Raw genomic sequence first — 144179 nt, 5'->3', positions numbered from 1 at the left:
GACATATTCCCAAGCACTATTTCAGGGAGTAGATGGAGGGTCTTCTTCAACAGGTGGGTCATTGGGTCGTTGAGAGGGGGTGCTGACAGAAAAGGGTCAACGTCCCACATGTGGGTCACTATAAAGGAGAGTGGCCCGTATTAGGGTTTTGGGTTGTGTCTGGCACAAGGGCAACACAATATCTGCCACATGGGGAGATGGTCAGGCCATTTGGGCAAAGATACTGCCACGTGGACAGCATATCATCGAATGGAGAATGGAGATTCGCATTGGTGCCACTCTCCTCAATCTATGTGTGTCATTATCCTGGTGTCATTCGTTTGCCAATCCTGTTCTCAATGTAGCTGCACCATAGACTGCCTCATGGTCAAAATGGTTGTTGGTGTCAACCATGCAACTGGTCTAATTGGAAGAATGGGCATTAAAGGAAATCAGGTGTCTTGGTGAGAAGACTCCACTTCTTCTTTGCCAGCTGTCTTATAGAAAGGGAAGTGCCCATTGCATCACTAGATCTTCTTGAACACAGTCCTGTCATTGCATCACTAGATCTTCTTGAAAAAGGCAGGCTGCTCATCCTCTCCTGCTGCTGAGCCAAGCTCTGTTGGTGGGGCTCTTTGCTGAAGGATGTTGCTTGGTGATCATACTTGGAATGGAGAAATGGAACCCTTTTATAGGCTGAGTTGTTCCCTCCTGCTGCTGGCTGACCTGCAGTCTATCCAGGGCCAACTGGACAGACTTGCCTCTCCTAGGTGACTGCATGGCAGGTTGGGTTCTTGATGTGCCACCCAACTACTTGCTGCCTGCTGTCCCAAGGTTTGCTGCCCCACATCTGATGTACCACCATAGTAGCCATGTCTGTTCTGCTGATGTATGGCTGCTTTGAGCCTACTTGCCACCCTTGATGTTGCTTGCCACAGGCTGTTTGTGTGGTTTCTTTGCTGGTCCTGACGCCCAAGGCAAACACAGGATGACGGTCGTGGAGAACAAAAAGAAAATTTAGCAAACTTCGTGAGAGGGTGTCTGCCTCCCACTGATTATCCACTCTCTCTCTCTCTCTCTCTCTCTCTCTCTCTCTCTCTCTCTTCAATGCCATTTCTCCCCCTTATCCAAATCTGGCCCAATCCGTCTCTTACGCGAGGGGGTGACTTGTGAGACAATGGTTGGAAGGGGTATGAAAACGTTAATAGGGAGTTGTGGGAGACTGGTTGACTCACAAGGGGGAACGTGAGAGGCAGCAAGGTGTGCTGATAGTCTGCACGATTGTATTGGGGGGAGTGATGGCTGAGGGACTAAGCATGTACAGGGCTCTGAATGAGGTGCACGTAGGCAGCAAACACATGTGGCTGGCTGCAATACTGTAGTGTAGAGCTGAAGCTTCGTGAGGGGGCAAGGGGCTGAGAGTGGAGCTGCATCAGGGTGTGGAGCTGGAGAGGCTGTGTGATGAGGCTTCTGGGCTGAATGTGTGCACGGAGGCTGTGTTCATGTAGTTGCTTAGCCAATTGCAAACAGAGCATTCTGAAAATATATCTCTCTATTTTTCTCCCTTTCCCACATTTCTTTGGCAGTAAAACCCACAACATTTCAGATATTTTACTCCCCAGGGAACACACTTCATAGTAACTATGTCCACAATTCTTCCCTATAAATGACAGGAAGAATTGTAACATCATTGCTGGTGCAGAAATGTCCAAACTTAGGCTACATATCCAACCTCATCAACAAAAAGGAATAGTCCCCCATCTTCCTTGGTTGTGTACCATCAAAGCATACTAGCTCATCTGGCCGTGCTGAATTCTGTATAAGACATACTGCTTGTGATATATGCACAACTGTTTCATACACGGTTTTCTATTTTCGAAGTGAATCATTTCATACTATTTTCTTAGATTCATCTATCATATTAGATCACGAGATATCTACAATCAGACAATATGCAGGATATGGAAACATTACTGGCCAAGGATGGCTGGGGCTGAGAGGTTAAAGCCTTAAGGAGAAACAGGGGATTAAGGACGGTAAACATGAGGGAGGCAGAGAAAAAGAAGGGCAGGCCAGGCAGGTAGGGAGGAATAGGATTAGGCACAGGCAGGTGCCCGGAACTATTAAAAAGAACTCTTGCATAGACATCACGAGACAAACGTTCCAGCCAGACAACATTCCAATCTCACGAAACCATCGAAGGTGCATTGCATTTTCAACACCATAATGTGGTTTCTTGTATCAGATTGCAAGAAATGCAGACCTTAATAGCAGTATAGGCTAATACTGCCAGTTACTTTTGACAGTCAAAAACGTTTAAAATGCAAACATTCCCTGCAGCCAGATACATAAATTTGCCTCATCCTAACCTTGTGCAGGCTCCAAAGCTTGGTTTTGTTGGCTTGCAATAAGTTCCAGTAGTTCAATATCACATCATCTTTCATGACAAGAAAACCCTCTGATTTTGAGTACCGTTCAAAGATCTCAGGAAGCGTTCTGCACAAAAGTAAAAAGAACATAAGAGGAGAGTTTACAGCTTGACCACAATTTGTCGATCCCCCTAAAGAAAACCTTGATAGCATTAAATAGAGACTGGTGTGCAAATAGATCACAGGTGTAATGAAAACGTGACAAGTGTGGGTATATTCACCAACAGAGAATAGCATCCACTATGGACAAAAGGTCAAATCAAACAATCAACTGCCCTATGAGGTTTTTTTGCAAATTTCAATTAGGTGTGGAAACTCTCTCTCTCTCTCTCTCTCTCTCTTTATCAAATTATTGCAACAACTTTATCCAAGAAACAAAGAGTACATCCTTTATCACTCACTTGTAAGCTTGCCAACTTTCAATTGCTTCAACCCCGAAATCTGAATCACTCTGTTCAGATAGAATGACCACAGTTTTGAATACTCGACCATAAAGCATTCTCCATCCAAGTGCTGTGTGGTTTACAGGCCACGCACATTCCAATATCAAAACAACATCCCCAAAAAAGTTTTTCCATCTGAGGAGATTTCCTATCTCAAACCCTACAGTAGAAGCCTCTTCCACGCCAAGATGTACAGAAGGGAGGGCAAGGGGCACAAATTCCTGATGAGCAGGCTGAGATGTCAAAGGTCTGCCCCTCTCAGCCTCAAGAGCAAACAGTGTAGGCTGGGAATAGCCTACTGATACAAGATCTTGAAGCCAAGCCGCAGTATATTCTACATCTAGTCCAGTCCAAAAGCCGGATTTTGCCATTGCATGACTTAGATGGAGAATCCTCTTGAAAAAGGTTGGCTTCGTTGACCTCCACGCAATCAAAAACTCAGTAAGCCTGTCAATATTATCATGTAGATCTTTCTCGTCTTCAAAAGAATGGGGCTTCAAGGTATCCACTCGGTATATGGTCGAGGGATAAATAGCTAGATAACCCCCGATCTCCCATAAAAGCCTCTGCGCCCAATAGCCCCTCATGATGTCTGAAACTTGAGGGTTTACTGACACAGGGAGCATAAGTGCCCAAAAAGCTGGAGAATGGAAAAGGGTATTGAAGTTGTTGATGGGAGCCATGGTTCCCTGTGGAAGAGCAACAGGAAGAGCATGTGCATCAAATTTGATATCAAATGTTTCAAGTTCAGACTTTCGAGTGTGATAGAAGACAGAATCTACATCAGGAAACCCATTAGCAAGCCCCTGCTGTATGTATTGTTGTCCACGTGGAACTTGTCCGTAGTAAATTTCTGCATTGATGTCGCTTACGGATTCCAAGGGAAGCCCACGAGGCCAAACCGATCTTTGCCCGAAGTGGATGTAAGGGTTAACCGTCGTTCTGTTGTGTAAGGATAAATATTGCAAAAGGGGCTCTTTTCTACTCTGTGGTCCTGATAACTCCAGCTCGAACACCTTGCTTAGATCTCCTCCGAGGACCAAGGCATTCTCATCGGCATCATAGATCTTTTTTGCACCATGCTGGATGGCAAACAGGTACCCCACGCTCTTTCTCACGTAAGAATTGTAAGGAGCATGAGCAAGGATTCTGTAGCCAAGCGTTGCCTGTTGCTCAATTGACAAGAAAATGGCCCCCCTGACTTCCCAATTGCTCGGGGTGTCGGAATCTCCAACAGCTACCACTTGCCACCCCTGCATTCTCACCATGGCCTGAACTTGCTCTGTAGGAGGACCCGAAGCGGCCACAACGATCCATTTATCAGCCTTCACAACTCGAAACTTTCCTTTATCCACAAGACGCTTGGCCTTTTTGAAATCTACTTCTGGGAAGGGGATCTCCTCGAAACCCTTCGAGGAAGACTGACTGCAGAGGAGCGCGGAGGTGTCGCCCCGGTTTTTCACCACAATGAGAATCAGGACACTGAGGAAAACCAGGCCCAAAATGACCACTTTGGAGAGATTGTCGGAGACATACTCGGAGAAAGTTCCCTTCTTGCCATAACGTCCAGGATCCTTCCTCAGCAACTGCGATCTCAGATAGCCTTTTCTGAAATCGATCTTAACGAGCTGTTCGTCCTCGTCCGCAGATTTTGCACCATTGGTAGCATGATGATCTTCTTTGGGTTGGGCACCCGCCCATTGCCTCGGTTTCGTGCGCTCTTGCTGGACCAGCATTTCGTATGCGGTTACAGAATAGTCTCCACAGAAGCTTGGAACAAAAGAAGCCGATTTGCGCTCATTCCTGAGCTCTTTCCTTACCGTGATCTCAAAGAAAGTTTCCTCTCGGCATCGATGGCAACGATAAAAATCGAACCTTGAAAGTAGAAGAGCGTGATCCACAGGAAGAATTGGATGATAATTTTGGGCTGAATTTCCTCCGAATAGCGGTTTAAGCAGAACCAAGACGAGATCTCTGCGTGATGCGGCCCTTTCCCAACTTCCTCAGCGCACTATGCACTCCATTCTTATTCTTTACGCTGTCCTCAGTCCTCGGCTCTTCAATCTCTCTGCCTCTTTGTCTCTCCCTGTTTCTCTCTCTGTCTCTCTTGTATTCGCCCACTCGGATCTAGTGATCTTTGGTTGCCAGAACTCTCTCTCCCTCTCTCTCTCGCTCGCTTGCTCGCTGGCTGTCGTTTGTGTTCGCTTTTCAATCTCCTGTACTGATCTCTGCTTCACACTTTGTCGGTAGAATGGTAACTCGGTCTGGATTCTCTCTCTCTCTCTTGCTTGTGTTAACCTGTCAATCCGCCTCGTTTGTATTTACCCGTCAATCCGCTCTGGAGATCTCTACCGCACTCTGTGGGCGGAGTGATATATTACCTCGGAGCATAAACTTCAACAGAGCAACCATAGATCTCTCTCCATTGTTACTGAGAACAATGTAGATACAAGAAGCAAAGCAAGATCGATGGGAGCAATCCCTACAAGGGAGCAGTCAGTGGCTGGTCACGATCATCAGGTACTGGGACCTGCCATTGGAGCAGCTCACAGCTTCAACTCCAAGCAAGAAACCACAGGACCATAAAGCAACACAATTATTATGTAATCATCGACGTCTAAACAACCAGATTAGTTTTTTGAACTCGATGTAGACACGCTTGGGGCTTTTCTTTTGTTCGCAATTGCCTCCAACAAGAGGAGCATGGGGGCCATCCACGTCAGAGTGTCGGATGTTCTGGACAAATCTGCATGGCTGCACCGGGTGGAACCTGCTTTGCACGCCTCCACCACGGTGAAAACCCACTGAGGTTGGAGCGTGCAGCAGTTCAGCAATCCATGCGCAATTTTGTCGGTCGAACGAGTCCAACAATGAACTATTAGGCAGCCTAGCTGGCATGCAACCGTTGCATGGAGGCCATCCACATCAGCACATCGGACAAATCTGCATGGTTGCACCGGGTGGAACCTGCTTTGCACGCCTCCATTACGGTAAAAACCCGCTAAGGCTAGAGCGTGCAGCAGTTTCAGCAATTTATGCGCACTTGTGGCGGTCAAACCAGTCCAGCAATGAAATGTTAGGCTGGATTTTTGAGAAATCTATTTGCTAGCATGGGGCTGCAAAAATATTTTGCCAGTGAGTCTCCCTCGGCTGGCGTGGGAAGCACCTCCTAGTGAATTGAAGCTCAGAGTGTGAATTTCCACCTCATTTTTTGATTTTCACTTCAGTTTGTTAGCACTAGCTCTCTTAGAGACAGTGCTTTAGGATTGAGTTGGGCCAAGTTTTGTGATTATTCATTTTTTTGGGAAGTTTTGCAAGCTCCACTTTTGGATGAGTGAACTCTCCTTTTAGCACTCCACACATGGCATCTATCCGTGCTGCAACATTCTAGATTGTTAGATTTTTGCTTTATTGGCTTTCTAGCTTTTTTAGCTTGTATGGCTTTTTCGGTATAAAATTATTCGACTGCTCCACTCATTGAGATTAATGTGTTGAAGAAGACTGTTTTGAGGAAGCTGCAAAGGGCCTGTGGGGAGACATCACGTGTTGAGGGGAGCGTCCTAAGAAGCTACAAAGCACCTAAGTAGGGAAATTGAAGTAACGTGCTGAAGCTACTTGAAATCACACAAGGTACAATTGCTTGAACCTTCATGAAATACTTTGCACTAATCATTCTCTTCCTCTGCGTCGTGGAGCATGAGATCCCATTTCTTTTCCCAAGCTTCGTTCAAAAGGCTCTCTCTCGCTGAAAATTCTTTCACTTGGCTGGCCCGGTGGTTCCAAGATTTGTTGTGCTTGGAGTAACAATTTCAGCAACAGGCAAGCTCCCCGGTTCTTGATTGAATATAGTAGTCCTCGTATTCCTTTTGAGTGTTAAGGTCTATGAATCTTAAAAGTCACCCGGGTTGTCAGAAGACAAGCAGTTCACAAGTACTTGGGCCGAGTGGCCTTGCTTTGACAGGCACAGGCTTGAGATGAGAAGTGTTTCGCATCCTCTCACTTGACTGCAAAGCAACACTTTCTTCCATAGGCGAGCACAAATCAACATCATCCAGCCCTTCATCCTCCTCAAAAACAAGATAGCCGTCTTTTGGGCGAGCATATAGCTACATTCTGATGGAAGACTACATAATGAACATTTGTACTTAACAACCCCCAGCGTAGAAATTTGCAAAAGATCGTGTTACATAACAATCCTTCGATTAGAGGCAAAGGGCAGTAGCTGTGGCGATGTGGATCGCAAATGAGCAACTTGTAACTGCAAATTGTTAGAACAAGAATGATAATTCTTACACCATATGGTGTTTTCTCTTGGAAATAGTGATGGAGCCTCATAGATACATGAGAAAACACCTCAAAAGCCATCATGATGATCAAGAATCTCTAGGAGTGAAGAAGATCTTTGATCCCAGCTGCTCCCTACCACAAGCAATAAGAGGCACCTGCCAACCTAGAGAAACGAGCAATCATTGTATGGAGTAGGGTTTGCGTTGAACTATGCAAAGCTATAATCCATTTGTGCTCCTGTGATGCTCCACACACATAAGATCTGTTGAAACCAGATCATACTTTCTATCATCAAAGGGCAACACATCACTGTAACTGGTGGCATGCCTAAGATTTGGTCAACATTTCGAAGATGCTGCCAACCTTGTGAAGATTTCATTTTGGGCTCATAACCTTAATGAGACAGGTGATTTCTTCACACAAAAAGAAAATCATTCCTTAAACAAAAAATTTATATGAGAACTTGGCTTTAAACGTGTGGGGCCTCTCAAGGTATGAATTGTGCAATCGAACCATGAGAACTCGACAAAAAATGTACGCGCTGGTCTATGTCTAGTCCTTCCATAGCTTTTCCTCAAATCATGGCATTATTATTCATATCTCACTTAGTGGCGTATAAACTCTTGTTATTTGATTTTTTGAGATCACTTTCAGAGGATATTGAGTGGGAGACAAAGATCTTTTACATTCTAAATCTTAAGATTACTGCTCCAACAAAGTTCGATCAGAGTTCAAATTTTGAAATTCCAGTTGAATGCATGCGTCGTATTTGGTTAGGGAAACCCTCTCGATGGTATATTTTTGTTTCGACTTTGGTAGATTAGATTTCAATCGCTCTGTTGTTTATCAATATTTGCATAAATAGGATGACCAAACACCTAAGAGCACAGAAGACACACTTCTGCAGAAGACCAACCCTCCACACCTACTGCTCATGCCTCAAAGTGGGAAGACAACAAACAAACGTTATGAAATTGACATTGCTTACGTTTGAAAGTTTTCAAGAGATTCCATAGCTTGTTTGATAACTTGCGAGAGAGAGAGAGAGAGAGAGAGAGAGATTTCAGATTGGTTCTAACATGTTGAACTCACATTCACAGAGACCAATTCAACACTTTGAAGAGCTATCTTTCAATGCTTATCACATGTGTATTTCTAGGATGATCACTAGTTTTGTGGATGTTGGAAATCGTTTTGATAATCTAATAACAATCTATCGGTGTGTAATTTAGGAATGCACTCAAGAGTGGGCATCCTCACGTTTGTAAGTTCTTTCTTGACTTTCATGGGAGTTGTGAGCTTTTCGTCATCCATTAAAGACAGGTATTGCTATTGAAGATAATGATCGTACAAATAAGAAATGGAAGAAGGGGGACTTATTCAAGGCTGTTGGTTCTGTAGCTTAACTGTTTGAGGCTACTAAAAAATTCTTCTTGTGGAGGTGAAGTCTAGAGGATGTACTTGTTGGGGCTCTTACTTGCCTTAATTTTACCTCTTGAAATAGCTATATTTTGCTTTGGGTATATTACATTCAAGTATTTGAGTATATTCCCCGTGTATTCGTACTACTAGATAGAGAAGTAATGTCTATTGCTGAAAGGAAATGATGTGGGTGCCTATTTTCATGATCCACAGTAGGAAACAATTGCAAAAAGTCTTTGGTAAGTGAAGAGAAACACATTGGAAAGAAGACTATGACAGATGTTTTGCCTGCGACAGTTGGGCTTTCATTCAAAATACATGTGTGCTATATATAAGATGAGCCGTCTATGACAATTGGGCTTTCTTTTGAAATGCAAGAGTGGTATATATAAGATGAGCCACTCTCCTCTTCTTCACTAGTTGTCCATCTCTCTCTCTATAGCTCATAGGAAAAGCTATCTAATTGAAAATTTGTATCTGTTGAAAAAGCTATATCTACTACTAAGAACCAAGAAAATTGCTAAGTGGGCAAGTGACGTTTCAACAAGCAGTAAGGTCCATATTTCTTAAGTACTTCACCACTTGATATTCAAGTGGAATTTGATTTATTGTGAGGAGTACCCCTTAGTCAACAAAACCTGGCTCTAGCTTGTCTACCAAAGCTACCATGCTTAATTGCCATATTTTGGTTTTGAGCTATATTTGCTTTGGAAGTTCACATGTCCATATCTTTTGTCCCATAATTATAAGAGTGGGATGGGTTGATAATCTACTAACATTACACACAGATTTTAAAGTTCATATGTTCGTATCAAGATTTTTGAGTTCACATGTCCATATCTTTTATGCCAGATTTCTAAGAGTTGGATTGGTTGATACTCTACTAACATTGCATACAAAGGCTATCATGCTGTAACCTACCATCTTTAACTCCTTTCCCAACAAGTTGATACCCTTTGGATTTGTCTTTGATCACTGATCTCCATCAAAGGTTGCTATGTTATCATTTGTTGAACTAACAAGAGCTTCTTGCTAAGATTTAGAACATAGAGGACATCGTTTATTAATGATCGTTTCTTGCTTAGAAATATTATCCTTAGCTACTTCACCCTTTCCTTGGATAAGATTTGGTGTATCATCAATGTAGATCACATTCTTTAATCCTTTTAATGGATTCATTTATGTGAACCATTCCCCCAACAAATCCACAACCACATAGAGAACCCACATTTATATCAACATAGAAACCCACAAATGCATCTAGAAACACGAACTATAGCAACCTGTAGGATTGGTCAATAAACAAATATGCATTGTCAACTATAGGAGGTGGAAGGCATATTGTGACAAAAGAGGCAACATAAGTTGTACTATTATGTGCTGACATAACCCATTTTGCATATCATGTAAAAACCTATTGAACAACACAAATATGTGGTAATCACATGTATAACTAAGTCAATTGCCACACCCATACTTTATGGAACCCAAAGCAATGTATGGGACCTAAAATGTTATGAGATCCTATCTTGTGATGGATAGTATAGTTATAGGACTAATTATGTTCAAATTAAATGAGTCACTTTGACACCCATGGAAAGCTTCATGGAAGTCCACCTTGATGTTGCTTCGGACATAGTTACTTGGTATTTCCTTTTTGAAGCCTACTCTTGTTCATGCAAAGAATGGAGTATATTTTGACATTTATAAAAACCATTGACACCCGACCATGGAAAGCTTCATGGAAGTCCACCTTGGTGTTGCTCTAGACATAGTTACTTACTATTTCTTTTTTTGAAGCCTACTCTTGTGCATGCAAAGAATGGAGTATATTTTGACATTTAGAAAAACCATTTGGATAATTATTTCACAAACCAAACTAATTATAAGGGATAATTTAACAAAGATTCAATTTGCAAATAGAAAGTATAGAATGGAAAAAATTTGCGTTCTAAGTTGAGACCAACTAATTAGATCAGGATAAGAAAGATAAATATGCCTATCATATGATCAAGCATAATGTAAAAGATGTTAGTCTTGGAGAACTCAATATAGTCAAGGCATCCAAAGAAGGATGGGATATGTTTGCAACATTGTATGTATCAAGGAATACCTTCAACAACTTGAAATTATGAAATTAAATCAATCAATTCTAGACTACAGATGTTATGCTTGACAAGTCAAGATAACCAAAGAAACATGGGATATATTTATAACATTGTATGAATCAAGGAAGATCTTGACATTGAGAAATCAAATTAACCAAAGCCTTAGAAAATGAGACTAGAGATGCATCTATACTTATAATAAGAGACATTAATAATAAAGTTCCAGGCATAGGTGAAATGATGAAGTTTACAAAATTGGTACAAGCCATCCTCAATGGACTTAACAAAGATTATGAGAATTTATTTGGTACAAGGCACAACTAATCAAAAGCAAGTGCCAACATTGGAACATTTACAACTAGTTTGTTTGCAAAGGAGTTGAGAACCCAAACAATTCAAGCCAGCCTCTAGAAAAGGACAAACATGTGAGTAGGATTATACAACTTTAAATAGAGGTAGAGAAAGAGGAATATCATCAAGTAGAGGTAGTGGACATCAACAATAGCATCAACAAGACAATTACTAACTAACTAGAAATTAAGGCAATCATCAACCTTCAAGAGGTGGTTTGAGAAACAATTCTTCAAAGAGAGAAAACTTCCAAGGAAAAGAAAATTCATCAAGAAATCTATCATGGAAGCACTATATTAGAGAATTTGGCAATCCTCGAATCCCCCTATCAAGTATGGGCTAATGATTTAAATCTTAAGCCCTTATTTGAAAGTGGGACTTGGGATTTTTCCCTAATATATGTTTAGAGAAAATTCAACTTTCAAGTAAGGGGTTAAAGTTTGACCATGTGGCTCAATCATAACCATATTGGGAATTTCTAAACTAGTTGAAAATTCCATAATATAGTGTTTCAACCAAATAATGCAATTATTATTGCAAATTGGAATGAAACAATATGATTAAGAAGTGCATCTATCTATATATACTTATTTTGAAGAATCCAAGTCCCCTTCAAAGGCTACACGACGTGGTAGAAAGGGGGTGTTCTCTTCTTTGCATGTGGCAATTTTCTCCAACCACCTCCCTGCCATGGATCACCTCCGCGCATAGCCATGCAAAGTGATCGGTTGCCTTCCCTAGCATAAATTTTCAGTCATGGGCTGTTGCATAGCTTGGAAGGAGTTGTGTCATGCACCCATTTTGTGATTCCCAAGGTTCTCAACGAGACCCAAACGTTGGAAATTTTATTGGGGAAAATTAGACAATGCCACACTAAAGGATATCGTTACATCGAAACGGCTCTTTCCTTGAGTAACGGTTCCATGAGTTTTACTATATACAAGGCTGCCATGACACACTGGGCCTAAGAAGCACACACAAAACATACACATACTCTCTCTCTCTCTCTGCGCCTACACTTCTATCTTGTTGCATTGCCATGGCTAGCTCTTCCTTCATGGGCTTTCTTCAGCATCCCATTGCTTCCTTCCCCTCCTGGCTTCACAGAGTTCTTGCTTCCTTTGCTGACCTTACACTCTTTGAACGCCCCCCCCCCCCTCTCCTCGATGGAACTTCCCTTCTAGCCGAACCTCATCCATCTGCCCATTCATCCCACGGGAATTCTGTCCCTCAACACGGAAACCTCCTACGCGTCTTTCAGCTTTTCGATCAAAACCGAGACGGGCTGCTCAGCCTCGAGGAGATGCATCATGGGTTCAAGAAGCTGGACCTTGACATCTCGGAAGTGGAATTGAGCGCGCTGATGCATTCGATATCCGGGGGTGAGCTGGGCTTTCTGCGACTCGACGAGTTCGAGGCGTTGTACAACTTTGTGTGCAAGGAGTTGACGTTGGGGCGTGCTGTTGAGGACGACGAATCGCACGATCTGCTAGAAGCATTCCGCGTGTTCGACAAGAACGCAGACGGGTTCATATCTGTCACAGAGCTTCAGACGGTGCTAAGCAACTTGGGTTTCGTGGAGTGCAGGGATGCTTCTTTCTGTGAAGGAATCATGCAAAGAGTCGATGCAAATGCAGACGGAGTGATCGATTTCTCAGAGTTCAAGGAAATGATGCTAACCGCTTGAAATCAAGCAATACTAAGTTGAAGCCGAGCACATTCTTTGTAGAGTTCTCCATTTTATGTGTAGAGTTACCCTGCAGGCTTTCATTCTTTCAAGAGAGACAAATGATATTCTTGTAGAATTCTCCATTTTCTGTGTAGAGTTACCCTGCATTCTTTCATTCTTTCAAGAGAGACAAATGATGTTCTACATTGCCTCTGTTACGGGAAATTTATTTCAGACCCAAGTCTTTCGTTCTTTCTCCCATTCCTTTTATCATGAGGTACCAATTCTCCCACATTATGTCATTCTTTCACCTCTTTCTTGAGGTACAAATTCTGGTACATTGTGTCATTCTTTTTGGCCTAGGCTACCTTGGGTAGCCTTAGCTAGCAACGCTTCAAATTAGGCAAAGCACAAATTAGGCATTTTTAGAATTTTTGGAAGTGCATTTTTCATATTGAACAATATGTTGATACGTGGCTTCTCTTCATTAGCTCCAGTATGGACATGAATGCAGACTTTAAAGTGGTTGAGTCTCTCTCTCCCCCCTTTTCTTTATCTCCTAAAGTCTTCCTACACACCATCTCCACTCTCTCTCTCTCTCTCTCTCTCTCTCTCTCTCTCTCCCTCTCTCTCTCTCGCTCTTGCTTTAAATATCATTCACCTTGTTGGTTCTTTCTTGAGGTACAATTATGTTACATTGCGTCATTGCTCCCCATTTATTTTTTCTCCTCCTCGAGGTTCTACAAATTATGTTACATTGTCTCATTCTTCCAGTCACAAATGACAAAACTCACATAATAACTATTTGTTTTGGGAAATCAATCTTTTGGCATGACCCACTAAACAAGATTGCATTGTAGCTTTGTCACATAAGCATTCCCTTGTAAGTAGTAGTTGTAGGGTAGAATTCTCAACTTCTTGCCCATATGAATGTTGCGCCTCCAATCTTTCGAGGTTGGATGGCTACACTCTTATGTTTTTATTGTTGCATGTGAATACACTATGATATGACAAGCTTGATCTTCACAATAGCATGTGAATACACTATGATATGACAAGATCTTCACATGTTTACTTTCTCGTATTGAAAACTAATTGGGTGTCTGGATGTCCATGTCACTTTAGTATTGTATGAAGGTTGTTAACATAAAAGCATATAAAACTGCTACTTCTCCAATGGTTACTTTCTAATCATAGCTAGGAGTTTAAATCCCACTATTTATCTACTTGTTTTTTCTTTTGGCAGATAAAAAGGCTTGTTTATATTATGATCATCATATACTTGTATACTTAAGGTCTTCAAAAGACAAAAAGTTATCTCGAAAGAGCAGTAATACTTTCTGCGACCAGGATTTCTCCTTATCAGAGCAAAAAAACCAATAAAATTTGTTGCTGTTGACCTAGTATGGTACCCTTCACTTAGCATTGTAACGAAGGAACAAGGTGCCCCTTTAGACTATAGGTTCCTTGACTAGGAATAGGGAGGGTAAGAGCTGCGCTTGAAGGTCAATGTTGGAGTTGGTATACCTCCCTCCATCCCTGATGTAGTCCTCCAGTTGTGAAACCTAATCATTATAGTTATGGAACTCTTGATCCAACGTGAATTTTCCTGGACCACAGTAGGTTCTGTTCAGTTAGTAAGAAAAAATCTTTCATACCAATTAAAAAAAATAGCCGACCAACATGTATAACCTCATCATTGAATTGATAAGTATTTCTAGCAATCCAAATAAACCAAAGCATGTGCCTTGATGTACACCCATGTGCCATAAGAAAGTTTGAGTGCATCTCCCAAGAGAATTGACTTCCAATTTATTGATTCCCCTATCCTTAACTGAACAACGTTCTAGACCTTTCTTGCTCTGGGGCAAGCTTATAATAAACAGGTGGAAGATGTCCTCTTTGATACCAAAGCAGTATTTGCACGTGCCATCTCCTGAGGCTTCTGCAATTAGTTTAGACAGCCTTGTGCAGAATTAGCCATAACAAAGTGGACATTTTCTCTGGTATTCTTCTATCCCAGATCAGTGCAAATTTGTTACTCCATTTCCTTTCAACATCAGTAATGTTCCATCTAGCATTGAGTTGGTTGGGACACAGCCTCTTCAATGCCTTCAGAAGGAGTGGGGATAGGCAAGAAGGATGAGCTGCCTACCCAATGCCTACCCAGCTGAACTCTCTATTGAAGTTTAGGACCCTGCCCTCTTTCCATGTGATGTCACCCTCCCACAGTTGTATTTTGCTCATAACCAACCTTTTCCATGTGATGTCGACAACCCACAGATGTATTCTGCTCATAACTAGCCTTGTGCAGAATTAGCCATAATAAAGTGGACATTTTCTTGATATTCTTCTATCCAGATCAGTGCAAATCTGTTACTCCATTTCCTTTCAGCATCAGCAATGTTCCATCTAGCATTGAGTTGGGACACAACCTCTTCAATGCCTTCAGAAGGAGTGGGGATAGGCAAGAAGGATGTGCCTACCCAGCTAAACTCTCTATTGAAGTTTAGGACCTTGCCTCCTTTCCATGTGATGTCACCCTCCCACAGTTGTATTCTGCTCATAACCAGCACTTGATCTGCATTCCTGAGTCTAAATTCTCTTCTTATCTCTAGCCATGTCTTCCACTTGAAGTTGGTTTTGTCCCACACGTCTCCCCAACTGGTTAATCCCTTCTTTCAGAGATGCCATGCTTTTAGGAAGTCCTCATCACTTAATTGTTGTTTGGTGAAGAAGGCAGACACCCAAATTAAATCTAAAGTCATGAAGCTCCCTTTTCTAGAGAGGATAATGTGACTCTAGATCTGTTCAAAGGCACATCATAGGGTTTTCCATAGCTGACTCCCCTTGGTTGGGCAGGGTTCTGGATTGCCTATAGCTGAGAGAAGAGGAAAGTCCTTCCACCTAGGGGCCCTGTAAGGTTTGACATATTTGAAATTTCTCAAAAGGAGGTTAGCCCAGTCACTGTCAGGAGAAGTGATGGCTTTTATTATCCATGTGGCTGCCAATTTGTATGCTGCTCCACTTGAAGTTGGTTTTGTCCCACACGTCTCCCCAACTAGTTAACCCCTTCTTTCAGAGATGCCATGCTTTTAGGAAGTCCTCATCACTTAATTGTTGTTTGGTGAAGAAGACAGACACCCAAATTAAATCTAGAGTCATGAAGCTCCCTTTTCTAGAGAGGATAATGTGACTCTAGATCTGTTCAAAGGCACATCATAGGGTTTTCCATAGCTGACTCCCCTTGGTTGGGCAGGGTTCTAGATTGCCTATAGCTGAGAGAGGAGGAAAGTCCTTCCACCTAGGGGCCCTGTAAGGTTTGACATATTTGAAATTTCTCAAAAGGAGGTTAGCCCAGTCACTGTCAGGAGAAGTGATGGGTTTTATTATCCATGTGGCTACCAATTTGTATGCTGCCAACTGTATATTAATAACTCCCAAACCTCCTTCCTTTCTGGGCCTAGTACAAAAGGACCATTTGACCTTGGCTATTCTTCTTCTTGTGTCACTCCCCCCCCACAGGAAGGATCTGCAGATTCTTATAAACTTTTCTAATCTTGTTTTGGACGAACACCAGCAGGAAAGATAAAAGATAGCTATTGGCTATATATGCAATGGTTTAGTACAACCCTCCTCCTTGTTAGATTTGCCTGCAACCCTCTGAGCCTGTCTTTTTTTTTGGTTAAATCTATCTAGAAACCATTCCCATCTATCTTTCATCTTAACTTTGAAACCCATAGGGATGCCCAATAGTTTGAAGATCTCCCCATGTGGAATTCTTTTATAGCCCATCTGATCCAAAAGGTTTTGAGGGTCACCTATTACCACGGCATAGCCAGTTTTTTAGTGATTTATTTTAGATCCTGATGCCATACAGAAGATGTCAATACATTCCATAGCTCTTAGTATGTCTGCATCTGTGTTTCTGATCGTGAGAGTGGTGTCATTTGCAAATTGCCGATTCACTAAATGCTTTCCTAAAGGGAGCTCTATACCTCTAATTTTACCCTTTGACACTTGATCTTTTATTAGCCATCCTAAGGCTTTCATTTTTTTAGGACTAATTTGTCTCCTTCTTTTGGGACAAGCTTTATCACACCTCCATTTAAGTGGTTACTAGAAAGCCCTGTTTAGCACTCTCTCTCCAAACTTCCAATAAAGAAGGTCCCACTATGTCCCACAAAAACTTGTAGAACTCCACAAAAAGTCCATCCTCTCTTGGTGTTTTGCCATTAGCCATAGAGAAGGCTGCCTCTTTAAGTTCGTGTAGAGAGAGGTCATTTCCAGTTGTAATCTATCTAACTTGGAAACTTTGCATTGTCTGACTGATTGACATCTATCTCTAGCCTCCATGACTTTATCATCTGCTAGGTCTATTGTACTTAACAAGTTCTTGAAATGACTGACAATGATATCACATTTTCTTCTTCTATTCTTGCCACCTCTCCATCTTTCTTCTGCAGTAAAGGAATTTCCTCTTGGTGTCTCTCTTTCCTGATCCCCATGAAATTTTCCTTAGTTGGTCTATCTACCTTTCCTGCCCACCATTCTTTGAAATAAATCTTGGCATTATGGATCTTAATCTACTCTTGTATCCTAATTTCCTTTCTTTTATCCAGTAGTTGTTGTTGAGCATAAATGTCACTCATCCTTGCTCTTTGTTCAAGTATTTCCATCTCCATCTTCAGTTTATCCATTCTCCTTGCTCTGATAGCAGCCCTCTATTTTCTGGCCTCTTTTAGAATTGACTGTACACTTTCTACAACATCTTGCCAACCCCGAGAATATGATTATGATGCAGAGAAAGCTAAATTTTATTTCTCTATAATCTATTTTTGAACAGTCTGCAGTTTGAACAAAGATGGATCAGCCTTAAACTAGGAGTTTCTTTTTTTTCCATTTCCCAAATCAATCCAAGATAAAACTGGCTTGTGATCTGACAAAGTAAGAGAAGAGAAGGTTCTTTGTTTGACCTCTAAAGCCTGTTCAACTAGAGATTGGGCTATGTAAATTCTGTCCAGTCTGGCTTCTCTCCTTAAAATCTATTTGTCTATTACACTAAGTGTAGATGCTAGGTGTTCAAATGTCAATCACTTGCAAGTTTTCCTTGAGATCTTCCCAAATTTGAAGCTCAAGATCTCTAATTACAGAGCCTTTTTGTAACCATATGTCTTTTGAGCTTTCCACCATATTAAAATTCCCTAGGATAACACAATCACTGCCCAAGTTCATCATTGAGTCCCTATTGAGTCCCAAGTGGCTGTTCTGTCCATTGACCTTGTTGGGGCATATACTGACACTATAGTAAAAGATAATCTTTTCATCTTGCATTCTAGAGCTAGCCATTTGTGGTTTAGATATTGCTGGCAGTGAATGACATGGTCCTTGTAGTGACAAAGTATACCAATTGCAGTGCCTCCTTTGCCTTCATCATGATTTGTAATGTACCATATCCTCCTGTTGTCAACATTTTTGAGTTTGTTTTCTAAGCTGTCATTGATGACTTTAACTTCTTGTAATACAATAAAAGTTAGAGAAAAAGTGTTTTCCCTCAGCCAGTTGGCTAGCTCCTGACTCCTCCAAGGGTTAGTTAACCCACACACATTGAGTGTGAGAAACGAGTATGGTCTATTTACCATTCTTACTTTTTCCCTTTTTTGCCTTGGGGGCAGGGCTGTGGGTGGGGCACTCTGGCCTTTGACTTGAGAGATCCTTCTCTTGTTTTGAGCAATAGCTTGAGGTTTGACAGGGGGTTTAGAAGTCTTTTCCTATTTCTGAGCAAGAGGAAGTTCTTCCTCTGATTCCCCAACCTCAGATTCACTCATACTAGCATCCAATTGGTTGACATCCTCTTCAAACTGCTTGGACCAACCAAGCTTAATTTCAGCCTCTTCCATTTTGGCATCCTATATCCATTACTTAGTTTCCTAGTCTATGAGTGCCTCAAATACATTGTTTGTGGCTAGTGGAACAGTGACTCTATCTTTCTCTTGTTGAAAATCAGGCATCTTCTATTCCTCTGCCTCGTTGACTACCCCCTTATCTGTCCCTACATCTGCACTCTTCTCAAGGGCCTGATTTTTTTGTCAGCCTTTGATAGTCCAATTGGGTTTGGGGGGGGGGGCTGGCCTGTTGTGGAGTTGGTTCCTAAGGTTGCTTAGGTCTATTCCTCTTCAGAGGACAACTTTTAACTGTGTGAGATGACAATCCATACAAAAAACAGGAATTGGGAAGGTTCTTCTAAACTAGAGTTTGTTCCATAAAGACACTCCCATTTCTGTTTACAATTACTAGTGTGTCTGGGAGTTCCTCTGCAACGTCTAGCCTAACACAAACTTGGGGGTGGCCTTTAGGATTAATAAATTGTTCCTTCTCTACATCAATGACTTGACCTAAGCTTCTACAAAGGTTAGGAGCTTGGTTTACCAATGAGAAAGGGAGATTAGGGAGTTCTACCCATATAGGAACAAAAGTAGATATGGGCTTGTCAACATTGAAATCATGAGACCAAAAATCTAAATAAAGAGGTTGATGTCTGATAGTCTAGAGGGCATGGTGAAGGGACTTCCAAGCCATATCCTCAGTCTCAAATAAAAAAAAGACGAAACCTCTTCTCAAGAATCTAACACTAGTGACCACTAAGCCTTTTCTTATCCAATTATTCCTCAGCCACCCCTCAAGAAAGGTAGCTGGAGGTCTAGGCCATGGGAGATATCCTATTAGAGCATGAGATTCTAGCCATTCAATGGATTGCTCAAATCTATCTTCATAAAGAAAGATAGCCACTTTGCCTTTAATAGATGGCTTCTCCTCATCTTCAAGCTGTTGATTCTCTTGCTGATGTTGTTGTGAGTCTTGTGGCGCATTTCCTTTAGCTTGTTCTTTGTAGATTACTGAATTGGTCCCTCCATTTGCATCGGTTGTTGCTGACTTGGTCTCTCCATTTGAGTAGTCAATGGGGGAGGGCGTTCTTCTTCCTACATAGCTGTCTGCTCTACGTCCATCTGTGGCATGGGCATGGGCAATCTTGGAGGGTGGCTGTAAGTTCTCTTCCTTCTGGCCCGAAATCCTCCCCTCCCTCGAGGAGTCTGCAACAGTAGTGCTTGCCCTTTGACCCTTGGCTGCATTCCCTTCAGGTTCTCCTACTGCTCCCCAGTTCTCTCCATTGGAGGAGGTCCGTTGATTAAGGGAGATACGTCTCTTGTTTGAGCCATCTTGATCATTGTTGCTGGAAGAGCCAGGAGAACAACGCATGAACGGGGGGTGAAGAGGCCTCCACGGAATTCTTGGATGCATACGACGGCCTTCCTGTCAGCTTGGGAGGTTGACTGCCAGAGGTTGGAGACTAGGATAGCGAAGTTCTAGCTCCTCTTGGTTCATGCTCTTTAGAGGGAGAGACATTCGAGTCACTCAACAGTTGGAAGTGGACATAAGCGCCTCGAGCTATATCAACGTCAAGACTCCAAAGGTTGTTGTCAAGATTGTTAGCATCAAATCCATGCATGAGGGATGAAGTCATGTCGAGTGTATGGCCAGTGGAGTTTAGGGCTAGATTTAGAGGAGGATCCTTTCCTCTTGTATCAGTCCCCATCCTAAAGATTTTATTTATCTACTTGTTTAGCATTTCTTTTAATTATTTTCTTTGAGGGTGTAGAAAATAGCTTTGAAGAGATAAGTATATGTAATAGATGAGACTACTAATTCTAATTTAGATTTGGATTATCAATTGGTGTCCATGATTATCCCATGGATACTTCACATGTCGGCATGCCAAGTTGGATGACGTTTGGCATTTTGAACCAAGTACAAAAATTGGTAGCAAGGTCGATAACATCTATGATCTAAATAATACATAGCGTACAATCCCACCAATGCATATTTTTTACATATGCATGTTGCATGCTTTAAAATAAAAGAAAATATATAGTCAGCTATGCAAATGATATCTGAACAATGCATAATTTTTACATTTGCATGAGGCTTGATCAAATACACATGTCTAATCATGTAAACAATATTTAGCCTGCATAAAATTTTGTGAGCACATGAATTTGTATCTCTACAAACTATCATACCAATCATAGACACACACATAGGGTGCAACCCTGCATAATTTTCACATATGCATGGTGGGAGCATGGTTAAAAGAAGAACATATGCATGCAAACAATGCAAACAATATCTAACTAATGTCAAAGCCCTCCACAAAGTATCATGCCCATTGGACATGCACATATATGGTAGAAGCTCAGTAGATCTATTTACAAACATTTGATTAAAAATCCCATTTATATAGTGTTGCCTCGTTCCAAGTTGATTGTATTGCAATCCCCCTATTGATGTCGATTAAGGTAAGTCACCCCTGATAAAAAATAATTAAATGCCCCCCTACTGTGTGCACTCCCAGCCCATCGCCCATCTTGCCATTTGCTTTGCTATCGAAGAATGCCTTATTTAGCCTTGCCACCTGCTTTGCCATAGCCTTGCTTCAGCCCCACCATCTACTCACACCCGCACCATTTCCCTACTTCAGCCTCGCTTTGCCATAGCCTTGCTTCAGCCCTGCCATCCGTCGCCATCAACTGCACTTTTGCCTTGCTTCAATCCTACTTACTACCCTATTATTGCTGCCATTTCATGCCTTCCATTGTCTTGCCATATATGGCTGAGCTCCTTTGCTATGACTGCTCCTCACTCTCCATCCGTGTTGAGCTTACTTGTAGGCCTACTTGCAACCCACCATGCTCAACTGGGTGCTTCCAATCGGGACATTTTTGCTTCAGCCAGCCACTTATGAGAAGTTCTTTGGTCATAGCCTTCTAGGACCAAAACTGCCTCCATCACCATAGCCAATGCAATAGAGTGGCATCCAAATTCTAATGGCGTCGCTATCCACTCTTATGGCCCCTCCCCTCCCCTCTCCTCTCCTCTTCCCTCGCCTCCTCATCCCTCTTGTTGACAACCATCCCTTGCTCTCCCCCTCAACGCGCACCCCCTCTCTCACTCTTAGGAGCCCAAGCCTTTGTTTTGTGTCCCTCTCCTTGACTGCTCTATCGATGCTTTTGAGTAGCAGCCATCAGCCATCGTCCCTTTAAGACAGACGCTCCTCTCTCCCAACATGCTCCTCTCCCCTCCCCTCCCCTCCCCTCCTCATCCCTCTTGTCGATAACCATCCCTTGCTCTCCCCCTTAGCTCACACCCCCTCTCTCACTCTCCCCCTCGCCTTCCTTTCGTGTCCCTCTCCTTTACTACTCTAGCGATGCTTCTGAGCAACAGCCCTCAACTAGCATCCCTTTGGGACTGACCCTCCTCTCTCCCAATATATCCTCTTCTATTAGCACATGACCGAACTGCACAGAGATGGTGGAGAAGCTGTGGCAACTAGGGTTAGTGTTAACCTAACCTTAGTTTAGGTTAAGTTAGCGAGTTTGTATCAGGTTAGGTTGAATTTAATGTGGGCTATATTAGTATGCTTAATTGAGATCCAATTAATGTGGAATTTCAAGTTGTTTGTGTCTATTTTTGTCAAGGCATTTTTGTACATTAAAAAATAAAAAAGTAGGCTTTGGTGACATGATGATAGGAGCTATAGATTGTGAGCTATGGATTTTAGAATATAGTGTACCAATTATGTTCATGATTTTTATACTTATTGGAGATGCATGGTAAATTAGGAAATATGCATGCCTAACCATGCATATAATATCTACAATATTTGACCCACATCAAGCATTGTGGAGACATGAGTCTATCTGTAATTAATGCATTTACAAAGTGTCATACCCATTGAACGTATATACAAGCATATTGTAGAAGCCCGCCGATGCATATTTTTACACATACATGGTCCATGTCCAAAAATAAGGAACTAATGACTGACCATGCAAAGATTATCCTACCCATATCAAATTTTGTAGTTAAATGAAGGCCTTTGAAAAATATCATACCCATTAGATGTACAAACATATGGTAGAATCCCACTAATGGAAGAAAAAAGAAATATGCATGCCTAACCATGTAAATCATATTAGTCCCATGTCAAACTTTGAAAACACATGATATTACATTGATCAAGACCTCTATATGGTATCATAAACATCAAACTCATACACATATGGTAGAAGGCTACTGATGCATATTACTTAAAATTATGTATGATGCATGCTCAAAAAAAAGGAAAAGCATAAGCCTGATTGATCAACATCCAACTTTATGAGCACATTTAAGTCTTGTGCAAAGTATCATATGCAATGAGTACACACACACATATGGACAAAGCCCACTAATGCATATTTTTTATATTAAGGCATATGGTAAAAAACAAATAAAATATGCATGCCTAACCATGCAAATGATCTCTAACTCACATAAAAAATTGTGGGCACATGAATCTTAGTGGAGAAAATTAGCCATAACTTGATAAAAAATCTTATTTTAATTCATTTATCTTTACTAAATGGTGCTACAAACATGATACATATCTAAATTGTGTCTTGACATTTGATTTGATATGATCATTGTCCCAATTTTGATTTGTCCACCTAAAGATCTAGGTTGCCAAAGATAGTTCCAGCATGCATCAACCAGGCCAGCATGACTACAAGCAAAAAGAATAATAAAAAAGTGACCATATTTGGTGATATACCTTCAAGCTAAATTTTTTGACATGCATCTCAACATAACTAAGGAAAAAGTAATGTGATTGGGACTCACAATAAATAGATTGATTTCACTTTCGAAGGGGAGCCTTTGGACATGTCCACCACATATCAATATTTAGGGTTGGAATTTGTAGATAACTACAAGTGGAATACATGCATGGAAATAAGAATTCTAGGAGGCTTGAAAGTTTTGTATACCTTCTACAATAAGTTCAAGCAGGTACACCTATGGAATCGTGAAATAAGAAAGTTTCTATATACTATGCTTGTGCAAACAATGATCCTTTATTGGTGTCTAGCAAGGGCACTCAGGCTCTATAGAACTTAGTGGAAAATAAAAAACTTTACATAAACACTTTCTCATAGGAAAGCTAGGGGTCAAGGTGTGGACACCCTACCCCATCCTGCTAGCCAAGACTGGTATGATACCTCCCGAAGGGGAAGCATTATGCCAATGCATAGCCTAGCTCACCAAGCTTGAGAAGATGGATGCCAATAGGATAGCACACAAACCAACAAAAGCTACAAAAATCACTGGATGTCACGCAGAGAGAATGAAATGAATGGAATTATGAGGCATAAGGGTTGCTGACATTCTAAAATATGCATGTGAAATTAGGGATGTAATGATGCATTAATGCTACAAAAATTATGGCAAGACCTACAGGCAAAAATGTAGTTCTACAAATAGGACATAATATGATGAATAGCTATGGAGTGCAAAAATACCTTATACAAGACATATCAATGTCTAAAATGCATCTAATATTCAAAATGAGAACCAGCTCACAGGATCTAGAGGTGGATAGGGGTAGGTCGACAAGACCTAGGGTCCCAAGAGAGGAAAGAATCTACAAAATTTGCCCCACATGAGAGGTAGAAAATGAGTAATATGTACTCCTAAGATGTCAAGCTTATGCACACATCAAAGAAAATAATAGGGAAAGTAGAGGAGATCTAAAAATTTTGTTGGAGCAACTAGCAATAAAGCTAGGAAATTACTTAGAAGAAGTCTTAGAACACCGCAACAAAGTACTCGGACTAGCACACAAGCTAGTGATTTTGGTTCTTCTTCTTCAATGGGCCTCACCAATGGTTCACCTTTACGTGGCTTCAAAATGCTAACATGAAAATCAATCCTCACCTCATAGTCAGTAGGCAGTGTCAACCTAAATGGTATAATCTATGAAACTTGGAAAGGGCCATAATACTTTACTACTAGCTTCACAAACTTAGTACTTCCCTAGACTACCTTTGTTGACCTTTTGTCAATCTTTAAAAGAACCAAATATCCTTTCTAATACTATACATCCTTTTTGCTTCTTATTCGTAGCCTTCTTGTAGACTTTTGAGCTTGTTGCATTTGTGATTAAGTACCTCCTGCACACCTTCAGCAAGCTGATCAATTGTAAAATCCTATCTCCTAAATGTATAATGGGTATGGGAAGGACTTGGCCACATATGATCTTGAATTATGCCTTATGGTGGGTAGCTGAATGGGTTGAGTTGTTATAAGCAAACTTTAACATAGTAAATATTGTTCCCATTGAATAGGATCGTCATGGACATACAACTATGAATAGAGTATGAATAATAGCTTAATTAGCTATCTGACTTTGTTTGTCAATCAGTGGGTCATTTGTAGAGGAGAATTGCAACTAATGAATAACGTAGTAGTTTCTATAGCAATAATGTTATTCTTACATGGGATGAAATGCACTTGCTTACTAAGTCTATCTACAACAGTAATAATTTTCTCATTTTTTCTCTTAGTATTTGGGAATCTAGACACAAAATCCATGATAATATTCTGTCATCTTTCATTATGTATAAAGTAATGGTTGAAGTAATCTAGGTCTCTTACTATGATTGCACTTAAATTTCTGACAAGTTAAGCATTGTTGGTCTAAAGTACTTACGTCTTTTATTAATCCTTGCCAATAGAAATATCTTTCAATAATATCAATGGTTAGCCTCTATGGCTTGCATAGGGACTACTATGCATATCTTTAAAGACTAGTGATCTAAAAGTGGATAGTACACATATGAAACATCCTTTAAGAAGGTATCCATCATGAATTCCATATCCCTCTAGATAATCACCTTGTCCTTGAAGTGATGCATCATAAATAGCACCGAATTATTTATAACCTTTGTAGGTGTTCTTCATCTCACTAAGAGATTTATCTCTCACTATTGAAGCATAATTTACAATAGACCACAACTTATTGCATCAACAACTATGTTCTCCTTACCAGGCTGATATTCTAATTCAGGCTGTCCAAACTTGATTTGTTGAGGTGAAGCTATAGGTTGGGAAAACAAATGCTTAATACTCTGATGACCTATTTTGAACTTAAAGTCACACCCATAAAGATAATGTCATCATAACCTCAAAGCATGAGCTATGGCTAATAATTCCTTCTCATAAATTTTTTGAGCATTTTTGTTTTGGGTATTAAGATCTTGAAGTTCCAATTACAACTGGTTCAACCAATAAAGATAAACAAAAATCTAAGAACAAAAGAAAACAAATAGAGATCATACACTAGTTATATACTGAGGATCTATTGATTTAGCTTTGAAGACTTTGATCAATGCAATGCCATCTCGATAGACTGCCCATTTGCCTTCTTTTCTTGCAGCCTTTACCTTTGTAAGTTCTAAGGGTTTTTTCTTTAACTATGCTTTTGTGAGAAACTCTGAAATCCACACTTATAAACTTTTCATCTTATTGGGATTTCTGATAATCTGTGTTCTTTTAGCTCTTGCCTTTTATTGGATTTTTTGATAATATGTGTTCTTCTAGCTCTTGTCTTAAAAGTAAGAATTGCATACGCTCCTTCTTGACCAATCTCAAAGTCTAAGTCTACCCATTCAATGGGTAAAGATTTACTAATTTTTTATTGGTTCTCCTCACAAGAGGCTTTTGCCAAATTCCAATTGTCAGGTAGCCTTTCAATCCTAAGCTTCTCTGAGTGGAGTTTCCTTTCATTTTGCTCTTTTACTTCTTTTTGCAATTGTGCGAACACCTGTGTATCTAGGGAGCTCATCACTTGTCCTTTGGACTTCTCTCTAATCTCTCCCTTAATCTTCTTATCTAGCTCTTCAAGCTCATTAGAGATTAACTCATCATCCAAAACTAGCTTGGGAGTTGGCTTCTTCAGTTCAAGCTCACAAGCTTTTACTCTTTCTTCTGGTTCCTTAATTTTGCACTTTATCTTAATGTTCTCCTTTGCAAGAAGGAGAATCTTCTGTTGGAGGGATTCATTTTCGTAGTGCTAGGCAAAAGTTATGCTATTGTTGTAGCATAGGAGGGATGCCTCTCTTTTTTCGTGTCACCCATTGTAGAACCACAAAATGACAATCTGCAAGGTCCCCCTTCTTATAAAGCAGATGGATCTCAAAGGATACAAAATATGACTTTGACTTAAAATCTATCAACTTCTTGCAAAAGATGCAAAATATGCTTGCCTAAAATCATATCAACTTCTTGCAAAAGAGAAACAAGGAAGTCTCTACAATCCTCATACTTTTGGATCGTGAAGGGCAAGTCCTTGATGGTATCATAGTTACTATTGTCATCCATTAGGAAGATGATATGTTGACCTGAGACTGGGATGTAATCTCTTTTTCTTACCCTTTTTCAATAGGTCTTCCTGATCCTCACGTAATTTCCGTTTGGGGGGCATCTCTCAGTGAATTATCACTTATAATGGTTGACAATCCTTAAAGAAACTCTTGGATTGCATTATTTGGTTGGTGAGGTGGTGATGATGTTCTTGGTTGCATGATCCACCAGGATCTAATACAAAAATCATGTTGTGACAATAGATAGTAATCCCCTAAGTCAAGTAATTAGTTTCTCTGACCCTAACAATAGAGTACAAGTATCAAGAGAGATGATTGAAAATACTGATAAAGATTTGAAGATGATCAAGGATTGTATGATGAGGCACAAGATAGACAAAGAAAGAATTATGATGAGAAGAGCATCCCATAAGAAAGTAAGTTGAGTCTAGGAAAAGATAAGAGACTCACATAGATATGGGGGACGAGATTCAAAATATTAAGAAAGCATTGAAACCTGGGATATGAACTAGAACTTTCAAGGAAATCAAGTACACCTTGTATTCCATGTAAACTTGTTGAGAAGGTATGTGGCAAACATGCATCACATTTTATAGGATCTGCGTATATTGTAAGATGATAAAAGTCTAAGGGTGGTTCTATAAGCCACTTTAGATAAATAGGAGAAGCAACTTAAGACTGTCCACAAGGTGGTAGTAAAGTGTGATCTTTATTTGGTTAAGGATGCAACATAGGAGGATTGGAACACTCTTTGTGCAGGGTTTCCAAACTTTTGCTCTAGGGACAAATCATTTTGAAGGAGGGGTTTCCAAACTTTTGCTCTAGGGACATATTATTTTGAAGGAGGGCTCTCAGCCACTTGTGGCGCTAGTTTTTTCCTTGTGATGGTGCCCTTTTCATTCCTTTGTAAATATTTTCTCTTAATAAAGTTGCCCTTTTTTTTCGCAAAAAAAAAAAAAGAGGGGTGTATGTGAGGCCTTAGCTCACTGCACTCTATTCTTATATATGGTTATGCCTATTCATCATTTTTCTAGATTTTGTCATTAAAAATGTATATGGCAATCATTTTTGTTTTTAAAAGAAAGTTTGTATGTCTCTTTGCGGACTATAGTTTTGATCCACTGTAATTTTCATAAATCTATTATTTAGAAGGGGAAACATTATGCAAAAGATGGTAAAGTCACTTTTGACTGGTTTTTCAACGTTATTTTCTATGTCGGGTTTTGCTATGTAAATGTGAGGCCTTGAACAGTGGATTTTGATAGAATAACATGAAGGTAAAAGTCATAGAATGTAAGATGATTGAAAGTCATCTCATTGGTTATCCTAAGATTCTTTACCATTCTAGAGGTATGGGTTTTCAAAGGTAGCTCTGTGAATTTCAAAGTCTATTTTTTATTTAAAAGAGAGCTAAAAGAAGCGATGAGGACCTAATTTTAGAAAAGAAAGTTTCACAATTCTAAAGGGGTATTTTTCAGAAAAGGCGTATTAGGGATTTGAGCGGACATCTCCCACCTTCACGATGGGGCCACTGGACTTGGACTTGCAATTGGTAGTCCATGCCGAATATTACATAGCCTACAATTGGCATTCAGGGACTGCCATGGCAAGATATGGAGGTTCTGTGGAAAAACTACTGTTTGGTGATTGGCAATCAACTTAAATATGGATTGCGATCGAGAAGTTGAGCTCCTAGGGGGTGCCCCATCCACCCTCTCGAACACCTTGTTTGAGGGTTGGATCTCCAATGGGTCCTGCCCCAAGATTAGTGGGGTGCATAGTGCATGGGGACATCGTGACTGGATAATAACATCCATTTCAGCATGGTTTTTCGGTGCATGGGAGCCTCCTCTAAGAGAATCACATGTACTCCACATTACCGGTGCATGGATGGATCAATGAGATTCCATGCTGTGGTAGATAATGTCATAGGGTGTTTACAGACTAGAGCTGCCCATGCGCGCCCATGGTGCATTGAATGCTCTAAACACACACAATTTTTTTTTCGTAGAATGTCGACTTGTATTATGGAGGGGGGGTTAGACCCTTTAAAAAATCCCAATTACAAAAATTGGCCCAACTAAGGGGCAGGATCCAATATAAACACGTATAAAGGTATTATTTTAAACATCCACACCTCAACCAAAGAGTGACCAACCAGCGAGTCCACCTTCCTTACCACTACAGACATGTCAACCAACGACGGTCTCACTATCCTAAGGAATGATGTTTCCATAAACCCTCCCACAATCGATCGATTAAAGGCCTTTTGAGCGAGATAGACCAACATACAGCCCCTTAATATATATGGCCAACAAACACTCATAGTTTTTTTTTTTTTTTTTGTACTGTAATTGAAAGTGCCAACAACACTCCTATAGGGGGTGACCAAGATAGAATCTTGAGCTGCCCCTGGGGCTTGAACTCAGGACGGGCACATACACACCCACACATTTTAGCAATTAAACACCCATAGCTACTCCCCATTATGTAATTAGGGGGGTGCATAGACTATCTAATTAGTGACGATTAACGAGATTCCAGTATCTAATTAGTGACGTGAAGGAATGGGTTAAGGAGATTCCATTATGTAATTAGTGATGTAAGATTCACTTGAGGATTTCTGCTCCTTCGTTTTCTATTATAAGGGTCGGATCATAGGAGAACGTGGAAATGGTGTAACGCTCAGCAATTGATGGCTCATGGAGCGCCAGAAAAGAGGACGCTTAATCTCTGTTCACGTTCTGTCGCGCGATAACCTGCTCAAAATCTTCTCCTTTTTGCCTCCCGCTTCGCTCGCTCGCAGCCGCATTGTCTGCAAATCGTGGTACGTTCTCAGCCAGAGAGGAAGCTTTCTGCAAATTTTTCATATAAATAGGATTCTCTGAGAGGGAGACAAGTTTCATTGTCACACAGAAAAGCACGTTCTCTAAGGGAGTTCGCACATGACAATTCCAACGAACAGTTAATTGCCTTTGGCAGATTTGGAATTCGCGTCTGCCAAGTCGCTTTGAGAACAAATAAGGAAGAAAGAAAAGAGATGTAACGTACGGGAAGAGGCCTGCAACAGACCAGGGTTATTTTAACCATTTTGAGCTATTTTGGCCAAGATTTACATCTTAGGCTTGGGTTGCAACTCGTTTAAGACGTACATTTTATTCTTATTAGTAGGCCAGTTGGATCAAGTGTTATGGGGGGATAAATGCGTATTGCATTTGAGGCTCACCCAGAAGATCTCCATCATTTTGTTTGGAGATTTTGATTGAAAATACATTCACAGGCTCATGTTCCATTGGTAATTGAAAGCAAGTGGGTGTTGAGTGAGGCCTTTTGCCTGTCAACTCGGCTATTCTCCGTTACTAGCCTGTAGCATTAAGATAATGCATTCTGAGACTGCTCAAGCTCTCCGTCAATGTCTTAGAGATAAATCACTCCTTTTAAATTTGATGGCCGCAGATCAGCAGGCATGGCTATGTATTATCTTCCATTAGGGACATCAGCGTTATGTTTGTTATGTATGTATGTATGTATTTGCTATGGCAATAGTTTACCCGTGGTAGAAAGCATTACGTCCACCATACGTTATTGCACGTGATTGTGGAGAGGTAACAAGGACTGGAGATAAATACTTACCATCCAACACACTCCATGAACTCACCTCAAAACAGTGGGACTGAATTTCTTTCCACCTTTCATATTATCCGTGCAAGTCTGCACTACAGTAGAGAAACAAGGGCCCACTGTTCACGAATCCAAAAGGTGTAGTGCAAGTACCTTACTTGTTCATGGAAGTTGCTTCTGCTCCTTCTAAATCAGGGGATCAAAAAGTTGTGGGAGAGAAAGCTGCCTCTTCTAATTGGCAACAGCTTAGGAACACATTTAAGCCAAGATCCATGGCTAGTAAAAGTTGGACAGAGACGGCTTCTACATCTAAGGATTTCGCTTTGCCTGATGATTTTGGGGTTTGCAGCCTTTAGTCTGCAGTGGTTTGTTCTGATCCTTTGTTTTTATCTCATATGACTGCTCCTTCGCTAGATAATCCGGTCTGTCCTTCGCTTGGTTCAAATGAAGAGCAGGGAAATGCTTATGAGGGATATGCTGGGTCACCAACTCCTGGTGCAGCCATGCAGGTTGAATCCTGAAGTTTGAAGTTGGTTTATCTCATATTGTATATATGTATATACCACTCAAGTGTTTTTCTTAAAATTTTCAGGGCCTTTGTAACATAAATGAATGGAGGCTACTTTGGAATTACATCAATTCTTAGAAGCCACATATTGTCTGCTTGCAAGAACATAATCGCGAGGGTTTTCTGTAGGATTTCATATATTCTATGCTGCACACTCTTCTTTTTTTGGTGTTGCCATGATCATCCATCATGATTTTCAGCCTCGATTAGAACATAATGATCCACGTGGGTGCTACATTATTATTGGATGCACAATAAATGGAGATACCTTTCAGTTTGCTTCGGCTTATGCCTCTCGTGCATCTCTTGCTCATGCTGAAATGTGGCATCATTTGGGTGATTATCACTAGTGCGGGAATGCTTTTATCTGTGGAGACTTTAACAACTCCCCTGCCACTACTGACAGTACCACTCATCGTTCTCATATGCTGAGACAGGAGCAAGATGCATGATCTCATATGGTTGATTCTTTTCATGCTTGTGATCTATGGCGACAGCTTATGCCTGACAATGATGGGTACACATTTCATCCTAATGCATTTACCCAGTATTGGGCTCGTTTGCCCGACTGAGCAGGGGTTGTACAGGTGACACTCTTATTAGAAATTCTAGCTGATCTGAGTATAGGTGCTCTTAATTCTTATTTACAGCACTTTCCCTTCTCAGTCATGGTTAAGGGTCTCATTACCAGACACACCCTACACTCTTTGGTAGATCTGGATTGGGCATGGAATCCCCGGTTGCAGCTTCTTCCCTAGATCCAGCGGTGCCAGACGCTCTTCTTGAGGCAGTAGAGGTCTCCGCGGCTAGGCAGACACAGGATAGAGAGCAGTCCTCACTTCCTCCCTTGGATAGGGGGAAGGGGATGGTTTACACTATTGATCCTCTTCCCTCAGAAGGGATCCTTCGCACTCCGGTGTCTGGCTTGCTTCACAGGAACTCGTATTCAGCCCTGGCAGATGGTTCAGATTTCCCAGAGGAGGAGTTTGTGCCCGCTACTTTTGGGGAGCTAGTGATTGGGTTTCCTGTTGACAGGGCTTCTTCTTCAGGTGGCAAGGTTCTTTCCCCTGTTGATTTTCTGCCACTTGGTTCCATTCCTCCCTCCTCGAGCAGGAGGTCTTCCCCTGTTGAGGGGTTTGTTTCCGCCACTAGGTCGGGTAAGGTGTTCCACTCTACATCCTCCCATCGATGAGGATTATTAGTTGGAACATACAGGGCCTAGGTGGCGTCCCACATCGCCGCCGTAGACAGCTGATCCGGGATCAACTTCATCCAGGTGTTACTGGGGGTTCCATTGATATCTTATTTATTCAAGAGCACAAACCACTATGATGCAACAATATAGATTGCTGCTCTTAATTGAAATGGCAGCTTCGCTCCCGCCAAAAAGCAATGCAGGATTCAGGCTGTTCATCCAAATCTTTTTTTAAAATGCTTCTTGTGGAATGCATTCCCTGCATCGTTTTTGCGTTCAGATGGTTCTTGGACACTAAATAATCAGCAGCTTGATCAGGTGGGGTTATCATTATTTTGCAGATTTATTTGCTGCTCCTCTGCCCTCTTTATCCGCTGAGCTTGCTGCTCGCAATGTTTTTCTTCGATATGTCCATCTGATCTTCTCTTCTGAGGAGGTAGATTCACTGGAATTGCCTTTTAAAGAGGCTGAACTTAAAGGGGCATTGGCTAAATTGGGATGTTATAAATCCCCAGCTTAGCTGTCGTTCTAAATTCCCAGGTTGGGATGGTCTCATGGTGGAATTCTTTGCTGAATTTCGGGGCTACATCAGTCCTATTCTCTTACGCATGATCAATGATGCTTGGTGCTATTGGGATGTACACATTGCTGCTAGAGTTCAAGCAAGCCCCTTTAAGCTTACTTTAGAAAGAAAACATAAAATCAACATCATTCGTGGTAGTCAAGTGGCTTTTCAAAACTTCCAAGTGTCAAACTAGGAGGTTGAAATCATATGACAGATCTCAAGATTGGCGGATGTGGCATATTTGCCCTGGTAATTTGCCTTCTATGGTGCTGTAGTACTTTTTCCACAGGAGAAGTATGGAGGCTGGCATCTTTGTGAAAACTAAAAGGCCTTTAGCAGCAATATGTAACTGTATTGCCTGCTAAGCATGGATGATTGGTGGAAAGTCTGGCTGCTGAAAAGTATATTGTCAGAAATGAGATTTTCACGGAAACGTATAGTCAATGATAATGAAAATAGTAGCCTGTCCTTGATCATGTGCTACAAAACCTATCCCACTGCTCTCTAAAACATTCAATGCTAAGAAAGTTCTATCTTTTTGTGTTCCCATAATATCCACTAAAGAGATTGAAATAATGTAATGGGTGGAAAATTCTTAGAAAAATAACCATTGAGAGTAAGCCTTTAAAGAGAAGTTAAGAAGTTCTTGAGTTTTGAGAAGGATGCGTGTCATTGCTTGAAAGGTTCAATGATTGATTTGAAACACCAATCTGATTGGAATGGCAGCAAGGGATTTTGTATTCACAGACACACCAGGAAGGGTTTGCATTAATATGTGCTTTAGGACAAACATTATTTTTGTCGATCTGAGTTTCTTGTCTGGGTTATTGAGTCATTGAAGCATGTTTTTTAATAGATTGGAGTGTTGGTTTAATTGTTGGATCCATGATTGGAAATGAAATGGAAATAAAGATGATTATGCCTTGAAACTCCTGCAGCAGAGGTTAATTAACTGTGTCTTACTCAACCGTGTGTATCTCATTCTTCAAAGATACTTGATGGTTTACTGGAAATCATGTGCATCAGATGTTGCTCATACATGTAGTTGTGTGACTTCTTACAGGAATTACATCATAAAGTCCTCAGGATTGTGGCAAAGTATCTATGAAGAATTTAGAAGACGATTAAAACTGGTTTGCGATGAAGCTGCAAATCCTTTGTGCCTCCAATATGATGAAACTGAGATGGTGACAGATTGGGAGGCGCAATTCGTAAAAGAACGACATAGGGCCTTGTTTGTGTTTGGCTCTGTTATCGTTAAAGACTGGAGAGGACACTCTGGAAGGCATGCTTATGATGATAATCTCCCCTGTTTTGGGAATTTGCTAGTCAATATGTTACTTGTGTCTACCAGCATTGTCTAGCAAAAGAATGCAAATGATTTTTTGATAGCTTTCTGTGGTTTGATCATTTTGTTCTTCTCTTTTGCAGGGTGGAGTGTTGTAGGCTTGGATTGGGGACGATTGTGACTGGCTCTAGTGATGGGGTAGAGTTGAGATAATTAATTATCCTGACATACATGTTTGCCGATTTATTAGTTTTCTTACACAATAAATACTTTTGATCATGTGTTCGGAAGTTGCCTGAGTGTATGTTATATGTTGCTGTCTGCCTCTTACTTCAGACAGTCCGTGTTTGGTCCACTGCAACTTTAAAATGTTTGGAAACATACAGAGCGCCTAACAAATCGCCTGTGGTGGATATGGAATTTGATGAGGATAAGGTGAGTTGTTCTTTTGGTCAATCGTTTGTACTATCATTAGCTTTACTCAGTTCATTTCTATTGACCATTTCCAATTCACTTGTTTTACTATCCGTGCAATTTTACCTCATGTTGTTCTGTTTCTAGATACTAAAAATGTAACTTTGGATTTTAATACGAGGTTGAAAGGCAGCCAGATGCTTCTATCCTTTTTGCATCACAAGAATACAAACACCCTATGGAACCTAAAGGTGTGGGAGTTAGAAAGCCTTTGAAGTAACTGTATATAATGTGTACAGGCTGAAAGGACACACTTGGCCTAATTACACTGCCTTTAGAAGTTACTGTAAACTCTTCAAGTGGCTTGTTTCCTTCATGAGAGGGGTGTCAGGGGGAAAGTGAGCAATGGTCTCCTTTTTGAGGGATCATCAGAGGAGATTAGTTCGTTTTGATGGGAGACCAGGATTGCAGCCAACTGTTTTCTATTTCCTTCTTGTGGTATTCTTGTAAATTTTGTTCGTTGCTTGTTGTTTGTTGTAAGATTTTGAACGTTTCTTAGTGTTTGTCATATGGAAGTTTCTTGGAGTAGTGGCTTCTCTCTTGGTCTTTGGGATTAGCTGACAAGTTTAAAGTTAGTAAGCTATATCTACATTCAGTAAGCACCAAGTGATTACAACACAGCAGTTGTTTGTGCTTTAAATACCTTTGTAATTGGCAATATTTCTCATAGGGGCCCAGCCATGGTCATCTGATCCCAGCATAGCACGCCCTTAGATTGACAGCATAATACACTGACTTTGGGGTCCATTTGCTACTTTTCAATTATGGAGGCTTCACCGACTGTGTATTGTTCTTTGAAATTGTATTGTTTCCGGTTAAAGTCAATCAAGTATTTTTGCATTTTGAGTTAACTAGGAACACATTTGGCGATCCTTCCACATTCGAACTCAAAACCTGAGAAGACTGGTGCGGAAAGGTGACGGACAACAATCGGATGACATTCCGATTCAAAACAGACAAGGTGATGAACAGACAGCTTCGCCGCGAAACAGAGACGAGAACAACCAACTGCAGACTACAAGACGAGAAAAGCACAGAAAAAAGGAGACAATTGGTACTACTACAACAGCAACTAAAGACCAAAAAAGAGAAACAAAGATACGACTTCATTCTACCGCACAGAGAGTCACAAACAAGCCAAAGAGCAACACGACTCAAGAAGCGGACGAGTCAATAATCAACAAGCAAAAGAAGAGGAAAGAGCAAATATGATCCGACAAGTAGTCAGACAATAGTCGGTACTATCAACAGATGAGCAAAGATTCCAAGCCACTAAAAGAAACAAGCACGAAGCTGACGAAACTTGTTGGAACATTTTCAAAGCACGATGGACAAGTTGAAACAACTGCGAAGGTGTTATGAGATGTGCTGAGCAACTATCTCAAGCAACAAGATGCAACCGGGAGAGGAACAACGTCTGATTAGACGTCTGATTAGACAGTAGTCACTGATGACGGAGCACAAGCTCTAAGTAAGAAAAGACGCTAAGTCAGGAAGGTTGGTAACCATGAGCACCAACAAATCGCTATCAAGGCCACATAACAACACTCCCATTGTCATCTCCAAATAGCACGGGTAGCAGTACAACTGACGGAAGACAAAGTCATTCCGACTTCTTCTATATAGTTCATGGAGGAGCGAATGTCGGAAGCAACTGAAGGCCCACCTTCACCAAACTAGATCGGAGACATCTACTTCACAAGGAATAGAGCTAGAGTTGAGGCTGACAGTCAGCTAGATCAAGATCTTGACATCATCTTCCACGATCCTGACTATATCCCAAGTGGGAGAGTTCCTCAACAAATTCGGTTCACAGCTCTGATATTCAAGAAGCTGTAGCTGAACATGAGGTGTTGCCAATTTCAACACCTAGTGCGACATTCCTTAGAACCACCGTGGGAACAATAAGGATGTTAAGTGGTTTAAGGATGTGGTGGAAAGATGCCCTAATGCAACAATAAAACGCCATGCAAGTGGCTTTGTAACTATTGACTCCACAAAGTTTTGGCAAAGCAAGAAGGACACACTAGTACTACCGCAACAATGTGAACATGTATTGTACACATATATAAAAATACTCACTTATTTATATTTGATACCTTCAATGCAACTCCATCCAAGGGAAAATTGGATGATTCAATGGTTTTAAAATGGATGTCTGAGGCGGTCTGCAATCATGAGGGAAATTTAATCAAAAATTTAAGTTCTAAGTGAGAACCCTTTTCAATCTTATGGTGGCAGAATGTAATCTCCCCGATTTTGCACAGTCCTTTCAGGTGTTTGTAAATGAGACAAGAAAGGAAAAGATTGATAAAATGAGATTTGACAGAAAATCAAGTACTTCGCAGTGTCATATCTATGCCCCAATGTTACAGACCACCAGAAGACAAATCGACTTCAATCCCTTGCCACCTCAGCCAAAAAAGAAGGCATCTGTTCTCCAAGCTCTCAGGATGCAGTCAAAGCAGCAAAGTTCGAGGGGAAGAAAGGACAAGATCCAATTAGTCATATCGGACAATTCGAGACCCGTTGGATGGCTAGCGGATTTGGAGCTCTACCTGATGCAGTAAAGGAAGAGCAATTTGCAGCTACTCTTGAAGGTAAGGCAATGACTTGGTTTATGCAATATGGTCTTGCAACTTTTGTAGATTATGATGTCTTGACAGTCTCATTCCTCAGTAGATTTAGAAAAGCACCAGAAGAAATTCTAAAAGAGCTTCGATTATCAAACAAAAAGACCTATTGGTGGAGGACTATGCACAGAAATTTAAGAATCTGAATCAGAGGCTAGCTGCCCCACAAAGGCCTACAGATGAACAACTTGGTGACTATTTTTGCAAAGGACTCACCAAGCAATTGAGAATTACAGTAGCATGAAGAGATCAATGAGGAGGAGAAAATGACTTCAATAACATGGTTGAAGCAGCTCAAAGAGTAGAGAGAAGGCTTGGTTGTAAATCAAAGTCAAAGAAAGGAAAGAAAAAACGAGCCTCCGACTTTGACACAGATTCAGACACAGAAGATGACTCCAATGCAGAGGAGGACAACAGTGATACATCAATCTTCGACAACTCAGATGAAGAATCTGAAGAGGAAGAAACTAGCAAAGCAAAGAGGAAGAGAAAGGACAAGAAGACGAAGACCAAGGATAAGGCAAAAGCCAAAAAGAAAGAAGAAAAGAGTTCAAAAGTAGAATCGAAGCTACAACAACTGATCAAAGAACAGTTTCAGAATTTAAGGTTCTCACAAACTCACGCAAAGATTGCATGTGAATTCTGTGAAAAAGATAACCATGATAAAGACAAATGCTTGTATAACCCGAATTAGCCCACAATAGAGCTCCACCACCAACAGCTAATCAAATTGTAGTGCGAGTACAGAGACAACAAAGATTCAATAATGTTGCACCAAGGAGACAGAATAACCAAAAGTGGGGAGGCCAACAACAGCCAAACATGAATCAAGCATGCAATTACTATGGGGAAGATGGCCATAGACAAGGTCCACAATGTGAGCTATGGTGCAAACATAGAGAAGAAAGAGGAATCCCCATTATCCAATACAATGCAAGGGGCAACCCAAATCCTGCACAACAACCTCCTGCAGGTGTAAACATGGTTAGTTTCCAACCAATTATTGAAGAGCCCAAGGGGAGTTTACATAAAAAAGATGTTTACAAGGTAAAAACAGTACATATTACTAGGCAAAACACATTATTTCCTGGAGTACAAAGTAATTGCACATCGGGCAGCAACATAGCCGGGATAAACGAACATCAAGAAGCTGCAAAGACAATGGTAATCACAAGGTCAAAAGGAGAAAAACCCCTAGCAGGACTGGGAGAAACCCCAAAGAATACAATCAAACCAATTGATTGGTTGAGCAAGCAAAAGTGAGAAACCAAGCTCTAGAACAATTAATGCAGCCAAGGAGGCAAAAGAGGCGCACAATTAAACAGAAAAGGCAAAGCCAAATCAGTTCTGACTTCACCAGGACAGAATTCCGACTACAAGTAGAAAGATGTGTGGCAAAGAATGACAGCACCACAAAAGGATGGCAATGGAGCACAAGACACATTTGATGCACCAAAGGAAAGCTAGAGCCCGCTGACCACGACAACACATCCTCCTTAGGCAGCTAGTAAAATTCCGATCGGAATTCGGTCGGATACCATCCAACAACCAGAATGCAGTAGCAAAGAGCAACTACATCATGATGAGGAAGACGATATCTTTAATGTGCATAGCGACACTCTCCTCCAGAGGAAGAAGACCATCCGAAATACAAAAGGCATGGAGGAGGCTAAGTATTTCTTCAAAGAGCTATTATACTCCAAGGTGCAAATCGCATTGGACCAACTATTCAATCTTGTACCAGCATTCAAGGAACAATTGTTTCAAGGTTTGGAGGCCGATAACCAACCCAAAGCACCTGTGAGTATGATAGAAGAAGATGAAGAGGAGTCTCCAGATATATATACATCAACCATAGAAGAGGTAGATTACAGAGTTCCCACAATTGGAATTAGTGGCTACAATCAGATAACAATGGCTCCAGAGGACAAAGACAAAATGGCATTTGTAACTGAATGGGGAGTATTTGCATAAAATGTGATGACATTTGGACTAAAAAATGCACCACCTACTTTCCAGAAATACATCAAGAATGTATTTGCAGAATACTTAACATCTTTATGAGAGTATTTTTGGATGACTTTTCAGTGTTTGAAAAAAGGAACGAACACCTTCGTCACTTAAGACTATGCTATTAGAAGTGTAGGTTGGCTGGGCTCAACCTTAACCCTACAAAATGTGCATTTGCTATGAGAAGAGGAGTCCTATTGGGACATATTATATCAGAGGAGGGAATGGAAATTGATCCTAAGAAAGTCTCTGTAATTCCAAAAGACTGTAAAACAGCTACAAAGATTTGCTTGGCAAGTCAAATGGCATTGCAGATTTTTGAGATACTTGGCTGAGATATGCTACCCACTTACAAAACTCACTAGAGAAACAGAGCCATATGTATGGGGAGAAGAACAAGATGAAGCTTTCACTATCCTTAAAAAGATGCTGGTCATAGCACCCATATTGCAATCTCTTGACTGGAGTTTACCATTTGTCGATGCATTAGACACAGCTGTAATCTCTTCAAAAAAGGGCTGCAGAGCTGGGGCAAATTGTGGCACAGGGAATTGTAAAGAAGACGGAAAACATGGCCTAAAATTAGAAGAGAATTTTGTCTCTCCAACCAACAGGCACCTTGAATTAAGGAGTGGTTAGCCATTTGCTCCCTATCCTGACCCCTTTTGAAGACATTAAATGCCAGATGGAATCTTCATGACAATCATACCTACTGGAAGGGCAGGTTTGTTAAGATTTGGAATAAGAAAATCCTAGGAAAAATGTCTACGCTCCTTTGGCTTATTCTTCATAAAGTTGTTTGGCCCAATGCAAGAAGCCTGAGGATAGGGAAAGGAACTCGAAAGGAAATGGTCACTGCAAGCAATGCCCGGTCCCAAGAGGACATTTTCCACTTATTTTTTGCAGTATTAATGCAGCAAAGGAAAAATAAATGGTTCAGACTAGCAAGTATGTGTGGGTGTGCGGATTTGAATGTGTGAGAGCATATTTTATACTATGGTCTACACCCGTTGTTGGGCGCTAATGACATAAGTGGGGATGTTATAGTAGCTAGTCCTTGCTATGCGTGATGGAGTTTATGGTTTTCAACCTTATGAGTGACTATCATGAGATTGAAACTGCACTATGTTGTGTTTTTAGAGGATGAGTTTGGAAATGTTCTTGGATTCATCTAGGTATATATGATGCAAATCAAGAGATTACTTCACTTAGTGTGAGTGATGCTTTAGTTGTAGTCTGGTATTTTGATAGTGGGCTTCTAGGCACATCACTTCTAGAAAAAATTTATTTGTTGATTTACAGCATGTTTCAGTTGGCAAGAGTGTGTCTTGTGCCAACAATCCTTCATACATTGTGAAGGGAATTGGGAAGGTTTCTATGCCTTCTAGATGCCCTTCATGTGCTAGGGATAAATAATAATTTACTATCAATTTCCTCTTTTGGGAGAAGAGGTTATGTTGTCATTTTTGAGGATGCTAAGTGCATTGTTAGGGATAGAGAAAAAGGACTTTCTGATAGTCACTATAGGCACTTTAACTCAAGGTTTGTACCAACTAACCAAACATGACAAGAGTATGTCAAACGCATGTGTGGCAACAATTACTTTAATAATGATAAATGCAGAATTATTGTTGGATGTATATGGCCAATACCCCAACTGCGAGCTCCAAAATGAGGAGAGCTCAAGGGCTTGACATCTGCAAAGCATGTGGATAGATGGACCAATAGGGGGATGGGTTGAGGCTGCCATGTGGGCAGCAAGATGGCTGCCCGTTCCATATTGCATCAAGTATATGTTTTAATGTGGGGATCGGACTTACTGTCCATCTAGTGGTGACTTTCGTGAGAAGCTTGGAGTTTCCTAAGGTAGGCCCAACCAATAATCAAATCTTGGAGTTGGTTAACAGAGGCTCAACCCAGATTCACTATGTTTAAGTGGTCCATTCTGGTAAGGTGGCCCCACACTATTTGGTTCAAGATTTGGGATGCATTCAGGATGATTGCTAGGTACCACTAGTACACACCTTTGCCTCCACGTCTCTCCGAGCGCTTGAACTTGGGGTCGCTAGATAGCCTAATCTGGTGCACCCAAATTGGGTACAGGTTTTGGGAGGCGTGCCAATGATAAAAACCAACACAATCTATAAGGTGACAAGAATTGAGGTTATAGGTCCTCTTGGGGGGCAACCTCACTTTGACCGTGTACTAATTGCACCTTTAATTACGCCTCCCAGCGCACATTGTGATTTAACATTAGGTCATGCTTTCATAGGAAAATGTAAACCTTGTTGGCCATTCTATGGGCTATCCATAGGTGCCACTCATTCCTTGGTATGTGCCTTGTAAGCCTAGTTACAGTCAGTTAGGAAAGTTGGTACAGTTAGTACAGGACAGTTAGGACACTTAGTCCAATTAGGGTTTTAGCCCTAGCGTTTTGTTATGTTGGCTCTCGAGCCTCCATTCATTGTGTAGCATTTTCATTACAGCAAGTGCTCTTTGAGCTTGAGCTTCCATCTCTTTGCTTCCTGTGTGCATTTCTTCCTACAGTGGTATCAGAGTAGGTCAAGGATCCACTCCTCAGCCATTTCCAGCCACCCCGGTGCTGTTGGAGGCCTGTTCTCTTGCATTTCGGTCATCTTCTTGCTGGTCGGTACATTTTCCAAGGCTCTGGTGCTAGCTGCAGCTACTGGAGGTAGTTTCAAGCCATTCCGTCGCTGGAAATCCTTTCCCTGGGGCTCCTCTAGCATTGGTGACTCCTCTGAGGATGATTTTTAGGCTTCATTTAGGATTCTCGAGCATTTGGGTCCTGTTACTGCGTTGTGGAGCAGCTACAGCCACCGACTTTGACCTTGGGAGCCTGCTACAGCCATTTCGAGGCATTTCTCAGTGATAGTTCCTCTCTTGGGTGCTGCTCCTACCTCATGGAAGCCTCCCATCAAGCTCTTTGCTGTTCTAAAGCATAGCTCATTGCTGTTCCATCACATTCCAGCCTTATCTTTGGCATTTGCCCTCTTTTCTTGTGCCATGGTCACTTCATATTGAAGGGGCAATTGTTCCTCCACACTCCTCGAAGGCGGTTCCAGTTGTTACAGCCAAACTGCAGGTACTTTGCCTCCTACACAGGAGCAAATTCAATGGGATGGTCATGATGCCAAAGCACATGCCTTGATTACTCTTTCAGTTACCCATATACGGTCTGGCAAGACAGTAAAGCAAGTGTGGGACCAACTTGCATTATATTAGTTGCGGAATGAAGCACGAGTTGCCTGTCTCCGCGAGCAGTTGAAGGACTTGAAGCTTGAAGAGGGTGGTAACATGGATGCCTATCTTACTAGTGTGAAGGATTTGAAAGAGCAATTGGCTAACATTGATGAGGTGGTGCCTGGTTCTCAGCTTGTTTCTAATACCGTTGATGGGTTGCGTGACTCTTATCAGGGCTTTGCTGCTACATTGAGGTTGGTTGTAGGAGGCAATGCCAACCAATATTCCTTTGACCAGCTGGTTTCCCTCTTACTTCAGGAGGAACAAAGCCGTGCAAACCGCAATGCTTCCATGGCTAGTGATCAAGCCTTTGCTGCCCAGCATAAAAACAAAGGCAAAGGCAAGGTTTCAGCTTGTAAACAAACCCCCTCATTCACATTGTGGTCACTCCCATGATGCTTCTTCTTTGGGGGATAAGAAGAAGAAGAGATGCAACTATTGCAAGAAACCTGGACATGACTTTTCTGAATGCAGGAAGAGAATTGCATCTGAGAAGAAGAAAAAAGAGTCTGGTCTTGCAGTATGTGGTTCTCCTAGTCCAGATGATCGACATGAATCAACTAACTTTGCACAAGACCAGCATTGGGCTTTTCTTGTTACATGTCATTATAATCATGATGGTCATGATGCTCATGATGCCTACACGAGAGTTTCTGATGCCGGGTTCTTTGATAGTGGTGTAAGTACATTACTTCCTGCAGGAAGTTATTCAGCTCACTTGAGCATGCATCTAAGGGGGGGACAGTCACATGTGCCAATTATGCATCATATATAATGAGAGGCATTGGGCAAGTTGCTCTTACTTCTGTTTATGGGAGTTAGGTACTCTAGAGAATGTGCTTTATGTTCCAGGCATTTGCAAGAACCTCATCTCTATTTCAGCCATAGCTACTCGTGGCTATCAAGTTCGCTTTGATGGTGTTCGGTGTGCGGTCTATGATGCTACACATGCCTTTAACATGGTCGTGACTGGGACATTGACTAAAGGGCTGTATAGATTTGATGCCTATGACAGATGCTTGGATGATGCTGGACTTGCAGATGTAGATGCCTTTGTTGTTGATTCCTCTACCATGGCAGATACCAATTTGTGACATGAGAGGATTCCTCTACCATGGCAGATACCAATTTGTGACATGAGAGGATTGGACACCTCAACTTTGGGGCTTTGGTGAAGCTACATAAGGATGGTATGGTCATTGATCTTCCAAAAATGCATATGCCTTCAAAGCATGTTTGTGAACCTTGTTTGCTTGGTAAGATGCACCGTTCTGCATTTCCCAAGGATGGGAGAGTTGGTGCCTCACGCAAGCTTTATTTGGTTCATAGTGATGTTTGTGGACCCATGCGGGTTGCAGCTCTTGGGGGATTCTATTATTTTGTCACATTCATTGATGACATCACTAGGTATTCTTGGAATTTCGCATTGAAATCCAAATTTGAAGTTTCTGCATGCTTAAGGCATGGCTGAGAATGAGAGTGGGCTGAAAATTGCTCACCTCAATACAGACAGGGGGGTTGAATATATGTCAAAGGATTTTGCTGTTTTTTTGGTCTCATTTGGCATTCATCATCAGTGCACGGTGCCTTACACTCCTCAACAGAATCCTATGGCTGAGTGGAAGAATAGATCAGTGATGGAGATGGCTAGGTGTATGTTGAAAGGCAAGCACTTCCCTAACAAGTTGTGGTTGGATGCCTTTATGTGTGCTAATTACATTTTGAATAGATGTCTCACAAAGGCATTGAAGACCATCACACCTTATGAGGCTTGGACAGGTCATAAGCCCAGGATTTCTCACTTGAGGACTTTTGGATGCTTTGCATATGCCCATGTGCCTTCTTAGACACGTACCAAGTTGGATAATAAAGCTGTCAAATGCTTTTTATTAGGTATAGCTCAGAGAGCAAGGCCTATAAGCTCTACCAGCTCCGCACGGGCAAGTGTTTTGTCAGTAGAGATGTTGTGTTTGATGAATCTTCCTCTATGCCTTTGCTGGACTGTCAAAAACAGCCCGTTGTCGATGCCCCAGATCTCTTTGACAGTTTGATGCCTTTGTTTCTGTCAGATGCTCATGATGATGTCACGTCTGAGGTTGCTCCTCCTCCATCTATTGGTCATTTGCAGCCATATGTGCAGCATGATATTTAGCCCCATTTACAGCCTGATATGCCTCAGCTTGATCAGAACATTGTGCACAGGGCTCTTGACTAGGAAAGAGCTGAAATACAGGCGCCCAAAAAGGTCCCCCGTTGGCTCCTTGACACATTAAAAGACAGCAAACAGGAAACGCCTCTGCCAGCCCGTACTAGAGCAACTGTTCGCAAAGAGCATGCTAATCTGGTTGCTTGTGCATTGGTTGCTACAACATGCAATAAAGAGCCATTATGCCAGGCCTTTCATCAGAATAACTCTTGGGAGTTATGTGATTTGCCTCCCGGCAAGAATGCCATTGAAACTAAGTGGGTTTATAAGATTAAACGGAAAGCTGATGGTTCAATGGATTGTTACAAAGCCCCCGTCTTGTTGCTAAGGGTATGCACAGCAGCAAGGCATTGACTTATAGGAGACTTTTGCCCCCACTTCCAAGATTACTACCATTTTCATTGTTATTGCCTTTGTTGCCCACTTTCATTGGGAGGTACATCAGATTGATATCAAGACAACTTTCCTTCATGGGCATTTGCAGGAAGAGGTCTATGTTTCCCAACCTCCTGGCTTTGAGGTTGAAGGTTCTGAAAGGTCGTCTGCGGCTTAAAGAAAGCCCTCTATGGATTGAAGCAGGCACCTCGGGCTTGGTAATCCAAGATACATGCTCATTTGCTCACACTTGGCTTTTAGAACATCCCTACAGAGGCTCCCCTTTACATCTGCAGGAGTGGGGCATATTTGCTGATTTTAGTGCTCTATGTGGATGACATGCTTGTGACTGGGACACATGCTGAGCAAATTGCAGCTTTTAAGCTTGACTTGCAGAAGACATTTGCTATGTCTGATCTTGGTCTTTTGCATTACTATTTGGGCGTTCAATTTGCTAACAATGAGGGGGGCATTTTGATGTCACAATCCAAGTATATTGGACAGCTTTGCAGTGTTTTCAGTTTGAGGATTGCAAGCCAGTATCCACACCATTAGAGCCTGGCTTTCACTTCTCTTTTGAGGATGGCAGTGGTGCATGTGATGTCACTCTCTATCAGTAGCTGGTTGTTTGATTTATTTATGCTATACTAGACCCTATCTTTAGTATGCTGTCTCACAGTTGAGCAGATATATGCACAGCCCCTCTACGCACCATTGGCAGGCCATGAAGTGTGTCTTCAGGTATCTCAAAGGCACTCAGCATTTGGGCCTTCTTTATGAGGCTGATTCTTCACTTGTTATGCATGGATTCACTGATAGTGATTGGATTGGCTGTTCGAACACCTGTGTGTCACACAGTGGCAATTGTTTCATGCTTGGTGCTTCATGCATGTCTTGGTTTAGCAAGAAGCAGACTACAATTGCTACTTCTAGGTGTGAAGCTGAGTACAGAGCAGCTTTTACAGCTACAGTGGAGTGTGTTTGGCTCCGGAAGTTACTTGCAGATCTTTATGCATGTCAGACCCCTCCTACCGTCATCTTCACTGATAGTCAGAGTGCTTTGGCTGTTTCCATGCTTGCACAAAGCATATTGAGGTTCACTATCACTATGTCAGAGAGAGGTTATCAGCTAGTGATATTCAGTTGTCTTATGTTCCCACTGAAGACAACTTGGCAGATCGCTCTACCTCGACCTAAGTTTGAAGTTTTTTGGCAAGCTTTAAACTTAGTACCTTTTGTGACTTGATTTGTTGTACTATGTACTGTCATAGGTTGCTATATCCCTACAGGATGAACATGTGCAACCATGACATTAGATATTCAGGTATCCTAAGCCATGTCCAGGATACTTCAGCCCATACCATGGAAGGGGTTTTGGTGGCCGTTCTATGGGCTACCCATAGGTGCCACTCATTCCTTGGTATGTGCCTTGTAGGCCTAGTTACAGTCAGTTAGGTCAATCGATACAGTTAGTACATGTACCACTTAGGACAGTTAGGACACTTAGTCCAGTTAGGGCTTTTAGCCCTAGGGTTTTGTTATGTTGGCTCTCTCTTGAGTCTCCATTCATTATGTAGCATTTTCATTACAGCAAATACTCTTTGAGCTTGAGCTTCCATCTCTTTGCTCCCTGTGTGCATTTCTTTCTACAAACCTAAACCATATTGATAGCTCTACATCCCTAGGTCCCTGCACCAATTTTTAAAGTATTCATTTTGACTAAAATTTGATGCACTCCGCAGTTTACTCCATGAGAGTAATGAGTGATTCACAGGACGCTTTGGGTAAAACAATTCCAAGGATGCCCAAAGAAGGTGAAGAGGTCTACCCTTGGAAGAAGAAATAGCCTTGTATTGGTTACTTACTATTTTTAGTCAATTGCAAAATACCTCACCAAAAGGACAATTTCAATGAAAAAAGGACACTACTATGGAGAAGCTCTTAAGAAGCATTGAGTTCCAAATACTTGACAAGGACCAGTTGGCCGACTCACTATTTTTAGCCAGTGGCCATTAAGCGAACTAGTCAAGCTTTTTGCACTAATAGGTCTTCCCCTTGGGATATATGAAGAGTTATTAAAGCTATTCATGACTTGGTGAGGAACTCGAGCTCAACTGTACCTTTAATTTACTTTTAGTAAATAGAGTAATGAAATCGAGTTGGGGCATTTTGGAAATGAGGGTGCCATGTAGAAGAGCTTGAGAAAGCAAACATCTTGTTCCAAAGGAGCAATAGAAGGCATAATTTCAAAATACCTTTTCTTTCAAATCATAGGTTGGTGATCACAAGGCCTAAGGGGGGTTGATTGAACCTTACAAGAGAGGGCCTTGGGTAAACTGAAACATTTGTTCCACATTCACAGACATGTGGGACAATTGTATGGGGAGTCAACCCCTCTCCTCTCCTATAAAAGAACCCCCTCCACAGTCCATTTCTCATCAGCTCCAACGTTGGATTCCAGCCCATTTCCCTTCCTGCAGCCTTGTTGCCCCCCTCTACTCCCTCTCCATGACCTGCTGAAGCATCTCCATGCCCTGCTGAAGTATCTTCACACTTATCAGCTGTCTCATATCACTATCCATTTGGGAAGACAAGCTCCCCCACAGCTGCTGCCCACTGCCAGCATTTTTCATCCGTATCAGCCCGTGGTGACCTTGTCCTCCTTTGACGAATCAGCCAGCCTATGCTTGGGCCTCTCTACCTCATGTGTAATTGATCCTAGGCCCCCTTCTCCCCTCACTTCAGTCTGCTGCCCCACTTTTCTCCTGTTCAGCTCACCATAGCTCTGTCACACTGCCATTCAAATTGCTTCCCAGTCTCATTTCCGCCTGCTGATAATTTATTGACAGTGACCCCTATACAGAGCTGAGTTTTGGCCATAAATCCCTGCCATAAACTATGGTCTGACAAGAATCTACAACAAGTATTTGCTGCGCTGCAATTGTTCTACAGTGAGATCTCTCCCTGCTGAAATAAAACCCTCAGAACAGCCCCTTAGTTAAATGGGACTGATGCAGTGTTCCGTCTGATAACACACCCAATTCCCTAGGCCCTAGTTGGCAAAGGGTGATTGGTTGAGTGCTACTTTATTCTTATTGATCTAGGCTGTAGTTGGGTAAGATTGATATGCAGTTCATTGTAAAACAAAACATAAATGAAAGCAACATCTATATATATCCGCGCTGATGCTCACCCATATTGAGCCAGTCAAGGTCATTACATTTGGTAGGTTCTTGTTTGATTGTCTTGGTCCCTTGGTTTTGTTCAGGCGAAACCTGAAGGTTGGTTGTGTTGGAATAAAATCAGCCTACGGGTGAGGCCCCATCTTGGCCCCTCAACCTGTCCACTGTTCGGAATTCCTCTGTGCGAATTTAACAAATATTGTGAAGGGCTAGGAATATAGTGACACCCACTCTACATAGCTAGTTCAAGGCGGTCTCAATTTATAGGCCTAGCCCCAGGTCGGCACAACAGCAGCCCAAGTCAGGCTAGTAGAGGCAGGGTTGGTTGGCAGATGGACAGACTGCAGTTGATAGTCTGTCACATTGGGACAGATCGGGAACCAGATTGGCCGTGGTCAGTCAAGATCTACAGACTGGCCATGTCCAGTTGGCCAGTCCTTATATAAAGTAGGCCTTTTGAGTCTCTCCAGGCAGTATCAGCTAGAAGTACAGTCTTTGCCCTATTTCGTACCCTATATGTCAAGAAGGACGAAAGAGATTTGCTGATAATCATACTTTATGTGGATGATATGTTGCTGACAGGCACAAGTGAAGAGAAATTTGCAGAATTCTAGATATTCAATTTAGTGTATCCATTGAGCTGCTATATGACATCATTGGGGGATGTAAAGCTTGTTTTTAGATATCTGTAACGTATAGGTCTCTTGGTTTGTTCTATGTTAGGGGGATGACTCAAGCTCCATACTTGTAGTGAATCAGATTGGGCTGGTGATTATGACACCAGACGCTCCACCAGTGTCAATTGTTTCTTTATTGGAAGTTCATGTGTTTCTTGGTTGAGCAAGAACAATCTACTGTGGCAACATTATAATCTAAAGCTGAGTATAGGACATACTTCACTACTACAGTAGAATGTGTATGGCTCAGGAGATTGTTCGCAAATCTTTGTGGTAGTTTGCAGCCTTCTACTCCCATGCTCACTTGCAATCAGAATGCTATTTGCAATGGCATAGAATGCTGTGTTTCATGCCCATGCGAGACACAATTGAGATACATTATCACTATGTTAGAGAAAGATTGCACGTAGGAGAGATCAGCTCGATCTATTGTCCTACACATAAGAATGTTGTAGATTTGTTCACCAAGGCTTTGCCTCAAGAAAAGTTTGAAGCTTTCTGCAAAGCTTTAGGATTACTTCCATTTAGTGACTGATTTTTCACCTTGTACATGTTCACATTAAATTTTCCTAGCCCTATGCGAATACCTTCTTTAGAAATTACTTGTCCGAGTAATATGCCAACTCGGACACAGAACACTCTCTTTGCTGGGTTCAAGGATATATCTACTTCCCCAGTTAGGGGGTTTTCCCCCTAGGGCAGTTAGGGCTTCCATTTTGGGTTGAGAGGACATAATCCTAAATTCTGTTGTACTCTTTTATTCTAGTATAATAGTTCGTGAACTCTTTTCACATTTGGCTCACTCCACCCTATGTTCTGTGTCACCATTTCCATCAATCTTTTGCTATTTCACATGCATCATCTACTTCTAGTCATGAAGATTTATAAATATGACTTTGTGTGTGATAAATAATCATTCATTATTGCTCATTGTGTACTTGAATTACGAATAACGGGGTCACTAGTCAGGATAGATGATTGATGGCTTTCGTTTCCAAGGTTAAATGTTTGTAATATCAAAATCCATCCATGAATGATGCAACATAGTAACGTGGGTGCATGATGCCACAAGGTTGTAAATTTTCAATGCACAAGGTTTGTGTTCCTTGTCCCCATCATGAACGTGTAAAAAACAACACATTTGCACTTTGTAAGTTTGGAGCTCGACCTCTCATGCAATTAAGAAATTCGACGGCAATAGTCCTGCAAGGTTCTAATAACCATTACTAACCTTGACCTTGTGAACACCTCACAACATTACTCCAGACACAAGAAAGTGGAGAAGGTTTGGTCTAATTATGTCAGATGAAAAAATGTAAGGCTTCATGTTATAGTACTTTTTCTGGTTCTCAACTTAAAGGCTTTTGTCATACCAATCACAAAACTTTGCTGTAGGTTTGTAAATGGGCTGAAGTTTCTATTCATGTGGTTTTGAGGCTAATTTGCTGCCTGTGTAATATGGGGTTTTGAAATGTCTAGGTTTTATAGGTGTGAGCATGCTTTGTGTAGAAGCATGCAATGTGTGTATACGATAACCATTTTGAGGTTTGAACATATCCAACAGATCTTGGCTATATCTGGAACAGAGATATACATATGGAACCGCAGAAGGGGTCGCATTCTTCGTCACATGGGCGGACATGGGCAGAAAATACATTCTATGTGGTGCGTTTTATTTCAGCAAGGGACTAGACTATGTTGCTTCTCAAGCAATCAATACTTTCATCATAAACATACTTGTTGATTTGGTTTGATTTAGATTAGATTTCTGATTTTACCAGTGTTTGTGTTTCTGAACATGAGGTGATTTAATTTTTATTATGTTGACCCGCCTGGTAGGCTTGTATTAAAATATGTTTTTTCTTTTCAGCTTTGCAGATCCAGAAGTCTTTGTAGGTTGTGCTGATGGAACAGTACGAGTGTTTGATATGTACAGTAGCCGCTGCATCCGGATCTTCAGGTATCCTTTATCATTCTTTTACAAAATTTTTTGATGCTCTCGCACCTGAGTAATACCCACATAAACCAGTACACTTTTTTCAAGCATATCTGAAGCAATTTGAAAGTGAGTTCTTCGAGGGATTTAAGGTAGCTCTACAGCAGATTTTTGGGGCAATTTTCAAGCAATATTGAAGAAAATTTTGGCATCGTCTAAAACACATTTCAAGGCATTTGAAGAATATTGAAACACGAGTTTTGCTCAAATAGTGTTATTCATTTGATTAAATGGACATTTGGAGCAGTTGATAAGCAGCCCAATTAAAATATTTGTCTTTATAATTTGGATTGTTTTGAGCATAGTTCGAAGATGGTTTTGATTGCATCTACTTTTAGTTCATCTAAAAAATGTCTCAGCATGGTGATGTTTATTTTCTTGATGAGGAGTAAGCTAACGGTTGAAGTTGGAAGTGTAAACAGTGTCTAAGCATCAGAGCCGAGATCCCCGGGAAGTACTCTATTAGAGTATCGGCATGGTATCGGCGGATGGTCGGGGATCTCTACGTCGGGTGTTTGGTCTAACCCCTCACTATCTCTATCTCTATCTCTGGTTGGTTGCTTTTCTTTGACTGGATCCGGAGGCCTTTCATTGAAAAGCCGAAAAAACAGTGAAGCGCGGATAGAAGGCACCTGCTCGCCCTTCTTCCTCCTCTTGAGGGGGAGTAACCACTGCATAGGATAGGAGATGGAAGCATGTGTTATGCTCTAGCCGAGATAGCATGACCTCGGAAAGATCGGTGGGCATTTTCTCTTAGATGATCAACTGTTGTAATAATTAATGTGCGTAAATGAAATGGTGAAGAGAAGTAACTGCCAAGGTCCTAGGTGAGGGTGAAATGGCATTGACTAGGTGGCTCTGAGTGCTAAGGCCTAGGTGCACCTAAATGTGCAATAATGCCAAGGGGCAAAAGGTTTTAATGTGCCCCAAGAGAGGGGTAAATGGTGCACCAAGTGGAAAGGCTAAAATGATGACATGTGGCAAGGAGAACCATCTAGGGAGATGAGGGTCTCGTGGATATGCATGAGGAAAACAGAAAAGATATTTTTTTGAAAAACATGCGATCTACGAGAGTAGGCTGGGAGGAAATAACAGATGCCATTGCCCGTGATCTGAGTGTGTGTTAGAGAATAGTGAATCTATCAATTGGTATCAGAGCTCAAGGCAAGGGAAGAGTGACGAGTTAGGTGACGGAAGGAAGGTTTGGAGCACAGAGGTGATGCAAGGTGGTCAATTGTATCACCTGTTCGTGACGTGCGAGGGACGTGACGATCGTTGGCGGTGACGAAGGTTGTACGTGACGGGAGTAGGTGGACGGGCATCTCTGGTTGATGTTCTACGGGGACGACGTGGCGTGGTGTTGACGGGCACTTATGCTCAATTACGCAGGCCTTCCTAGGTATCCTGGTGGATTGACGAGGTGAGGAGAAACGGGCAACGTAGGAAGAGTTGCCATCGCCATCGTCAGCCAAGTTTCCGTGGCTATACGTCTACGTCCTGCCCCTTCGCATTCGTCACATCAACTGTGACCCCAGGCCTTCGCCCCGTTCCGCCTCCTATTTTCTCCACGCAGTAGCCCGTCGATGCTGGCCGTGTGATCTACCAGATAACTCTGAGCGCAGTTGGCTGTGGACGTTGCTACGAACATTGTGTCCGTAAATCCCACGCACATGCCTAGGTCTGGGTACTACTTTCAGGTGGAGGGAAAAGCGAACCAGAGATAAATACGACAGGGGGTCAATCGACATTTCGAGAAGAAAATCAGGAAGCATCTTCTTTCGATACAGCTTTTACAGTTTTATATATGGTCCTGTTATTCCTGCACCGTAAAAGGAACGTTCAGAGTATTACAAATTTGGGAGTTTAGTGTGCAGGAGAAAGAAAAACAGGAAAGCAAAATAGAAAAGAGGTGTATATATATTTTATTTGGGTTCTAGAAAAGACTGAAAAAAAAAAAACCATTTTCCCCTTTTAGACTATGGAGGCAGAAGGACAGAATTCTAGGGTGAATCCTAGTGAGTCTAGAGCACGGTCTACACAACAAATATCACATCACACAACACCTACTTTGATCGGTAGGATTTCGATATTAGAAGATGCTTTACAGCAGATTATGAACCAGCAGCTTCAAGTGAACGCTGGTCAGAATGAGATCAGGGAGATGGTGCAAGCCTTGTCGGCTAGACCATCAAGAATTGATAAGGGCAAAGCTCCAGCAGAGCCAGAGCCCAGTATACATTCATTAGAGCGCGCGAAGGTCAAAGTGCCTAATATCGCTAATTATAGACCGGAAAAGTACGCTGGTCGGATGACCGAGCGCAGTTCTGATGTGATCGAGGTTTGGTTACACAAGTGGGAAGAAGCCTTCGCCATTTGTGAAATCAGATCTGATCTAAAGAAAATCCGTGAGGCCACTCACCTGTTTATTGAGGCAGCGGATAGATGGTGGATAAAGCAACAGAAGGATCAAGTTGCTCCTACCACCTGGGAAGGGTTTAAAGCTGAATTTAAGAAACACTTTCTCCCACCTGATGAAGAGTCGCGAGCTTGGGATGCTTATAGAAATCTTCGTCAGAAGAGTCTATCGGTGGCAGAGTACACCGACAAATTTAGGGAATGTGTCATGAAAATAATAGACCCTCTTTCTATGTCGGTTCAGTTAAAAGACTATATCTATGGACTGAACGACAAGATCAAAATGGAAGTTCGGGCTAAATATGTGACTACATTAGATGAATCTATTGCAGTAGCCCTGAACTATGAGGATGCCAGAGGCAGATCTGGTGGATTTGTGCAGGCAGGGACTCAGTATGAGTACCCGAAAAAAGGGGGATTTCAGAGGAAATGGATTTCAAAGACAAGTGTCTCGCAGCCAAGTGGCCAAACCAAGCAGGTGAAGCCGGTTGAGGGACCAGTAAAAACAAGTACCACCGTTGGGGTGAAAAGGAAAATAACTCCAATGGCAGCCCGGGCTTGGTCAAAGTCCTCGTTGACCCCTGAACAAAAAGAGAAAGCTAAAAAAGAAGGATTGTGCTTCGGCTGCCTTCAGTGACATCAGTGGAAGGATTGTCCACTGAATAAAGACCGTCGCATGGCTAATATGATAATATCTGAATGCGACGTGGAAATGCAGGAGAGTCCCAATGCGGAACATATGCAGATGCAATTGGCGGGACCTTCCCAGAGGTTAGTACCTGTGTTGTTAAGTGTGTCTGTTACTAAGTTAGTAAGCGGTGCACCTGATAACATCCTATCTAAGCCCGCAGCAACGCGGTATATAGCCTTTAATGATACGGAGTTAATTAAAATGAAAGGGCAAGTGGCCAATCATGATGTCATTGTGTTGTTTGACTCGGCGTCAACGCACAATGTGATTAACTCCAAGCTCGTGAAGAGGCTGAAATTAAAGACAAGTCCATCTGACTATGCGTATACAGTCAGGATGGCAGATGGAAGTTCAACTGAAGTATGGGACCAAAGGGTTACCCAGTTGGAGCTTCGGATTCAGGACTATGCTGAGAAGCTTGATTTTGAAATGACCAAGCTTGCTCATGCAGAAGAATCCAGCCATTGATTGGACAAAGCACGTATATCAATTCAAGATGAATGATGTGCTTTATGTCTTGCGAGGTAAGAAAGATATACCTCAGGGACCGTTGGTTTCCGCGATGGAAATCCGAAAAGCTCAAGTAGAGTTTTTATTCCTTTGCACAGCATCGGTAGAGCCGGTTGATGGTTCTTCGGCTAGCACTGATGTTACACAAAGTGGTGAGGTGGCCAAGCTGGCTAATCTTATAACAGAGGAGTTCTCTGAATGTTTTAGGGATGAACTACCTTATGGGTTACCTCCAGAGCGGAAAGTTCAACATAAGATTGAACTGATCCCGGGGGCAGAACCTGTAAATAGACTCCCTATAGAATGAGTTTTACTGAATAGGCGGAGGTGCGTAGACAACTGGAAGAATACCTCAAGTTGGGGCAGATTCAACCAAGTTTCTCACCTTTTGCTTCGCCAGTGATATTAAAGAAGAAAAAGGATGATACGTTTCGCCTCCGTATAGATTACAGAGCATTGAATAATATCACTGTTAAGCATAGGTATCCGATGGCTCGGATTGATGATTTGCTCGATGCATTACATGGAGCCGTGGTTTTCAGCAAGATAGATCTTAAGTGTGGCTACCATCAGATCCGGATTAGAGCCGAGGATGTGCATAAAATTGCTTTCAGAAGTAGGTTTGGTCATTATGAGTTTTTGGTAATGTCCTTCGGACTTACCAATGCTCCAGCGACATTCGTCATGCTTATGAACGATTTACTACGTCCGTATATCGGAAAGTTCGTAGTACATTTTATTGACGATATCTTGATATTCAGTAAAAGTATTACTGAGCATCGTGAACACTTAAGAGTAGTGTTCAGTACTTTGAGGAAAGCCAGTCTTTATGTAAATAAAAAGAAAACTATACTGTGTATGGTTAGGCTTGAGTATTTAGGGTTCATAATTACTCCACAGGGGGTAGAAGAAAGTGGCTGCGATACTAACTTGGCCAATCATTCTTGGGATTTGTCCAGTTTTATAGAAGGCATATCAAAGGATATTCCGGAATAGTATCGCCATTCACTGATTTGACCTCAGATAAAGTACCTTTTATATGGGGACAGAATCAAGAAGAAAGTTTTAACACCATAAAATAAGCTGTGGTCACAGGACCGGTGTTAAAAATAGTTGATCCCCAGAAACCGTTGTTCCTGGAAACCGATGCAAGTGGCATTGCGGTAGGAGCAGTCCTCCTTCAAGAGGGAAGGCCAGTAGCCTTTGAAAGCAAGAAGCTTTCTCCCTCTCAAAGAAATTGGCCAACTCATGAATTGGAGTTGTATGCTGTTATCCATGCTTTGAAAACATGGAGGCATTACTTGTATGGTTCAGAGTTTTATGTGGATGTGGATCATGATACTCTGAAACATTTTTGTAAGCAGCTTGACTTGAGGGGCCGCCAAGCTAGGTGGGCAGAGCTCATGCAGGAGTTTAATTTAACGATTCGGTACCGAAGAGGAAAAGACAATAAGGTTGCTGATGCGTTGTCTCGCATTATGTACAACCTGAGTTTCATGGTATTAGAGAGTACTCTAATGACCGAGATTAGAGAAACTCAAAAGGTGGACGAGTTTGTCCAGAGCTTATGGCCTAAGGCTCATGTGTTAAAACTCGGGGAAAGTGAAAAGGATGACCTGGCATCCAGAAAAGGCCAAACTTATGCAAGATATACCATAAGGGATGGTATGCTAGAAAGAAATGGCAAGGTTGTAGTACCTAGTCAGAATGATCTCAGGCAGAGAGTCATTCGACAGTGCCATGATAGCCCATGTGCGGGACATCCAGGAGTCGAGAAGACATATGATCTCGTGAAGCGAGATTTCTTTTGGCCAAAGATGAAAAAGCATATTCATGAATATGTGACACGGTGTTTCTCGTGTCAGGTAAGCAAGGCCGAGCGGGTGAAGCCACCCGGACTTTTACAGCCCTTGGAAATACCACTAAGTAAGTGGGAGAGCATTTCCATGGACTTTATTGTAGGGCTGCCTACGACACAAGGAGGGTATGATTCTATCCTTGTGGTGGTTGATCGTCTAACCAAGATGGCTCACTTCATTCTGACTAGAGAGTCTGTTAGTGTCCCGCAAGTGGCGGATTTGTTCATTAGACATATATTTCGTCTGCATGGATTGCCTAGATCCATAGTGTGAGACAGAGATGTTCGATTTACCGGTCATTTTTGGACAGCGGTATTTGAGACACTAAGGACTGAGTTGGGAATGAGTAGTGGGGATCATCCTGAGACGGATGGTCAAACGGAAAGAGTCAACCAGACTTTAGAGGATATGCTGAGGGCATATGTGTCATTGAGGCAACATACGTGGGACAAGTGGTTGCCATTGTTGGAGTTTGCCTACAATGATAGAAAACATTCCTCTACAGGGTTCAGTCCGTTTGAGCTGAACTATGGTTATAGACCAGCAAATCCAACTATAGTTGGAGTACCTCAGAAAGTGCCTAGTGCCGCGAACTTTGTAGTTCAGATGCGGGAGATGCTAGCACTTGTGAGAGCTAATATTTGCCAGGCTATGGATAGAGCCAAGGTGTATGCGGATGAAAACCGGTCTATAAGAGTATTTAAGGAAGGAGAAAAAGTTTTTCTCAGAGTTCCTTCGCACTCGAAGTCGTTGACTTCAGGAGAGTGTGCTAAGTTATCACCTCGATACTGTGGGCCGTGGTTAATTCTGAAAAGAATAGGCAAGGTAGCCTATAAATTAGAGTTGCCACCGGGGTGTAAGGTGCACCCAGTGTTTCATGTTTCTCGTTTAAAGAAATTTTTGCATATTGGTGACTCACTAATCGAAGGTGTGGTTTTGTTTCAGGAGATAGAGGATAATGCAAGACGCAAACCGACAAGAATCCTGGACCGAGGAACAATGCAAATACGAAATCGGAAGATACCCACGGTGTTGGTTGGATGGCATGGTCAGCCTCTATCAGAAGCTACCTGGGAATCCGTATACCAGTTACGGAGAGTGTTCCCAGATTTCATCATCGAGGACGCTGATGCTTGAAGAGGGAAGGAATGTTATGCTCTAACCGAGATAGCATGACCTCGGAAAGATCGGTGGGCATTTTCTCTTAGATGACCAACTGTTGTAATAATTAATGTGCGTAAATGAAATGGTGAAGAGAAGTAACTGCTAAGGTCGTAGGTGAGGGTGAAATGGCATTGACTAGGTGGCTCTGAGTGCTAAGGCCTAGGTGCACCTAAATGTGCAATAATGCCAAGGGGCAAAAGGTTTTAATGTGCCCCAAGAGAGGGGTAAATGGTGCACCAAGTGGAAAGGCTAAAATGATGACATGTGGCAAGGAGAACCATCTAGGGAGATGAGGGTCTCGTGGATATGCATGAGGAAAACAGAAAAGATATTTTTTGAAAAACATGCGATCTACGAGAGTAGGCTGGGAGGAAATAACAGATGCCATCGCCCGTGATCTGAGTGTGTGTTAGAGAATAGTGAATCTATCAGCATGGTTGTTAATTTAGGGGTCCGAGCTGCAGCTGACGAAGAATCGATCGGAAAAAGGATCGATTTCGGTGGAGAGGCGGAAGCCCTCTCCATGTTCCGGTCACCAACTCAGCAGCTCCGCCTTGGCAACTTTGTCGGGTAGTAAACCCCCAGAATGGAGGAACGCCGGTTACAATCTTAACTGCCCAGTAACCGATTTGGTCCTGAGGCAAGGAATATCCGGTTACACCAGAAGATACAGTTGGTACGGCTAGAATTACACCAGTAACCCAAGTTAATTCATGAGGTTTTTTGAACAGAATGCCTGGGGAATGCCAACAACTATGAGGGGGGAGCAAAGCAATGAAGGTATTTTCTAGCCATTAAATGACTTGAGGAAGGGGTCAAACTTGGCTGCATACATTTCAGCTAGGGACATTCGGAATACATGAGACATCAGATAGGTGAATAACCTTTATACCAAACCAAATTGAGCCCTAATTGCCTTTCTATAGACGAAATTTTCAGTGCACACGGAGTGGCCCTGATAGACACCCAATAGTTAATTACGCTGTGAAACTCGTCCAATTAAAGCGAAAAAGCATAGCCATTCATATTACACCTTTTATCTTTCTACATGATGCCCGATTTATCTGCAAAACCAGAGAAGCCCTCCCATGCCAGTAGCTTGGTTCATCTCTATCCCATTTCATGAACGAATGGGGGTAATCTATGCATGGTCATTCCAGGTCCGCGCGTGTTGGAGGTAGTGGTTATAGAATTCATTCCTTTTCCACATATGGGGGGCCTCTCTTGCCAAAAGGGACCCATAAATTTTGCATCTCTGTCACTGACAATTTTTTGAGGGTAACAATGATGCTTAAAGACATGCTCAATGAAATGTCAAGCAACTTGTGATGCTGAATACCGGGTCTTAGTGTATATGAAATGGATTTGTTTTGTCATTCTATCCACCACAACAAAGATGCTGTCCCATCCCCTCTTTGTAGAAGGAAATCCTGTGATGAAATCCATTGCTATGTGCGTCCATTTGCCCAGAGGAATTGATAATGGTTGGAAGAGACCTGCGAGTAATTTGCTATCCACTTTATTTTGTTGGCAAGGCAAGCATTCAGCCCACATCTTGCCACATGCCATCCCAGATGAGACGGACCGACGTCGCACACTGATTAGTTCCTTCGTAACCTAGGAAAGGTCGGTATCCTAGCAGAAAATTCTGGAGAAAAGCAAGGATCTTAGCTCCCTCGATCTCGTATCGCGAAGCGAGCGTGGAAAAAGAAGCGGAGGAAACTTCGAGGCACGGAGAAAAACGGGGTCCTTGTTGATGAATAATTCAATCAATTCGAAAATTGGGAAATAAAGAATTCAATCACTGCTTAACCACTTCATTGAAGTTATTCCAATCATTCCAGAGATTGTAACGAGCGCCCTACCTTTGTCCAGTCTTCTTTGTTGACAGCCACATATGTGTCAGAACTAAAGATGTGAAATCACAGGATTCTTACTGAAATACGCCTCGTAAGGAGTCTTGCCTTCCACTGCTTTGGTCTTTGTTGTGTTCAGAATGTGGACAGGTGTGTTGGCTGCATCAGTCCAAAAGGATCTTGGAAGCTTTCTCCCTCTCGATGTACATAATCCCATTTCTGTGATTGTTTTGTTGGCTGACAAGAGGAATGAAGGAGCATGGTTTCTACAAGATCTGGTCTTTGATAGTCCAAGTGGATGCATGTAAATTACACATGAGAGTTTTGGGCACGTGAGCTATGGAACCTTTTCAGACATGCAAAAAACAGGATTGAAGTATGGACTTCTACATATGGTAGACAAGTCAAAAGTTTGCCAGGCTTGCATGGAGGGCAAGCAGCACATCGAGAGGCATTCCCAAAGAAGGATACACAATGAGCCAAGGTTCCACTTGGGTAGTGCACTTTGACATCATCTAACTTGCCGCCTTTGGAGTCGTCTCCTTTGGCCATGCCTTTCCTGGCTTGCTGTTGGAGATATCATAGCCAAAGAGTGTGTTGATGTGATGTGTTGGTGTGTAGTACTAGGAGATCTAGTACTAGTCCTTGTGTGAGTCATGTGTGAGTGCCACATGTCACTATGGGACTCATCCCAGATGCACTTGGTGCAAGTGTGTAGCCTATAAGGTTATCTTATGTAGTGATGATGAATGAATGAAAGCCTTCATGGATTCTACATTTGTCTATCATTTCTTCACTCCCTAGCCTACCTCTCTCTCCCTCCCACCATGTTTCTAACATAGTATAAGAGTAGGTTAACCCTAACATAGCTGCCACATCATCTCTGCCATAACCCTAACCCTAATTCTGCATTTATTTCTGTCTCAGCTGAAGCTGTCCCGCTGCTCATTTCCGCTTCCTTTTAGCTGCCTCCTACCCGATTAGGGTTTTTGCACAATCGCCTTCATTGCTGCCTCCACAGCCGCCTCTCCTTGCAGCCTTTTGCGTTCATTCCTGCCGGTCTAGCATCTCCTCAACCAGCCACCACCATTGGGGGTCTCTTGGAGCAGCCTCGGCCATTGATAGCCTCTTGGATAGCTGGTTGGTGCATCTTCTTCCTCCTAGCTTGCTGGTTGGCAGACAGTTCAAGGCACGCTTGCACGTGTGGATCTTTGAAGCTGTCTTGTAGCTTTTCAACGCCGATTCTAGGGTTTGCAGGCTGCTGCAGCAAAATTCCACCATCTATGAGCGTTTACTCCAGATTTTCGTGACCTTTGAAGGCTATTTCGACATATACAATTTCGAGTCATTTTGAGAGTGCTGCTGCAGAAACGCCTCTTCCAGAAGCATTTTCGGGGCTGATCCTAGCCTCTAGCTCTTCCAAAATTATCACTTTTTGGACTGGTGACCTGCTGGTGAATTGGAGCTGATTTACTGAAGGCTTCACACATTTCGAGATGTTCCATTTCATTTGGCGCCCCTCCAGCTACCTTCTTGAGGATTTTGGACCTGCTATAGCACCTTGAGCAGTCATCACTCCCACAAGTGCTTTTCCCTTCGCGCATTCTTGCATTCCAGGGCATCTACTTGCTGTATTTTGACTTGGGTTCACTCAGTTCTATATTTTGGGGCATTTGGAGCACCACTAGACACCTTTATCTGCCCGAGACCAGCCCATTCCTTTGCTCAAGTATTGCGGTAGAGGGGGGATCGGTCTACTCTTTGTGTGTTGGGTCTCACACTCTTTGCTCAGAAGGGGGGTGTTGGAGATATCATAGTCAAAGAGTATGTTGCTGTGATGTGTTGGTGTGTAGTACTAAGAGATCGAGTACTAGTCCTTGTGTGAGTCATGTGTGAGTGCCACGTGTCACTATGGGACTTATCCCATATGCACTTGGTGCAAGTGTGTGAGTGTGTAGCCTATAAGGCTTGTATTTCATTTTCCTTATCTAGTGATGATGAATGAATGAAAGCCTTCATGGATTCTACATTTGTCTACCATTTCTTGACTCCCTAGCCTCTCTCTCTCTCTCTCTCTCTCCCCCTCACACCATGTTTCTAACACTTGCCCTTTTTGCCTTTCCCTTTCATAAGGAAGGCCTTGTCAATGAATCCCTTGAACTTGTTCTCCTGTCTCTTCTTGCAGTAGGAGGAATACTAGCTCTTTAAACGTGATCGGTGCCGACTGCCGATCTTCAAGACGAACCTTTGTAGTTCTTCGGAGCATACCTAGCAAGAGCCTGGCCATCCGAACTAAATCTGTTGTTTGACCAATGTCACCACAATGTAAATATCCTAAGTCAAAGCACAGTTGACCATTTATTTGATCATAATTAAAGAATTTTCCATCTAGGTTAATTATGGTAAAAAGAGTTCTTCTATTGGTCAAAGAATTGACAACAGTCAAAGATACTTGACTTTGGTCAAGTAAGCTTGATTTTGGTCAGGAAGACTTGGTTTATATGAAGAAGGTTAACTGCGGTTAACCAAGATGTGCCAACTTCGGTTGGAGAGACTTAACTATAATTAAGGCGCCTCGACCCTTGGTCAAAGCCTCTTAATCATGATCAAGAGCATTGACTCCAGTCAACCAAAGAATAAAATTTATTTATATATTTGTTATGTGTACACGCACATGATGTATTTAGTAGGGACGCCCACCGTGACTAGAATTAGTCCACAGTTTAGCTCTAACAATTAATGGGTGCCATGGTGGTGCGCTTTAATTAATTGTTGCAAGTACTAGGAAGGGTTATTTTTCCAAGCGCTATGGAGCCTAACAAGCATTTAGGAGGCTGTTCGCATGACCAAGTGCTTCGAAGACTCCAGAGTTGCCCTTAGTGGCATGTATTTAGGAAAGTAATTTAGAATTTGACAAGTGGCTTGTTGCCAAGAAAGAGAGTCTTAAGAGCTCATGTAATTTTCTTCACGTTTTGGAATTTGTAACAGCAGCTTGCACGCTGAACTCTTGTACTCAGTTTCTCCTCATGAATAAAAATCTTCAGGGGGGTCCAGCCCGACGATTGTCTTGGGCTCTAGTGTGCTTGTAGAGAGAGGGAGAGAAGGAGAGCAAGAGAGAGTGTTTTGTGGTTGCAAAGAGCAGGACGTTTTTACATCGAGATGACATTGGTATCAAAGCACGGCTTTGTCATCTTTCTGAAGAGGCAACGATTCTAGTTTGAGGATGTAATTGAATGGTTTGCTGTTTTGATCACAAAGATGGGAATGACGACGGCTTGCAAGTATCATTATGCTGCCATATATTGCAACGCGAGGAGACATGAGTCCTCTTTGCTAAAACGCGGGGCAGACAAGTCTTCATGTCACGCATCAATTGGCTTGCTATTCGACAGGCTTGGCAAGAGGAGCACACGGATGCTGATTGCACATGCGGGCAAACGGTCCAAAAAAAGAGCGTATAGAGAGCTTGGTTGTAGCATGCGTGACGAACGTCACCATTGGGGGGTGCAAGTGTGAAGATTTGGAGAAACCTTCGCACAACCTTAGGCTTTGAGGCAGCGTTGGGTGCTTTTCAATGATGACCCATGGGATGCCTCGGTCGAGGTGACGACGATCCCGTTTGGGGGGTCATGAGCATTTCAACAAGGACGGGTCTTGTGGACTTTTAGAATAGCAACCGACACCCATCCACGAGAAAGACCTTCCCGCATACAGACCATGTGTGCTGAAATCTTTACGTAGGCACGAGATGGGAAGAAACGCAAGACTGGTGAAGGCTCTCGACGCGACCTGGTTTTGGAGTTTTACTAACCGTACCCTAGATAGTTTCTAGTACCTTGGTCAGTGCCAGCTCCGAGTACATGTGGCATAGGCCTATATTGGTGCTGACGTGGCGCTGACACATGCGGGCTGATGTTGCATTGTACAGAACAGTGTTGATGTGGCATGCATGCCTAAGGGGTGCTGATGTGGCAGTATACATGGCAGCCAGTTCAGATGGTGACGTGGCACTAACACGTGGCTGATGTGGCAGACCATGGATTAAGCTAACCTAACTTTGGTTAGTGAACTGGTTAGAGGTCTAGTTAACTTGACCCAACCAGACTAGTCTGGTCACTGTAACCAGAGAGGGACCAATCCAGTTGCAAACTAACAAAACCAAAACTAGCTAGTCTGGTTAGTGTAACCAGCCGGTTACCCATCCAGTTACTATCCAAAAAAAAGAAAAAAGAAAAAAAAGGATAGTTACGGAGACTGTTTCTGCCAGCAGTTTTCACCTACCTGTCAGACTTTTACTGTTAGAAAAGCAGCAGAAGCACAGTAAAATCAGAGATTTGGAGGAAAAAAAGGAATATGCATGCCTTTGAGTAGTGAAAAGAGGGAAAAACAAATGCTTTTTGAAGTCATTTGCAATAGCCAGAAAAGGGGCACACAGCTTTGAGTTTATGCCTTGAGTTGACAGCCCGGCATTGGCATAAGTTGTGAATGCAAGACACCTCTTGTTGAGGTAATTTTCTCTTTGAAAAGCAAAGGCTGCGTGCATCAGTTGCATACATAGTGTGTGTGAGAGCTTGCAGATCTAAGACAAGTTGTAGAAAAATGGCTCAATCACCTATCTAGTGCGATTTACAAGATAGGGATGCACATCCAAGACAAAGACGTGTGCAGCAAACTCAGCAAGAATTTGAGCAGATGGTACGCATTCGTATGCAGGAGATGGAAAAACTCAAAAGGGACCCAAGAGCTCAGCATCTGTTTCAAGCAGAAACTATGCCTGATGCAGCTTATGATGTGCCAATGCCAGAGGCACACTCTCGTGTAGAGCCCGAGAGAGAGGGATCTCATAGGGGACAGTCTCATAGCAGGAAGAGATCGAGGCATCATCACCGATCTCCAAGCCCTTCACCGTCTACTTCAAGTTCAACTTCTGTATCTTCTTCTTCTTCATCAGATAAACCATCCAGGAAAAGAAGAAAACACAAGAAGTCTAGCAAGAGCAAGTCTTCCAAGACCAAGGAATTTAAAGATGGAGGTAAATTTGTCAGGTTTATGACCTATAATGGACAATATGGTCATACAGACAAAGCACTGCAGTTCATTAGGTAGTTTGATGCTGCATTCGGTACAGAAAACTTTTCAGAATCCTCCAAGTTGAGAATGGTCAGCTTGCTCTTGACAGGGACATGTAGTGCATGGTGGAGTGCACATACCACATATGGGTCAGCGCCAAAGAGATGGAAGAGCTTCAAGAAAGCCTTCTACCAGCAGTTCATGCCTTAACAATTCAGAGATCATGTCCTTCAAGATTGGGATAGTTTACATATGGATGCATGGGATACAGTGGAGGTATACAATCAAAAGTTTTGGGATGCTTATTTGTAGGTTGCACCTTTCAAAAAGATCTCTAAAAGAACCCAAATGAGAAAGTAGAGAGCAGGTTTCAGTTCAAAAATTCAAGCAGTGGTGAATGCTCTGAGGGCAAAGAACATCCAAGACATTATGCATTTTGCTTCAGTAGCCAGTCTTGTACAGATACAAGATCCAGCCACAGTGCCATCCTTGCAAGCAAGATGTACTCAAAGGAAGAAACCTGATTTTCCAAAATCAGAAAAGAAAGAGTATCCCAAGGTTAAGAAGAAAGGGTTTCAGCCTCAGAAGTCGAGGGGTACTCAGCTTTCAAAGACATATAAAGGCAAATCCCCATTCACTCCAGCTGAATTCCGCAGAGATGGGAAATGCTTTAGATGTGGGAAAGAGGGGCATATGGTTGCCTAGTGCCCTGAGAAGCCTTCAGGTTCTAAGGAGCAGAAAAAGCCCCACAAGTACCACTGAGACCAATGGTGGGAGCAGTCCCAGATGTTTTGGGTTGTACTTCAAACCCACGGGAAAAAAAAAATTTGCTATCATGGGGAAAGGTAAGAGATCAGCAAGCATTAGTCCTATTTGATCCAGGGTCTATAGACAATTTCATATCCGAAGACTTAGCCCTGAGATCAGGGATTAAAATTGAAGAGCTAGGCAGAGCTCTTGATGCTGATCAAATGTTCCATGGGAATCCAGTGCAAGTTACTCCTTTGATAGCTTCATGTCCATGTGCAAAGTTATATAGATCAGGAGGACTTCTTAATTTCTCCTCTCAAGCAGCATGATGTTGTACTTGGTACATCGTGGCTCCATCGAAAGGGAGTAAAGATAGAATACCCTGAGAGGGTGTTGAGTTTTATCCATAGGGGGGAAAACCAGTGTTTAGTTGCTAGGAATAAAGGGGAAACTATCCCCATTGTATGTGATGTTACATGTGGTAAAGCAATAAAGTCTACAATTTCCGCGTACATGCTTTTTGTAAAAGAAAAAGAAAATGATATGCATGCTGAAATAAATGATGCAGACAAAGATAAATTTCAGTTTCTTGTGAACTTTAAAGATTGTTTTTCAATGCTTTGCCAGTGAAGTTAACCCCATAGAGACCAAAGGATCATCATATAGAGTTAATGCTTGGTAGTGAGCCACCAAATAGACCACCTTATAGAGTCGGTGCGACTCAGAGAGAGGAGATTATGGCTCAGGTGCAGGACTTGCCGTCCAAAGGGTTGATTCAGCCCAGATCATCTCCTTTTCGCTCACCAGTACTTTTAGTATAAAAGAAAGATGGTTCTTTTCGAATGTGCATTGATTACCGTGTATTAAATAAGATGACCATTAAAAATAGATTTCTGACACCATGCATAGATGATGTGCTTGACTAGCTCAGAGGGGCAACAGTTTTCAGTAGGATAGACTTGAAGAGTGGTTATCATCAAGTCAGAATGCAACCACAAGATGTGCATAAGACAGCTTTTCGCACTACATTTGGGTTGTATGAATACTTAGTGATGCCTTTTGGGTTGACAAATGCTCCAAATATCCTAAGTCAAAGTATAGTTGACCATTATTTGATCATAATTAAAGAAATTTTCATCTAGGTTAATTATGGTGAAAAGAGTTCTTCTATTGGTCAAAGAATTGACAATAGTAAAAGATACTTGACTTCGGTCAAGTAAGCCTGATTTCGGTCATGAAGACTTGGTTTATACCAAGAAGGTTAACTGCGGTTGACTAAGATGTGCCAACTTCGGTTGGAGAGACTTGACTATAATCAAGGCGCCTCGACCCTTGGTCAAAGCCCCTTAATCATGATCAAGAGCGTTGACTCCGGTCAACCAAAGAATAAATATATTTATTATTTGTTATGTGTGCACATGTGTTCAGTGGGGACGCCCACCATGACTAGAATTAGTCCATAGTTTATTATTTGCATGCAAAGCGCTAACAATTAATGGATGCCATGGTGGTGCGCTTTAATTAGTTGTTGCAGGTACTAGGAAGGGTTATTTTTCCCAAGTGCTATGGAGCCTAACAAGCATTTAGGAGGCTATTTGCGTGACCAAGTGCTTCGAAGACTCCAGAGTTGCCCTTAGTGGCATGTAATTAGGAAAGTAATTTAGAATTTGACAAGTGGCTTGTTGCCAAGAAAGAGAGCCTAAGAGCTCATGTAATTTTCTTCACGTTTTGGAATTTGTAACAGCAGCTTGCACGCTGAACTCTTGTACTCAGTTTCTCCTCATGAATAAAAACCTTCAAGGGGGTCCAGCCCGACGATTGTCTTGGGTCCTAGTGTGCTTGTAGAGAGAGGGAGAGAAGGAGAGCAAGAGAATGTTTTGTGGCTGCAAAGAGCATGACGTTTTTACATCGAGATGGTGTCCTAAAAGGCATGCTAGGGGATGGTCTCCTAAAAGGCATCACAAGGGCTTTGCCATGATCCATATCCAAGTTGTAAGCTCTTTCTCTAGATCTAGAATCCTTGCCTCATTGTTTACCTCATACATGTTCTTCAAGATGGTCCATGCACCAAGGAGTGTCTGCCAGCTCAATGTGTGGGAGCACAAAGTCTAGAGTGATGCTAATACTGATGGCCAAGGCCTCTACATGATGCATCGTCCATTCCTTCACCTCTACTGGATCTGGTTGAGTATCCACTCTGGCCACATTGGTTGTGGCCTTTGGTATCTCTTCAACTCCGGTCACCTGACTCCCAGAAGCTCGGGATCGAATATCGAATGGCCATGAAGAGGATGTGAATGGCTTTGGGGTGTTCATATGGATCGAACACTTAATGTTCTTCTTCTTCTTGAAAGGGGGTCGCTTCGTTTGATGGAGGGGCTCTTTCCTTCAGGGCTGAGGGTTCACAAGATTCGCTCATGAGGCTCTGATACCATGTTAGAGTCAGGGCACTGTATGGACAACAACCCTAGCAGTGCAGAATAAACTTAAATCTCACAAGAATCTCCCTTAGGTACAACAGTAAACACTGACTGATATAACTCAGAAAGAAAGAAAGAAAGAAAGTTTATTAAAGTCTTCGGAAGACTGATTGGTCTATGAGGTTGTGAGAATCCTGATACAAACAAGCTGTGAGGGTGGACCTAGTAAACCAGCATCCACACCAATGCAGAATGCAAAAAGCTGTGCTAAGTACTACAAAGTCATGTCAGAGTGATCGACTACACATCATCATCATCATCATCATCCTTATCATCATCATCATCAGTTTTCTTGAGACCATACAAGAACTTTTGCAGCTTGCATGCTTTTTACTCTGTCTTGTAAATAGAGGGAAGTTGCTTGCTAAAGGCCAACTCCCCACGCAGCAGAGAATTCACCCCAAGAACGCAAGACACATGCACAGAACACTTGCTTTACTCAACAGTAATAGAGGACAACTCAGATCTGGAAGAGAACTTAGATGTACAGCCAAAACAGAATTGATATTTAGATATCAAGTACAAATTTTTTTGGGTAATAAAGTGTACCAACACTTTCCACAAACAATTACCAAGGTAAGGTACCAAAAGGTGGATCTGTTTTCTGCACCCTCTCAGATAAACTCTCCCTGTTCAGCCATGTGCCTCCATGTAGGCTTCAGTAGCTGCTCACGTCGCACTCCTGCAAAGAATGCTCTGATGTGTACTGCAGACAAAGCTCCCCTTCATGTAGTTCTTATGCTCTCCTACAGGTTTAGGTCTGCTATAGATATCAGGGACTTAGGCTCCTGCAAGAACTCTCTGCCAAGATGGTGATCTCTAGGGGGTTCCAAGTGCTCTTCACTGCTACAGAATGATCTGCAGGCTGAGTACCCAATTGATTGATGGAACCCCCTCAAGGGGCTCCTATAAAGGGCCAAATGCAGTAAGGTATTATGCACCATGAATATGCTCTACACCTTGCTCAGAGCTGCTGGATGAACTATAAATGATGGGGCCTTTGCCGCACCCTGCTGATGAAAACCCTTACTAGTCCCTGGAATGCACCTTGCGAGTGGCTGTAATAACCTGTCCAACTGATGTACTTGCTGCCCACTGTTTGTCGTGTCACTGACCCACCTGTGAGCCCTCAAATGAGCAGGACAAGGAGTCGGACACCGCAGGAGATAGAAGTACCTGGATAGGACAGATTGGCACTGAGTCGGGCACTGCAGGAGATAGAAGTACCTGGATAGGACAGCTTGGCATTGCCTAGAGCAGATTCGGAGGACTGCCAGCACCTGAAACGCCGTCTAGAACAGCCGCAATGACACGTGGCAGCTTTTGGATGGAACAGGACATCCGACAGGGTACAGGGTCTGTAAGAGCCTCACTGTCTCCATGGTAGTTTGTGTGGCAAGGAGCAGCAGATGGAGCAGGAAAAGGCAGCACGGAGAGTGCACAAAAAGACTGGGAAACAGGCACCAATATCTGCAACAGATTAGGGCAGATCCAATCAGAAACCAGGGCAGATTTGGTCGGGCCAGATGTGCTGGATCTGGTTGGTTATTTTACAGACCTATTCGGCTAATTGAGATCTGTTCTCAGCTTATAAAAGGACTGGCTTTTTGGCCACTAAACTGAAGCCTTTGGAGCCCCATGATTGGCATAGATTGTGGCGGATATTTCCTTCTGTAGTGCTCGGTCTGAGCAGTCTCCTTGATTGCGATTTGTGCCCAGCAACTTGGCTAGTTGTTCCTGCTCCTCCTGAGCAGATTCTTTCCACACTTGGTGGATTGACAAAACTTGCTCTATCACTTCTCTATCCTCGTGAGAAGATTCCGCTCACACTTTCAGGATCTGTGGACCAAGGGATTGCTGTTTGACTCCTTGGTCCGTCCTTGGATGTACGGCAGCCCTTGTTGAGGGCAGGATCTGTCAAATATAGAGTGGGCTCGTGTGGAGCAGCTACAGGTTTTCATCCTATCGCGGATGATCCACGGTAAGCCGTCCATCCCTCTTCAGATTATTCAGGCTGAGTTTGGGTCATCCCAGCCCTTGTTGGGGGCAGGATCTGTCAAATATAGAATGGGCTCGTGTGGAGCGGCTACAAGTTTTCATCCTATCGCGGATGATCCTTGATAAGCCATCCGTCCCTCACCAGATTATTCAGGCTGAGATTGGGTCATCCCCACTACAGATGGATGCAGTATTTCAGGGCAACAGTCAAAGAAAGATTGCCGCAAGGATGCCGTGAAGAAATGCCCCCCCCGTCCCCCCCCGGGCCCTCTTCTCTATGTGCGTGTGCCCGCGTGGACTAGGCCTCCTAGAGTTATCTGAATTTTTCGAAGGCTCATCTATAGTGATTTCTACAGCCTGATTATGTAGAATAACTAACAAAATTTGTGAACTTGTTTCACTAAATGCTGCAACATAGTTTCTCGCCTAATGTGGCTCCATTCCTTTGACGATCCATTTCAGCCTTATAAATCTTGATGCAATGCAGGGAAAATGCAATCTGGCTCATATAATGCAATGACTTTGAGCGGGTTCCTTTTGCACAAATAAGTTGCGTGCTTATACTATTCATACATGTGTCTCATGATATTCCATTTTCGGCATAAAACCTTGATCTTCTGCAGAGCAAGCGTGATCTGCTTCATATAATGCAATGGCTCACAGCAGGTTCTTTATGTATAATGAGCTGAAAAAGTTATGTGTGTTTTGTATAGCATGCATATTTATTTCATACTTATTTCATACTTATTCGCCATAGCATCGAGTGTCCACAGGTTTTGTGAGAGCATAAAGCCCCTTTAATACATATGGTGTAAATTTGATATGTTACCATGCCTGTTATCACATGTTGTGTTGATGTGTAGACAAAGTGTTATGATTTTTATTGCAGTTGCTAATATTGAGGTAGAAATTCCGATGGCAGGCAACACACTGAACGAGTGAGCTGTGTTGTTGTTGGTGTGGATTCATCTCTTCTTGCTAGTGGATCTGCTGATGGCACTGTTCACTTGTGTGATTCCTTGTCCGGTCAAAAAATTGGCTGCCTGTTGCCTTCTTGTCCCCCTACAGGTATGTTATAAATTTTTTTCACAGAAATGCACCATAATGTTTAATTCATTGTGGATACAAAATTCTAATCACACCTTTTTCTAGTCTTTTCCTTTTTGTATATTTTGAAGCGGTTGATTGTTCTGTAGCTTTTATCTATAAACAAGTGAGCTTCGAACGCATGGCTGCTTTTATGATTCACACCATATCTAGTTTGAACTATCTTATGTATATTCAAAAGGCAGCTAGGAACGTAGATGTGTTCCATGTCATCTAGAACTTCATTTCATAACAGTCTTTATCATCTGCCAAGGGCTTTTCCCTTAGGTTCATGTTAAATTCTCTATCCATTTGTATGACATGAAGATCACGCTTTATAATGCCATATATTTGTGCTTTGCATAGGTGGCATTCCTGGAAGTTAACTTAATGTTTGTATCTTATCAATTCCAAGGTACCTTATAAATTTCAGTTAACGTTTATTTCCTGCACACATTTTTACATTGTCATGATTTCAAAGCCATGCAGTATCAAGACATGAACATAGCAGCCAGATAGATGAAACAAGTTCAGTACTCATTTAATTTGATCAGTTCTGGGTTTTCATGGCCCAAGTATGTTGGTTAGGGATCGCTGTTCAGCAGAGATGGGACCAATTGTGCAGAAATTCTGTATTGCAGCAGTAAGTAATTTTTCAGGTCAGTTAGGTTATTGCATTTTTCACGCTGATGATATAGCCTTGAACCATGTCCTGAACGGATCTTTAGGCTATATCTGCTGACTGTTGTTCCTTTCAGAACCAGTTTGAAGGGTACATGCCCGTTGGAGTATCTTTCCCTTTTTTCGAGTGACGGGCAGGTGCTTGGGAAGGACAATAAGGAGTTTTGTATTGGCTTGGGACTGTATTGCTTACAATACTACATACTAGATCAGCCCCCCCCTCTCCCCCGCTGCCGTCCCCCTCTTCCCCCCAAAACGTTCTGCTTCATGCTTTGAAAACTGAAACAGGATCAGCTGACAGATATCCTCAAGGGTGCTGACAAGAAAGAGAGACCAGCTACTTTGCAGCTTGCTTCTTAATGTTTTGGCTCATTGCCTAAGGTAAAGCAGGGGCAGGTGCCGGCAGCCAATATGGTGGACTGTAAAACCAACAATTTCTGCAATCAATGAGAATAGAAATGCCTCCAGGCCAAGCCGTGTAGATATGCTAATGATGCTATGTGGCTCCTTGAAGGCCTCATTATGTTGTTCCCAGATCAAGTGCAAGGTATGGATAATATTTAGCCATATGTTAAATAAAAGGAGGGTGGCAGCAAATCAAGTGTGCTAGAAGGCTTCATCGCACACCCCAGCAATGCCATGCTGTAATGCTAACCATTATTTTTCCCAGATATCATCCTCCAGCAGACGAGAAAGGTACTGCTTGAGTGACATCATGAATCTGGTGGCACTTGATTGCTTCCGCATGGAGTAAGGAAGTGCAGGAAAATCATCTTGATGTGAAGGGATCGCTACCCCTCTATGACCCAAGTTTCCATAGCCCAGGTGAATATTCATAGAGTGCGTGGGGCTTGAGCGAACTTTGTGAGATTCCTGAGCCATGTAGTAGCTCCATAGGTAGTATGAGATTGTCTCCTAGAGCCCCACCTTCAACAATGACAGGTACCCTCTCTCCTCATCTGCTCAAGTTAGGGACCTATCCATGGGCCACAAGCTAGAAGTAGTAGATCTTTTGTGGTCTTTGGTTGGTCTGGAGCCATGAGCAAAATTTAGGTGCGGAACTTGTTGCTCAAGCAAATGGCTCACTCTCGTAGGGGACCCATGGAGAGACCGCTAGCTACAGATGTGTGCCAATGCAAGCGGTATACGAGAAGCTTGCATGTTTGCCAAATTTGGGAGGGACAAAACCACTCTCTAGGGTCCCACGGCATCTCTCCTGAGGGTGACCCTCTCATTTCGAGAGCCACCATTGTGCGTGCTTTCCTTCGGCAGAATGGGTTGTAACCCAATGCGCGCCCTACCTCACTGCTACTTCGATCCTTTGTTAGTCATCCTTAATATCCTTGTGGAAGGCAGGAGGCTCTTATTGAAGCACCCCACTAAAACTTATGTTGTAGAACTCTATTGAGGCTCTAATCTAAGAGTCACATCGTCTCCCAACCTGTAGATGGCAGTAGACTGGCGGGAGAGTCCAAATCTGGGAGAACTATCCCATTGGCAGTGCTGTCCCACTGGCATATGCCCTCTCATTATGCCTCTAGAATAGCAGCCTCAATCTCTCCTATCTGTCATCTTGCTTCTTTCATGTGCAACAAGGTGTTGAGCTACTCCTTAGGCACTTGCTATAATCTGTTCCACGATCTCATGGATCTGGCTGGGTTGGTGTTTCATTAATCCCAGCCAATATACATTTTGGCACTGAGGATGATCTGCTTCTGGTCTCGAACCTGGGGGTCCCGAATGAGTGCTGCTTGTCTATCTCCTTAGTGCTCTATGAGTATGTTTGTATTTATGACGGACATCGACACATATTGTTATGGGGGGGGGGTCATCTGAGTAGATAGGGCCCGTCAAACTGGAGCCACTGATTTAGACAGCACGAAATTTGGACATGTAACACTTATTTTATCTAATGAAATAAAAGAGTCATGCATTAGGCACCTAGGTGGGGGAAGAGTCAAGACACATGAAGATTGGGAACCTTACTCATTTTATTAGGCTAAGTGTATTCCAGTTGAGTAAATGGGGTACGAAGAGGTGTGAGCCTCTTCATGTCTCATCGTGTCTTCTTGTCATGTCACTCACCTCACCTACATCCACTTCATACACGCATGTGCACTATGCTTAAGCAAGAAATAACATAATACCAATCCAGGGCACTCTTCCCCATTTGAGGGCCATTTCCAACGTTCATTTCTCTATTCCTACACTCTTGTTTGCTGCGTAACTTAACAAAAACAAACAGTAATCTGAAGCATTCAAGAAATAGAGAGAGTACTTTGCCTTTCATTCACCTACCCCCCCCTTCCCTTTTCTCTGTGCCATGAACTGTTGCCCTAATCTGCAGCTTATTCATGCTTTGCACCTCGCAATGAGGTCTTCAGTGGCTATGGGAGGAGCCCAAAATTCTGTCTGTCTGCACCCTTTCTGCCCTATGTGATGTGCTCACTGGTGGAGCACTTCACAATGCCTAAGGGCTGCTGAACCTGCCCGTGTTTTTGCTGCACCCTGCTGATGCACCTTCTCTGGTTCTCTGATGCACTTATGAGGGTTGGAACAGAGACTGGACTCCCTGCCTTGTTGCTGCCATTCACGGCCTCAAGTGCCTTCTGTGCACTTCTAGAGGGATGTTCTGCAGTCTACAGAGGGCTCTTCTAGAATATGACCTTGACACCTTGTGTGCCCGCCCCCAATGGGGGTCTTTAGATGGTCTGAAATCCCCCCACAGACTGGCCGACCCAGCCTGTAATGGGCTGACTGGACCCAGTCTATGAACTGGCTGACCAGGGAAGTGTTTGGGCTCTATAAAACCCCCTCAGGCCTGCTCCATTTCTGCTAATTGTCTGGGCTGTATATCTGCCTATATGCAGGACTATGCACCGACTTATGACAATGCTCATGTGTGGCCCTAGGGATCAGCATCATGGCTGTTTACTGTGGGGCAAGTCTGTCGGCAAGTCTGTCCTAAAGGGTGGGCCTTCATTTGAAGCAAGAAGGAACTCTGTGTGCTGCTCTCACATGGCAGCCTCTCTCTTGCCTATTCCTCTACAGGTGTCACTCCCCCGTGCTTTCCTCATTTGGGGGCTTACAAATGGGAGTTGATCCTTGTTTTCAGACAGGCCCTTTCCGTGTGCCATCATCAGCCGCACTCCACTCCTCGAAGAACGTGCTCCATCTGCTCCTAGGCAAGAGCAGTGAGAAATTCATCAAAGGCGTCTATGTTTGGTTCAAATACCAGTAGATCAAACTCCAAGCTTTGGTAGCGTGGTCCATGCCATCTTGAAACTCCACATCATCCATACTCCACCTAAGTCGTACCGGGTAACTCCTCCATGACATCGCCCTTCTAGTGCTAGAAGTGACATCTGACAGATATCTTCATGGAATGTAGGATCATGCTAAACCTAGTGCACACAAGATTAGTGGAAAAACTAAGGTGGCTCAAAGCACACTAAATAAGACATGAGAGGGAGATAGCAAATCTATATCTCTTGCAATGTGTGTACTCAACAATACATGATAGGCTTCTTATATAGAGAGAGCCTTTAGAATAGTCAAACCATGTGGGATCCTCTCATCCACATCTCTCCTTGTGGATATCCTCAATCCACATCTCCACATCTTGTAGTCCACATCCTAGGGTGGCTACTTTAATTCTTTCCTATATCATACCTTAGCCCTTTAATCTATGTGCTCATGGCACCACAACTCTCAACGCCTCCCCTTGGTGCCATGATTATTTGGCTATTGCAAGGTGGTCAAATGTGAGTTACAAGATCAAATCCTCCCTTGGGTGCTTACGTGGCTACTCTCAGGTGGTCAGGTTTGATTCACAAAATATAGGCAAGGTTGGAAAGGTTTTTGTTTCTCAATACATGTTGTTCCTGTCATTCTGCTCATGGCTTGATGATGACTCCACGTAGTTGACTTGCTGGTTCTTCAATCTGCAATCTTCTTCCTTGTGTCCGAGCTTCTTGCAATGGTGACACTTTGGTTTGTTCTTCTTTGCTTGACGTAGCTTGATGCATGATGCTTTGTTCTACCATGTGTCTTGATGCTTTATGTGTGGATGCCATGCTCTGTGCTATGGTCATCTCATACACTTGCGCTTTTGGCATTTCTGCCCTCCTACTGCTGCATGGATCTCTTCTTGGTCATAGCCAGCCTCCTTCAGCAACTTCATTGTTTCTTGTACCTCTCCCCTTCCCTTGCTCTAGTAACGAAGACCTCACGTTGATGAACTAACAAACTAACTAGCTAACTAAACTAACAAATTGACTCGTGCAGTGGCAAAACTAAAGACCACAATGACTAACAACTAACCTGGTGACTAAACGATTCACAACAAGCAAGAAACACCAAACCTAACGACTGACCTGGTGACTAAATGACTGACAACAAGCAGCAAACCTAACAGCAGATGGACAGACCAGACCTAACTTACCTAACCTAACGACAAAGTGGCAACTAATAGAGGAAAAGTGATTGTCTTTTTGAGATCTACGTGCCTATCAAATCAAAATCATTGTTAGCAATCAGACACTACCAATATTGAAAGAAATCAATTGGTAAGACCTTTGCAACAAATGGAAAAGCGATGCATGAATGCAAAAAACCTTAAATCACCACTGGAAATTACTTAGCAAAACAAAGTAAGCTAGAATCAGTAAAAAATCCTAAGTTGAAAATTAGATGCAAGACCACACTGAGGAGACCAAGTAACAGGGCTGAATAGGAGGCTAAAAAATAGGAGGAGCAGCAAGTTCATGAAACTCTGCCTACACAGGACATTGTAGAGAACCAAAAGTTGGAAGGTCAGGAAAAACACCCCTAGTATAGAAAGATAATCCAAACTCACCACAACAAAGATAGCCAACAACACCATCACCAGTGGCATAGGAAAAATTGAGAGATTCATGGGTTCGATTGAGAGATCAATGGAGTGATTTGTGGATGGAGGTGCTCATGCATTGTATGAGTTGTATTAGTTGCCCTTCTAAGTGTTGGGATATCTCAAGGTGTATGCCTCAGGCACACCTTGGTTTCTATGTGTGAGTGCTAGAGGCACAGTTAGGCGCCCATAAGCACAGTTAGGTGGTGGAAAGCCACATAGGATGATTGAGAGAATCTAGGAGCAGATTGAGGAGATGATTGTGGAGCTCTGAAGTCATCAGTGATGTCAGTGAGCATGTAAGAGGTGCCTACATAAGGACCTCACTCTTCTTCATTCCATAATGCAAGTATTCTGAATTTGTGTCCACTCTACTCTTTCCTTTCAGTTTACCAACATGGTATCAGAGCCATTTGATCCCCCTTGATCCATTTCTGCCACATCATCATCTTCTTCTCCATCTTCTTCTTCACCATCTCTTCCTCTTCTTCCTAAAATCTGCTTAAGCCTGTTCTCCTCCAGTTCTCTACCATTCTCCACGCCCTTCCTGCTGGAGATCCACCTCGAAGGGGCGAACCCCTGGCTGAAAGGAATTGAAGAATCACGGGCTCGTTTCGTCGCCATTTCATGCAGTTCGTTGACCCTTCTTCCTGCGTTTTCTCTCAGCATGCTCCATGCTTCTCTAATTCCTTTCAGAGGAAGCTTGTCCATACCTAGAGCTATCCTGTGCTGAAATCTGAGCAGCAATGGCTGCATATTCAAGCTGAAAACAGAGAAAAACCAGTCGAAAATGGAGAGAGAAGCTATGGCGCCCTAACGTGTTTTTGCGCCCTTTCTCCTCAGTGGACCTTCTGTGGTATATAAGCTCTCTTTTGCCTCAGAAACCCCCTTTTCCTTTGCTCTGAAGAGTGAGATACAAGCCCTCCAAGTTCAGTCTTTTGATTTTGACAGTTTTGACAAGTTTTTTGAAGATGATGCTACATAAGATGCTATTCTAGCATTTTTGGTTTTTTTGAAGTTTTCAATAACATCAGTACAACTATGGCTTCAGCTTTGCTTTGAGTTGCTATACCTATTTTTGATTGGAAAGCTTTCATTTTAGCCAGCTCTATGAAGCATGTAAGAAAAAGCATCATTGATTGAATTTTGGTCACTAGTCTTTGCTACATTAAATGCTTATATTTGGAAGCCTTTCAGTTGTTATTCTAGCCTTGTAAGAGAGAAGACACTGCCCAATATCTGGGTTAGACCCTCTCATGGCTACCATATTGAATATAGATAAGTTCAATGGAAAGGGTTTCCACACATGGTAGATGAAGGTGAAATTTGCATTGATGAGGGAAAACCTCTGGGGACTTGTCAAACCGACTTCAACCGCTTCTTCTACAGCCTCCAATGCTGGAGAATCCTCAGCTCCGACACTCCCTGCAAGGGATCCCGCTAGAGAGGAGAAAGCATATGGTATCATTGCTCTTGCTTTAGGAGATGATTATATTCATCACATCTCTGACTTAGAGTCTCCTTCAGAAGCTTGGCAGAAGCTTGACATGATTTTTGCTGCTAGCTCTCACATCTCTAAATTATCACTTAAAATCTCTTTCTTTGAATTGAAGATGGTTAGTGGCACTGCTTTGGCAGCCCATGTCAATTACATGCGGAGTCTTATGACTCAACTTGCTTCTATCAACTCTCCTATTACTGCAGATGATGCTATGGCAGTGTTGCTTAAGAGTATGCCTGAAGATTATGATCATATTGCTACCACTTTGAAAAATCTTCCTAATCCTAATCTTGAAGGTATTATCTCTGCTCTCCAAGAAGAAGAAAGGCAATGACACAGCTTATGCTATAAAAATCCAGAAGGGCAAGTTTATACCTTGCAATCATTGTGGAAAGACAAATCACCTTTCAAAGGACTGCTTCAAAATCAATCCATGCAAACACTGTGGCAAAAACAATCATCATGAGAAGTTTTGCAGAGCCAAAGCAAAGACAGAAAATGCCAATCTACTTTCAGTTGATGTGCCTCCACAAGATGAGGCATCCTTTGAAGATTATGCATTTTAAATCATCTCTATGTATGCTCCAGATCTCTCTTTTTATGTTGAGTCAAGGTACTCAGCCTGGATAGTCCTCCAAAATGAATGAAATAAACTATTGTGTTTTGTGTGTTTTGTAAACACCTCTGGTCACCTTATGATGTAGGCCATGTGTATGTGTTTTGCTCCATGGTACCTCCTGCAGACATTGTGTGCATGTACATGCAGGGGAGATAACCATTGGAAGGTCTTTTTGTATCCCCTTTGTTTACCTTACGCCCATGGGAACCCTTGCTAGCTTGAGATCCTAGCCATTGATAGATCCATGACCACCATGAGATGGCATGAGACACCTTGTGCTAGCTGTATCCTTGACATAGCTTGAGGCATTCCCTTGAGGGGGGGTTTGTTGGGATATCTCAAGGTGTATGCCTTAGGCACACCTTGGTTTCTATGTGTGAGTGCTAGAGGCATAGTTAGGTGCCCATAAGCACAGTTAGGTGGTGGAAAGCCACATAGGATGATTGAGAGAATCTAGGAGCAAATTGAGGAGATGATTGTGGAGCTCTGAAGTCATCAGTGATGTCAGTGAGCATGTAAGAGGTGCCTACATAAGGACCTCACTCTTCTTCATTCCATAATGCAAGTATTCTGAATTTGTGTCCACTCTACTCTTTCCTTTCAGTTTACCAACACTAAGGGCTCTCTATTCTTGAATAAACTCTATTCACTTCATTGCCGATCCTTCCTTATTGCTCCATCACTGCTGTTGACCTTTTCTTTGCAGGTCGAGGCACCACTTTAACATCTATATTTGCACTCACTTGACTTTGCAGCGGCCACCGTGACGCCTAAGGTCCTTAACTTTCCCATGCTGATAGGTTGAAGGAAGTTGCCATTACCTGTAGACTAGATGAACTGTTGGCAGCGCCTTCTCCTATTGCATGCTCTTCAGCTACAGGTTTGAGAGTAGTCCGCATGCCGAGGAACCGATGAGGATAGTAGAGATGATTTTTTGACAATCGAAACACGTGAAGGACGACGAGGAATTTGGAAAGATTGTTGTGGGCAAAGGGAACTACTCATTCTTGCATGTGTTGGTCATTGTCGTCACTCCCTTGCATGATTTCTTTTTTTAAAGGTCCAATGTACCCAACCATTGGATCTCCGAAAGCTCAATGTCCAACCAAATGGTCCGAAGTGGGATCATACTTTTTCTTCATTTCAACAAATGGCTTTAATCGAAACCCATTGACTGCTTTCATTGATATATTACCACGCATGTCAGCCTGTCGGAATCTGGTTGGAATGTGTTTTAGCCAAGATCCTTCACAATTTTGAATGGTCCATCATATCTCAACTTCAATTTTTTGGGAGAGTTTCCCAATTTTGTATTAAACATCAGTATCCAAATCTCCTTCCTTGAACAATTTAAATTTGATATTCTTGTTAACCCAGGCTTCTCTATGCTCTTGGATGACTTGTGTAGTATCCCAACTTTCAAGTCAATCTTCTTCCAATTGATTCAATGATTGTCATCAGAATTCCACCAACTCCTCCAGACTGAGCCTTTCCGCTAAGACCCGTAAATTAGCAGTAACAAATTCCATGGGCACTACTGCCTCAACTCCATATACCATCTTGAAAGGTGTCATTCCAGTGCTTACTTTGAATGCTGTTCGGAATGCCAACAATGTTGAATCTAGTTTTGTGTCCCAATCCGTTTTGTTTTCCAAAACTGTCAATTTCAGAATTTGCTTCATGATTTTGTTAGAACTTTCTGCTTGTCTAGCTGCTTGTGGATACAATTTTCTGAACAATCATGTGAACTTTTGCCAAATTTTTAGTAGTTATGTTTAGGAAGTGTCCTCCCTGTTCCAATACCAAACATCCAAATCATGTAATGATATTACGGTACAGAAACTTTGCAGTGTTGTCCAATGAATTGTCGTGAAGAGCTTGTGCTTCTACCTACTTAGTGAAATAGATTTGTTCCCAGTGTGTTTTGCAGTTGGTTTAAATGGTCCCACAAAATCTAGACCCCATTTTTCGAATGGATCCAATTGTAAAATTGGATTTAGTGGCGATCTGTCGGCATCTGTTGGTTGTCCATCCGTTTGGCAATTCCAACATTTCTTTGCAAATTCATGTGAATCCTTAATTACTGTCGACCACCACAATCCTGTTTGAAAAGTCTTTTTTTATGTGACATCACCTGCAAAATAACCACCCAATGTCCCCTCAATGTCCCTTGATGGGCTTCTTGCAAAACTGTGTGCTGCTCATGGTCTGGGACACATCATCTGAGTATGTGATCTATTTCCCTTTTGTAAAATGCCCCTGCAATAATTATGAATGGTCTGCTTTTGAGAGCCATTTTGCGCTTTTGATCCCTTGTAAATTTTTCAGATAACACTCGGTCTGTCAGAATTTGCAACCTTGTGTCATACCAATATATTCCACGAAGAGCTTCCACGTGGAACAAAGATGCGTCTGGTAGGTCATCCAGAATTCCTGGTCCTGGGTGTTCTCTAGATTCCAATCTGCTCCGGTAATCAGCAATAAGGTGCTGTTTTCCTGGAGTGTGCACTATTCTATAATTGAAATCTTGTAATAGTAAGATCAACCTTGATACCTGGTTGTGATTTGTTGACTAAATACAAAAGTTCCTGGTGGTCGACGTGGAAAACCACCAAGTTAGCCAAAAGATAGTGCCAAAATTTCTACAAAGCATATATCATGCCCAAGCCTTCCCTTTTAGTAACTGAATAGTTCCGTTCGGCTGGTGACAAGGTACGGATAGTATAGTAAACTAGCTAGAGCCACCCTTTTTTAAGGTTTGCATTAATACCGCTCCTATGGCAATTTCCGATGCATCCACAAATACATGAAATTCCCGAGTTCAGTCTGGTGGAATAAGAATAGCTGCTACTACAAGCATTTTCTTCAGTAACTCAAATTCTTTTCATTGCTCTTCTCTCCAAATAAATTGTTTATTAGGCTTAACCAATTTTGATAGTGGTTGACGGACATAGGTCAAATACTTGAGAAATCTATTGTTCCATTTTACTTGCCTTGTAGGTGCTATGGAAAGAAGATTACATGCATACTCACACATACACGACACAGAGTATGTGGAAAAGAATGAAGACACAGTGTATCCGAATCCGTGAATATGCATAATGATCGAGATACTGTTACGCTCAAGTCGAGGTAACATGACCTCGGAAGGGTCAGTCGGCATTTTCCTTTAAAGGATCAATGTTTGTATTATATTTGTTTGAGCTTCATGTAAATGATAAAAAAGGAATCAAGGTCAAGGTCCTTGGTGAGGGTGACATGGCACTAGACTAGGTGGATCTAAGGCTAGGGGACCTAAATGCATGAAATGTGCCAAGGAGCAAATAGTTTTAATGATATCCCAAGAGAGGGGTAAATGATGCATTAAGAAGGGGCCCTAAAATGAAGACATGTGGCATACTAGATCCATCTAGGGAAATTCGGGGCTTGATGGAGATTTAGTAAGCAAGAGCTGTAACGTAGAAATCAAGAGAGAAAGCTTACGACCACTGAGATCGGCTGGGAGGTGATTTAATGTGTCAGCGCCCGTGATTCGACGTAACGAGCTAGGGGTAACAGATTTTCGCGTTTCATTTGGTATCAGAGCGACATGTGATTGGAAAAGTGGGATTACAGACTAGCGATCGCAAGAGCTCTGGGACTGGCTGGGCGTATGACGACGGACAATACGGAGCCCAAATTCTACATAGATCGTAATTTGGCAGTTTGTCAGTCTGGGTAGCGTTGATGAGCAGCGCACGACGAGAGCTACTGTGTGGTCACGGAACTAGCTGTTGTGATATTTAGGGCATTAATTGTTCATGGATGTCATCGCAATTCAAGGAACCAGGGAGAACATTGTTAACCTCCAAGCTCGAATAATTAATTCGTAGGATATCAGGGGGGCGCACGCGCTAGTCACGGTTTGGTGCTCCTTGGCATCGCGTGAGAAACTGAAGATTGGGATGGAACATTATATGATTGGCTGGCGTTCGTATCGTGGCTCAATTGATGTGCGAAGTCCGTGAGTAAAATCGTCACGTAGAACAGTCTTCTTCGTCATCGAATTGATCACCTTAGTGTAGCTGTTAATTACGTTTATTCATGGGCATAATTTTGGAGCGTGAAACAATTTAGCTTGGGACTAAGGTCACAATAGTATTTGGTGGAATTTGGTGAAGGAGATCCCGGGAGCAGACAACTGTTCGGACGGTGGTATTGACAGGGGACATGTCATTCAAGGTCTTTGGACCTTGAAGAAGAAAAAAAAAAAGAGAAAAAAAAAAGAGAGAGAGCCACATCATCCATTCAGGACAGATTATAAATGCAGATTTGGAGTGGCTTACAGGGACTGGTTGATCTTTTCATGCAACAGAAATATAACTAGGGAGCTCTCTATGCCTTCTAAGATTTGTTGGAGTATTTGCTTGTTTATTTACCTTCGTGTTTGAGTCAATTTGGATTGCAGGAGTTTTCCGTGGTACAGGGAAAAGTGGTTTTGGTTACAGCGTGATATATGCTTTGTTAGCTGTAAATTTGGAAGTTGGACTTTCGAATTGTAATTACAGTTTCAAGCGGTGTTTTATTATTTATTAAAAAAAAAAAAAACACACCCATTGACCTAAATGGAAGTAGAAGAAGAAGCTTCTAGGATGGATCCTGTAGAGTCGGGAGTCCGGCCGACCCCGTAGGTATCGCGCCCAGCAGGTCATACACTATCTGGCAGAATTGCAATGTTAGAGGATGCCTTACAACAGATTTTAGCACAGTAGTTACAAGCAAATGTAGGGAAATCTGAGCTTAGGAAAATGGTGCATAGTATGTCTGCTAGGCCATCCTGTGAAGAGAAAGGTAAATCTCCAATGGAACTGAAGTCCAGTGTTCATACGGTCGAGCCTAGGAGGGCTAAGGTGCCTAATATTACCAACTATAGGCCAAAAAAGTATTCTGGTCGGATGTGTGACCGTAGTTCCGATATCATTGAGACCTGGTTACACAAATGGGACGAGGCCTTCGCCATTTGTGAAATCAGGAATGATATGAAGAAAATCTGCGAGGCCACCCATATGTTTAATGAGGCAGCGGATAGGTGGTGGATAAAACAGCAAAAAGATGGAGTAGCATCCACTACTTGGGAGGGGTTTAAAAAGAAATTTATAAAACACTTCCTACCTCCTGACGAAGCATCCCGAGCTTGGGATCAGTATCGAAACCTTCGTAAGATTTATCAGTGGCGGAAGACACTGATAAGTTCAGAGAAAGTGTAATGAAGATTGATGAACCCCTACCCCAGTCGATCCAAGTAAAAGATTTTGAATGATCGAATAAAGATGGAGGTTCGAGCTAAGTATGCAAACACGCTAGATGAAGCAATTACCATAGCCCTGAACTATGCGGATGCAAAAGGGAACAGACCAAGTGGGTTTGTGCAGGTTGGAACTCAGTATGGGTACCCGAAGAAAACTGGGTTTAAGAAGAAGTGGATTAGCAAAGGGAGTGCCTCACAGCCTAGTGGTCAAGCCAAGCAGGCGAAACCAGTTGAGACTCCAAAATCAAGTACCACCATTGGAATGAAGAGAAAAGTAACACCAATGGCAGCCCGGGCTTTTGGTCGAAGTCTTCTTTGAACCTAGAGCAAAGGGAAAAAGCGAGGAGAGAAGGCTTGTGTTTTGGATGCCTTCAGCCTCATCAGTGGAAAGATTATCCACGAAACAAAGATCGTCGGATGGCTGAGATGGTGGTCTCAGAATGTGATGTGGAAATGGAGGGAAGTCCCAGAGCAGAACAGATGCAGATTCAGCTAGCGGGATCTTCTCAAAGGTCAGTACCTGTTTTGTTATGTGTGTCTGTTGCTAAGTTAGTAACTAGTGCACCTGATAATATCTTGTCAAAGCCTGCAGCAACGGGGTATACAGCCTTTAATGATACGGAGTTAATTAAGATGAAAGGGCAAGTAACTAATCATGATGTCATTGTGTTGTTTGACTCAGCGTCAATGCACAATATAATTAACTACAAGCTTGTAAAGAGGCTGAAACTAAAGACTAGCCCATCTGACTATGCATATACAGTCAGAATGGCAGATGGAAGTTCAACTGAAGTATGGGACCAAAGGGTTATCCAGTTGGAGCTTCGAATTCATGACTATGCTGAGAAGCTTGATTTTGAAATGACTAAGCTTGCTCATGCAGACATAGCCTTGGGTAAGGCTTGGCATGCTAGGAAGAATCCAGCCATAGATTGGAAAAAGCACATTTATCAATTCAAGATGAATGATGTGCTGTATGTCTTACGAGGTGAAAAAGATATACCCCAAGGACTGTTGGTTTCCGTAATGGAAATTCGAAAAGCTCAAGAAGAGTTTTTGTTTCTTTGTACAGCATCGGTAGAGCCGGTTGATGATTCTTCGGCTAGCACTGATGTTGTCCAAAATGGAGAGATGGCCAAGCTGGCTGATCAAATAACAGAGGAGTTCTCTGATTGTTTTAGGGATGAGCTACCTTATGGGTTACCTCCAAAACGGAATGTTCAGCATAAGATTGAACTAATCCCAGGGGTAGAACCTGTAAATAGACCTCCCTATAGGTTGAGTTTTATTGAAGAGGCGAAGGTGCGAAGACAACTGGAAGAATACCTCAAGTTGGGGCAGATTCAACCAAGTTTCTCACCTTTTGCTTCGCGAGTGATATTAAAGAAGAAGAAAGATGATACTTTTCGCCTTTGTATAGATTACAGAGCATTGAATAATATCACTATTAAGCACATGTATCCGATGGCTCGGATCGATGATTTGCTAGATGCATTACATGGGGCCGTAATTTTTAGAAAGATAGATCTTAAATGTGGCTACCATCAGATCTGTATTAGGGCTGAGGATGTGCATAAAACCGCTTTTAGAAGCAGGTTTGGACATTATGAGTTTTTGGTAATGCCCTTTGGACTTACCAATGCTCCAGCTACATTCGTCATGCTTATGAACGATTTACTATGTCCGTATATCGGAAAGTTTGTAGTACACTCTATTGACGATATTCTGGTATTCAGTAAAAGTATTACTGAGCATCATGAACACTTAAGAATAGTATTCAGTACTTTGAGGAAAGCCAGTCTTTATGTAAATAAAAAGAAAACTATACTGTGTATGGTAAGACTTGAATATTTAGGATTCATAATTACTTCTGAGGGGGTAGAAATGGATCCAAAGAAAGTGGCTGCGATACTGACTAAGCCAATCCCTCAGAGTCTGACCGCTTTGCGATCATTCTTAGGATTTGTCTAATTTTATCGAAGGCATATCAAGGCAAAACTCATGCAGGAGTTTAACTTGACGATTCGGTACCGAAGAGGGAAGGATAATAAAGTTGCTGATGCGTTGTCACGCATTATGCATAATATGAGTTTCACGGTATTAGACAGTGCTCTAATGACCGAGATTAGAGAAACTTAAAAGGTGGACGAGTTCGTCCAGAGCCTTTGGCCTAAGGCTCATGTATTCAAACCCGGGGAAAAGGATGACTTGGCATCTAGAAAAGGCCAAACTTATGCAAGATATGCCATAAGGGATGGTATGCTGAAAAGAAATGGCAAGGTAGTAGTACCTAATCATAATGATCTCAGGCAGAGAGTCATTCGACAATGCCATGATAGCCCATGTGCGGGACATTCGGGAGTCGAGAAGATATATGATCTCGTGAGACGAGATTTCTTTCGGCCAAAGATGAAAAAGCATATTCATGAATATGTGACACGTTGTTTTTCGTGTCAGGTAAGTAAGGCAGAGCAGGTGAAGCCACCTGGACTTTTGCAGCCCTTGGAGATACCACTGGGTAGGTGGGAGAGCATTTCCATGGACTTTATTGTAGGTCTGCCTACGACACAAGGTGGATATGATTTTATCCTTGTGGTGGTTGATCGTCTTACCAAGATGGCTCACTTCATTTCAACTAGAGAGTCTGTTAGTGCCCCGCAAGTGGCGGATTTGCATATATTTCGTTTGCATGGATTACCCAAATCCATAATATCAGACATGGATGTCAAATTTACCGGTCATTTTTGGACTGCGCTGTTTGAGACACTAAGGACTGAGTTGGGAATGAGTTGTGGGGATCATCCTGAAACGGATGGTCAGACGAAAAGAATCAACTAAATTTTATGCTTAGAGCATATGTGTCATAGAGGCAACATACATGGAACAAGTGGTTGCCATTGTTAGAATTTGCCTACAATGATAGAAAACATTCCTCTACAGGGTTCAGTCCGTTTGAGCTGAACTATGGTTATAGATCAGCGAATCCAACTAGAGTTGGAGTATCTCAGGAAGTGCCTAGTGCCGCGAACTTTGAGGTTCAGATGCGGGAGATGCTAGCACTTGCAAGAGCTAACATCCGCCAAGCTATGGATAGAGCTAAGGCGTATGCGGATGAAAACCGATCCGCTAGAGAATTTAAGGAAGGAGAAAAAGTTTTTCTCAGAGTTCCTTTGCACTCTGAGTCTTTGATTGCAGGAGAGTGTGCTAAATTATCACCTCGATATTGTGGGCCATGGTTAATTCTAAAAAGAATAGGCAAGGTAGCCTATAAATTAGAATTGCCATAGGGTTGTAAGGTGCACCTAGTGTTTCATGTTTCTCGTTTAAAGAAATTTTTGCATACCAGTGACTCACTAATCGAGGGTGTTGTTTTGTTTCAAGAGATAGAGGATAATGCAAGACGCAAACCAACAGGAATCTTGGACCGAGGAACAATGCAAGTACGCAATCGAAAGATACCCACGGTGTTGGTAGCATGGCGTGGTCTATTTCTATCAGAAGCTACCTGGGAATCCGTATACTAGTTACGGAGAGTGTTCCTAGACTTTATCATTGAGGACGCTGATGCCTGAAGAGGGAAGGAATGTTACGCTCAAGTCGAGGTAACATGACCTCAGAAGGGTCAGTCGGCATTTTCCTTTAAAGGATCAATGTTTGTATTATATTTGTTTGAGCTTCATGAAATGATAAAAAAGGAATCAAGGTCAAGGTTCTTAGTGAGGGTGACATGGCACTAGACTAGGTGGATCTAAGGCTAGGGGACCTAAATGCATGAAATGTGCCAAGGGGCAAATAGTTTTAATGATATCCCAAGAGAGGGGTAAATGATGCATTAAGGAGGGACCCTAGATCCATCTAGGGAAATTTGGGGCTTGGTGGAGATTTAGTAAGCAAGAGCTTCAACGTAGAAATTTAGAGAGAAAGCTTACGACCACTGAGATGGGTTGGGAGGTGATTTAAGGTGTCAGCGTCCGTGATTCGACGTAACGAGCTAGGAGTAACAGATTTTCGCGTTTCAGATACACTTGGTCCCATGGATATACAACGTATGCGGTTGCAACCGTTGACTGAAGGGTTGCAACCACTTGCGCCCTACAGGCTGTTAATGCCTTAACACATGGCACTCACGGTGGACTATGTGAATCCACGCTAACAACTGAGCCTGATAGAAGTTAGATTAGTGCGGTGCAAAGTGCATAACAAGATTAAGCACACACCTAGGAAAGAGGATGTGGTTGTTGGTGCTTTATTTAGCCATAGGTTCAATCATGAAGAGTTAGCAATCATGAAGGAGGCTTACTAGTATGATACGGGTTTCTTGTATATTTCGGCAGAGCTAAGTAAAGGTGGAGACCACAAGGATGGCTATTTATGGAATGAGAAGAAGACCAATATGACACATGACATGAGACAAATTCTTACCATCATGTTTTTTCTTACTCAAGTTGTTAAGAGCCAAATATGATCATATAAGAACCTGAAGGATTACTTCAACCTTTGCTAGTACAAGAGATGCCTTGGGAGCATATGGTGATGAATTTCATTATTGATTTTCCTAGATCATCATATGGACATGACATGATATAAACATTGATTGTTGGTTTCCCTTGACACTAATTGATAGATTCAATGTACAAATTGGGGGACTATCAGATGAATGGTATAATGTAGAGGCATATTAATATATATGTTCAAAAACCTCATAGCAAAGATACCCAATGCGGAGTGGAAGGATGACGACACACTTGGGGTTCTTCAAAAGGGGTCACATGCTCTAGCTCTCCATGGTTGAATATAAGATATACAACCCCTCTCCCCCCTTCTTGTGAATGAGGCATATCCATCCTCCATAGAGAGTCTTTGGGGAATTTTTCCACTAGTTAGGCCTCAAGGGCCTCTCCAACCTACCCATCATTGCATGCGTACCACCGATAACCTGGGTAGAGATGTGCTCATCCACAACCTCAATCTGGGGTGTGGAGGCCTCTGCTTGGAATAATCGGCCAACGAAGGAAGTAGCCATCTCTCAAATTTCTAGGTTCGTGTGCATCTAGCCCTACATCCCTATTAAGGACGTGGTCAGAAAAAAAACTAGTGAGGCATCTTTGCCCCATGTTGCATTCACCTGGCTCAGACAAGTAGTATGACCACTCTGTTCATCCGGGTGTAGCTTAACTTTGGCACACTCATGCTGTTCTATCAGCCATTTTGAGTATGATGCTTGTTGCTACTTGAGTCTCTTAATAGGAGCGAGGTTCCAGCAAAGTGCTCACTCCTCCCTAATAAGCTAACATCAATTGAGTGCGTACTTGTGTTGTGCTGCATTACTCCCTTCAATAGCATCAACCACCCTGCCCAACTAATTTGAGGACCTCCTCATCGTGGCAAAGGGAGTCTTGGACCCCACCCCATCTCCCTGGCCTCCGCCTCCCTCATTTTCTAGTCATGCTCCCTACCTTCTTCCTTTGTTACACCCAGCGGGTCTGTTTCACTGAGTGCCTAGGTTGTTGCTGAGTGTGCTCCCTTTGGGCAGCCGTGGGCCCTTCTAGGCCTCAGTTTTCTCAATCCCATCCCCCAGTTTTCATGCGGTTTTTTGCTTGTTCCCCCCCCATGCCTGACTTGTACTTTTGCATGTCCCTTCACCCTTCCCTAATGCCTCTCTCCCTCTTGTTTTTCCTCCACATTCTACCTTTCTCTCTTCTTTTGAGGCACTCAGCTTCAAGATTCTGTTTGACTCATAGAATCTGCTTCAAAAAGTGACTAGTTGGTCTCTAGCCAAAGGAGCTTGAATGGCAGCATCCTCAATACTCTCTACCATCCAAATCGCCTTTTCACCTAAAGACAAACAACAAGTTGAGAAAGCTTTCCAGAAGTTCCTGGACAAGGTTGTGGATCTGGTAGGGTGCATTGTGGAGCTTATGTCCAATTAATGCCGAGTTCGAGACTAGTTTCATGAAGCTTGGCACTGGAGCGCGTGGAGCCGTGGGTTTGCTTGGAGATAGAGACCATAGGATACCGATCGGAGTGCCAAGGTTGGAATCTTGAATATTGAGGTTCATAAAGCTCATCTGGTTGGGATGGTCCAATTTGTCTGCAGCTAGAATGTTACTTTTAGGACATGCCTAGGTCCCAGGCTTTCTCTGGATGTTATGTGGAGCATGAATATTACTAGGAAATGGAACGGAGGATGAGAATGTCTCTCTCTCTCTTTTTTCTGCAGGTGTTATAATGGTGGCCATGTAGATTGGTACTGAGAGGGTTTGTGGCTAATTTCTTCATAGAATATTTTATTTTTCGGGGGTTTGGATTGGCTTTTAGCTGAAAATTGACATTAAAGGAGGGCTTTCATAAGTTTATTGTGGAAATCACAGTGATTGCGAGAGGACTTGCCCACCTTGTGATTGTTTGCTTGAGGGAATATGCTCATATTGGAGATTTTGGAGTCATTCTTGCCTACCTGCACACACCTATGTACGTACCTCTTGTAACCTTATTTTTGATCCCAATGGAAGTCTTCAGTCTTGAGAGGATGTTAATATCATCATCATCTGTGTGTGCATGCTTGTGTGCATTCATGTGTAATCTCTCTTTGTTTTCAAAAATTTCCAAATTAAGTTTATAGGTCTATTGTAGGCCATCTCCTGGTGGTTCTAGTGATGCCCTATAGACCATGGTATGTGCCTTGTAGGCATAAATATAGGCACTTGTAGTTAAGTGCCTTTTAGGCCACATAGGACACTTAGTCCTACGTGACACCTAGGTCACTTAGTCCTATAGGTCTACGTACAAGTACCTTGTACTTCTTTTTTCTATTATCCTAGTTGACATGACGGCAGACTCAATTGACTCTTTGTATTCTCTCTTTTGCCCATTCGATCCTACACTGGTATCACAGCTAGGGTCGACTCGTCTTCCTGCCCTCGAACTCCCTGTTGTACCTGTTCGTATTGGGATCCGTACCTGCATAGTACAGATCCATACCTGCGTAGTACAGATCCGTACCTGCCCTCGTACTTACGTAATACAACTCCCATATATGCGCCATCGTACATTGGACTCTGTACACAGTACTTGTATTTACTTACGTCGTACTTGTTCGTTCCGTACCAGAGCTACCGTACAGATCAGTACATGCATCGCCGTACTGATAGTCGTACTACAATACGTACATCTTCCGTACCTTTTTCGCACATGCACGTGGGAGCCTCCGTACAACTAACATACTCTAGGGTTCCGTACAACGTACAACGTACTTCTGTACGATCGTACAGTCGTACATCGTATGGTGTACTTGATCTGTACAGTCACTGTACATTGTACTTGAGCTGTCCGTACAGCTAGTACTTCTTTCGAGATCTCCGTACAGGTTTTGCACGTACAAGGTCATATTCAGGACATTGGTATTTTTTGGGGCTTCCAGTTCTTTTCACCTTCTTTGGTTGCAATTTCTTGCAAGAATATTAGGACTTTGGAGTTTGGTCTGCAATCTCTTGTTTGTTTGCAGTACATTGGGTCAGATTGCAGGACATTGAGTCACTTTTGCAGGACATTGAGTCAGATTATCATACATTGGGTCACATTTGCAAAAATTTCAGCAAATTTTGGGGCTTTTTTGCATTTGCCCTCTTTTTGGCCTATTTGCCCTCATTAAATTTGGGACTTTTGCCAGATTTGCTGTTTTTGCAGTGAACATTGCCTGCCACAGTCACATTTGGGTCAGATTTGCATTTGCCCTTTGATTTGGGTTGGAAATTTGCAGATATTTGCTGTCATTTTTGGACAGCCAGCTCTTTGTAGTGATAGCCTTGAGGCTTTTGGGTTTTCAGGTTTCTTTCAGGGTATCACATTTGCTATGGCTGGGAACAATCGAGATCTATTTGGCGTTCTTCGTGAAGATGATAAGTTGGATGGCACCAACTATCCGATGTGGTCTTATCTCATGAAACATATTCTTGTTGCAAAGCATTTGTGGAATATTGTTTCTGGGGTTGATCTGACAATGCTACAGTGGTTGCCTCTACTACTGGTTCCTCTGCAGGGGGTACTCCTCCTGATGCCTGATCTTCTAGCACTCCTGCTGCTGCTCTTCCAACTCAGGAACAGTCAAGATGGGATGCAAGAGATGCAAATGCACATTCATGTATTGCTTTATCATGCAAGAGAATCATTATTCCACACATCTGGTCTTGCAGGATAGCAAAGGATGCTTGGGACAAATTGGCTTCTCTTTATCAGATTCGCAATGAGGCACGTGTTGCATATTTGAGAAGGCAATTACAGGAAGTTAGCGTGAATGAAGGTGATTCTATGGATGCATACCTGACAAAGGTCAAGGACCTCATGGAACAACTTGCCAACATTGATGAGGTGGTGCTAAATTCTCAGCTTGTGAGTACCACATTGAATGGATTGCCAGATACATATCAAGGGTTTGCTACAACCCTTCGATTAGTGGCCATGGGTAATCTAGACCACTATTCTTTTGATCAACTAGTTACTTTGCTTTTGCAAGAAGAGCAAAGTCGAGCTAATAGACAAGCCATCATGCATTTGCTTCACAGCAGACAGGAAGAGGCAAGGCTGCCAAGCCTATGGGCAAGCCTAAATCTGCGCATAGCAACTGTAATTCCTCCCATGCATCTAAAAATACAGCAGATAAGTCAAAGAAGAAAAGATGAAACTATTGTCGCAAGCCTGGACATGACATTTTAGAATGCAGGAAGCGCATTGCTTCGGAGAAAAAGAAAGTAGGATTGACAGTTAATGCCTCACATGCTATTGAATCCCATGAGCTAGCAGATGCTTCACATGCACATGCTCTTCAAGATGATTGGGCATGGGCTGTCCATTGCTCATTTGATCCCTCCAAAGCTGATGCACTCTTTACTGCTAATGACGCTTAGTCTTGGTATTTTGATAGTGGTGCCTCCAAGCACGTCACATCTTGCAGACAGTTGTTTCATTCTTTAGCAGATGCACCTCGAGGGGGGACTGTCACATGTGCTAATAATGCTTCATATGCTGTAAAAGGAATTGGAGATGTGCAGCTCACATCTATTTCAAGTCATCCTGTCACTTTGACAAAATGTTCTCTTTGTGCCTGGAATTGAAGTCAACTTGATCTCAATTTCAGCAATTGCTACTTCAGGTTTCAGAGTGATTTTTGATGGCTATAGATGCCTAGTTTATGATCTTCATGATGACAATGCCATAGTTCTCACTAGCACCTTGCAGAAGGGGCTTTATCACCTTGATCATCACTCAACTGCACTTTCTACTGAAGCATTTGCTATTTCAGATTCACAGCTTGCTGAAACTCATCTTTGGCATGAGAGAATAGGTCATCTCAATTATAGAGCTCTTGCAAAGCTACATTCACAGTAGATGGCAAATGATGTACCTCAAACTCACACAGTTTCAAAACATGTGTGTGAGGGTTGTCTTTTGGGTAAGATGCATCAGTTTCCTTTTCAAAAGAATTGTCCGAAATTCTCACAAAGGAAATTGCAGCCAGTACACTGTGATGTCTGTGGCCCAATGAGGACAAATGCCATTGGGGGGTACAAATATTTCACGACTCTCATTGATGATTTCACAAGATATTGCTGGATATATCCTTTAAAAGCCAAATATGAAGTTTTCTTATGCTTTTAGAGGTGGGTGAATATGGTTGAGAATGAAGAATCAGGATGCAAGCTTGTCACCCTCAACACAGATAGGGGGGGAGAGTATATGTCTAAGGAGTTTGATGCATTTCTGTCTTCACGGGGCATTATTTACTCATGCACTACTCCTTACACTCCTCAGCAGAATCCTGTTTCTGAAAGGAAAAATAGGTCCACAATGGAGATGGCCTGATGCATGCTTAAGGTCAAGTCTTTGCCCAATAAATTTTGGCTTGATGCAGTGATGTGTGCCAACTATGTGCTGAATAGATCACCTACACGGGCATTGAAGATTGTTACACCTTATGAAGCATGGAAAAAGGTAGGAAGCCTTCACTTTCATACATGAGAGTTTTTGGGTCTCTTGCATATGTTCATGTACCATCTCAGCTGAGACATAAGCTTGATGACAAAGCCATCAAATGCATATTTATTGGTTACAGCCAAGAGAGCAGAGGGTATTGGTTATACCAACCAAATTCTAGGAAGATTATTGTCAGTAGAGATGTAATCTTTGCTGAACATTCAGCTTCTCCTCTTGTGGACTGCAAAGCTAAGCCAGATGTTGACATGTTTGATGCCTTTAAATCTTGGTTACCTCTACCATCATCAGAAGAGGACTTTGACCAGCAACATGAGCCTCCTGCAGGCCCTCCAACCAGCAATGATCAGCCACTACCCCATGCTGATTTGCAGGTTTCTCTTCCAACACAAAATGATCCCACTATTCATGATGCAGTGATTGAAGAAAGAGCTGTCAATAGACAGCAAAGGCAAGTTCCCAGATGGCTTCTTGATACATTGAGGGACAGCAAACAAGATCAGCCTTTTGCTGCCCGGACAATAGACAGATGCATGGTCACTTTCTTGAGTTTGCATTGCTTGCTACAGCTTGCAATGAAGAGCCTTTGTGCCATAAAGATGCTTTTGACAGCAAAGAGTGGATGGATGCAATGAGAGCTGAGTTACAATCCATTGCCAAAAATGACACATGGGAATTAGTAGATCTCCCTCCCGGCAAGCATGCCATTGGTACCCGGTGGGTCTACAAATTAAAAAGGAAATCTGATGGCAGCATAGATCGATAGAAAGCCCGTCTTGTTGCCAAAGGGTATGCCCAACAACAAGGCATTGACTTTGAGGAGACCACATCTAGGATTACTACCATTAGATGTGTCATTGCCATTGCAGCCCATCATCATTGGCAAGTGCACCAACTTGACATCAAGACTGCTTTTCTTCATGGGGATCTGCAGGAAGAAGTCTATGTCACACAACCTCCTGGCTTTGAGGTTGTTAATTCTGAAAACAAGGTATGCCGGCTTAGAAAAGCCCTTTATGGTTTGAAGCAGGCACTCAAGGCATGGTATGCCAAAATTCATGCACACTTACTATCTCTTGGTTTTCAGAATAGCCCCACAGAACCCACTCTTTATGTCTGTGGGAGTGGATCTGATTTTTTAGTGCTGATTTTATATGTGGATGATATGCTCATCACGGGCCCAGATACTCAGCATATTGCAGCTTTCAAGGGTGATTTGCAGCAGGTTTTTGAAATGTCAGACATGGGACAGCCTCACTATTATTTGGGCATTCAGTTTGCTCATGTTGAGGGGGGTATCATGATGTCACAGTCCAAGTATATTGGACAGCTCCTTGATCGTTTTCAGTTCGATGATTGCAAGCCAATCTCTACTCCAGTGGACCTTGGCTTCAAATTCTCAGCTCATGATGGGAGCCCACCATGTGATATCACTCTTTATCAGAAGGCTGTTGGATGCCTTATTTATTTATGTCACACTAGACCTTGACTTACAGTATGCAGTATCTCAGCTCAGCAGATTCATGTACATGCCCAGTTCACAGCATTGGCAGGCAGTGAAGAGAGTCTTCAGATATCTCAGAGGCACTCAAGATTTAGCCCTCTTCTATGGTGATCAGGGTTCACTTACCATGCATTCTTACACGGATAGTGACTTGGCAGGATGTTTCGACACCAGAGTGTCACACACCGGCAATTGTTTTTTGCTTGGCAATTCATGTATCTCTTGGCTCAGTAAGAAGCAACCAACAGTTGCTACATCTAGCTGTGAGGCTGAGTACAGGGCAGCTTTTACTGCTACAGTAGAGTGTGTTTGGCTTCGACAGTTACTTACAGATCTTGGTATTCACCAGACATCCTTCACTAGTTCACTATCATTATGTTCGGGAGCGGTTGTCAGCGGGAGACATAGAGTTGTCCTATCTTCCCACAGAGGACAACATAGGAGATATGTTTACAAAGGCACTTCCTCGTCCCAAGTTTGAAGTCTTCCGACAGGCTTTACACTTGGTTCCCTTTGTTACATGATCTGACACTCCCTGTATATTCATAGGTGGCTATATCCTTTTGGATGAACATGTGCCACCATGACAAAAAAATACCAGGTATTCTAAGACATTTCCAGAATACTTCAGCCCATCGCATGGAGGGGGGTTTGTAGGCCATCTCCTCGTGGTTCTAGTGATGCCCTATAGACCATGGTATGTGCCTTGTAGGCATAAATATAGGCACTTGTAGTGTTAGTGCCTTTTAGGCCACAATGGACACTTAGTCCTAGGCCTAGGTACAAGTACCTTGTACTTCTTTTTTCTATTATCCTAGTTGACATGATGGCAGACTCAATCGACTCTTTGTATTCTCTCTTTTGCCCATTCGATCCTACATCTATGAATGATATATGCATAGATAATGAAGTCCTTTGGACATGGCAAGGTAAAGTGTCTTCCCCTCCTAGTCTTTGTGGGAAGGCGGTGTCCAGCCTCAGAAGACACGATTGCCTTCAAAAAGAGCCAAAATGAGCCCTCTACCTAATAGTGGAATTTGAGGCAAAGAATTGATTGAAGAACAATTGCAGTTGAGTTTTTATGATAGTCATGTATGTAACATACAATTTCATATTACACGATTCTCTAGGACATAATTCTATCTATTGTTTTATGTTTGTTGTGGCTTTTTAGTTTCAACATAAATTAAAACTGCATAATTCCTTTCTTTAACTCTTGTTATTTCTAAATTCAACTATGTTCTTTGAAATGGTTTCAGAGATTATGGAGGAATATAGACAAGGGAGATGCTAGGCTTTGTATGCCAAGTGTTCATGACTAATGTCAATACTCTGTTTTGAATGGTTCTTTGAATTTCTCAAATAATGCGCTTTGCCTGCTTGTTTTGGAGCTTTCAGGAGTGAACTGCCTACATCTATATCAAGAATCTATGCTGGCCGGGGGAACAACAGCAGGACAAGTTTATGCTTGGGATATGCGGTGATCACTTTACACTTAGCATACATTTTCCTCAGTCGTGTGTTCTTTGCCCAACTATGTTTGTAGATGTCATAGCTTGCCAATATCAATCATATACTTTGTGCAAGCTATCATTGTGGAAGAATACATTGTTTTGTCTGAATGCTGGCTTCTTTTGTAGACGATCGTATGGCGCACACAACTGCTGAGTGCCCTGCCCTTTTATTAATGAAATATTCTCAAACAATTGCTGGGATTTCCTTAGGCCCGACGATTTGTTTTCTAAAACTACCTCATCCATACAGTTGACAGATATCTTAAATGAAAAAAAAACGTAGGGGTTAAACCATCTCTAAAATTGAAATGTTGATTATGTTGAATATCTCAAGAAGAATGCTGTTTCTTATCCAGGGTTGTATGCCGGCATTGTTATTTCAAATCTGACTCATTTGGTGTATTTTTGGTTTCTGTGGCTGCTTTGACAAATATATCTTAATCATAATTTGTGCATTTTGAACAAGGTTTCTCAAATGTTGACAATATCAATGTGGTTGCTTTTTTCAGGAGTTTGAAGCTTCTTTGGAGTGCTCGAATAGGCCCTAACTCAGTTACATCGCTGCATTCACAACATTATGATGCACTTGCTCTTGTTGTTGGGAGCATAAATGGTGTAATCTCCATTCTAGACAGTGAATTTGGCACAATTCTCCGTCAGTACGCTCCTTCAGGAGTTGTGGGGCATACTATTTATGCGGGTGTACATGTGGATGAACGTGAAGGTGTACATGTAGTGTCTTCATTAGAAAATATTCCTAGGAAAAATCGTCCTCCCATTCTTTGTTTGAGGACAGGGATGACTAATTTGGTGACAACTCATCCAGATGGAAGGATACAATTATGGTGCTTTCATCTTTAAATTATTATTCCTGAAATTGAAACCATAATGGCACGGGAAGGTATACACTTAACTCATTCAAATTGATGATTATGGGGCTTCCTCAGTTTGGAAGGTAGCCATCCGTTTTAAAAATTGAGAGAAAAACGCTCTTTGTGAAGAAGTTTGTTTATTCTTAGTTCTCTAGTTATTGCATTATCTAACGAAAAATGTGAGCCATTGCATGTGCAGCTTCATACCTTAACATTCTTTGAACATTCATTGTCAAATATTGTGGCAGATACATATGAAGGATGCTTTTAAACGTTATGTTCTTAGAGCTCACCCTTTAGTGTGACTTTTGAAACTAGAAAAGCCAGCTGAAAGGAATTAGTCTCTTCACATGCATAGGTCATTCAGACGCCTAATATTTTACACTCTCAAGTACACATAGTTAGACCAAAAGAGATCCTTGAGACTAGCTAAACAGACGTGAAACATCTTCAACACCTAAAAGTGAGATATGGAAATTCAGAACTCATCCTATAAGTGCTTATCCTAATTTATAGTGGGGTGCATATAAAAGATGGCAAAGAAATCCAAGTGAGAGCTCTTGTGATCATTTATTACGGCTAAATAACAATACTAGAGTTCGTTATGTTAAATAACAATACTTTCACTTTATGCTAAAGAAGATTATGGAGTATAAAAAAGGTGAAGCTTAGGAAAAAGATATGGATAGTTGGGTGCTCGCCATATTGATGTGAATCATGATAGTTTAATTCTATTTTTTATTTACCCATAATCATTCAATTCCATCTAGCTCATTCAATTACATCTAGCTCATCACACTATCTGGTGAGCATTAAAGTATATTCAGTATATGGGACCTTAAATTTTTTAATGCTCATTCGCATCAGATCCTTTGCATTAATAATCGAGGTTTTAAGTTTTTGGTCGTTTGGTGAAGAAACAATGGAGAGGTTGGAGCGTTTGTCAAAGGAGTCATTGTAGCTTAGTCTTAAGTAGAACAAATGTCTTTGATATACTATCAAAGTTGTGGCTTGCAGGCTCATTTGGACAAAGGAATTCAATTTTCTTCTATTGTCAACAATGTAGCAGGAATTTAGCTCGAGCTTGCTTGTTTTGTTCGGCAAACAATATCCACATATCATAAATGGATAAGATTAGATTTCTTGCCCTATTCATTATTTGGTTTGCATTATAAAAGGCCAAGTTAGTAAAAGGAGGCCTCATGGTTAGCATACTTATTGTACATGTGGGATCCCACAAATAGAAGATTAGCTATTCTTTGATCTCATTTTCTAGTATCTAATGATCTTCTAAGTTCTCTCACACCAAATTACCTTAGTAACACTATCTCAAGTCAGTCTTATGGCTTGTTATATGATGGCATAGTGCACGCAAAATTCCATGATTCTCAAGATCTTATAGGTTTGGTTTGCATAAATCCCATGATCATATTCAACTATCATGAAGCCTTGTGCATGTTGGTACCTGTTGATGGACAGGTTTGGCATGCTTCTTCCAGTGCATATTATACTTTCATGAATTGACATGTAATGTGTTCACAACTTTCTTCTTTAAATCCTTCACATTCCTTTTTCTAAAACAACATAGTTTTTTATGTTGTCTCCTTTTGGTGAAGTGTAGATTTGAAAAGGATGCTAACGTCACAATAACCACATCATGTTTCTTTGAAGCAAAACTTTAGCAAATTCAACATCTTTTCATTCCAAAGGTGTATTTGGCATTCCTATTGAAACTTTTGATTCATAAGCATAGGCTATAAAGTCCCATATGTAGATTGATTTTATTTGGATATTGATTGACAACCTAAGAGTGACCTTTTGATCGCTAAAGGTTAGTAAGAAATAAGTATGGAGCATAAATGCTTAATCAATGGCCAATGTAACTCTCTCTACATTGAGAATTTGATAGCATGTTGACAAGAGATATAATTGTACAATATGTTGTATTGCAATGAAATTGAAATGCATACATTTTAGCCCCTTAGGGTTAGGGTTTGTCCCTATGCCCTATCTCCCTAATGCAATCTATGTTATTCTCAAAATTAAAATGTAGTTAAGAGGACACAATGTAAAATATAAGGGAGAGATACCACATTCATTACAAATATGGACCAAATCTCTTTGAAATGCCCATAGGAGAGACATTGAAATTCAAGGAAAACCTATACTCGATAGGGGAGTTAGCATTCCAAGGGGTAGGAAGAGGTTATTTGTGCTTCTACAGTTCAACAAGGGACAATTTTGTGTAAAAAATAGAGGCACACAATATGGATATAATGAATAGAGGATATCAAGATCACAAAATCAAAGGATGAAGAAGTACACATTGTGTGAGGGTCAAAATGTGGAACCAGAGGCAGATCTAAGGATAATGATGATTGTTATGAAAGAGAGAACGTGGCAAGGTACATAAATAGATCAACTTTTTGCAACGATAAAATGAATGCATTTTGGAATTATGTTCCAAAGTCACTCCCATGATGGAACATGAACATGGTGCAATCCTAGATAATAAAGTCTATATTGGGACTACTGCTACAAAGGACATCAATGTAGGTAAATAAATTTCCATAGATTATGAGCTTGAGTAGATCAAGTGGTATAGATGTTCCATTTGTAATACTTACATCATGCTATTTGTAATACAAACAAGATTTGTATGGGAGTCAAGGATTATAAAGCTCCTACTTTTGTACATTATGTCTATTTTAAACTTATAATAGCAAAACAATTGAATTCTTTATGATTTGCTTTATAGTTTCAAAAGAATATGAAAGAGTGAATACTACATTGACACTTGACAAGTAGTGTAAGACGTTGCATCACTAGGTAAATTTAAAAGGAGAAAAAGCATCCCTCAATGCAATTGGAAACCCCACAACTAGAATCCTATATAACACATTTGAATGAAATTGAATAAAGTTAGATATAATGTGACTACACACCTACATCAAGTATAAGAGTGCTAGCATCCTCAAAAAGCACAAGAAGGCGCCAAAAAGCTTTGTAAACTAAGGTGTAACATATAGCAGTTGCAAATAAACTCAAACGTAGGTATACAATATCAATTGTGTAAAACCTCAAGTTTATGGCAAATAGAAAGTGCGTTCTCCCACAATGAACAAAAGAGTACATAAAGCAATCTTGGTGAGACTCACAATAGTCTCAAATTCCTAAATCTGTCTTATTTTGGTGTTTGTTCATTTTTTTTGGTCGAATCTATTAATGTTATCATTTCCTTTGTTATGATTATTTTTGTTTATGGACATTTAATGTAGTGTGTTTGCTCATATTTATTATTTCTATTTATATGTGATTTGTTTCTTAAAGAGGTTTTTATTTCATGCGTTGAAGTTTATGTTATGGTAAGAAGTTTGAGGTCTTTGTATTGTTTTGTTGATGTTATTGTTATGCGTAGGCAGGTAGCTAAATGGAATGAAAAAAATGCTTCCTTCTTTTTGAGCCAAGCGTCATGATTTTAAATTCAAATGTAATATAAATATTTTTATTTTAGTGAAGGACAAGAAAGTGCCAACACAACTCTTATCTCTTTCTAATCGCATTTGTGTTCTTCTCTGAAAGAGCGCTTGCAGACAAGGATGGTGATGGTTTCCTTCCCATGCGACTTCCGCAGCCACTGTGATTTGCTGGACCCCTACTTCACTTTTTCTTAGGTTGGGTTCACACCAACCCGATGGCACAAACTTGAGAACCTCCAATCAGACGACGGACAGTGGCAATGTGTGTTCAAACAATCCGGGGCCCAAGCTTAGCTAGATATAACACTCATAGCCAGTGTTCACAAAAAACATTTTTCTCAACAAATCATAAAACTTGGGGTTTCAAATTTTGAAGGTTTTTCTTGAGAATTTGCCGACCTTTTACCTAAAATATAACTAAATTGCCTAAAATTTTGCAGATTTTACAAAATTGAGAAAATAATTTTTACAGGTGAAAATGAAAATGTTACAGGTTCATTGTATATAGTTTTCAGGTTTTCTGTGAACACTGACTCATAGCCAAGGTAGGAGGAATCTCATCTAGCTTGGCAGCCCCACTGCAAGCTGATCATCCAAACATGGCACCGAAAATTTGCAGCCATGGACCTATGGGCGGTCGGGTTGTGTGAACTGCTTGCATACATTGGGAGTGCTCGTTGGTGTGTACACAGTATTATGCTCTTTCTCTTTTCCATTGTGTGATTCTTTCTACCATGCCAGAATGCCATGGCTGCATTTTCACTCTGTGCTACCTTCTTAAAATCTCTCAAGATCAAATCCAAGTAGGAAGTGCTTAAGCCTTACAATGTACGCATTATGAACTTGTCCTGCAATACTACTACATCCTGGATGTGGTGCCGATGCGTATCCATTCATTATCGATATCTCTGCACGTTCACATCTCAACAAAAACGTAGAAACCTTTGATCTCCCCAAATGAGATTTGTGCTGGCTGTCCACAAGCAGCAGCAGCAGCAACAGCCATGGATTGCTACGATAAGCTCGACCAGATCGGCCAGGGCTCCTACGCCAAGGTCTTCTAAGCTCGTCAAAAGCGCTCTAGCCACTCCCCGTAGACAACCATCTCCATCCCCAAGGGCTTTCCTTCATCGCTCTTCCTCGTTGAAAACCCATCCTCTGTCTTGTTCTGGAATTCTTGGATACTGCACTTCACAAGTTTATCCGAAGATCTCAGGCTCCCTTGCGTCCTCACTCTGTCAAGAGGCTCCCTTGCCCCATCCTCTGTCTTGTTCTGGATTTCTGGAATTCTTGGATACTGCAGATCTCAGGCTCCCTTGCTCCTCACACTGTCAAGAGCCTCATGTATCGCTTATCTCAAGGCTACAAGGCTCTGCACCTACACCTGAAGCCACAAAAACTAAAATGAGATTTTCGGCGTGTGAGTGCTCTTGGGGTCACCCATTATTTTACTGCCCTTCATATTTGGCTAGATATTTTGTCTTCTTCTACTTCATCAAGACAGGAAATACAGATGGAGAAGGGCTACATGGCCGCGATGCGCTTGGAGGGATCATAGCATTACATTTTGGACAGAACATCCAATCTAGGCTCGGCACTAGTGTGGATAGATTACGTGAGTTCTAGAGGTGGGACACAAAATATGCAAAGAAGTTGATTAAGATTGGGATGCTCAGGCCAACTTCTTTGCACATAGAATACGCAAAGAAGTTGATTTGGATGGGAGTTCCCAACAATATGCAAAGAAGTTGATCAAGGCCTGGTGCATTTTTGGTGAACTCATGCATACGTAGTTGCTTTTTCCCTAAGGATTTCGACCTTGATCAACTTCTTTGCATATTTTGTGTTCCCAAGCACAATGCTTTCACAATTTGTCTATGCCTCTCAAGCTTGTAGGAGCCATAAGAAAGCGCCACATGCTGAAAATTGCACAAACTTGAAAGAAATACTCTTGTTGGAAACACTTTGATCAACATGTATGCAAAGTCATGTATTTCAATGAAAACTTTTTCTCCAAAAGTTCATCTAAAGTTTGCATCGTGCACTTTAATGTGGACTGCCATAAACACAGGCAACTATGGTGTTTCCTGAGGAAATTGGGTACTTGATTTGATGCCTCATCTCTACAAATGACTCTTGGGACCTTCCCAGAATTGCATTCAGAATGGTTTTATGATTCTTTCTACCATGCGTTCACCATCATAACCAAAATGCCAGGGCTGTATCTCAACTGTATGTTACCCCTTTAAATCCCTCAAGACGCAATCTAAGTAGAGAGCATCATGAGCTTGTTGTGCAATTCTCTTTTTGTTTCTATCAACGATACTACCCATGCAGGTTGAATATAATTATATTTTGTTAGATCATTTCCCTTTAGTATTGGAGATGCATAATCAATTTAATGATGCTTATAAACCATTACTTGGGAAGAATCCTCTTAAGGCTAACCATACTTTCTTAGAGCATATCGTTTCCATTAGTTTATGTTACAGGTGTTACAACACTTTTGAGGCCATGTCCTCTTAGCTAGGGTCTCTGCTTGGGAGTGCTGTTTGCTCAATATTGTCATTATGCAATTCATAATGCGTCATATTTAAGGGAGAAGCTGCATAATTTGCATGAGGTGGTTCAAGAGGATGCTTCTTGCCCCAGCATTGAGTTAGCTATTGACTGGTGATCCCATTAGATTAGAGCATTGCACAAGAATCAATATGTGAGATATAAGCTTTTGGCTCACGTGGATGCCCTCAAGGATGCTAATTGTCAATCATATGCCTTCTTTGCTCATTTACAATAAAAACATGCATATGAGAATATTGTCAGGACGCAGGAAAGGTAAGGAGTATCGATTATTGATCCTACTTATTTTCTTCTAGATGCGTATATAGAATTTAATTATGACTTGTTAGGTCCACTGGAAGTTTGACATTATTGCAACAAAAGAATATTTGTTGCATATGGTTCATAACTGGGTGCAAAGAGATATTTAGAAGGATGAAGTGGAGTTGTGTTGATGGATCTCCCAAAAAAGCATAGGTTGGGATGGCCTCCCCAACGGGTTGTTCAATAAGTATCTTGTTGAGATGAAGGCCCCTCTCACTTGTATGTTTCAAGAGGTTTGAAATACAGGTATCATGCTTGTGAGTTGCCAAATTGGTTTTGTATGTTTTTTTGCCTAAAGTGCCATCCCCAGTTAATGTGTGTCAATGAAGACCAATTAAATTGATGGGGCCATGTATAAGACCTTCGCAAAGTCTTGGCCAACAAGTTGCAGCGTTTTCTTCCTACTTTGATTCCTTGCCAGGCAATATGGTTTTAATATCACTAAATGAACAAATTGGAATCAATTATGCACGAGCTTTGCATCAAGAGGTGGTTATGGTTAAATTGCATTTACTCCCTAGTTTGATTCCTCGCCAGGTAATATGGTTTTATTAAAGGTCAAAATATCTTGTAATATACTAAATGCACAAATTGGAATTGGTTATGCACGGGCTTTGGAGTAAGAGATGGCTATGGTTCAACTAAATATTGAAAAGGTTATGACCAAAACTCATACACGCTATGGGATTTGGGCCTCACTGTCTTCTTTGATTTGCACTATTAGTCAACATGTAATGGCTCGACTTAAGATTAATGGTGGGGTGACTAAGCTTACTCATTTGATGAGATCGATCAGATAGGGATTCCCCTTAGCCCCCTCTTGTTTTCTATTGTTACATATACAATCTTATCTTGACTAGATAAGCTAGCAAAGGATGGTGAAGTTTTAGGGCTTACACTTCCCAATGGAGAGTAGATGATCGGCTAGGCCTTGGTAGATGATTCTCTTATGTTTTTTGTGGCTCAAAGAGATAACATTCAAAAGGCTATGGTTGTTGGGGATACGTTTGCACTTGCTTTATGCTAATCCATTGATTTGCAAAATTCTTCTCTGATAAGTTATACCAAGAGGGATTTGCTAGGTCTAGGATAGAATAGGTAGGTTATACAAGGGGTTGAATGACACATCACTTGGCTATCCAATTGGAGTTGATGTTGATTCATAGGCTTTGCTAACGTGGATTTTTGAAAGGATTAATGACAAGTAAGATCTCATTTTTCTTTCCTTTATTGTCATTATCTATAATGGTTAGCTTTGCCGACATGGATTTTTTGCAAGGATTAATGACAAGTTCATGCATTGGCAAGATCTCATTTTTCTTTCCTTTATTGCCATTATCCATAATGATTAGCATGATCTCCTTTTTCTTACCTTTATTGCCATGGATAGACAAAGCTTTGCATCACATATAGCATCCCATTAGATTTATGCTCCAAAAGAAAGTAGGCAACAAGCCAGGTCAAACATGGATTTCTTGGGAACATGTTACTACTAAGAGGAGGAACGAGGTGTCCCTATTTAGATATTTGATTATGTATGGTGGATAGGATATGTCACTCCAAGATATGTGTAGATATCAACAGCCATGGGTGGCAATGGTTGAACCCCTCATAGAGGTGGTCTTTGACTTATGTATGGTAAAACCAAGATTGATAGTACATGGTGGGATGTAGTTCAGGTAGCAGCTACATTTCCTTTCTCATTTGATGATCTCATGGAAGGACATGTTAGCACATACTAAATGGAATCCCTCTAATCCAATGGTTACAATTGAATTCTGTGGTAGGCGATGTGTCAGGTTCATGTAGCAGCTTCACCTCTCCTTTCCCATTTGATGATCTCATGGAAGGAGCCTCAGTGTTAGCACATACTAAATGGAATCCCTCTGATCAATGGTTGCAATTGAATTCTATGACAGGTGAGGTGATGGCTTCGTCTTGACTTCTTGAGTGGCCTAACAACTCAGTTGAGAGCCAATATCCAATTGAATGGCTCGATTGGGGTTAGTGAGAATCCAAGTTGCTTTGTGACAATACTTTCAAATTTCTGGTGACTATGTACATTTATGGGAGAAGGTAACAGTCACCCTTACGTTGCTGGTGACATCCCTCAAAGGGAGGACTAGCAAACTTGGCTGGATTGGGCATTTAGAAAGCCTCAGGTCTAGCATACAACAAATCAAGTGTACCATATGATGGAGAAAGATGGAGAAAGAGAAGCCCTAGCTTATTTAGAATGCTAATCGCATATGGTACACCTAGAAGAGTAGGGCTAGGCAAAAGGACGTACTTTTTCATCTAAGATCCCATCAAGGGAAGGCGTTTATCTAGCACATGCTGGTTCCATGAGAGACTAGTTGCAAAAGTGGTGGATTGCTTCTTGATTGTGTGTTTTGTACTACATGCTTGGAAACTTCTTTGGATCTTTTCATTTCATGTCTGGGGGCAATAAGATGTGGGATTTTGTTTCTCACATATGGACTCTGTCTCACCAATAGGCACACAATAGTTAAAGAATGGGTTTTGGCAAGATTCCCCATAATATGCAGACTTCTTCCATTTTTTGAGATAGATAGGTTTGTGGCACATTTGGTTAACAAGGAATGCTTTCATACTTGATGCTAAAGTCAGTATTAAAGTTCACATAGGTTGTATCAAATGGCTACTATTGTAGCAAGTATCTTCCTTAAAGTCAACCATTTGGTGGACAATGAGAAGACTATATATTGAGGGTAATGTACTCATAGAGGGAAAGTTTGGACACCACATGGTAGCCATTGGCCATTTGTTAATTAATTTTAGGAATATATGTCTATTACAAGAGAGAGAGAGAGAGAGAGAGAGAGAGAGAGAGAGAGAGAGAGAGAAAGAGAATTGAACATCCTTGCAAGTTTTGCCTTCATGAATGGATACATCCCACATGATGGTTTTGTCTCTTGATTTTTCAATGCCTTAAACACACCAATGTAGTGCTCATGCAAACTATCATCATGCCCATAGGATCTCATTTTCATAGGCGGTCAAGTATTTTTCCTTGTTTTTTGCCATGCATCATGCATAAGCATGAGGGGTGACCAAAAAAATAAATTAGGGTGTGTATAGCATATGTCCATGTCTCCAATGGGTACAATACTTTTCATGAAATTTAACCTAACCCAAGTAAATGCCTATATAAAGTATCATGTCCATTTGATCTCATTTTCATTCTCTCTTCATGGTTGGGCATGCATTTCTTGTAGTACCTCTATCTATTGAGGTAGACACTACGAATAATCATAGGATAACTCATACTAGAATACTCAAAGAGACACTCATGAGCAATGGAAATAAACAATGCAAACATATAACATAGAGATTGTAAGAGGAAATTCCATCTCGATTGCATAATCCAATCATTTTTCGCCTGGCCAAGCCAAGGTAGAGAATTTCTACAAGAAGAACTAATCTCTAAGAATTCCTAAATACAAGAATGTACTCAGTAGATATCTTCTACTTTCTTTGGGATCCTCACTATTTGCAATAGTTAGGGTCATAAAGCCTCTATCACATGGCTAGAACTGGAGCCACCCACCTCGCTGGTGCTCGCTCCATCGGCATCCACCCACTCATCAAGAGTTTGTCAAGCTCAATCTTCGATGGGGATTGATGATTTGGGAGAGTATGGAGTGGGCGTAGTGGCCAAAACAAGGGTATGTGGACTACACATAGCCACATCCAATGCAATGGTCAATGGACATTGAGAGGAGAGAATAATTCAACACACAAATGGGAAGCAGAGGAGTGCCGACAATGATGTCTATTGTCCAGAGTTGAAATAAGGGATCCACAAATGGTGCAAAAAGGGCGTGGTTCTTGGAGTAGTGTCTGCTCAAAAATTGATTAGCCTCATGCCACCAAGGTGGGTGAGGTGGCAAATGCAATGACAAAGAATGTGCACTAAGCTCCAGGCAAAAACACACCTATTGTAAACCACTCTACAATTGCCGAATTAGATTTCTCTAGAGAAGAGTTTAGGCATGGTACTTGTAGTCACAAAATCAAACCTTTCATCATATAGGACCACACAATACCTGAATGTACCTTTGTCTGGTACAACTCCACTAGATCCGTTGGAAGGATTTCACACACCCATGGCTAGTTCTATGGAGTCTAGTCGAAACAAGTAGTCCACAACTGCATGTTGAGACCTTGGCCTCAAAGTCAAATTCCTAAAGTAAGAGCATCCAATGTGCGAGTCTCCTGGTCAAATTTGGCTGGCACACTAAGTACAACAAGGTAGAATTATTTGCATAAAAGATAAAGGGGCAGCCCAACAAATATTGATGAAACTTCTTCACCGAGTACACCTTTTCCATGCATTCACGTTCCGTCAAAGTGTAATTTTCTTTGGCAAAGAATAGCCTATGGCTAGTGTAGTACATTGGCCAATACCAATTGGTGAGATCCTCTAGCACCAGTATATTGCCAATTGCTTGAGGTTGGTTATTATAGTTTGATTCTGACTTAATGCTAATATGAGCCTGTGAACTAGATGGCCCCTCATGCAAAGTCATTGTTATTACAGTCAATTGAAGAAAGGCAAGATCAAAACACAACATCAAATTAGCATTGAGTTGGTTCATCAGACTGTAATAACATTCATAAGAATGAGAACTATTGTTATTACAGCCTGATGGAACCGATTGAATGCTAATCTAAGCTTGTGAACTAGATGGTCCCCCATGCAAAGTCATTGTTATTACAGTCTAATTCTGGCTCAATGCTAATATGAACCTATGAATTAGATGGCCCTTCATGCACAATCATTGTTTTTATAGTTTGATTCCAACTGAATGCTAATCTAAACCCATGAATTAGATGGTCCCTCATGGATAGTCATTGTTACTAAAACAAGCTCGGTGGTTGTTTGGGATTAGTATACTGTTTGGGATTTACATTTTTCCTTATTTGGGATTTATTGATTGGGATTTACTGAAACAAGCACGGTGGTTGTGTGGGATTTACTAAAGGTTATATTTTGTGGGGGTTGCAGTTCATCCTAAACCAATAAAAATGCATTTCCTTGCCAGTGCATACCTCTTCTAGCCAGTGCCTACCTCCTTTAGCCTTAACTATCATACAACTAACCTGTCATATTCATCAATGTAATGTGTGGGGAATCTATCGGTACACAAGTCTTCAAAGATGGAAAAGATCTCACTTGACTACATTGTTGAGCACATCAAGATGGCTTGATTTGATAGATTAGAATATGTGAACAATTATAGCTTGGATAACAAGAGAGCAAACTAGTTTAAAAACCTGACAGATCTCGAGTGAAGGAACATATATGGAAAGCCACAGAGGCAATGACATTTTTTCTACTGCTTGTCCTGAGCTTGATGAAGCCATTTCGCAAGGGGTCCCTTGGCAACCCAGGATTGTTGTAGATGAGTTGATCACTTGGAGGAGGAACATAGAGTTCCCAAGAGTGTCATTCACAAGATGGTCATATTGTAGGAGGAACTATGGGAAGGCCTTCAATACTATAAGAACCCACAATTTGCGAAGTATGTTGAAGACTCGCACTATGCGAAGTGTTGAGCCCTTGTCCTAGAATCCTTGCATAAATATAAATTCCTTCAAAGATCTCAGAATTTATCTCTTGGAATCTTGGATATATATTACGTGGGACTTTCTTAGGGGCTGACCACCCCTCTAATACAGTCGGCTATTCAATAGAACTTGATTTTAGTAAATTGTATTTATAGTATTTATCCATCCTTAGATACGATGGTGGTCTCTTTTCAAAATGTAGAAGAGTAAAACTTGGTTGTATACTACCTACCTTTTGGGGCTTTCTATATAACTTCAGTTTTAAAGTAATAATTCATCATTTATCCATCCTTGGATATGACTGCTTCACTCAGCTGGACTTTATAATTTGAAAATGTTGCATTTAGTTGGATTCTAAGGTTCTATTTTCTTATGAATGCTTCACTCAGTTGGACTTTATAATTTGATGGACATTTGAAAATGTTTCCATGAGTTGGACTTTATAATTTGATGGACATTTTCCAATAATACAATACGATTCTATAGCTTCCAATTCATTTAGGATTTGTGGTCATTAGCCCAGTCAAATTATTCTAATAATAAATAAAGAGAACCAACCTAAAGGGGATTGTTTTAGTATATCACTTTGCAACAATGCGATCCATTTTAGGATAACAAGGCGGTAGTGCAGGATAAGTGGTCAGGATAAGTGTTCGCCAGCATAGTGGTTGGTTGCACACTAGGATATTAATTGCCACCAGCGCTGTGGTTTGCTTATATTATTACAAGATGAATGGCATGCAATTCATTCATTTAGGATTTGTGGTCATAGCTTGGTAGTTGAAATTTGACAATAGTTAAAGAGAACCAGCCTAAACAGGACACCATAAACAAATGTATTTTCTAATATTTCACCAACCTGGTGGTTGAAATCTGACAATAGATACAGAGAACTAGCCTATTTGTGGGAGCTATTTTCCTTGTGTACAACCAAGGAAAATGCAATTGGATCCCATGACATGTCATTAGTTGTAGGCTTGCCTTAGGAGCACATGTTTTCTCCTAGGTTACATTTAGTTTTAGATTGAGAGAATTTCGTCCATTGAATGAAAATTCTATTCATTGCTTTGAGATATTTCCGTTGTTCTGATAAGAGAGCGAGCGAGCGAGAGAGAGAGAGAGAGAGAGAGAGAGAGAGAGAGAGAGAGAGAGAGAGAGAGAGAGAGAGAGAGAGAGAGTTCCTTTTTAGAGATCTATTTTGTGAGATAGATCTGTGAGAGTTGTTCTTCTCTTTCGAAGAGAGAGATTTAGATAGATCTGAGAGAGAGCTTTGAGATTTGTGAGAAAGAAAGATCCGAGAGAGAAAGAGAGAAAGACATCATGTCTTCCAAAGACTCCCTGCTCTAAGCTTCTATGAGCTCCAAGTCATGGCCTACTGAAGAGGTGACTAAGCCTCTCTTCAACATTTGCGGTCAAACCCGCTTCTCCAATAGCCTTCAATTGCACCTTCAACTACGTGAGGCAAGCCGTATAACCGCCATGCAACATAGCCTTTGCAAAAGCCTCCTGAGTAGCCTCAATGTCGCTCAGCCCCAAATGACTACCATCAACTCCTAAAGTAGTAGCAGCTCCAACAGCCATCTCTCCAAGATGGCCAATATGCCAAGCTTCATACGCCAGCGCCTATGTTTAATAGTCGGACTCCAGCCCTGTGACCTACTGCTCCAATGACCACATCATCTCTCTCCAACGCGAGTGCCAGCCACTAGCGGCTCCTTGGAGCTCTCCGCAGCTCCACCAATGGGCTTCGATACCTTCTGCAATGCACCTCTAGCAAGCACCGAACCTCCACCAGCGGACCTCTCCACCAATGACCCACACACTCTCCACAACTTTGCCATAGATCCAACAATGCCAACGTCAACAACCACCACCAACAACTTCAGCAGATGCTATGATTGCATCAAGGCACTCCATGCAAACACCTCCAATGCACCTCCAATGGAAAAAGCCTCACAGGCTAGCCCGATCCTTGCACACAATCTCCAACGAGCTAGCTCCTTCGCTCACAAGCTCATGCTCCTCCCATCATCGTCGTCAATGAAGCCTCTGCAACCTAGCTCCCTGCAAAGATCACTAAGGCTAGACCTTAGGACAAGTGGCAACCCCCTTGCCTGACATGTGGTGGATAGCATCTAACCAGGGTTAGGTGAAGTTAACCCATGGTTCATAGGCATGGTCAGTTTCTTTCCATGTGGCAAATAGATTCTAACCCTAGTTAGCACATTAGTTAAGTTCAGCTAACCTTGAGTTCAAAGAGTTTGGTTGGTTACACAGGGTTTGGTTCAGTTATAGGTTGGTTGAGTTTCAGTTTGGTCAAAGTTGTGCCACATCACCAAGTGCCACCTAAGCACATAGCTTCTTGTTAAGCACAGTGTGAGTGCAACATGTGACTCCATATGCCACATCATCAAACCACCTCTTCTTCACAAAAACTTCGACAAGGAGTAACTTGCAATCTAGGAGGAATTTGCACATGTTCCAAAAAGAAAAAGTGATCATCTTTTTGAGCTCTATGCATCATAATTATTGTTAGCAATTAGACACTTCCATTGAAGCAAAGCGAAGCTCATGGTAAGACCTTTGCAACAAATGGTAAAGCAACGTATGAATGCAAAAAGCATGCCAAAAGCACAAGTGCATGAGATGATCATAGCACAAAACATGGCATCCACACATAAAGCATTAAGGCACATGGAAGAACAAAGCATCATGCATCAAGATGCATCAAGCAAAGAAGAGAACGCCATCGACATCAAGCATTGACAAGCAAAAGCCTTTTCACCTTCAGCCAAAACGTTTGTAAATCAAGCCTGACCACTTGAGAGTAGCTATGAAAGCACCGAGGGAAGGTATTGACATGTAGAAATCATACTTGACCACCTTAAGTAGCAATGCATGCACCAAGGGGAGGTGATGGAATGTAAACTCACATCTGACCAACTTGCGGTAGCCAATGGATCATGGCACCAAGGGGAGGTGTTGAGATATGGTGCCCTGATCTTACAGATTAAAGGCTAAGGTATGTTTAGGAAAGAATCAAAGTAGCCACCCTAGAATGTGGACTACATGATGTGGAGATGTGGGTCAAGGATATCTCCTGGATATCCACAAGGAGAGATGTGGATCAGAGGATCCCACAGGTGTTGACTTTTCTAACTTGGGCACTCTCTATATAAGAGGCCTATCATGTATTATTGAGTAGAAGAAATACACATTCACTCAAGATTCTGTTTATGAGTCCAAGCTAATCTATCTTGGAACCTAATTGACTTGAGGTACATGTCATGAGCACTCTCTTAATCATGTTTCCACACAGGTTCCATCCACCTTAGAGTGCTCCATAGATCCTTTGGCACACATGTTTTCTCATTGCGTCTTGTCTACTTTCTACATATGTCCTTGTTATTTGGAAAAACTCTTATATTTTCATGCCAAAACGTCACCACTATTGCAATGACTTCCGCACTTAGATTTTCTCTCCTTTTCTTGTGTTTTGTTGAAGTCCATAGACTACTCGGATTGGGATGATCGAGCATTTTTTTTGCTCTACGTGCGTCTCTTGTGGTGTTGGTAGGGTTGTCACTCTATGAACTTTAGGGTACATGCTAAAGCTTGTGAAGAATCAAGACTGGTATTTACTTAAATATCTTGATGTTGGTTCCTCGAATGCTACCACCAAGCGTGGCATCACAACTCATGTTCTTTGCTCTGATGGCAATGATCGAATGCATGCATCTGCAACTGCATCGTGTTGTTGCTCTGAAAGGAGTCTTCTTTTCCTTGTGCCCTGACTAAGTTGTCACACTACTCATCCTCTCCACCTGCACACATCCACAACCATCCCCCCTAGTCAGGTCAAACACCCAAGAGACACCCAAACCCCCAAATCCCCCAAATTCCCTCAAACCTCCTAATCCCTTCTCTTTCACCAAACACCCCGAGGCCTAAATCCCCCCTAAATTTCTTCAAACACCGACTCACCCCCCAAAATCTCCCAAGCCCCCTCAAAAACCCTAAACCCTAAACCCCCAGAAAACCCATGTTTCGTCGGTATGGGCGCTCCTCGTAGGAGGAGATGTCATGATCTATACTCTCCAGAGGACTTTCTTTCCACTGAGCTGACTCCTGAGGGGCCTACCCCTATGACTAACCCTAGGTGGACGAGGGGTGGACTCTCCACGGGCCAACTCCTCTTAGGCCTACCCCTGCGACTACCCCTTGGGGAACTCCTTTGCTAGCAGCCCATGGCTTCGCATTGGGAGTCCTGACAAGTTTGTCGCATCCATGTGAACAATGCAAAGGTAGCAAGAGATGGCTTTACCCAGTCGACATCCATCTGTTGTAGCCCCTTCCGAGGGGTCATCACCTGGGCGTACCCATTGTGATTCCAGAAAGAGTAGTAAGGGTCGAGGCTACATAGAATAATAAAGAGTAGTAGAAACAGGACAATAAATCCAAGGAAGATGCATAGAAGCCCTCAAGAGACAATTTCCAAATCCTAAAGGATTTGAGTTTGAAACAAATGCCATGCTTACTCGCATGGGGGAGCTCCTTAGGTCTTGTAGATACGAACTAAGGGATGCTATTAAGGGGGGTAAGCACAAGTTAGAGTGGGCAGACCTGAAGGATTGGAAGAAAATGAAGAAGTTTTACAAGGAGAATCCAAATGCGTTTGAGCCTCAACAGAGAGTAGCAAAGGATACGCCTAGAGACCATAGGTCCTTTCCACCTCGGGAGCAATGGTAGACTTGGAAACGAGGCATGGGTGGTATGTATAAATTTATCTTCTACTAAACTTAATATATTCAATCGTTCAAATGTCTTGTCATTCATCTCTAACTAATTAAATTTGGATCCACAGAATCTGTGATTGGAAGGCCTCCATACAACGAGGAGTATAGAAGGGCCTTTAGGATTAGAGCAAGGGCATGGTTTAAGGAGAAGGAGAGAGAAGGAGTTCACATCGATTGGGAAAGGATGGTGGCACCTCATGTGGGTATACCCTATTCCTCTTCAGTATTGTTTAACTATCACCATTGTCTTACAATCAACACTCTTAGTTTTTCTAACTTGTTTCACTCTTAGGGAGCACATTCGACCCATCTAGAGATTCAAACGGAGAGACAGGATCTGAGGAAGAAGCGGCTCGGTACGCAGAAGAGGAGGGCGAGGGATCGAGTGCATGCAAAGAGACTAAGGGCGAGAAGTGAGGAGGGCACATGCAGACTAGAGACCGAGCGCAAGGAGGGCGAGGAGGACGAGGAGGGGGAGGAGGACGAGGATAAACAATAGTAGGATAGGACATTTAGTGGTTCAATATTTCGGCACTTAATCTACCCTTTTATAGTAGATTACCTCGATGGATTTGCCATTTTGGAGTTTGGCACTTTTGCTATTTTTTAGCGCATTACTTCAGCGGATTTCCCATTTTGTAGCATATTGCCATTACTTTGTAGACTTTCTTTGCAAAATTATAATGTACACCTTCGCATTTGTAATATTTAATCATGATTTCAATGGGAAAAACATTTGTCTGGAACAGGATGGGACTGAAACAAGTGTTAGATATCAATGCTCCACACTTGTGTAACTATGCGGGAACCAGCTAACTCTACTTGTAAGCCCCCCATATGAGGAGAAGGCATTTGAGTAGCTCGGTTATCTAGTAGGTCAAGAATTGGGTATTATAGAAGTCTTAGCGTAGCCTACGTGCCTTAGGATCTTTCCCGGAATTGAGTATTAGAAGAATTAGCTAGGCTTTGCTGGAGGCGGCCCACGTACCTTTTTCTTTTATTTGAAAGGATCTTTCTCTCTATCTCTATCTTTTCCTGAAATAAAGACTAGCGGAGGTGATGAGGCCTCTACCTCTCAAATTGCCTCTACTTCAAATTTAGTAGCCCCTGCGGGGAATTAAAAGCCCTATACATACCAAATTCACAGATGGCAATTATGGGCAAAATTAGCTTCATACTTCTCTTGGTATTTAAATAGATGATTTTAATGGGAAAAACATTTGTGTGGAACAGGATGGGACTGAAACAAGTGTTAGATATCAATGCTCTACACTTGTGTAACTATGCGGGAACCAGCTAACTCTACTTGTAAGCCCCTCATATGAGGAGAAGGCATTTGAGTAGCTCGGTTATCTGGTAGGTCCTGGTTTGGACACCAAATGGGGGCCATGTGTGGCCTGATGGCTAGACAGCTTCAGATAGAGTTGGCACACCGCCAACTAGGCTACATGCAAGTGCGGGAAGGCATCCCATGACTGACCCCACTAAGGGTAGATGGAGCATTTCCCGAGGCAGCCCACTCTCGGGTTGTGGGGCCCGTTTGGAGCCTCAGATGATCCCGGATGGCTCTGGGCTGAATGAAATCCTTAGGTTAGTTGCTCTATTTTGCGCACCGGTTCTATCGTGTGGTCGGTGGCCTATTTTGGGACCAACCCCTAGTCGGCCGTTTTGGGTGGACTGGGTCGGTCACCCAATTGGCTCTAACTGACTACTTGTGGAGGCCTTATAAGAGCAAGCCTGTGAAGCCCATTTTATCATCTGGCTACAACAACCTTGATTCCTTAGCATCCAGCCGCCATCCTCTACTGTTTCCAGCATGCCAGTGCATGGTTGGGAGGTAGCGCCATCTATTGTATCAGTTCTATAGTAATCAAAATTTTTGATTCTTCATACTATCTGCTTTTCTCTCTTGCGTACGAGATCCTGTTATCTGTTGAGCATAGGCATTGTATTGTTTTCTTACATGGTATCAGAGCCTGGACTCTAGCAAGAAGATTGGGTAGTGTGTTTCTATTTGCGATCAGATTGTGAGAGATGGCCCAACCTGCAAGACTGTAAATCCCACCGTTCGGCGAAAGCAGAAAGTTGGACGGCACTAGCTATCCACTCTGGAAGTTCAAGATGAAGACCATCCTAAGCGCACACGAGCTTTGGAATACTGCTACTAGGCTGGACTTGAAACTGGTTCTGAGATCGAATCCAGCCAATGCAGCACAACAGATAGTACCAACTGCGGATGAGATTCTCACGTGGACAAGAAGAAATGCAGATGCACTGTGTTCTATTGTCTGCAGTGTAAGTGACTTTGTCATGACATTAATTCAACATGTCACCATAGCGGAGGAGGCATGGATGGTCTTGAAAAATCAGTACGAGACTATGAATCAGATGCGGATTCAGAATCTGGAGACTCAACTCACGAACGAGAAACTGTCTAAGTCTGAAATGGTAGAGAAGTTCATCACCAGGGTGAAGAATCTGCACGATCAGATGAGTGCGATTAGCATCACCATCACCAGCGAGAATCTAGCACGGAGGTGCATACGGATTCTCCCACCAAAGTACGACGGTCTTGTTATGGCATTGAATACGCAGAACAAAAATCCGCCCCTCAACTTTGAGGGTTTCAGTGCGATGCTTCTGGAGGAGGAGATGCGTCAAAAGATGAGGATTGGAGAAGATTCGGCTTTCTACGCTGGATCAAAGAAAGGTAAGGGTAAGGACTCTGGTAACCCATCTTCTTCTAATGATAAAAAGAGAGAAGAAGATCAAGTGCTTCTATTGCAACAAGGCAGGGCACAAGTAGAATGAGTGCTGAAAGAAGATTATAGATGAGAAGAATAGAGTAAAGAAAGAGTCTAGCAACAGCGTGCAGGCAGTACCAGTACAGCTATTCGTAGTAATTGAGGAGATTTGCACGGAGGCAGTTCATGTACCTGTAGATGAACCGTGGATTATTGACAGTGGTGCATCGCGCCACATGACCAGTCGGAAGGATTGGTATACCTCTCTATAGCCGATAGGGAATGACATCCTGGCAGCAGTCGGCAATGATGCAAAATGTCCAGCAAAAGGAAAAGGTACGATTGCTCTCAAGTCAAATGGAGTTGTAAAATAGTTGTTCGATGTTCTTTATGTGCCAGATATCAAGAGGAACTTATTGTCGGTTTTTGCGATCATGGATCGGGACCTCAAAGTTCTCTTCGATAAGAATGGTGCATAGATTTTGGATCTTCAAGGGAAGGTCATTGGTAAAGGTACACGGTGCAACAACACCTACAAACTCTCAGCTTTTAGTGCTCGAGCGGATGTGAACACTAAGCTATGGCATGAGAGGTTTGGTCATCTAAACCTTAGTTCTTTAAAGGAGATGCATAAAAGTGGAATGATTGCAGACCTACCCGAAATTGCAGATCTGCCTGATGTATGTGAAGCTTGCATGATGTGGGCAAGCAGCATCGGCATCCCTTTTCTAAAGAGGCCAGCAAGGTAAAGGCTCCTCTAGAGCTCGTTCACACGGACCTCTGTGGAAAGATGGAGACGGAAGCTTTGGGTGGTTCCTACTACTTCATGATACTGATCGATGACTGCAGTAGAAGGATATGGATATATTTCCTGAAGACTAAAGATGAGGCTTTTAGTAAGTTCAAGGAATGGCATGTAATGGTCGAGAAAGAATCGGGGAGGAAGGTAAAGAAGTTGAGATTAGACAGAGGTGGAAAGTTCACATCAACTGAGTTACTGCAAAAGTCACGGGATCAAGAGGCAAAAACCCCCACCACATACATCACAGCAAAATGGAGTAGCAGAGTGCAAGATGCGCGTCATCTGCAAAATGGGCAGGAGTATGATGAAAGGGAAAGATTTGCCAAAGACTTTTTGGGCTGAAGCATGTAACACTGCAGTTTACATTCTAAATCATAGCTACACGAAGGCTGTGAATGGGATGACTCCACTGCAGGCCTTTTCTGGTAAGAAACCTTCAGCTGCACATTTCAGAGTTTTTGGATGTGACTGTTTTGTGCATGTCCCTAATGCTAATAGGACCAAATGGGAACCGAAGAGCCGGAGGTGTATTTTCTTAGGCTACAGTGAAGAGGCGAAGGGTTACCATCTCTATAACCCTGTTACCAAGAAGGTAATTGTAAGTCGTGATGTCGTCTTCTCAGAATAGCTGCATCAATTGGAGGAGGATGCTTCCTTCCTAAACAACCAGGACTAGGATATCCATCCAGTACATCCATCAACAACAGACTGAACTCCCCCAACGGTGCTTGGGAGGATTCAATATAAAGAAGAGCTTGTAGAACCACAATGGCAATGGCCATTCCCAAAGTGGGTAAAGTAGCTTTTGGATGGCAAAGAACCTTCAGCCATTGAGGAGGAACCATCCGAATACCGCCGGTTCAAGAGATTAGAGGAGCAAAGAAGGGCGTTGGAACACTTGGTCAACTACGCATTGATGATAGAGGTGATCCATGTTGAAAAACCCAAGTGTCTTGAAGAGGCACAGGGCGATGATAGGTGGATGGAGGCCATGCAGTCAGAGTATGGCTCCATAATGAAGAACAACACTTGGGACCTTGTGGATCGACCACCAAAACGCAAGGTAATTGGCACTGTGGGTGTACAAGACCAAGAACAAGTCCGACGGCACGTTGGATAAGTATAAGGCTTGGCTTGTGGCAAAAGGATTTGCACAGGTACATGGTTTTGATTATCATGATACTTTTGCTTCCAGAGCTCGACTAACCACAATTCACAGTGTTTTGGCTTTAGCTGCCCAGGGAAGTTGGCCCGTGTTTCAGATGGATGTAAAATCTGCCTTTCTGAATGGAGATCTAAAGGAGGAGGTATACGTGGAACAACCACCAGGTTTTGAGATCCCCAATTCAGAAGGTAAAGTCTGTAAATTGAAGAAGGCATTTTACGGGCTGAAACAGGTCCCACAAGCATGGTACCAGTGAATTGATGCCTACTTTTTGCAAAACGGGTTTAGGAGGAGCCCATCTGATGCAAATTTGTATATCTTTAGAGAAGGAGGCAGGTGTATGATCGTGGTCCTTTATGTGGACGACCTTGTCATAACAGGGAACCATGAAGAGAAGATCTCGTAGACAAAGCATTTGCTAGGAAGAGAGTTTAAAATGACAGACCTCGGACTGATGCATTTCTGTTTGGGGATTGAAGTTTGGCAAGAGCCGAAACAGATCTTCATTTCACAACTGAAGTATGTTGGAGAGATACTGAAGGCATTTGGCATGGCTGAGTGCAAGATAGTTGGTACCCCTATGGAGGTTGACGTGAAGCTCTCAAACGAGGATTCATCACTAGTGGTGGATGAAGTGAAGTACAGCGGTCTTGTGGGTAGCTTGATTTACTTGTGCAACATGCGACCGAACATCAGTTTTGCGACTGGTGTACTAAGCAGGTTTTCCAATAAGCCTCGGGAGAACCATTGGAGGGCAGGGATGCGAGTGCTGAAATACATCAAAGGCACACTTGATTATCGCATCACCTATACCAAGGGCAACACCTTGACCGGATTCTGTGACTCGGATTGGGCAGGAGACGTGGAAAGTAGGAGATCAGTGACACGTTACTGTTTCTCACTTGGATCTGGAGCTGCGTCATGGGTCGGCAAAGAAGCAACCCATAGTTGCTTTTTCTTCTATCAAAGCTGAGTACAAATCAGCATGCTTTGCTTCTTGCGAAGTAGTGTGGTTGAGGAGGATTTTAGGAGACATGGGTGCAATGCAGAACAAGCCTACGCAGTTATCATGTGACAATCAGAGTTGCATGGCAATTGCAAAGAACCCTATGTTCCACGCTCACACAAAACACATTGAGATTCAATATCACTTTGTACGTGAGCTCATCATGGATGGAGAGGTCAACTTGGTGTACTGTTCAACTACAGAGAATGCTGCAGACATCTTCACGAAGGCTCTTAGAAGAGACTTGCTAGAGAGGCATCTTCATCGACTTGGCATTGGGTCGAAAAAGTAAGTTCACTTGCGGGTGGACATTGAGGGGGGGTGTTAGATATCAATGCTCCACTCTCGTGTAACTACGCGGGAACTAGCTAACTCTACTTGTAAGCCCCCCATATGAGGAGAAGGCATTTGAGTAGCTCGGTTATCCGGTAGGTCTTGGTTTGGACACCAGATGGGGGCCATGTGTGGCCTGATGGCTGGACGGCTTCAGATAGAGTTAGCACACCGCCAACTAGGCTACATGCAAGTGTGGGAAGGCATCCCATGATTGACCATATTGAGGGTAGACAGAGCATTTCCCGGAGCAGTCCACTCTCGGGTTGCAGGGCCTGTTTGGAGCCTTAGATGATCCCGGATGGCTCTGGGCTGAACGGCAACCGTAGGTTGGTTGCTCTATTTTGTGCACTGGTTCTATCGTGTGGTCGGTGGCCTATTTTGGGACCGACCCCCAATCGGCCGTTTTGGGCGGACTGGGTCGGTCACCCAATTGGCTCTAACCGACTACTTGTGGTGGCTATATAAGAGCAAGCCCGTGAAGCCAATTTTATCATCTGGCTATAGCAACCTTGATTCCTTAGCATCCAGCCTCCGTCCTCTACTGTTTCTAGCATGCCATCGAAGCTTCTTTCACAGGAGCGCACGGTTGGGAGGCAGGGCCATCTATTGTATTAGTTCTACAGTAATCAAATTTTTTGATTCTCCATACAATCTGCTTTTCTCTCTTGTGTATGAAATCCTATTATCTGTTGAGCACAGACGTTGTATTGTTTTCTTACAACAAGCCCCATCCTATGCCACATAATTTTTTTAAAGCTTCTGTAAAAACGTCAGTATATACCGACCCTGTACCGACACTGCAGTGTTGGTTTATACCGATGGCTACCCCGATGCCTATACTGACACTATCAAGCATATTTTATAGATAGTGACACCGACTCCTACATCAACAGTTTCTTTACGATATGCATACCGATGGAGTTTTTGACACTTTCCACTTGTTATATTAAAAAAATTCTTCGGATTTAGCATCGGTATTGGTGTCGAAAAGCGACCCGTGTCTTGTAGTGATCTTTGGCTTTGGAACCAAATTCATCAAATTTCTTTAATAAATCCTGCATTTGATCAAGGAAGGCTCCTAAATTCTTTGATTATTCCATCTATAGTGTAAGCAAGTCTTGCTTAAGTGTTGCTTTTGAGTGTTTCATCTTCACACCAAATAAAGTCTTCAAGATTATCTAGTTCTCAGTTGCTCTCTGCAGTCTTTTCAAATTTGATGTGGCCACTCATTCTAATTAAGAAGTATGGCCATCTTATCTAAAAACTGAGAAAATAGCTTTGAATTTTGGGGTTAGGTTGACCTTAAAACATTAAGTAGAACCCAAATTAGTAATAGGTGTGAGTTTCAATCCATAATAATTCTAAGTTTTTTCAGCACATAAGCTATTTTGACAAATAATCAAAACCCTAAAATACCTTATCAATGCCTTTGAATAATTCTAGGAGTGGCTAAGTTTATAATAGGACATAAAAGTGTTCTAGGACATTTTTTCATCCTTCTACCAAACTGGTGTTAAGAACATTCTAATCATGAGAACCAAATTATGACGTTTGAATTTCATGTTTTCAAATGCTTCACCTATCTATGTGCATTACACATTTATGCTTTGTATATTGCTTGAATGGATTTTAAAAGATTAGCTATTTAACATATTTGTAGATTATAACTATACAAATGTTAAAAAGTGACATGTTTTGATATTTCTATTTTTAAATAATAATATTAGTGAGATGTGTAAACCATTGAGAAAATTTTCACCAAAGTTTGAAAGGAAAATATTAAAATATATGTGTAATTTACCAATAGCATGAAATAAAATAAAATGATCTATGAAAATTTTCATGTTATATCATAACATCGTATAAGTATCGATAAAAACGTCCCTAGATCCTTGGCTTGGTGGTTAACTTGACAACAATCCTCCTTGATTTGATTGTGATAAGTCTCCTTTATTCTTCCAATATATGGTAAGATTTGTGAATAGCATGTTTCCATACTTGGAAACAAGCAAGAATTAAAGCAAGCCCTCTGTAAGAAAGTAAGTTCAATCTCTCTTTAAGGAAGTTGTGGACAACCAACACATGAGCACAACAATGTACCTTTACAAGCTGCTCCAAAAAACTTGTATGCTTGAAAAGAGGCATTGAAAAAAAGAGATTTTTTATATATATCAAGTATTCATGTATCCAAATTAGAAAATATAATTTTTGAATTAATGTAATAAACAAAACTATGGGAGCAAAGAAAAAGCAAACAAGGAGAAGGGATATGACTTTAGCTATTATTCAACAAGGTGAAAATTTCACTAGGAGTACCAAAGGAGATATGACAACCTCATATGAGATTATGACAACCGTTATTCTATCATGATGGCATTCATTTAAGGCCCTTGCACAATTCGAATAATAAGAGAACCTACCTTTGGCATGCCAAAAAAGTCCATAGATGAAAGCCATTAGAGAGAGATACTCATCACTCGATATAGTCCTATTTTCATTATCAGTTAGGGAGCACTAGTTAAGGCTCTTAACGGAGTGTCCACATTAGTGTGGATTCCCATTAGCATTGTTAGAATGGAGTTAAGTTAAATTTCCTAATTGCCCGTTAAAAATATTTGTAAATTTAGCCCCTTCAAAATAGGTACTTTAAGGACATTTTAGAATAGAAAGAAGTTCGAATGTGAAATTTTAATGGTTAACTTAAGGGTGAGCAGTGGGAATGATACTTAAAGCAAGATTCTTGTTAAGAAAATTTCATGGTCGATCAACTCGGAACAATCCAACATGGGTACTTGATTTAAAGGACTTGAAAAGAATAACCCATTGTGACCTTACCTTTAAAGAAGTGACTTTGGATGATGAGATAAACCATTTTGTATAAAAAATACCCCAAAAGTTTTGTTAAAGACCACTAGTGCATAACCTAATCGGTTAGCAATGGAATGTAATTCCATTTGAAGGTTAACTGTAACTTAATAGAACTAGTTATGTTAAGCTCAGTAACATAACCTAATTGCTAGTGGGAAAAGACCCTTAGTGTGGTACTCTAGCAAGCATTGGCCTCGATGCCGAGGCTGGAGCTTGCCGAGTCGAACGTGAAGCGGTAGCCTTGCTGCTGATAGACGCCAAGGATGGTGAAGGACAGGCCTTGGACGCATTGCAACGCCAAGCACGTTGTGCCCGCTGCGTCTACTTGAATCAGTAGATTCTCCGGCGGCGGAGAGAAATCCACTCCACCCATTAGCTTGAAGTCTATTGCGGGTGTCGCTGCCGCGCTTAGGGCGCTATAGCATGTGTCGAATTGACCCGCTGCCGTGTATGCTGTGCCTACATTGCTCCTGAACGCATCACGCACCTTTACATAGAGTCCAGTATCCATCGTAGTGACACTCGTGCCTGAGTCTACGATTGTGTTTCCTGTACTCGCTGACGCCGTCTGGATCGTAGCTCCTCCCACCACTATGGTCTCCATCTGGACGTGATAGTGAGTGTCAGACGCCGCGAGCAGCCCCGTGATGCTCGCCCCCGCCCCAGCCGCTGTGCCGAATTCGATGAACCCCGAAGTCGACGACGAGCGCGAGGTGAAGCAGTATGAAAACGTCCCACCGAAGATCTGTACAGTTTGCTGCGGCAATGCCAGAGCATCTCGATCCAGTCCAAGCAGGCCATCGAAATGGACATCTGCGAAAGTGCCCTCGTTATCATGCCCGCATCCGAATGCGTAGGACGCCACAGTTTGGCTTCCTACGGTGAGTGTATCCGTGGCGAAGTCCCCTTTTGTGTACGTTTGAATGGCGGTGGATGGGGTTGCCCCGTAAAAGAGCTCATACTCACATGTGCCACTCGCTGAGCACCCGGCATCTGATTGTGCAAGCTGCTGGCATTCCGTGGAGCCACACGGTACGTTCTGGTAGGAGCTGGAGTGAGCGGGATCGAAGATAGGATTCGTCTGCTGGTAGCATGAAGTGCAAGGAGCGCATTGGGTCCAAGCTAAACTACTTCCGGTGTCAAGAGCTAGAACCAGCTCGTTGGAAGGCGTACCCAACCCGACTTTCAAAAGATAGAGCCCTCCCGCCATTGCACGAGTTACAGGCTGTGGAGTGGTGGCTACAGCAGCAGCACCTTGAAGCAGCTTGGATTTCAAGAAGCGGATGCGGTTGGCATCCATTTCTGCCATCCTCTCCGTGAATTCGGACGCCGTCAGCTTATTTGATCTCAACGGAGAGCAGCGCCCGTATCCATGCACGAGGCCCAGGCGAGCTTCAGCTGCAGGAGACTGCACCCGGTCCCTGGAGGCATTTCCTCGAAAAGCATGCTTGCAATCATCATGGACCATTTTCTGATCTACTGATGGACGGACCCAAGTGCGAGCATCTGCGCTGCTGAGATGAATAATAAGCACAATGAGAACGCAATAGAGGTGAACGACATGATTATTGCCGGGGCGGCAGGCCATAGCTGGGGACTCAGGCAGCAATGATCAACACTCAAACACCATGGAGCTTGAATGAATGAACTGCAGACGGGGAGCTAGCAATATATAGAGACGGAGCACCTTTGCTGAGTTTGCTCCGTGTGGCACAAGGCCGGGTGATCATGACGGAAACTAAATAATTGAGCAAGCAATGGAGTCTAGTGGGGTGATCATGACGGAAACTAAATAATTGAGCAAGCAATGGAGTCTAGTCGACAACATTGCAAAAGTTTCTGTGTCGAATTCACGTCAAACCGTTGGAAAACGTCGAGACTCGACAAGCCACATTATCTTTGTCGTCAAGGTCCAAGGTCGACTGAAAACCAACCCTGGCCGTAGGATTAAGCATACTTACCACACAGAAGATGACTCGCAACGCTCTAGCAGTCAACATCACATGGAAAATCACGCTCAGGCCACCATCAACGCAGGAAAGTGGCACGGAAGGACTAATTGCTGAGCTATCGTTCGAAAGATAATGCACTCGTCTCAATCGTATATTGTCTTTAGTCGGGAAATTGCCTGCGGTTGAGAATTCCCAAAAAAATTATGGCGAGCTGGCATTTCCCTAAGAGCTTGAGGGGAGCACTCTTCATTCAAACGTTTTCCTTAAGAATAGTTTGGTAGCATAAAAGGACATAAAAGTGTCCTTCAAGGTTTTAGAAAAAAAATCTGTTTTTTGGTGATTTCCTCTCTTGAGCTTAAGATAGACTCATAGGACTATTATCTAAAAATATAAGGAGCACAAAAACCTCTTACATGTGATTACAAAATGCTCACAAATGTATGGTAACATGGTCTTTCACCCAAACAGTACTTAGATTTGAAACTTTATCTAGTATGCCTAAAAATAAAATTGATTTCAAAGAGCTAGCATTTTTTACAAAGTGTTTATAAGTATATCAAATACCTAAAAGTGTAAAAATTGGTATAAAAATCATTTTGGTAAAATTAATTTAACTATTAACAAGAGTGGTCAGCATAGCAAGTTGCATTATAAATCGCATTTCATAAATAAACATCTTTTTATACTACACATAATAGCCATAAAGAGTCATATCTTAACTATAACAATATTATATCATAAGAGAAAGTTACCACATCACAATAAAGGCTAAAACTAAAAGAGATAAAGTGATCCCAATATCAACTACCAAAACAGGTTTCACATGAAATCTCACTTTTATATTTTTGAATTATCATGTATATAAGTGTTCTGCATATAACTATTTTAAATTGGTATCACTCATTCATGATTATAGGTACTCTGTAAGTATAATTTTAAGTGTATTAAGGTTATTATGATATCCTTTAATCCTTCTATCTTGAATTGAGTGTGAATTACATCATAAGGAACAATCAATATACAATTTGAATTTGGTGTTCTACATGATATTAGGTCCCCTAAAAACTCACACTACTCCATAATATCCTATTGAAGACATGTAATAAGTATGATTTAGTTTGGAACTTGTTAGACATGTGAAAGAATTTGTAAAAGATCGATTTTTCCCTTGCCATCAGCATTCACTAAAATTACATTTAAAGGCATAGATCATAATGGATACGATTATCTAGCTCCAAGGAAATATAAACATATGTGTTATAGTTATCCTCAGACTCCAAGACTTACAAACTCTCCAAAAAACTCATTCTAAGTAAGAAATATGGCCATTTTATCTAAAACTTGAGAAAACAGCTTGAAATGTCGGTGTTAGGTTGACCTCAAAACTTTAGGTAGAACTCAAAGTAATAGGTGCAAGTTCCAATCCATAATAACTCCAAGTTTTTTTAAGCATATAAGCTATTATGGAAAATAATCAAAACCCCAAAATAACTTATCGATGCTTTTGATTAATTCTAGGAAATTGCTAAATTGACACGACATAAAAGTGTCATAGGACATTTTTATGTCCTTCTACCAAACTAGTGTTAATACAAGCAACCACCTTGCAAAGTTCAAAATTTTTATAGTTTTTATTGAAAATTGTAATTTAATTTGCAGGTTTTATAAAACCTATTTTCAAATTTAAAAGTTAATTTCTAAAATTTGCCATTCACATGGAGTTCAAAGAATACTCATCTTTATGAGCAATACCATAATGAATGTTGATGGTGACAGGAATGACTTGCTTTACATGACGCAGAAGAACCATTTCTAGACTTGCTTTACATGACTGAAAAGCACTATCATATGGACTATATTTTTGTTGGTTATTCATGAATTTTCAAGTGGTACATAATTTATGGCATATGCATTTTTGTTTCAAGTTTGAGGGAATGGGTAACCCCTTATCTTAGAGATTGGGGTCCGCCCATGGATTAAAGGAAACTTTCTATCATTAGGGGATGGAGCTTTTAAAAGACATGAAAATCCATGAGAAGTTGTTAAAGGAGCCAATACTTTGAGAGTACTAAAATGTATTTGTCTTTTTTAAAATATGGGCCATTGTGTTTTAACACAAAGTAACAAAAAATGAATAGCAATCTAGTCCACTATTTCTAATAAATTTTATTATTCCGATACTACAAGTTAGTGGGCATAGACAAGAATGTCACGAGAATTTGGGAAAAGGAGTAATTTTAAAGGCAACTCTATAAGTACCATGAGGGAAGTCTAGGTATGGGAGAGAAAAGAGAAACCAAGAATGAATTATGTGTGCGACTAGGACCCTATGACTCAAAAAGGGGGTGCCCCATTTTCAAAACTTTGCAAGGAATACAAAAGAATTTTTGGAGCAATGCCAAAGATTGGACCACGCATGCCTTTTGAAAGTCCATTGAAAATTTAATAGACATAACATCCCCAATCAACAAACAAGACCTATCGTCATGATGTTTCCATAGACTAGAAAAAGAAAGACCATTTGCCTCATCATGAAACCCCAATCTAAATCATGTAAGCATATTTCGTTGCAAAGCACCCAGAAGGCAATATTAATAGATCACATCAGGTGTGATTGCATCTATCATGGCATTTACAATTTTCATGCATTGTAGGTTAAAGACACGATCAATTGATAAAAAGTGTAAGCAAATCATACCATGTACTTTGTATGTGTTTAATTTATCAATGGCCAAGTGATACACAATTTTTGTCAAGGGGTTGATTACTCTAAGTTTAGAAAAAGCCATAGTTTTAAAGGCATCTCAATTCTAGCATGAGGCATGAAGAGGTTTTTCAAGTTGCTTATAGCATTTTCCAAGGAGTCAATACTTTGTGAGCAAGACCAAAAGGCATCCACAAAGTCCAAGGTGGTTGTGTACACTTTAAGGAAAGTGAAACCAAGAATTAATTATGGTTTGCAAAATCAATTTCAATGATTCAATAGTACAGTCCCATTTGCTCATGCAAATAAGACTTTGTGGGCCCAAAAAGTGACATTTTAGGGTAATGCCAAAGACTAATAGCACCTAGATAGGATTATCTTTAGAGGATCTTTAGCCAGACCCAAATATTTTAATTGTATCATGAAAATTAGAGATTAATCATATCACAAATTTATGAGCCACTAAAATCATGATTCAAAGAACAAAGAAAAACATGAACAAAGGGAAAAGAATAGGGAGAGAGAAAAGAGAGAGACACTGCATGGGGTCCAATCCAACCCCTCTAGCTATGGGCTTTCTTTGTTCATAAAGGACTTATGCCTTCTATCACAAATATTACCCAAGGTTTTACAATATCAATGAAAATACAAAATTGGCCCATGGCCATACTATGCACTATGTGACACCTCAATCCAATACCCTCCTCCTAATTCCAATCCTCGTTATTAGTTCCATCATCTTTACTCAAGTTACCAATTACATTAGTTGTTAACAATCAATTGCACAAATCACCAAATCCATCAATCCTAATATAATTGTGCTCAAATTATAATAATCAAACATAACACATTACACGAATAATACTAGGGACATTAGTATTTACATGGAACCAGCCACAATGTCGACCATCTAGCATGGCACATCACAAATTAGTTAGGCATCGCCAACTAATCTACACAAAGCATCCACTAGACCCTTGTTGCGTCTGTTGCACTCCCATGGAATACTTTTTCATAGTCACACTTACCTTTTAAAAAAATAATGTCCATAGCAAGAAATATCAAAAAATACAATTTGTTGACATCCCTCTTGCTTGGACTGCAACAACTGATCTCAGTTATTGCATGTTTGATTATAGGAACTGATGAGGTTTGGAAAATCTTTAAAAAGAATCACTCAGGGATCCCCTAAGCGTCATCTCTCATATGATTTTAAAACTTGAGCAAATATTTGACATAAACATTTTCGTTTTGGGTTGTGGTTTGTTGATGATCAACAATGCATTTAGGTTCAAGTATCATCATTGAGATGGTAAAAAAGTATCTTTAAGAGATCTTAACTCTTATTAACCAAAACATAGTAGATTTCTTATCATGTACCAATAGAATTTACTATACTACATCCATTCATTGCTTGTGTTACTTTAATATAGGTCTAAGCATTATATCTATCATATTCCTCAACATCTATACCGCCCCATACTAGTTTGTTATAGTGAAATAAAAACAAATAGAATGCTTATTTCTTTAAGTCTTTACCTTATTATATGAGTAGCAACAAGTGACATATATTAATATGTGGCTAGCAAAGGAATATATGTACATTGTCTAATCACACTTTAAGTTTTTTTTTTGATTTATCTAATCATTAAGTTAATGCCTTGGTAGCTAGTAATGATTCAATATGTATTTCCTTCAGCTCCTAGAAAATCCATAGAGGACATGATCTAGCACAACAATTATTTGTCATTATCCATGAATGTAATCTCACAAATAATTTATCAAAGCGAAAATCTATGTTACCTAGGAACTTGAGACTTGGATTGGGTATGGATGGTGTGAACCCATTTGGTCTCAAAATCACCTCTTACAATGTATGGCCATTGATATTGGTGAATTATAATCTTCCACCTTCTATGGCAATTAAGAAAGGACATGTTATGTTATTATCCCTTCTAATTCAAGGGAAACATAAAGTAAAAAACGTGGATGTTTATCTAGAGCATTTGATTGATGAGCATCCAGATAAAAGGATGTACCTCGATACCTCGATTCATTAAAAGAATGTTCTTTGCTCCCACCCTCCTTCCCCATGAATGTAAACTCCTTTAACCAATGGCCTCCTAATGGCACACATTCATGTAGTGCAAAACAAAATATTCACTTGCGATCCCAATTGCTTCATCCAAGTCTGACTTAATTGACTTCAATTTAACATTTCTCTCGTGTGGGTCCTCGTATGAAGTATTTGCATGCAATTCTAGCCTGGACTTAGAGCATGGATGTTTTTATTGAAGCTATTCTTATATATTAATGCAAAATATTGGCGAAAGTTTAACAAGCTCATTTTTTTAGTTTCACAATATTGATAGGATGCTGACATGAGCTTTACAATGGATTTGCACTTGAACATATGTTGGATGCAAGGGATTATGGGAAAACCTTGCGAGGCACATCCAAAGTTTTGAGATCTTCTCTATATCTTGCCTCGCCACAAGTAGAACACTCTCGAGCCTCCTTATGTGCTCCATGAAATAGAACACAATCATTGACGCATGCATGGATGTGCTTGTAATTATCCAAACCTCCAAGAGATGTCACATGTTGCCTCACCATATCTCTTGAGGTCAGTAATTTATTCTCCCTTGGAAGCATTTTAGACAATTGTTTGCACGTGAAGACCATAAATGAGAAAAAGTATTCCAGTAATTGATCCATTAGCATGATTTACCATGTTTGCAAAACATAAAGCTTACTTGAGTAATACATTCAAACTTGCATTACTTCATCCATAACTGGTCTGAAAGTTTAGTAACTCAAGGGAGGCATGTAGAACAGAGAATGTGCACCCCTCAAATACTGGTGTCGATGTAGTAAAAAGATCATCTTGCTCCATGCTGTCATCCCTACTTGAGGACTGATGGGTACTTGGAGGCACTTCTATGATGAGGGGTTGATTACTAAGGAGCAATATCTCCGGGCTACTGGAGCGCCCTTGCAAGTGTTTCAAAGTACATTAAAAATGTCAATGTTGTAAATAAAGATTTGTTTTTTCATACATTGATACATGTTGTTTCTCGTTTATCGGCTCCTGGGGATATTGGTGAGGATACTGAGGATGAAGAAGGCTTTGATGATAGGAGTGAGGACGAGGATGCCTCCTATTAGTCATAGAAGTAGTGCTAGATATTCTTTTTTATACTTGAAGCCACAGGTGGCTTGGCTTTGTGCTATATGTATATACAAGCCCTTTTTGGGCCATGAATTAATATACACTCCTCTTATTTTTTATACTTGAAGCCATAGGTGGCTTTGTGCTATGTGTATATACAAGAACTTTTTGGGCTATGAACTAATATACACTCTTTTTTTTTTTGGCGCATTCAATTTCCTTGTGCAATGTTTTATCAATGGATGCTTTGTGTTTTGGAGTTGTAATGTTTTATTCAGAATCGTAATCGTCGGCTATAGACGTGTGTGGAATCATGCAAATTAAAATGTTGTTGCCTATAAGAATTGCATTGCACACTATAGAAATGGGATTTCTACAACCACATAGCATACACAACATTCTATTTTTTTTAATAAAAAAAATTATGCAGAGTGTTTATAAGCGCATCTATTAGTGCGTCTTTCTTTTTTTTTGTAGAGCATCTATTAGCGCATCTGTACATGCGTCTCTCTGTTATATAGATGCACCTATAGATGTGGGTCTGTAGATGTGTTAATAGATGTGCCCGTCACTTAAAAAAAAAAAATCAATAAATACATTTGAAAATGCATCCATGGATGCATTATGTTGTTGTGGGTGGAGAGAAATATAAACTCTTACCTTATACACATTTGTTCCAAATGTCTAGTCTAATGATACCAAGTTATCATGTCCAAACTCACTCATCTTTTGTATTTTCCAAGGCATTTGGATACCAAGGATGAAGTCATGGTGATTGTCCTATTCTTGGTATAGGAAGATATTGTATCTATTCTTGATCGTCCACATTTGTATGCTTTGGGTGTCATTGGAGTGTAGTTCATAAGTACTCAAAGCTATATACCTCACAATATTGAGTGCATCCCTAATGGACACAAAGTTGTCTCTTTGATAAAGATAATCTGGGCTTAATTATTGCCTCTGATACAAGATTTCAATAAGATCCCAATGTAGGTTGCTCACATTAAATAACCCAATGGGAGGTGTCAACAATTTGCTAACATGGTATCCGGAATAGGAAAATTGCTTTTTTCTCAATCTCTTGAAGCTTGTTATTGAAGAAGTTGAGAAATAGGTAAAACGGATTAAAAAAAAACACAACCACCATGATTGAAAAGAAAGGCATGACATACGACTAGCAGGGAAGCCATGGGGTTGACGGTGCAGGGTAATCTTCATAGAGGGCCTTTTGTAATTCTTGAAGGATGCCCACCTTAAATTGGCCCCCCGGACATGTAGAGAAGAAGTTTCAATGTGTAGCAACGAAGAAGCAAGAATCAGTGACTATGGCAATGAAGCAAAAAATGTTTGTTTTGTAGGGAGATCTCATAGTTATCAAGATCCCCTTTGTCTCTACCGTTCCTACTCTCTTTCAATCCAAGCATCTTCACTCAACACTAACTTCCCTCACTTTGCCATCAGGGAGTAGGCAATGTCACCGCCCCCACCTCTCTTGTTTCCTTTTCTCTTACTCACGCCTGCATTTACTATGACCTCAGTTTTGCCTTATCTTCATGTCATCTATCCTCTCTATCATCCTCGTTTCCTTCTCATGGACTAGCATCAGTTTTCCATGGTTTTGCCACAAATTTTAAAGATCAGCTAGGTGAACTACACACACTGTCATTGATCTACTTGTATGCTAGTCCCTACGAGAGTGTCTTGGCCAAACTCCAAAGCATGACCTCATCTCTCATGCTTGTGCCTCCAACATCACCCATGCCCCTTCCTTTGTGTTCTTCCTGATGCTTGCTTCCTCTCTTCTAGATGTTTCAAATATTCTAGGTCTTCTTCTCTCCACCTACTTCTTATCGTCAAGTTCTTGGACCAAGAATCAAATATGGTAGATATGTAAGCTACTTTGACTCACAAGGAAGATATTGCGAGCTGCTTTGGTGGCCAAAACTCTTGTTGATCAAGTTCTTTTATGATTGCCATGTACTTGCAAGGATGAATCTCGATGAGGATGGTGATGGAGATGCATAACATAGGTTCAAATTCAAATTTTAAACACTCCCCTTTTTTTGACTAATGACTATGTAGGGAAAAAGACTAGTAGTAAGTAGTTATGGAAAAGATTAGATGTGCCACTAGCTTGGTTTTAAATTAACCTCCACCATCAACAAGGCTCTTCCTTTAATCTAGGAGGAGAGGTGGCACCAATAAGTCTTTAAAACCAACTTTGGTAGCATCATCCATCACCCTAGCTCAAGACCCTTGGTTCCCAAAAAGAAATGTTCTGGAACAAGGTTGATTTGAAAACCCCGATCTTGGACCATTACCAAGGCTTGCCTTACATTGAGAGGTTCCACCAAGGCATTATATCAATGACCTCTGACATGTTGAATTCAAAATAACTCTTGAATTACTTTTTTAAAGTCATGATTGAAGTCTTTGGTATTTTCACTTTCAAATGCTTTATGGTAGGTGATATACATAGTGTTGGAATTGAATCCAATTTTGTAGTTCACAACATGTGAAAAAAGCTCAATCCCAAAATCAATGAAACATCTAAGACATTTTATGAATAAAATAAATTAATGAGAAAAAAATAAAGATACCATGTATCATTCCCAAAATTAACGAATAGTAGATACTTTGTCTAAAATAACAAAAACAAAGAGCCGATGGATACAAAACAAAGATATTCCCAAAATGAATGAAATCGATGTGCTTGAACCACGAGAAGATGGACAAAAAATATGCAAGGAATATTAGGAGGGCAGAATTTTTGGTCCTCTCTCCCCATTTCATTTTCCCAAAATTACTAATATAGTGTTTATATATGTGTATATATATTCTCTTTAATTTTCTCCAGTCCATCTCAAATTAGTATAATATTTTCATCCCTACTTCAGCAAAGCATACCATATGTATAAGGTAACAATAATTTAATAATAATTATTTACCATGTCAGCAACTACTCGAACCTACTATGAGCATATAGAAACTCATTTCTCCTTATCTGTATTTTTCTATAATCTACATACAGTCTATTTCACAAATTCATCATATTACATCTACCAAGAAATAGAGCTTCTTGTCTTTCTATTCTTAAATTACACTACTACACACGGATCCTATTGTGACGTTTACGTACCGATGTTTAGCGCACGCATGGTGCTAATCATCGGTATGAAAAGTGGGTCCCGTAAAGCATCACTATATAGCGACATTAGCCAAACGTCACTATATAGTGACTCTTGTAATAGTCGCTATATAGCGACTTTTAAGTGTCGCTATATAGTGACAGTGATATACTATTTTATAGCGACATTTTCCAGAGAGGTTTTCTTTTTCATATAGGCCTTAAAAGTTAGTTTTTTCCAATGACAAAATTTTTTAAATTTTCATACATGTTTGATCTCATAGAGAATAAAAATATGAGAGCATGTACATCAAGCCTTTGAAGCTCATATATTCATGTCCAAGTTTGAGATGAAAAAAATCAATCAAGAGCATTTACATCAACTGTTAGTCTAAGGCGCCAAACAAGTCTATCTCCAACTCTATAGCAAGTTGATCTCCTATATCATCATCATACTCTAGCATCATACGTTCACCTAAAAGTACTTGATCATCTTCTTCAATAAAGTGTGATGATTCTTGATGATCGTTGTCTTCTTCCTCAATATTGTGATCTCCATCTTCCTCCCGTGCGATGTCATTATGCGCATCTTCGTCGTGGCTCATATGGTGATCTACATCTTCTTCGCTAGATTCATCAATTGGATCTGGCATTGGTAGTGGCATCTCCATATCCACATCTTTATCTTCAAAAATTTGCTTACTTCGTGGTGCAACTTGGATCACGTACCACCATCTTGGATCAGAACGATCCGGATGAAAAACCACCTATATTGAAGATGGGTGCCAAATGTCGTCAATTATATATATGAAATTATGCTCAAGTACATGTATCAATGGATCTTTAAAAACAAAAGCTTCGATTAATTAAATCATTAGTATGCACGTGATCACAGTGCTCGGGAAGAACAAAAGTATTACTTTCATCGGTCCAATGTTTGGTGGAGTCTATTGCAAAGAAACCGCTACTATCTTTTCTCACTATCGCATGGGGACCGTTGTAAATAGTTCTAATCCATTTTACATCAAGAATGAAAATACTAAATCATCTGAAATCAACTTCATAGACGTCGCATATGGTTCCACAATAATCCAACTGTGAGGAGAGAAGATTGGTATTCGAAGCACTTGCTCGGCTATCTTGTGTGAAGTTAGCCATGACTCCACAATCATATGTGACTCTCTTTGAATCGATGCGTTTCACATGAAAATGTCATCCATATGACCATATTGCATTGTACCTTTTGTACTGTAAAAGAGCATCATTAAAACAATGAAGATGCATCTATTTTATAACGTATATTATCACAAATAATTACTTAATTACGTCAAGAGGTAAGAAACTTACATGCACCATACATCCAGATGATAACTCTCACTCGCACTCGTTTATTATCTCTCCATCACATTCGGCTTTATGTAGAGCCAGTTGTAGCCAATCAAGTGACATATGAGTGGGGAGAAGAGCTAGATCCCATGGATATGGTTGCGATTTCGTGTACATTACTCTGAATCTCATCCTTGCATTTATTCTTTCTGCTTTGGCCACTTCATATCTCTCAATCCACTTCTGCATCTCAGAGCTATTGAGGATACAAAACTTATTGAATTTCTCCATTTGCTCTTCGCTCATCTTTCTTTCAATCCCTTTTCCTTGGGGAACCTCGCCAACGATGCGATCATCATCCTTGTTATGCCAAGCTTGCAGCATATCGGGATCCGTGGATGCAAGAAACTCTGTGATATATACTAATGACTCTTCCACAAGCCATCCCTCTGCCATGCTTGCTTTTGGTATTGCTCTTTGTCTTACAAATCCCTTTAAAATTTTCATAAACTGCTCGAGAAAAAACATCCATTGACTATGAGCAGTACCTGCAATAGCCACCTCATCAACTATGTGCACAAGCAAGTGGACTTGAGTTGTCATAATGCTCGAGGGAAAGTGCTTCTCAAGCCATCATACGGCTTTGATGGATTCCACCCTAGCTTTCTCGATGCTCGATATGGAGATCTCTTTTTGAGATATCCACCTATTTCACATGTCCATGTAAGATATTTTCATAATCAATCTATAGATTAATCATCTTAAATTGAAGAAAATGCAATCAATGCGATTTGATAGTAAGCATACCTTACAATACCACAGATCTTGAATATAGCATTTCTAACATCTTCTTGTAAGCACCCTTTTATTATAATTGGGAGGATGAACTATCAAAGCAACAAAGAAGTCATGCCAACAATATAACATAATCATAATTATGCTAACACATCACGATTATCGGTACACTAATTCTACTTAGAATACCTGTAAGACCTTGTGCCAATCATGGCACTTGAGCCCACTAAGCTTATTGTCCTTTGAAAATGCTCCTTTCAAGCAACGCATGTACCCTGTTGGTGTTTGAAAAGAGGCAATGTCTGCCTTGACCGCTGCCTCCTCCCTCATAGAGAGGATCCACGTTGCTTTCGGGAGGACAAATTTTTCGAAGCATGCACTTGGGGCCACAAACGAGACATCCTATTCATAGCACGCAAGTCTTCTCGCACTTCTCTTGAGTCTTTGGAACCAACCAAGATTGCCCAAATAGTAGCCCCCACATTTTTGAAGATATGCATGGGATCCAAGAGATGATTGATTTGTAACTGACCCTAATAAGGAAGCTCGTGAAAGATCGATAGCCTCTTCATACCAGGAGGAGGTTCCTCTCCATTTGCCCTCCAAGCTTGAATCCAGTCACTTGCCTTCAAATATGATGGTGGTGGATCAAGCTGACCTCCACGTGCGAGATGGTCGAGCGGAAGGTATCGACCATGACCTTCATAAGCATTTTTCCTCATATGTTTGGAGTAGCATGCAAATGATTTCAAACCCGGTCCAGAAACAGGACAAGCATGGTACCCACATGTAACAAGTCCTGCACGCGTGCATGAATGTGTTAGTATAAGACATGCGTGCGAAAGAGAGTCATAAAAGCATAATCCCTAATTATACATGTAAAGACACAACCACGTACCTGCACACTCTCCATATCTTGGGTAGTCATGCATGGTCCACATCAAGATACCCCTCACCAAAATATCATTGATATGTCTAGGAGCTCTGGAAATATCAAAGACCTACACTCCTCTCCATAATATCTGTAACTCCTCCATCAAAGGTGCCATGTACATGTCCATATTTTTTGCCTTATACTTTCCTGGCACAAGTAGTGCAAGCATGAGGTGTGCCTTTTTTATTATTAGCCATGGTGGGATATTATAATTCACCACGACTATGGGCCATGTCGACCAAGATGTCGAGCGTAACCCGAAAGGATTCACGCTATCCATGGCGAGCCCAAGATGTAAGTTGCATGGCTCCCTCACAAAGTCCAGCCACTGATTATCTATGTGCTTCCAAGCTGCACAATCTACAGGAATCCTCAATGTGTCATCAGTGGACCGATGAGATGCATGCCATGTCATCAACTCCGCTATGGATTTGCATCGGAACATGTGTTGTATTCTTGCAATGATCGGAAAGTGTCTCAAGACCTTTACCAATATCTGCTCACCCTGCAAGTCATCTCTATATCGTTGTTCCCCACACTTTGAACAACTAGCCAAATCTCCATGCTCACGATGAAAGAGAATACAATCATTACGGCAAGCATGGATGGTATCGTAATCCATACCCACCGTTGTTAGAATCTTTTTCGCTTCATCTCTTGATGCGGGCATGGTATAACATCTTTTGGAGCAACCTATGACAATTTGAACATACATAGGCTTCGAATAATGATGATTCAATATACACTATCCAAATGATCATTTTCAAAACAAACATGATGATTCTCAAAACAAACAATATCCAAATAATGAGTCAAATTAATGCAAGGGCTAACCTCATTAAGGCCGAGACACTTGTATCCGACCACCCATACTTTACTTGCAGATTCAAGATTGAGAGACAAGCACGTAGTTTAGACATCCTAGCACCCTCATACAATTGTGTTGATTGCAACTCTTGCATTTTGACCTCAGACTCTGACATCACGTGTACATGGGATGTCGTGCCCCTAAAAGTAGAATCCATCATGTCGACCATACCCTCATCATCATCCGCGAGACTATAGTCTTGCTCAAAATGTGAAGGTATATGCGTACCCTCATCACCCTCCTCATCCTGTTTTAAGATTTCGTGTAAATATAAGATCTTGTATTTCCTGGTATCCAATAAGACTTATCCAATAAGACTGCGAACTTAAATAGCTTTGACTTACTGATGGTCCATCAACACGTGCAACACCAACGGTGTATACTGGTTCGGGCTCCTCCCCATACATCCGCAGGTGGCACATGATAATACGATGTTGATGTCATACTTCTAGCTTGCAATGAGTGCAATGACAATATAACCTCTCTGTAAGCCACTTTGTGCTCCTAGGCATTGGCGCATCATCGGACGAGCTTCCACTCGTCCCTTCCATTTGCACATATAAAATCACAACATAAGTTGCAAGAAAATATATTAACAATTATAAAATAGCATCTATGAACTCCCTTCAACTTAGAACAAAAAGTGACTTAAAGCGTCGCTATATAGCAACCTTTTGCTCTATTCTATCGCAATATAGTGACGTTTTTGATTAAAAGCATCACTATATAGCGACGCTATGGGTTAATTCCGAAACCTGTCTCGACGCGCGGCACTTTCTTTAGCACTCTCTAATCTCTCAAGTAAGCAAGGCAATCTCTCCTCCCATCTATTTCCAACAACCTCCCACCTATTTTCGACAACCTCAAGACAACCTCCCACTCTATTCTCCACTCCTCACCCTTCTTCTATCTCTTGTGCTTCCTCTCTACCCTTTTTCCTCTTTGGTTTCTTGAAAGGAAGTTTTTAAAGAGTTGAGTTTGTTTCAACAATGTAGGTTATTTGTGTGTTAGCTTTAGTTTTATGAGTGCTTCTCCTTGTATTGCTAAACCTATAAACTAGTTTTCATGCTTGTTTTCAAAGGATTGAAACAAAAAACGAGATTTCAAGAAAGAAAGAAGACTCACCTCTTCTAGTCTTTTTTGTATTTGTCTTCCTTCTCTTTCTCTTTCTCCTTGTCTCCTCAATCTCCTCCTTTCAAGAAGTTACTTTTGTAATCTCCTCCTTCCTTTAACATCTTATTTGAAAAATGGTATGTTTCCTCTCTTTTGGAGGGCCAGTCCACAACACCGAGCGGGACGTACTATTTCAGGTAAGTGCTTCCTCTTTTTTCCATTTATTATTTTTGTTATTTGCATTGGCCTGCAGCTAGCGCCTTATAGTGATGGGCGTAGGAACCCTGTCTTCCCCTCTCTTTCCTCTTCTTTCCCTCTTCTTTCCCTCCTTTCCTTTTTCTCTCCTTCAATCTCTTTCCTCCTCTTTTTCCCTCTTTCCTTTCCCTCTTCTCTCTTTCTTTCCCTCTTTTTCCCTCTTTCCTTTCCCTCTTCTTTTCTCTTTCCCCCTTCTCTTATGCTCATGCATAAGCATAAGCATGAGCACTAAGCATGAGCATAAGAGAAGGAGACATATGCTCATGCTTATGCTTATGCATGAGCATAAGAGAAGTAGACATATGCTCATGCATAAGCATGAGCATATGTCTCTTTTTTCCTCTTTTTACTTTCCCTCTTCTTCTCTCTTTCTCTCCCTCTTTCCTCTTTTCCAATCTCTCCTTCCTTTCCCTCTTCTTCTCTCTTCTCCTCTTTTCCCTCTTTCATGCTCATGGTCTTATGCTCATGCATAAGCATAAGCATGAGCATATGTCTCCTTCTCTTATGCTCATGCTTATGCTTATGCATGAGCATAAGAGAAGTAGACATATGCTCATGCATAAGCATGAGCATATGTCTCTTTTTTCCTCTTTACTTTCCCTCTTCTTCTCTCTTTCTTTCCCTCTTTCCTCTTTTCCAATCTCTCTTTTCTTTCGCTCCTCTTTTCCCTCCTCTTTTTTCCCTCTTCTTCCTCCTCTTTTCCCACCTCTTCTCCTATTTTTCCCTCCTCTTTTCCTTTTTTTCCCTTTTTCCCTCTTCTTCTCCCTTTTTCCCTCTTTCTCCTTTCCCTCTTATGCTTATGCTTATGCTTATGCATAAGACTCCTCTTATGCATAAGCATAAGCATGAGCATAAGAGAAGAAGACATATGCTCATGCATAAGCATGAGCATATGTCTCTTTTTTCCCTCTTCTTCTCTCTTTTTTCCCTCTTTCTCCTTTCCCTCTTATGCTTATGCTTATGCTTATGCATAAGACTCCTCTTATGCATAAGCATAAGCATGAGCATAAGAGAAGAAGACATATGCTCATGCATAAGCATGAGCATATGTCTCTTTTTCCCTCTTCTTCTCTCTTTTTTCCCTCTTTCTCCTTTCCCTCTTCTTCTCTCTTCTGCTCTCTTCCCCTCTCTTTTTCCTCTTTCATGCTCATGTTCTTATGCTCATGCATAAGCATAAGCATGAGCATAAGATAAGAAGACATATGCTCATGCTTATGCTTAAGCATGAGCATAAGAGAAGTAGACATATGCTCCTCTTTTCCGTCCTCTTTTCCCTCCTCTTCTCCCCTTTTCCCTCCTCTTCTCTTTTTCCCTCCTCTTCTCCCCTTTTCCCTCCTCTTCTCTTTTTCCCTCCTCTTTTCCTTTTTTCCCTTTTTTCTCTCTTCTTCTCTCTTTTTCCCTCTTCTTCTCTCTTTTTCCCTCTTTCTCCTTTCCCTCTTCTTCTCTCTTTTTCCCTCTTTCTCCTTTCCCTCTTCTTCTCTCTTCTCCTCTCTTCCCCTCTCTTTTCCCTCTTTCATGCTCATGTTCTTATGCTCATGCATAAGCATAAGCATGATCATATGTCTCCTTCTCTTATGCTCATGGTTATGCTTATTCCATCTTATGCATAAGCATAACCATGAGCATAAGAGAAGGAGACATATGATCATGCTTATGCTTATGCATGAGTATAAGAGAAGTAAACATATGCTCATGCATAAGCATGAGCATATGTCTCTTTTTTCCTCTTTACTTTCCCTCTTCTTCTCTCCTTCTTTCCCTCTTTCCTCTTTTCCAATCTCTCTTTTCTTTCCCTCCTCTTTTCCCTCCTCTTCTTCCCTCTCTTTCCTCTCTTCCCCTCTCTTTTCCCTCTTTCATGCTCATGTTCTTATGCTCATGCATAAGCATAAGCATGAGCATAAGATAAGAAGACATATGCTCATGCTTATGCTTAACATTAGCATAAGAGAAGTAGACATATGCTCCTCTTTTCCCTCCTCTTCTACTCTTTTCCCTCTTCTTCTTCCTCTTTTCCCTCCTCCTTTTCCCTCTTCTTCTCTCTTTCTTTCCCTCTTTTTCCCTCTTTCCTTTCCCTCCTCTTCTCTCTTTCCCCCTTCTCTTATGCTCATGCATAAGCATAAGCATGAGCATGTCTCCTTCTCTTATGCTCATGCTTATGCTTAAGCATAAGCATAAGCATGAGCATATGTCTGCTCATGCTTATGCTTATGCATGAGCATAAGAGAAGGAGACATATGCTCATGCATAAGCATGAGCATATGTCTCTTTTTTCCTCTTTTTACTTTCCCTCTTCTTCTCTCTTTCTCTCCCTCTTTCCTCTTTTCCAATCTCTCCTTCCTTTCCCTCTTCTTCTCTCCTCTCCTCTTTTCCCCCTCTTTTCCCTCTTTCATGCTCATGTACTTATGCTCATGCATAAGCATAAGCATGAGCATATGTCTCCTTCTCTTATGCTCATGATTATGCTTATGCATAAGAGGAAGCATGAGCATATGTCTCCTTCCCTCTTATGCATAAGCATAAGCATGAGCATAAGAGAAGGAGACATATGCTCATGCTTCCTCGTCTTATGCATAAGCATAAGCATGAGCATAAGAGAAGGAGACATATGCTCATGCTTATGCTTATGCATGAGCATAAGAGAAGTAGACATATGCTCATGCATAAGCATGAGCATATGTCTCTTTTTTCCTCTTTACTTTCCCTCTTCTTCTTTCTTTCTTTCCCTCTTTCCTCTTTTCCAATCTCTCTTTTCTTTCCCTCCTCTTCTTCCTCTTTTCCCTCTTCTTCCTCCTCTTTTCCCTCCTCTTCTTCCTCTTTTTCCTCCTCTTTTCCCTCCTCTTCTCCTCTTTTTCCCTCCTCTTTTCCTTTTTTCCCTCTTCTTCTCTCTTTTTCCCTCTTCTTCTCTCTTTTTTTCCTCTTTCTCCTTTCCCTCTTCTTCTCTCTTCTCCTCTTTTCCACTCTCCTTTCCCTCTTTCATGCTCATGTTCTTATGCTCATGCATAAGCATAAGCATGAGCATAAGATAAGAAGACATATGCTCATGCTTATGCTTAAGCATGAGCATAAGAGAAGTAGACATATGCTCCTCTTTTCCCTCCTCTTCTCCTCTTTTTCCTCTTTTCTTCTTCCTCTTCTTTCTCTCTTCTTCCTCCTCTCTCCCTCTTCTTCCTCTTCTTTCCCTCTTCTTCCTCTTCTCATCCACTTCCTCTCTTCCCTCTTCTTCCTCTTCTCCTCCACTTTCTCTTTTCCCTCTTCTCTCCCTCTTCTCCTCCACTTTCTCTTTTCCCTCTTCTCTCCCTCTTCTTCCTCTTCCTCTTCCTCTTCTTCCTCTTCCTCTTCCTCTTCCTCTTCCTCTTCCTCTTCTTCCTCTTCTCTCCCTCTTTGCCTATGCCTATGCCTATGCTTATGTTTGTTTTTTTGTTTTTTGTTTTCGTGTTTGTGTCTATGTTAGACATGGGATCACGTCGCACATCCGACAAGTACGAACAGCCTTGCAGGAGGAGAGCTCACGATCTGTATGCTCTAGAGGACTTTGATTCCTCTCAGGCGACTACCCCGAGGACTGCCCCTGGTCTGACTCCTCTCGGACCTAGCACTACGACTACCCCTGGTCCAACTCCTCTTCCACGTAGCACTGCGACTACCCCTCGGGGAACTCCTTTGCTAGCCGCGCATGGCTTTGTCGGGAGTCTCGACAAGTTTGTAGCATAGATGAGCGATGAGGAGGCAGCGAGATTCTTCTCTCTGCTATCTCAGAGGACCTCAGCAATTCCCTCCCCTACACCGATGACTGGACATACTGCCTAGTCATCCCCTCGTGCCCCTTCGATAGAGGGGTCATCACCTGCGCGTGCCTCTCGTAAGGGAAGGAAGAGTAGGAAGGGCAGCTTATGTTGTGCTGACTCGATAGATGTAGACGAGTCAACATACTCACATTTCTACAGGTCTCCACTTGGTCCGGAGACACAATATCAGTCAGGTCCCTTGCCCTCTCCTACTCCCATTGCTACTCCTCGCTCCGGAAGTGCTCGCACAGCTTCCACTCCTTCTGACTCTGCTACCATCAGTCCTCCTTACTCATTAGGGGATCTCTCCTATCAAATCATAGTTGTCGAAGAGATAATAGAAGATAGAAAGGGCAAAGCAGTGATGGCCACCATGAGGCGGTTGATGAGCCATCACTTCAAGAGCAGCATTGCTACCGATTGGTGGTATCAAGATGACTAAAAGAAGCAAGCAGTCATCAATGAATTAAAACAAAAATACCCTAACCCGCCAAATTGGGAGTTTAATGAGGATTATATGTGAGAGCACATGGGTTTGGTCTTGAAGCATCGTAGATCAACCTTGCGTACTTCCATCACAAAGGGGTTGGCTAAACCCAGCTGGGCAATTTTCACGAACGAAGTGGGTAACCCAAATGGCCTTTCAGGCCATTTCCGGGGCCCTAGCCAACAAGCTGCCTTTGTGGTGTTGAATTCATAAAGCTGATTGGAAGTTCTTTAAGAAGCAGAATAGGGACAATCCCGA

General features: G+C 41.7%; 3 protein-coding genes and 1 pseudogene across 3 annotated transcripts in view; 2 read left to right on the top strand and 2 right to left on the bottom strand.

Annotated features, from left to right (window-relative positions):
- Positions 1-5404, bottom strand: part of LOC147889328 (putative glycosyltransferase STELLO2) — a 10157-nt gene extending 4753 nt beyond the window's left edge. Inside the window, exons 1-2 of the mRNA XM_087391954.1 lie at positions 2810-5404; positions 2349-2475 (exon numbers count right to left, since the gene is read on the bottom strand). Of these exons, the coding sequence (XP_087248080.1) occupies positions 2349-2475; positions 2810-4587 (1905 nt within the window). The 5' untranslated portion in view covers positions 4588-5404. The remainder of the gene's footprint in view (positions 1-2348; positions 2476-2809) is intronic.
- A 6596-nt stretch (positions 5405-12000) lies between these two features.
- LOC147889327 (calmodulin-like protein 3 pseudogene) lies at positions 12001-13040 on the top strand (annotated as a pseudogene).
- A 16556-nt stretch (positions 13041-29596) lies between these two features.
- On the top strand, positions 29597-97812 carry LOC147889326 (F-box family protein with WD40/YVTN repeat doamin). Its single transcript, XM_087391844.1, has 9 exons — positions 29597-29770; positions 33956-34177; positions 34324-34378; positions 34517-34615; positions 50563-50663; positions 50869-50958; positions 70710-70855; positions 96742-96823; positions 97367-97812. Exons 1-9 carry the CDS (start codon positions 29646-29648, stop codon positions 97716-97718), a joined length of 1272 nt encoding a protein of 423 aa, XP_087247970.1. The 5' UTR covers positions 29597-29645; the 3' UTR covers positions 97719-97812.
- A 25769-nt stretch (positions 97813-123581) lies between these two features.
- LOC147889325 (aspartyl protease family protein 2-like) lies at positions 123582-124991 on the bottom strand. The gene has a single exon (XM_087392049.1). It carries the CDS (start codon positions 124989-124991, stop codon positions 123582-123584), a length of 1410 nt encoding a protein of 469 aa, XP_087248175.1.
- Positions 124992-144179: the final 19188 nt, after the last annotated feature.

This window comes from Dipteris shenzhenensis, chromosome 20 (assembly GCF_047967505.1).
Source record: "Dipteris shenzhenensis isolate YYH24624 ecotype China chromosome 20, Dip_SZ_1.0, whole genome shotgun sequence".
Taxonomy (NCBI): Eukaryota; Viridiplantae; Streptophyta; class Polypodiopsida; order Gleicheniales; family Dipteridaceae; genus Dipteris; species Dipteris shenzhenensis.
The sequence above is the reverse complement of the archived record's forward strand: the minus strand, read 5'-3'. Positions and strand labels throughout refer to the sequence as shown.

Bases quoted from the DNA above. Each gene is read 5' to 3' on its own strand.
- LOC147889325 (XM_087392049.1), bottom strand. From the start codon at position 124,991: ATGGCCTGCCGCCCCGGCAATAATCATGTCGTTCACCTCTATTGCGTT.
- LOC147889326 (XM_087391844.1), top strand. From the start codon at position 29,646: ATGGAGCGCCAGAAAAGAGGACGCTTAATCTCTGTTCACGTTCTGTCG. The intron at 29,771-33,955 runs GTACGTTCTCAG...GACTTCTTACAG, and splicing joins CGCATTGTCTGCAAATCGTG to GAATTACATCATAAAGTCCT. The intron at 50,664-50,868 runs GTGCGTTTTATT...TTTTCTTTTCAG, and splicing joins CAGAAAATACATTCTATGTG to CTTTGCAGATCCAGAAGTCT.